Genomic DNA, 131675 nt, shown 5'->3' with positions numbered 1-131675 from the left:
ACTGCCCCGGAAACGCCCTCTGCCTACTGTGTACAAATACTAGCCCGAGCCGATCCTCACAGCCCAGCCCTGGGCACCCCACACGCCTTCATCTTCTCTGACTTGGTGCTGCCCGAGGGACCCTCCCTCAATGGGACACATCACAATGGCTCTGTGGCTTTTCGAGCATCTCGTGCATCCCTGATCACTTTGGTCAGAGGCCATCTGAGGTCAGGAGCCAGCCCTGTCCACCTCTCTCTGTTCTACGACACCCCAGAAAGTGCTTTGCCCGTACTGATGCTCAGTTCTCTGAAGATGGACAGACGGATGAACAGATGGACACACAACCGCCCAGCCCTGGCCCCCCAGCCCAGCGTCCCCAGTCTCACCAATGGGAGTTGACCACCTTGCACAGGGCCAACTCACAGCACATCCGCAGGTTGGCCTGGTGCTCTGCCAGACTGGACGCTGTGCACTTGATGGGGTCTACTTCACAGTTCTCCTCAGATTCATACAGAGCCCGGATGAACTCCCCTGGGAGAGGGTTACAACAGGGAGCGGTCACACTTTCCAAGGGCAGGGGCAGGGGCTCCCTGGGTTGGAGGAATGGCAGAATCAGATGGTTGGAGGCTGGGGTCCGGGACTCTGAGGAAGGTGGATGTGGGGACTGGGCGCCCAGGTTTAGGGGTAGTGGGGTGGGCAGGGAGGTTCAGGGGAAGGCCTGAAGTACCAATGGCATCCTTGAGGTATTTCTGGCCAATCAGTCTCATATACTCTTCTATGGCTTTAGTGGCGAGCGTGTTCTCGCGGAATATGAGGTGTTCCCGCTCCATGAACCGGTCTACCTCTGACATGGCCATGTCTGAAAGGAAGTCCTGGAGCCCAGGAAAGCCCCAGGGTCAGCCTCTGAAGAGTCCGACCCCGTCAGTTGAGTTCATTCCCTCTTCTCTGCCCTCCAGCCAGCCTTCCCTGGACGCGGCTCACCTTGGCCTTGCCTGTGCTTTGCAGGATGTGAACCAGTGCACTAGCGACCTCCTCCTTGCCCTTGACATTGAGGGCGGGCTCCAGCACGGCACACAGCATGCGGTAGTGGTTGGTCACATATTCTGCAAACTCCTTATATAGCTCCATGGGCAGGATACTCATTGTCTGGTAACGGGCCTTCAGCCGCACAGCAGGACAGCCTCCTTTCCCTTTGCCCCCTGAGCCGCCCCCTGACCCCCCTCCTCCCCCCGAGCCCATACCCCCAGAGCCCCCACTTCCTGTTGGCAGGGTCACGGGGTACCACTGCTCTGTGAAGTGGCGCCCAGCCAGGGTGGCCACTGGAACAGTCACCAGGCCAACGTAGCCTGCCTTGTCCTTCTTCCGCTTTTTGTCCGAGTCACGGTACAGATGCAGCCGCAGCGCCCGGACAGCAGGCAGGTTGTTAAACTCGAAGTGCTCGCCCCAAAAGACAGTGTCTCCTGAGGCTGAGCGGGGCTTGGAAGTGGTCCGTGCATAGAGCATGTCGTCCAGGCATAACTCGCAGTAATATCGCTTCTTGGGGGGCAGCTCTCGAGCTTCTATGATCCATAGTTTCAGCACGTTATCTACCCGGCGGCTGTTGTCCTGGCATGAGGACGTGGTTGGGGCAGATAAATGGGTAAAGACAGACACACCAGGACAGTGAGCACGTGGGCTCAAGATGGTGGCCATAGGGTTAGCAGTAAGTATACTGGGCTTTAATAGCGTCCACCACTCCCAAAATTCTACTGTACCTGGTTTTGGTTTCTGAGATAGCTCACTAAGTAGCCCAGGCTGGCCTCAAATGAGCATATGTACCCGAGAGTACCAGAAGTACATGCACCACTCTATCTAACCATGACCTCAAATTATCGCCTCTCTAGAATCTGAGTGTGATGTCATTCGGAAAGAGCGACCTGACAGATGTTAATATAATCTCTTGGGCTGGAGAGATGGCTCAGCGGTTAAGAGCACCCGACTGCTCTTCCAGAGGTCATGAGTTCAATTCCCAGCAACCACATGGTGGCTCACAACCATCTGTAAAGAGATCTGATGCCCTCTTCTGGTGTGTCTGAAGACAGCTACAGTGTACTTATATATAATAAATAAATAAATCTTAAAAAAAAATATATATAATCTCTTAATCCATCTATTGGTGACTTTATCACATGGAGAGGGTCATTTAGAGACATACAGACAGAAGGCAGCTGCATAAAGAGGGAAGGACTGAATGTAACGGCCTCAGAACTGACACGGCCTTGCTCACGCTGGACTTAGACCCCTGAGCAGTGAGGGAATGGCTTCAGCTGGTTCAGTTCATGGTGGCTTTTTACAGCAGCCATGGCAGCTAACAGAGAAGGGCAGCTCATACAGAATTCACGCTGGAAAATGCTTGAGTAACAGGTCAAAAGCAGGGAAGGGCCAACAAGATGACTTACTTGGGGAAGGTGCCAAGCATGGGTGTACGCTCCAGGACCCACAACAGAGTGGAAGGAAAGAACCAGGTCCAGAAAGCCATGCTCTGATCTGTGCACTGTGACCTCCCCTCCCCCACCCCATCCCCACTGAATAAATAAGGAAGTTTTTATGTTATTTCCTTTTGGTTTTCTTACTCCACAAAGCTCAATCCTGGAATGCACTCTGGCCTTGAACTCACAGAAATCCACCCACTTCTGTGTTGGGATTAAAGGCCTGTGCCACCACGCCCAGCAACATTTTTTTTAAAGTAAGGAACACCCTAAAGATTCAGATGAGAAAATCCCACAGAAACGTCAGATGTGCAAAAACAAAATACTGCTTGTGTTACATGTGGAGCCAGTGCAGTGCCTGAGGGCCAGCTTAAGCTGCTGGTAGGAGTCGCAGGCCAGTAGTACAGTGCTGAAAGAGTGCGGTGCAGACCCTGTGTGCCTTCGACTGTGTCTAGCACTTAAGTGGGACTTCCTAATAAAGGCCCTCGGGGGAAAGAGAAAGATGGCCAGGACTGTGAGCCTGCCACAAACTGGAGTCAGAGACCAGCTGACAGAGTGGCACCTTATCCTGGTGGAACATAGGTCTTGGTTGAAACACAGATGCACAGGGGCCCTGTCAAGGGGACCTGGAGGTCACAGAGTCCAACCATGCTTGTGAAGACTTTGTAAAAAGAGCCAGGGTTCACAGAGCACTGTGAGTGGGGCTGGATAACAACCTGTTAGGCAAGTGAGGCCTTCCGGCTGGCCCTTAGACTGAACTGGAGGGCCCAACAGGTCCTGCTGGCTGGCCCCCTAGCACTATGACTCTCATGTCAGCGAAGCAGGGTGTGATATAAGGTAGCAGATGGGGAGAAAGGGAAATAAACGGGGGTTCTGAATAATGGGAATCACCTGGGCCCTGGTACCTGCCCTCTCCTCCCAAACCCCCTCCCTTAGCCCACAGGCCCTGCCCCTTGTTTCCCGTTCTCCTCAATACCTTGTTGGGTTTCACAGCCCTCTGTAGATTCTCAATCCATTTGTCCCTTTCGGCTGCAGACCGACAGGCAAAACATTTTGTCCCAGACGATGTTGTTACCTGGAGAGGAGTGTGGATTTGAGATGGGGCCCCACGGGAGAAGCGTGCCTCCTAGAGGCCAAAGACCACACCACGCCTTCCTTCCTTATCCCAGCCCTGTTCCCCTGACATCCCCGAATATGCCACTTACTCAAGGCCCTCGGGGGCCCCTACCCTCCTGCATCCCTGCCTCTCAGTCCACAGCAGCCCTCAAAGCCACTACCTCAAAGCAGAACTCCTGGCCCAGGATGGAGCTGTGTACTGGCTTGATAATGGAGTCTTCATCCAGGTTGAGCTCCAGGGCCTCAGCAGCACTGCTGGGACTCAGCAGGGACTCATGGGAGTGAGACTCCTTGAAGCTCTGCATCAGCCGGGCCCTGGCAGCACAAGGTTCAGAGAAGAATCAGGGAAGGCCCTCTCCTCGCCAGAGGAGAGCCTCAGTCCATCACACACAGCCTCACAGGGGAAGCCCAGGTTAGGGGAAACCAATGCCTTTCAAGGGACTTATCTGAGTCAACTCATACTCAGAATTCCTGGGCAGAGTAACACAGACCTTTAATCCCAGCACTCAGGAGGCAGAGACAGGTAGATCCCTATTAAGTCTGAGGCCAGACTGGTCTACATAGCAGGTCCCAGGTTAGCCAGGGCCACATGATGAAACCTTGTCTTTAAAACCCAAAACAAACCATGTCAAAAACAAAAAAGCAGCAGCAAAAAAGAAAAGGAAAAAACAAAATGGCCTGGACATGTTTAGGTGACTCCAGAATCCAGAATCTCAATATAAAGGAAAAACTGGAAGCAAAGACTTGAGTCACAGAGGAAATACAGTAATGTCTGGTTTGGCCCTGGCACACAGTTAGTATCTAATAAACATTTTATGATTCAAACTATAAATGAAGTGAGTTTCTAATACAACCAGGGGTAAAGAGAGAAAGACAGGAGAGAGCAAGGGGGCAGAATAGAGGTCAGAGGCTGGGGAGCAGACATGGGGAGGAGGAGGCAGCACAGCAGGGGGAGGCAAAAGCAGGCGCAGGAAGGCTAAGGAAGAGCAAGCTCTTCCTTACGGAGCACGGACCAGGGTGGCCACGCGCACACAGTGCTGTGCCACCGGGAGCAGGGGATAAACTGGGATGAGGTACCAGAGCGAGGGGAGCAAGGACACCAAGTGGTGTGGAAATGGGTAGGGGACCAAGATGGAGAGCATGGGGAAGCAGGAGGGGAGCTCGGGTGTGGGAGCCTCCGTGAAGTTATTTATAGCAGCCCCGTCATCACAGGCTCTGGCTGCCGTCAGCACCACGCTCCCCCGGCCCCCCGCCCCCGCGGCCAGGAATACCATGCCCTCACCCCCCCCTCCAGCCCCAAATCCAGCACTGGTTACTTGGAAGGGGGCAGGGAAAGGTGTCCCAACCTCCCTACCCTGCTCAGTCCCTGGGAGAGCAGATGCAGAGAAAAGGACAGATTCTCTCCAGGAGCGACTGGACGAGGGGAAGCCCAGGGAAGGGCAGAAGGCAAGCAGGCTTCCTCAGGCCCGGATTAGCTCCAGCCTTTGCCCCATTCTGCTACCTGCATACCAGAGGCTCCTTTCCCATTGTCCTGTGGCTCCCCACTGGCCCTGCTGCTGGGGTCTCTGAGGCCTAGCTCGTCCACTCTGCGAGCCCTCCTGACCTCCTTGGCTTCACCTTCACCTCCTCCCCTGCCTGGGCAGGTCGTCTGTCCCTCTTTCCTGCCACCCACAGCTTAGGCCAGCTCCTCCCTGAAGTCTCTTGCACCCCAACCAGCATGAGCCCGTTGACCTTTATCCTCAGGGAACCCCCACTCCACCCACCTCATTTCAGGTCCTGTACCTACCGGTCATGGTCAGCACTTCGGAAGCGAGGCAGGATCTGTCGAAAGCTGCTGGTCCGGTCAAGTTTGGGTTGTGACTTTGTACGTTTGATGGAGCTTTTTAGCCTCCGGCTCAGGAAGCCTTGCTGGGGAGCAAATGGGAAATGGGGTGCTTGGGGCAGCTCAGTCTCTCCCTAGACACCCTGAGCTGGCAGGGAAGCCCTGGAAGAACGTGGAGCAGAGGAAAAGGGACAAGAGCCCTGACACCAGTTTGTCTTCCTTGCTCCCACGGGTACTGTCTGATGTGAGCAGATACACAAACACACACACTCGCTTGGAAAAGGTGGGAGGGCTGGTCCAAGAAGTAGGGGGCAGAGCCAAGAAGGGGTAAACCAAAGAGGTGGGGAATACATGCACACTCTTCCCTGGGCCCTCTTTTTCAGAATCCTGGAGCTCCCGCTGGGGCTGGAGGGGCCAGGCTGAGCCACATCTGGCAGCCACTTCATTCACTCACCGAGGGCCGGAAGGGCGCAGCGGGGGCGGCTTCCATGCTGTACTGTTTCCCCCCGGGGACACTCTTCCTCCTCGAGCGACCCAAGTGGTATTCTGGAGGGGAGGAAAGGGCCCGGAGGAAAGTTGGGGAAGGGGCTGGGGAACTGTTGGTCCCGATTTCCACCCCGGGCCAGTGTATTAGCCACCTCCCCAGGCCCCTCAGCTCCGGCCTCACCTACCCCCCGGAAAGCAGCAGGAAGAGCAGCGGCGGCGGAGAGGCTGGCGGTGGGAAGGAGGGGGCAAGGAACCTGAACCGGAGCCCCCTGACGGGGTCGGGGTGGGGGGCCTTAAGCCCATGGCTGGGACTGGCGGTCAGCAGGGGGCCATAGTCAAGAGGGTCAGTAAAACCTCCCCGATGATGAATACCTATGGCCCAGGGAGGATCAGTTGCCTGTCCCTCACCCAAGGGAAGGAAGGGGCTTGATCAGGGGCAGATGGGTTAAAGGTCATTGCCCACAGATGGGCTTTCCTCTTTTCCCGGCTAGACACATCCTCCCCCTTCCCCACACCTCCCAGTGGCCCTGTCTGTCTGGAGGTCCAGGGCTGCCTCCCATGACCCCCTCCCAGGACTGGAGGGGGAGGTCTCAGAAGAGACCTGTGCTGAGTGGAGGGGAACAGAAAATCCGAGGAAGGGACCGATGGGGAGCGGGGAGAAGGTGCCGGTTCCACGTGCACTGCAGTGCTAGTGAATGGTTGAAGAGCAGAAGAAAAGAATGCAGGGGAGTGGGGAGGAAGGGCAGTGGGATTCTGAGGACTCCCAAGTAAAGGCTGGCGGAGCGGAGGGGGAGGTGAATACGGATGAAGCTCAGCCTGCCAAGAATGGAAGGAACAGGAGCTCAGAGGAAGGGAGCTGAAGATCCGCTGCTAGGGAATTTGGAGGGGCTGAAAGGCTGAAGGAGAATCAAAGTGGGGGGATGCCAAGCTCCGGCTCCAGCTCCAGAATGGCTGCCCAGGCCTGGGCTCCCCCCTCAGCCCCACAGTCACCACTGCAGCCAATGGGGGGGCTGGTGCTGCATCGGGGGCGGGGCCGCCATCTCCATGGCAACAAGAAGCTACAGGCTGGGGGGGGCAACCGGAAGAACTGCTTGTTAACCCGCTAGGTTCCAGAACAGAACAGTGAAAGCCCCGCGACATTTTCATGTCTGCTTCCAGACTGCCCACTGCCTCAGAGCCAGTCCTCTGCTCCTTTTACAGGCAGATTCAGGTTTTCACACACAAGCAAGTCTGGAGCCTGAAACACGGGATCCCTCTCAGTCCCCCAGGAATCGTGTGTAGAGCACGAAAAATTCACCAAGCAGTGGGGAACCGTGTATATCACAGCCACATTAGGAGAAATAAGAGGAAACTATGTGCTTCGGAGACATACAGACAGCCTTGAGCACGGGGACCCCAGGCCACACATCCCACATGCCTAGACATATGTGAGTACTGAAACGGGGTGTACATACTTGAACTCAGACAGCCACGTGAGAACCGCTGTGTGGACTATGTGGCTATCATGTGGGCAGTACACTACATAAATGGACATGTAACCCTGTGACAACTCATGCCCCACAGACAGGATCATGTCGGTCTAAGCCTTGAGACACACACTTAAGCATGCTGTGGCCCCGTGTGTCCCCCTGTACACATACACCATGACCCCAGTCAGGTAAAGGGGTGCTCCTAAAGCAACGACACTCATAATTCACACTAACAGTACAACCACATCCACGTCTTGGGACAACTCCCTCCTCCCCACTTCTCGATTTCTTCCAGCCCTTCCGTGACTCTAGCCACCAGCACTGTGATGGCTGCCAGGAAAACAACAAATAAAGCAAAAGATGAAGAAAGAGCAAATGGGTTACGGAGCCTCTGTCACCTGGAGGCCCCGAACTGCTCCCTCCTTGTCCCTTCCTCTGTGTTTCTCAGGTATGGCTGCCTCTCTCTCATTCCAGGGGACCTAGCTCAGCCATTATTTCCATACGTGCGTCTCCAATACAGGCATAGAAGCCTTAAGTTTAAATCCACTAAAATTTTCTCTCAGAATTAAAAGCATTCGCAGAGGAAGATCTGCTAATTGCTTTGCTTAGTTCCTGGAGGGAAGTCATAAAATACCAAGAACTCCACAATAAGTCACAGGTACATGGAGGCCACACACACGGCTCCCAAGGACTCTGACACGAGGAGGAGGCAGAAGCACAGAAGAGGGCCGAGTGACAGGAACATGGGATATCCTGCTATTAGTGCAGCCTGTGGTAAAAAGCATGCAGCCTTGGACACACAGCAAACCTGAAAAGCATACACTACCATGCTGGATCTCCATGTCCCATCCCTGCATGGTGTATACACTCATGCACACACATAACAGCCACCTACACAGGCCCGTAACATAGGCATTGTGCATACACCCACACAGTACACACCCTGTATACACACACACACACACACACACAGGCATACAGAGCAAGGGTTTGGACTCCGCCTCTCCGATGTCTCTAATCTCAACATCACCCACAAACATTTCTCCTACCCTCCAATCCCCCAAACCCCTACCCTCCCTGTAGCCTTTCTTCTCCATACCCAGCTGGGAGCTCTCAAAGGGAGCCAGGGGAGAGGGAACCAGAGGAAGATGAGGAGCTGGGCTACAGAGGAAATAGAGAAATTGGGGGGAGGGCACCCACTGCAGTCTCCCTGGTGACAGGCCTCACTGGGAACTAGCTTCTGTGGCTGCATGGCCTCCAGCAATCCAGCCAAGCCTGACCCAACAGACCCAGCCACCTAGGCCCCCCTGCATCCACCTTTCTCCACCCTCTTAGACTGCCTCACAGAAAGATCTGGCTCTCCAGCTGCCTCCCAACTTCCCTGTCCTCTGCCCTCTTTTCTCTAAGTCCAGCTCAGCGCTCTTAGATTCTCTTCCACCCTTGCCTTTGCTCTCCTCTTGATGACTTTCTCATTCCTACTTCCCTCTTTACCCCTTCACTTCTTTCCTGTCAGTCTTTTCTGTCCCCAACTGGGGACCAGGCAGAGAGGCTCATACCTGCCTAGTCTAAAGGTGTTTCATGCGGTCGGACTACAAGGAACCACTCACACACTTCGTCCCCACCACCGGCACCCCGGCACACCACCACCCACATCCAGACACGCCCTGGACACCCATGCTGGGACTGACACAGATTCTCAGGCCAATGTTGGAACATACATGCAAAGACACACACCTGCCACCAGGGACACTGAAAATTCTCATTTGGCCAGCCACACATTCCTACACATCGGCCTCAACCAGGGACATGCACGCTCTGGGTCAGAGGTGACCTGAATTAGTTTGGCCACAAACTGCCCGATAAGCCGGTGACTAGCCCCACAGGCCCTCAGACTGTTAACTGGCAGAGGCGGGGCAAGACAGGACATACCTGCACAGTGTTGGCTACACGTGTGCAAGAGGAATTGGGCCCCATGTGCACATGCACCGACACACAGGGGCACAAGCACGGTCAAGATCACACACGCAAACACCAGGGCTGGCCCTCCGTAGGGCTCCAAACCCCCTCACACCAGCCGCCCCCACGCGCGGTCACAAGCAGGAAGCTGCCCAGACCCCCTCCCTTCCGACCTCTACTCCCCCCTCCGGTTACCATAACTCCCCCCACTCGGAAGATGCAGCGAGAACATGCGGAGGGAGCAGCTGCCGCCGCCGCCGCCGCCGCCACCGCCACCGCGGCCTCCCCAGCCCCCTCCTGTGCCCACGCACACGCGCGCCCCCGCCCCACGCGCGCGGCCCCCCACGCGCGCGCTTCGTCCGCCCGGCCCCGCCCTTACCTCGCACCGCCCCCCGGGGGGTCGAGGGTGTCCCCGGTGGGGGAGGGGCCCGCTCTGCGCGGGGGAGGGGCGGGTGCGGAGGGAGAGGGGGCGGCGGCCCGGCTCGCGCCGCCCGACGCGGTGGGGCGGCGGCGGGGCCCGGGACGGCCTGGACGGCCGCGCGGTGACAGCCGCGGGAACGGCTCCCTCCGCCGCCGCTCCCGCCGCTGCCGCCGTTGCCCGGGCCCCGCCGCCGTTGCTAGGCGACCGCTGCTGCCGTGGCCGCCTCTGTCACGAGCCCCGTCGCCCGGAGACAGAGCGAGAGAGACGGGGGAGGGGGACAGAGGGACCCCCAAAACCAACTAGGCCTCCCATCATCGCCTCGTGAACAGGACCCCCACCCCCAAAAAGAGAGAGAGGGAGAGAAAGAGAGCGAGAAACCCTTGAAGGGAGTGAGGGTTTGCAGCTCCACCCAGCAGAGGAGGAGCCCTGGATTCCAATGCCCTCAAAGGTCCGGCGACCTCTCCCGGGCTGGAGCGTCCACAGCCTCAGCAAACACCTTTGCAGAGTGGAGCCCTCAAAGTCCCCAAACCCTTGATGTCTCCTGCACACCCTCCATGCTCCCTATACATTCTATTTCTCTCCGAAGATTCCAAACCTTCACCACCTACTAACTTCTAATCCTGCCCCACAAATATATACATCTATATCCGAAATCATTCTCAGCGTTTCCTAAGCCCCAATGCAGTAACCTTCACAGGCCACCTTAACTTCACCCAAAACACAGGAGACCCGCACCAAAGGCCTCGGCACTCTGAGTACTCTAAGGAGACAAGAGAACTGTGTGGGCAGAGCGGCCAACAGCGGGACACATGGCGAACGCGCTCTGTGAGCATGTTACCATTCCAGAGCATACAGGTACACACACTGCACAAACGAAAAACATGCCCGACATGGACACGACAGACAGACATCATCCAATCTCTATATACGCTTCACCACCTGGCTTGCCTCAGAGTGCTACCTACACCCTCCTGTCAGTTTCCATGACAATGACACACATCCCTGACCACTGGCCTGGGGTGCCAAAGCTGGCCCCCAAGGGCAGCGAGGCCTAGACCTATCAGCAGGCAGCGGGCTGGAGAACACAGGCGACTGGTTCTCTAAGGAAGCCTGTAACCTGGGGAGGAAGAGATGGTGGGCGGGATAAAGGGGTCTCAAGGGGTTGGATGGGGGTCACAGAGGGGAAATGCTGAGGAACTGGGCAGTGGCAAGGGGGTTTCCGGAGACTGAGGGCGTCTCTCTGCACCTTGGCTGCAGATCCCTGTTCCCTGCCTTCATCTCCCCTCACTGTTCCCATGGAAACCTTTTAAGCGAACTTCTCAGAGGAAGACAAAAATCTTTTTTTAAATGACTAAAGAGGGGGGTGGGGGGGCAGAAGGGAGGAGGAAGGGGAAGAGACAGATGGAGAGAGGGAGAGAGTTGGAGAGACAGTGAGGAGATGGGGGGTCTGACGGAGTTCCACCCGGAGCAGAGGGGAGGACACTGGGATCAAGGGGGGAGAGATGGAGAATGAGAAAGTGGAGAACCGAGAAAGCAGGGAGTGAACGACTGCAGAAAACGGAACCAATTGAGGGGGAAGAAGAAAAGGCCACAGGCCTGAAGATCTGAAAAAAGATGGGAGCTGGCGAGTGGAGCACAGGTCTGAGGGAGGGCGGGGACTGGGTCGTTCTCTCCAAGTTCTCAGATGGAGGAGGCGAGGGCCCGGGCCAGGAGCACAGACAGGAGACTAGAGGTTTAAGCAGATTATTTTCACAAGCACCAGGGAAACGGTCAAACTTCACTGCTGGAGAGGAAGGAGCAAAGCTAAGCAGTGTATGGACACGCGGGGGCCGCTCACCAACAGCCCCGGTACCCCGCGCAGCCCGGATGAGGGCGCCCTGTCCTCGGGATCGGGATCACGGCTGCTCTCCGCCCCCGCCCGCTCCCCGCGACTGTCCGGGGCACGAGCCTGCTCGGCCTCCGTACCATGCTCGCCGTGGGGCCGCCCCTCCACTGGCACAGAGACGGTGCGTCTCAGCAGTTTGTTTCGGCTGGACTCGCTCCTCCGGTCGCGGATCAGAAGGGGGTGTATCTAGGGGATTGGGGAGTGTGTCAGACCCCACGGGCCTGCGCCGTTCCTCTCCTCTCCCCTTCCGTGGAAGGCCGGCCCCTTGCCAGCCCACCTGCCCCTTCCACCCCTGCCCACTTCCCTTGGCCCTGGCGAGGGGACTTCTCGTTCCCTGCTCTCCCCCATTTCTCTAGAAACAGTCTAGAGGATTCTCCCAAACCCCACTCAGCGCTTCCCGCATATCCACAGGAGTTAGCTACCTCCTGAGTCTGGTTTCCCTGTGACCTTCAGTTCGTCCATTCTCCCTGCTTCCCTCCCAACCTCCTACCTTCCTCGCCCCCTTCTCTCCCTCAAGCTTGTCACAGCTGCATTTATAATCAGTTCCACAGCTTGTCTTCCTCCCACAGCCCGGCTTGCGGCCAGACTGGGACCCAACCTCCCCTCCCCCAAGAGGGCCTGGTCACCTCCCCCCTTTTCATCTCCCTCCTTTACCCTCTTCCCCTCAGCCCAACCTTTCCCTAGGCCTCACCTCAGCTCCCCCTGGGAGTCGCATCCTAACTCCCACCCCTACCAGAAGCTAGACTCCCACGAGGCCCCAGCCCCACCATCCACCCTATTCCAGCTCCTTCGGGCCTTCATTCTTCCAGCTCCATCTTCGCCTTCCCACTCCCACCTTCCTACCAGACAGGCTATTCCTGTTGGCCTCGGATGGCTAGTGGGTCCCTTCGGTCTCCATGTCTCATTCCTTCCTTGTCACTGCTTGCGTTGGCTCCCACCCATGTTGGCTCTCTCTTTCCCAGACCACCTAATGGACTTCAAATCCTCAGTCAAGGCTGGTGACCAACAGCAAATCACTCAAACGCCTTCCAGTACCCCAAACTTAGGTCTACCAGGCCACCAAGCTTCCTCTCAGACACTTACTTCTATTTGACCATCTGGGCATTCCCTGCCCACATTGTCACCTGCTCTCCAGGCTCCTCTACACCCTAGTTACCCCCAAATCCAGTCCCAGCCACACACCTCTCATTACTTCTCCCCGGTACCCCACACCCTCTAAAGATGGCTCCCTAAGTCACACCTGGGGGCCTCGCACTCTGTTCCTACAATGGAACCAACACTCCTCGCACTCTGACCACTAACCACCTCCTTCGGAACTCCCTGTCCATTTCACCTCCTCCCTCTGGAGAGTCCAGTCCTGTCCCTGCACATAGCTTCTCACAGTCCATCGCCTGCCTGCTTGGGCCTCTCCTCCTCTCGATGCTCTTCCTCAGACCCAGCCTGCCTTGGAGAGGAGGCTCAAGTCAACCTACTCTGAAGCTCACACCATGTTTCGCTCCCATTCATGCCAAGGTCCAGCGACCCCGGTCCTGTCGTCTGTCAGTCCCTCCAGCCGCTCCCACTTCCCCTGCCTTTCCTCAGGGTCACCCAGTCTTGGCCTGCACTGTGCCCTGTGAGGAAGAGCTAGGGGAGGAAGGGAGGAGAAAGCTGAGGGTCGCTTCACTTTGGAGGAAGGCCCCCTTTCCTCACTTGCTTCAATCTCTTCATGTTCCCTCCCCCCACAATATGGATGGGGTGAAACAGGAGGCGCCCTCAAATCTTCAGAACCATGGCTCTTCTGCAGCACAGCCAATGGCCTCAAAGGCAAAGAAGGGCTGTCTCTCTTCTAACACCCTGGTTCTACATGGCAATCCCAATGGCCACCCTCCTCCCACCTCCTGCCTCTCTTCCTGGCTGTTCTTGGGGTTCTCTCCCTTTCACTGAAGAGGCCTCTCCCCAGCATCCTCTCCTCCGTGCTCTCCCCCTCTGCCCAACCTCCTCCTCAGCCCGCTCACCTCATCCTCATCCAGCATGAGCAGCTGGTTCCCAGAGATGATGCAGAACCGGGGGTTCCAACCGGGACGGTCATACGGGGAATGAACGTATTGGGTTCGGTGCATAGGGGGTCCCCGTACATCTGGGGGACAGAGACACACAAGCAGTGAGGGAGGGTCTATACTTTGGGTGTAGAAACCTAGAGCGGGGAGGAGAGTCTGCAAAGAGGGAGGAGGGATTGCCCAGAGAGGTCTTCGGTGTGAAATGCCTGGTGGTTTTAAAGGGTCGGAAGATGGTCTTTCACACTGAGTGGCATCATCATAGGAGGCTCCAGGGAGGGGATGGGCTTGGTTTCAAAGATGAGAATTAGTCTTATGACACAGAGGGACTTTACTGGTGGCAGGAGAATGGGAAAACTCTGCCCCAATGTTGGAGGGGTGTTGGAGAGGTTTATGAAACTGGCAAAAGACAGAGAGGTCAGAGGAGAGGAACTGACAAGCTGTTCACAATGGATGTGGCCTCACACGTTTAGGAGAATCTGAGGTGCCCAGCTGTAGAGAGGAAGACGGTATTCTGAAGAATATCTGAGACATGAGATCCTGAGAAATAAACATTTAGAAGAGAGGAAGGGGGGCTTACATGTTCAGAGAGGCACGAGGCCTCCCCTCTCTTCTTCCCTTCCTAATTACCCACTTCTATCCTGATGTTATCAGGGGGATCAGGGTGGGAGAAGGTTGTGAGTATACTGCTTGGATGACCAGAGATGGGATTGGCCTTTCTGTTCACAACATGCTCAGGAGTCAAGAGTCAATCCTCCTCTCCCCACCTAAGCTTCATAGGTAGAAATGAAGCCAACTCTACAGGTTGACAGCCGCACCTGGCTGTCATTGGGCACAGTGAGGAACTTAAGAAAGAGTGGAGGAGAGCGGAACAGCCAGGCCTGATGACAGAGGAACTTCCCAAGGATCTGAAGATAGATTTGGGGGTGGGGGGAGCGGGGAAGGACCAACAGTTGTCCGAGGATCTCCCTGAGACATCTTGGCTGTCTTGCTAGCATTGTTGCCATAGACCATTTTTGGGGACATAGTGAAGGAAAGGACTTAAGGGAGTCAGAAAAGTTAGATTGGTGACATTGGAGTGATAAGTCTAGGCTTAAGAGATCAGTTGGAGAATGTTCACAGGAAGAAAATCCCAGTGCTGTCACCTTTGTGGGGTAATTAACTTGGGCACCTTTCAGGAGAACTGGCCTTTGAGCTTCGTTCCAGTCCCTTGAGTAACTTTAGGGAACTCCATCCCCTTACCGATGATGGTCATATTTACCCAAATCGCAGGTCAGACAGAAAGATGAACACCTGGGGAATTGTGCCTAAACCTCACAGTGCTTTCAGAATTTCACTGTCTTGATGCTTTCTTGGAGACTCTCCTCGTATTCTCTAAATATCAAAGATCACTGGTGGGGCTGAGGATTATAGCTCAGTGGTAGGGAAAAAAAAACCCAACAAAACAAACAATAACAACAACAACCCCCAAAACCGACAACAGCAACAACAAAAATCCCACTAGGATTCAAAGCCCCAGCACAACAGCAGCAACACCCTCCACCCATAACTTAGAGCGCAGCCATTGGAGGCCTAGTTCATCTCAACACATGGTGGACCCAGAGGGAAAATCTGTGGATGCATGTAAGCAAGACACAACAGCTGCTCCAGGCTACAGCTGGGGCAAGCAGGTTAGACCTCAAGGGACACTATTCTACTGGGAACAGGAAAGGGACACAGGGGACCTTAGCTTAGGTTCAACTCTACACATGCGCACACACACACGCATACACACACACACACACACACACACACACACACATATGCATACATGCATACACATGCGCACACACATGCACGCGTACACAGGCACACATGCACACATACACACACATACATGCAAGCACACACACACACACAGGCACACACACAGTCTATAGTTAAGTACACTAGTGACCCTGGGAGATGATGGAACATGGCAGAGAAAGGGGAAATGGGAAATTTTTACTGGAATGACAAATTCCACAAGAGTCCAAGACGGGGATTCCCTAGAGCCCTGTTCCAACCATCAAAACCCATGTTTTGGTACCCCCCCAAATCTCCATCACCCAAGGAAGCAGAGGGGACAAGAAGAGAGGAATCACCAGGTTGGGGCATAAGAGGAAATAACCATGTGACAAGATGGGAAGTGGGATAGGAAACAGAGGGTGAGCTGAGGGACAAGTAACAGGGTGGATCTAAGAGAAAAGGAAGTAATGATGGTGGTGTATGCCTAAGGCAAGTGAATGGACCAGAAGGTTTCAGCCAACATGGGTGAGCAGGGCCCGACGGGGGCTGAGACACACACAGAGCCCGGGAGCAGCAGTGATGTACTAAGGTAGTTATTAGAAAAGGGGAGGGAGAGAGAAGAGATATGAGGTAGGGACCAATACAGGGGAAGGACAGAAGGGGGACTCATATAAGAAACGGACACCATATGGGGGGAAAGATATAACTGATGGACAGCAGAGGCAGGGAGGGGGACTGGAAAGAAGAGGTGGGGTGGGGGAAGGGGTCAAAGCGATTAAGTGAAGGAAGCAAATGAGACCCTGAGACTGCATCTCACTTCTAAGAGCCAGTCGCCCTCAGAATTGTTACCTGGCCCTTGCAACCATCCCTCAATCTTAAATGCATCTCCCCCCAACCCAACCAAAAAAAAAAACAAAACAAAAAAAAAACACTTGATCCTCCCCCTTCTCTGGCGTCCCCTCCCCCAACCCTCTCTCTCTCTCCTCTCTTCCCTCCATCTGGACCCCCCACCCCCCCACTGCCACCCTCTTTCTCCATCTGGCCCCCTTCCCTCCCTCCCTCCTCTACTCTTTTCCTAAGTCCTATCACCCCGAGCCCCTCACCAAATTCCCTTCCCATCTCCTTGGTCTCTCACGCCGCCCGTGTTTTCATTTTCCCCTCTACCCATCTCCTAAGCCCGTGCCTCTATTTCCTTGGTAATTTCTTCCTCACTCAGCTCCCAAATCCAAACCATTTCTGCAGCCTTTCCCCAAACTCAGTCCTCCCTTCTCATCCCTTTCTGACGCGCTTTCCCTCCATCACTTCCCCTCAGCCCCTTTCAGGGCCCATATCTCAGCCCCTCTATCCCTTACCTACCCCTATGCCTCTAATCCCTCCTTTCCCACTGTTCCCACCTCTGCCTTTCCAGCCCTCCCCTCTCCCTCCATTTCAGCCGCTCCTTCCCCTCGGTGGCCCTGGCCCTCCCCCGCCCCCTGCCCCTCCCCCTCTTGCCCCCCCATATGGCCCTCCCCTACCCTTACCACCACCGTACCTCTGAAGGGGGCATAGGACATCGCGGGGATGCTCCCCCGATGGATGGAGGCTCGAGACCTGCTCATCAGGCCTGAGGGGGAGGGGGCGGGGGGGACGGGGAAGAAAAAGAAGAGAGAAAGAGGGGGAGAGAAAGGGGGAGAAGGAGGAGGTGGAGGAGGAGGAGGAGGAGGAGAGAGGAGGAGAGAGGAGCGGAGAGGAGCAGAGAGGAGGAGAGAGGAGGAGGAGGAGGAGAATAAGAGCCAACGGCAGCAGCGGCAGCAGAGAGAGAGGGGGGGCGGGGGAAGCGAGCTAGAGAGGAGAGAGCAGGAGGAGGAGGGAGAGACTGCAGCCCCCACCCCTACTCAGGGAGACCTGGAAAGAGAGAGCGCGAGGGACCCCTGACTCATACACACCAGAGACCTGAAGAAGCTAACCCAAGACCCTGAGACAGACCCCAGACCCAGATCCAGAGAAAGATATTTCACCCCTCACTCCATACTCAACAAATTGGGTCTCACAGATCCAAATCTAGAAGGAAGAGACCTCTGAGCTCAGAACACTCCCCACTCTGAACCCAAATTAAAGAAAGGATTCATGGATCAGAATATGGGTTCCCCAAACCCATATTAATCTTATTCGAACCCTGGACTGGTAGTTTGGGGGATCTAAAACAGAGACCTAGACCCAAAGGAAAACATGAAGCCAATATTAGAAAAGAGTCCCAGGCCAGAATTAGATTTCAGAACCTAGCTTGAGATAAGAAACCCCACATTCATGTCTCAAAGAAACTGCAAACTTGGGGACGAGGGAGGAGACATTCGGCTGACCCAAAGATGAAGATGACCACACAGAGATCTAAATAAAATACATTCCATCTGAAAGGTCTGAGTTGGTGACGGCAGGACTCCATTCCCTGAAGCAACTCGACAGGTAACTCAGACCCTAGGAAGGGCCCAAATATTGGACCCCCGCCCCCATCACCTACACACACAAGGGTCTCAGAGACCGGCCCCCTCCCAACTCAAGAAGGAAATGCAGGAGCCTAACATCAGCCACCCACGCCAAGGACCCCAGACCTTGGAGGGAGGGCTAATATTTGGGCGGCAGAGCCCTTTTTCCTGCTGTCTCCTCCCTCTTTTCTGGCCTCTCACTGGTCCCCTCTCCATTTTTTGGGTCACTGGATGTGTTTAGGCTCCAGGGAGGTTATGTAGGGCAGGTCCTGGCTCCTTGGGGGAATGGATGAAGGTAAGGATACCCAAGACAGGACTGTAAGGGCCAGTCCTGGGGAGAAGAATCAGCAAGGGAGAAAGAACAGGGCCATCCCTCTGAACTCTTAACCTGCAACTCTCCTATGTCAGACACTTGGTCCTAAGCTTTGGGTTCTCGGCATCTCGCATCACCCACTAGCCCATTTACAGGTGTCACCCAGGGCTTTGCAAAGGTGTCTTTCCTCACCCAGCCCTGGCAGTGCCATGCCTGAGCCTGCCTGATCACTGCCCCCTACCCAGGGACAGCTGGCTTCTCAGTTCGGTGCTAACGCAAGGGCGGGCGGGGTGGGTGTGGGGGGGGCACTGTCCCCACCCAAGGCTGCTCCGACGCTCTCACTGCTCCCCGCCTGTCAGCGCGGGGAGGGAGGGGGACTGTTACTAGGCACACTCCGGGGCCTCAGGACGACTCCCCGGCCCCAGCTTGACGCAGCGAGAGCGCGGGTCGCCAGGTCCCGCATCACGTGGCCGGCGAGGCCGACCGGAGATTGGCCTCCGCTCGCTGCTCCTGAGGCGGCGCCTCCTGAAAGGACAGGCCTCATCACGTGACGGCGGGCCGCCGCAGCAGCGTTCCCCTGCCAGCAGCGGGCTCTGGCTTCACGGAAGTGGGCGGACTACTCCTGCGCACGTCCTCGGACCAAGCTGCCGATTGGCCAGGGGGCCGGACGCCACGCCCCCTTAGGGAGGCAGGGCTAGCGGGCCATTCGAGGGCCGGGATTGGCCAGGTCTGGAGATTCTGGGAAGGCAGGGCTGCTCCTGTCACGTGGTGTGCACTGTTTTCTCGTCACGTGGCTTCTGCAGGTAAGGGGAGACCGCTCCGCTCGGGGCTCCCGATCCTTCCTCGGTGAAATGAGCGGCCTTTGATCTCTCCTTTTCTCTACCAGCGCGGGCTGCATGAACTGGGGGCGGGCGCTCGGCGTCCTACTCGGCGGAGGGGTGAGTCTGGTCCCGCCCCTTCCGGTCTCGAAGTCTGGCCGAGCTTCATCCGCCGAACCGAGGAGCTGTCCCAAGTTTTAAGTTTCAGGGACATTTTTCTTCCTAGTGCAGAAAAGGCAGGGCAGAGGCCTGGTGTCTGCCCCAAAAGGCAGCCCGGGTGCGGTTTCCTGGTGCAGTTGTGGGGACACTGAATCCGCCCCCCTCCCCTGCTCCAGGCCACGCTGCTCCTGTCGTTTCTTTGCATGCCTGCCCTACTGCCGGTGGCTTCCCGCCTTCTATTGCTACCCCGAGCTCTGCTGTCCATGGCTTCTGGAAGCCCTCCGTCCCAGCCGTCGCCGGCCTCGGGCTCCGGCTACGTTCCAGGATCAGTCTCTGCAGCCTTTGTCACTTGTCCGAACGAAAAAGTCGCCAAGGAGATTGCCAGGTGGGGGAACTTCGGCCCGAGGACCTACGAAGGAAAGTTGGGGATAGGGAGAGGGTGCTGTCTCTGGGGTACTAGCACAACTCCAGGCCGTGCGCACTCTGATCTCGCTTCACCCTCAGGGCAGTGGTAGAGAAGCGCCTGGCAGCCTGCGTCAACCTCATCCCGCAGATCACATCCATGTGAGTTGTCAGTTAGAAACTTAATCTAACTTGAGGGGGCTAAGAGCTTTTTCTGGGAGAAATTTTCCTTTTCCAAGACTTGTTTCCTTCTTTCTCTGACCTCCTCAGCTATGAATGGAAAGGAAAGATCGAGGAAGATAGTGAGGTGCTGATGGTGAGAAAACTCCCCTCCTGCCCGGCTCCTTTGACAACTCTGGCTCTCTTTCACCTGACACCAGGTTGAACTGTGTCTGTCTTTGCCCTTTAGATGATTAAAACACAAAGCTCCCTGGTCCCTGCTCTGACAGAGTTTGTCCGGTAAGAACTGAGGTTTTCTTTTGGTGGTGGTGGTACTGGGGGATGAACCAGGTGGGGCCTTGAGCATTCCAGGCAAGCAAGCACTCTGCTGCTGAGTGAGACACACACATACCTTCCCAGGCTTGGTAAAAAGAGGTCCAAGATGGATACTGTGTGGTGGGGCTTACTGGGGAGTCCAGGACTGGTGGCTTAGTTGGTATGTCTTTGGGTGTCTGAATAACCCCGGCCCTGTCACTTTGCAGATCTGTGCACCCTTATGAAGTTGCCGAGGTGATCGCACTGCCCGTGGAGCAGGGGAATCCCCCGTATCTGCACTGGGTGCACCAGGTCACGGAATCAGTGTCAGGCTCTGGCAAGGCCCTACCATGACAAGCCCTGTTCCCGCCACAGCTTCCTCTGCTCAATGCTCTTGGGCTTCCACATGATGACTGAGCCCCTAATAAATCCTCTCCTGCTCTCCAGGCCCATTTCTCTTGTGACGTAGATGTGGTTGGGGAAGATGGAGAGTGCCTCTGTCCATCGTTCAAAATGACTCATGATGCCTGCTAGGTTTATTTCTCTTTATTAGTCATACAGTCTGGAATCCTGGACCCCCCCCCCAAGTCTCTATACCCCAGGGTTAAATACTCTTAAAAAATATTTCAAAAGCTGTAACAAAATAACATCAAAGGGAATGGGAGGGGGGTTAGGAGTCATCAAGGGGCAGAGAAGAGGACCTCTTCTCCAACCCCCTGGATTCCAGCCTGGGCAGGAGGGAGAACCACTCCGTCTCTCCAGGTACATCCCAGCTGTAGGTGAGGTCAGAGGTCAGGGCGTGAAAGTGCCAGTGTGTGCATGGGGAGGTGAGCACAAGTGAGCTGTCAGAAGATGCCCCCTCCTCCCCACTCGACTAGGTACTGCACAGAGCCATCAGGCCGCACTCTTCGAGCAAGGACCCTGACAGGGTCACCCCGGGACAGGTAGCTAACCCCACCTCGGACTCCTCCCCCAGTCCCCGGAGACAAACTACGGCACAAGGGAGAAGGGGGCAGTGAATGTCTAGAAAGGCCTGGGGTCAGGGCTGGGACCGAGGAAGACGAGGCAGTCACTGAGTGGGGAGAACTTTTAGGGATGTCTGTGGGGAAGCCAATGTGAAGTTCCAGAGGTGACCTGGAAGAGAGAAGACAACAGGAAGACTAGACGGGCCAGTTAGATGAGGGTGGTATGCTATTGAACACAACATTCAAGGCAGACGGGTGGCCATGCCTTTGAGAGACTAAAGCCTAAGGTCACATAAGGAAAGGAGGGGACTGGTGTTGACAGGATAGACTCACCTGTCTGGGGGTTCACTGTCCCCAGAGGTCCCTGCAGTGCTGGCAGAAGGGTGGAAGGAGGCGAACATCCGGATGGGGCTGCTGGGGTTGGGAACAGGCAGGTCAGCACCGGGAGCAGGGAAGCATGCCTTCCCTGAGAAGGTCTGAGCTCACACTACCGCTAGTGCGCCTGCGCACCCAGAAGGCTGGGCGGCAGTTAGCTCTACACCTCTTTGGTACAAGAATTGAGATGAGGGGTTGGGAATTTAGCTCAGTGGTAGAGTGCTTGCCTAGCAAGCTCAAGGCCCTGGGTTTGGTCCTCGGCTCAAAAAAAAAAAAAAAAAAAAAAAAAAAAAATTTGAGGCAAGAAGGCGGAAAGGGAAAACAGTTGCAGGTGACAGAGTCTGGAGAAGGGAATGACTGGGTACATCTGAACCGGGTACTGACCTGGGCAGACAGCGGGCGTCTGTGGGCCGGAAGTTGTAGCCGCTGCTGCCCTGGTAGCTCTGGTTAGGGCTGGGGGGTGGTGGAGACTCTGAGGCCTGTAGAAGAAGGCAGAGGGGCTGTGAGATGACCCTTGGCTCCTTCACACACCCCCACCGGTTTGCCCCACGGGATTCCCCTGCCCTTGTACCTGCAGGGCCCTCTGCTCCTGGGACCCATGCCGACTGTGAGCTGCTGTGGGTGGCCCCAGTTCCTCCACTTTCCCCTTCTGCCTCCTCCTCAAGGGTTCTGGCTCCGACTTCCGGCGTTTCCCCAGGGGACGTGAGACCCCTCCCCCAGGGCCCTGCCCTGAAGGGAAGCTGTAAGAGGCCTCCTTATCCCCCCAGCCCCCTCCCAGGCACCCCAAGACCCCCATTTTCTGTACATGTACCCTCCAAACAGATCCTTGAGAATTTCCCCCATCCCCCCTGGACCAGTGACCTGGTGGGGGATCCATCTCCAGTGAGAAGCTCCACAGGAGGAGGGGTCCGAGCATGGAGACCAAAAAGGCATTTCCTCTTTTTAATCTCCCTCCCTGAAATGAAACTGGGACAAGGGGGAAATCCGCAGATCAGGGCAGTTGCCAAGTCCCCTCATCCAGGCTGGCACATCACTCCCTCAGCCTCCCTCTTCCGACTCACCGGTCCTTGTGGCTGTTAAGGGCAGAAAGGAGCTTGGAAGAGCGTTCTCCTTTGGGAGTGTCTGAAAGCTGAAGGAAGAGGGTAAATGGGTCCCAGGGAGCACGCATTCCTTGTTCCAAAAACCCCAGTTCTCAAACTTTAGAACCCTTACCTCCCCCAGGAGCAGACTGTCCCAATTCTCAGAGGTGAAGGGGAGGATCTCTCGGTCAAAATCGAAATATTTCTTCTTACAGCAAACGCTGAGATGGTAGAGAACAAGATGGGCCACATCCACCCTGGAGGAGCATGAGATTGTCAACAGCAGCAGCATTATGGAGTCAGGAGTCATAGAGTAAAATGGCGGAGAGCACCATCCTTCTCACCAGCGAAGCTGTAACCTCCGTACTTTCTCAGGGCCGCCCCGGCACACACAGCATTCAAATTCATAGAATCTGTATATGGGTCAGGACAGAGGGACCTCACTCAACCCTCCAGTACGAGCTGCAGAGGGCTAACTAGTCAGTCGGGAGCGCGGGAGAGAGAGCACCCCAGGCTCCTGTGCAGTCTCCCTGGATCTCACCTGTCTCCGTAAAGGAGGGGCTTGCTCAGACACTGGGTGCAGGCCTCATGGAACCACTGGAGGCAGCTCCGGCATTGCAGCATTTTCAGGTTCCACCTCAAGGGGAAGACAGCGCCATGGCCCTCAGCCTTCTTCAAACCACAGGGCCCCCCCTCACCCTCTTCGCTCCCCTCTGTCCTGGGCTCTACCACCACAAAACACCCATGCCGTGGCTGGCCCTGCTCTTCCTTCACTTACTCCCCCGGGCCCCCGCAGTAACAGTAGCTCTGCTGCCTGTTGCTCAGATGTCCGGCGTCCCAGTCCAGCCCTTTCAGACCGTACGGCAGGGAGAGTTTCATGCCCAGCATGGCCCGGGCATAGGGACCCTTCTTCAGGGCACCTCCCCTCTGCAGAGGAACAGAGGGAAGCCTCAGAGGGCAGGGAAGGAGGAGAGGTCACGGGAGGCTCCCACACAAGCAGGCAGAGAGGTGCCTTTACCTTTGTGGCAATCGCAAAGACACACTGGCGGCAGACCCAGGAGCTGCCCTCTCCTTCTCCAGGGGCTGGGGCCCTGGGGACGTGACAGTCCTGGTGATAGGCTGAATGAGGAGAGAAGGCCACAGAGTGGCCTTTAAGTCCTGACCAGGGCATTTAAGACCGGTCCCGCTGGCAGGTCTCATCCTGACACTCAAGTTGAGTCAACGGGCTTCTAGCAGTTGAGGACCTTGCCCAAGGAAGCTTGGTTAAGAAATGTGAGCGAGCTACGGTAGGCCCTCAGCCTTGTCACCTGCATCCACGCTCCCTCTCCCTGTACTGAGATGAGGTGACAGGGTGAGGACTGGCCCAGGCAGGAGACGTGCGTGACTCACGCTATGAGGGAGGGTAACCCTTCTAGTGGTAACCCAGAAGACCCAGGGCAAACTGCACCCCCTAAACATCCCGCCCTCTCACCATGGCGACACTTCTCACAGCTGACCAGCCGGTTCCCAGGGACCACGGTCTCAGAGCGACACACACAACAGAGGAGCTCCTCACCAGGAAGGGCGGCTGTGAGAGAACAAAGTGTCAGGAGGCCCACTTCAACCCAGCGTCCCCATCGGCTCCAGCTGCTGCAGAGGGAAGCTGTGCTTTGAAGGGTCTCACCTGGGCTGATGTCCTTCCATAGAACTAGAAACTGGGAATCATCCTCAAACTGGACCAGACACACCTCCCGCGCACTGTCCACCTGGAGTGGATGACCAAGACCGTAAAGTGGGGGCAGGAATCAGACCGGCCTGGGAAGGCAGGGGATCAGAGGTGGGCCTCACCTTTTTGATGGTGCCCAAGTACAGGAGCCCATCAGTCCATCTTGCCAGCACATCTTGACCTTCCCAAAGCCGAGGTCTGGGGCCTGAGGTGGGAGCAGGGGAGGCTGGGTCCCAAAGAGAGGGAGCACCCAAACGGCTCAGCCGGGGGAGCTGCGCCATTGCATCCTGGGGTGGGCTATTCTGAAACAGGATGGTTAGAGTTTATGAGCGCTGAGAAAGTGTCCCTGTGTGGGTTGTTTTCTGTTACGGATGAAGAAACCCTGACCCTGACCAGGAATCTCCAACCCCAGTCTCGTAATCCTTTAGAACCCCGAGGAGGCAGGTCGTTCTGGTCAGCTTCTCTACTCCACTCCTTTCCATCTCCCCTGCCTAGCTCCGTAGTATCCCAGCTCCTCCGGACCTCCGGTGGAAAAGATGTTTGCAGAATCAAGGTTACCACTTAGTTTCACCTTTCCCAGCTGTGTAGAGGTAGCCTAACTGGGGCAATCTGTTGCCCGGAGATGTTTTGGGAGCTTTTCTAAAGACGTTAAAGGAGTAGAAACAGCTGCCTCCCCAGGCTTGTGTGTCTTATTTAGAGCCACCATCCTGGTGCCAGGTTATGTTAGGTCACCCTCAAATTTGGGGCTCCTTGACCTGGGATTAGATAACTTCCCTGAGTGCCCCAGGAGGGGGGCGTGTCCCTGTCCAAGTCTCTACTCCCCTACACTGCCAGTCCACGGAGGGACTTGAGTCGCCCCAGCACAGATCCCAAACTGGGACCAGGAGGCTCCCCCAGCCCTTCCTGCGCACCGACCCCCGGTTCCCTGCCCCCCCCCCTCCGGGCCTCCCGCCTTCTCCTTACCGGTGACAGCTGGGGCAGCTGGAAGCCAGGTAGGGGCAGACCCAAGAGATCTGGGTGAGTCCCCGGTGCGGGAAGACTGAGTGTGAGCGCCGAGGGGCGTGCAGGTGGAGGCCAGGGGGGTCCCCGGGCCCAGCCCCTCCGTCCTGGCCGCTCTGGGGCGTATGACGCAGCAGCCAAAGCAGCAGCAGCGGCAGGAGGAGTCGACAGAAGGAGGGAGGAGAGTGGAGGGTGGGGAGCACCAGTGGGAGGAGACGACGGAGGGGCGGGTAGGCAGCACCTCCCTCACCTCCAGTAGGCCCGGAGGGCGCTGCGCTATTGGAGGCGCGGCCGGTCGGGGAGGACGAGGAAATCCCTGTAGCCCCCTTTTCGGATAGGAGGCTTGCTCTGAGGGCAGCAGGAAATAACCTTCTTGGCAGCTAGCCTGCAGGTCAGGGCCGGGCCCCGCCCCATGCCACATCCGTTAGTTGCCCCGCCCCCGTGGCCACTCCAAGCTCCGCCTCCGCACGCGGAACCGCCCTCCTCATTCACGCTTTCTGTTGCCCCGCCCTTCTGCGCACGCGTAGCCCCGCCCGCGCGCCGCACCTGGGCACACAGCCACTCCTCCCGCGGCGAGCACTGGCATGGCCGTGCTCCTCTAGGAGGGAAAGGACCAGAGGCTACTTGGAACTAGTACTGGGGCGGTGACGCGCCCACACCAGCCAATGGGCACTAGGCGGCACGGACCGAACCATGGTTCGAACCGGTGGGCAGGGGAAGTGAGAGATTTAGTTGGTCACAGAGGGCCCGGTGTGGGCACTATGGGCACAACTCCCTGAGCTGAAGGACAGAGGAGAGGCACCAGGGCAGGCAGCAAAGTTAGTGTGTCCCTCCAAGTGAAAGCCCATAGCCTCCCTCACTCTGCAAAACAGGTCAAAATGGACATTTCTACATCTTACGGTATTTACTCACAATACTTCATCTGGCAGCTACCAATATTAATAAAACCATTAAGAGCTGTAACAGGGTCTGGAAAGATGGCTCAGTGGTTAAGAGCACTTACTGATCAGACCCCACATCGATGGTCAAAACTGTCCATAATTCCAGTTCCAGAGGCCCCGAAGCCTCTTCTGAACTTCAAGGAGCAGGAGACATGCACATGGTGCACATGTATATACTCAGGCTAAACAACTGTACACACACAATTTTTTAAATCTAAGATTAAGAAAAAAATTAACCTACACCAAATTTTCTTTATTTGATAGTTGGGTACATAATGTTGTCCACCCAATAAAATCATGTCTCAGCCCCGCCCCACCCCCGTGTTATACATATACACAAAACAGACACGCACACCCGCTTGCACAGGAGCCAGGCTCTGCATCCATCTTCATTTCTTATTAGCCTGAGCAGTGCCGATCACGCACTGGTTCACCTGTGGATGGACCAGTGAATAGGGTTACACGAGATCACTGCTTACAATCCGAAGTCTCCCATTCTGCCCCAATGCTGGGCCCACTGTCTGACTCCCTGAAATAAGGACTACGGCAGCAGGCTCGGCCTGACCCCCTGGAGGGACAGTGGTGCTGTGTCCACTAACCTGGAGGAGACCAGCAGTCTGAAAAGATGATAGAGATATGCCCGCTGGTCATATGTCAGCATGACACAGGCTACTCCTTGCTCGAGAAGAGGGACCAAGCCACAGGGCCTCTTCTTAATTAGTGATTGATGTTGGCGGACCCTACCCTCTCGAGGGCCAGTGCCACCCATGAACAGGTGGGTCCCTAATGAAGTGTGTTATTAGGTGGCTGAGGAAGCGATGAGGAGCAGCAACTCCATTATGGCCTACAGAAGTAACGACCTGACATCCTGACAATGGACTAACCCTTTCTACTCCACGTTGCTTTTGATCATGGTGTTTTAATCACAGGATTAGAAAGCTAACTGAAGACACCTACACGAGGATTACAGCAGCAGAGAGGTCTCCATTTTCAGCAACGCCCTGGACTAGACACCCCAAAGCCCTCCTACAAAACCTATCAGGACATTGAACTCCTTTGAGAACTAGGGCTCCTGAGAAAAAAATATCACAGAAGAGAATTGGAAACAGACTACTAGGTTCAGACCAAAGGACACACGAGCGCTGGGGTTATTATTTAGTGGGAGAGCGCTTGCCCAGCCTAAGCAGACCAGGCAGGAGCTAACTTGAAGGAGCTCATGCCGACCAAGACGGAGCGCTGCTGTGAGGATCAGGAAGGGGAGGTGGAGATGTCAGAGGTCAGGATGTAAGCATCTGTAGCGCCCACCTCCACATAGAAGCCTACGGGCACACATGGAGTCACTCAGGACAGGAACTCAAAAATGAAAACCTATAAAGGGTTCAGCATCTTGAGGCAGAGATGACTCAAGTGTTTAGAAGCACCGGCTCCTACAGAGGACCTGCGTTCAGTTGTTAGCACCTATATGGTGGCTCACAGCCATCCGCTACAGTTCCAGGGAACCCACTGCCCTTTCCTAACCTCCTCGATACCAAGAACAAGTGTGATAAACACCTCCACAGGCAAAACCTTCACATACAACTTTTTTTTGAAACAGGATTTCTCTGTATAGCCCTGGCTGTCCTGGAATACAATCAGGGTAGCCTCAAACTCAGAGATCTGTCTGTCTCTGCCTCCTGGGTGCTGGAATTAAGGGCATGTGCCATCACACCCAGCTAAATATTAATAAATAAATGAACCCATCCATCACCTTGGGGCTGGAGAAAAGGTTCAGAGATTAAGAGCACAGCTGAATTCCAAAGGACCTTGGCCAACTACACGCAGCTCAGAGCCGTCTGTAACTCCAGGGCCTGGCAATGCAGCTCCTTAGACACCAGACACACAGAGTGCACAAAAGAACTCTCAAGCACATTTTCCTACACAGGATGTTCACCTCACCACACAGGTCAGTTTCAGCGTCCTTTACAATGTGCCCTTGACCACCTGAGGTTGTGCGCTAACCTGACAGTGAGCAAGTCTAGTTGGTGCCATTTCTTCAATAGTTCAGGTAATTCATTACCACATTTTAGCAATTATAACTGACACCCACGCAACCTCATGCCTCTGCTGTGCAGTGCTCACAGACTGACCCACAGCAGTACCCCGGAGGTATGCTTTTACTCCGTAAGGGAGAAGCCATGAGTAATGATACTATTAAAAATCACCATTCTACAGCCCTTTAACAAAATAATGGACCCAGAATTACTGTCTCATAAAGTCACTCTTGAGAGTCCAGGAGCCCAGACACAGGTCTAGGTCCCAGCACTAGACACACAGCGGGAAGGTGAGCTCCAGGCTAGCCTGGGCTACCTGAGACCCCGTCTCAAAAAAAAGAGAGGTGAGATGGCGGTGGAGGAGGTGGCTCAAGGGTAGAGCACTTGCTGAGCACACACAGGGCGCTGGGACATCTTTAACCAAAGAAAAGAAAGAAAGAAAGAAAGAAAGAAAGAAAGAAAGAAAGAAAGAAAGAAAGAAAGAAAGAAGGAAAGAAAGAAAGAAGGAAAGAAAGAAAGTTAAGTGAATAATAAATGTGGAACTAGACATACAATGCACCAGGAGCACCAGCTGCCCCAGCTACTAAATAGGCCAAGGGTCTGAACCAAAACTGCCTGTCCAACCACACCAAATCTCCCAACTACAAACAGCAAACCCGAGGCAGGGGAGGGCGCAGCTGGAGTCTGAATGTGGAGTATCAACAGGACAGCCATTCCACTTCCAGTAAATCCCACCCGCCTACACGCGGACAGGAGAGGCCCTCCGCACACATGGGGAGAGAGACCCCACCACACCTTACAGCAGACAAGGATTCCTAGCAAACAGACCCGTCTTCCTCCAAGTGAGAGACGAATGCCCACACTAGACAAACCTCACAGATACGCCCTGAGGCAGCCGAGGGAGACTGCAGTGGACACCTCGAGAACTGACAGCAGAGTGGCGCTGTCTATGACCCAGCACAGGGAGGTGGGGGTGGAGGGTCAGTGTTGCGGGTACTTGATGACTCTGTGAACCCAGAGACTGTCATTTACTGGAGAGTCTGTTTCTAGTTGTGTCTCAGCCTTAGCTCACACCTTTAACCACCCTGGCTGGAATCCACACACCCTCACACACACCGTTAATCCCAAACAGTGAAGGTAGAGTGAGTTTGTACAGGGAAGCCGCCATGTTTGAAAGTGATGTCTAATTGAGTAGCAGACAAAGTGACGAATCAGAGAAAGATTTGACGGAATAGGATCTGCCCAACTCAGGAGAAGGAAGAGAGAGGAGGAAGGTACTTAGGAGGGGCAGTGCAGAGAGAACTGGGGACAGGCAGCTTTACCAGGGCAGTTGACAGAGACAGGTTGAAGAGAGAACAAACTAAACACAGGTAAGACAGACGAGCCGGAGAATGAGAAGCCAGAAGATTAGAACAGACTGCCCGAGTTAGTATGAGGCCACGCAGAGCCAATTCAGGAAGCTGAGAGAAGCCAGTTTGAATCAGTCACCTGGGAGAATTTGAGCTCAGAAAGAACTAGAAAGGGTGAACTTATTGAGCATTAAGTCTCAGAGGCTGAAAACACTCTAGGCCTAGATCAGACTGAATGGAGGCTGGAAGCTTCCAGGACCTGAACCAGGTTAGCAGACAGAGGAGGTGAGCCTGGGAGACAACAGGAGAATAAAAGTCACATTTAGGAGCTGGAGAGATGGCTCAGTGGTTAAGAGCACTGGCTGCTCTTCCAGAGGTCATGGGTTCAATTCCCAGCAACCACACTGCAGCTCACAAGTGTCTGTGGCTCTGATTCTAGGGGATCTGGCACCTTCAGACAGACATATAAGACACATAAAATAAAAGTAAATTCATCTTAAAAAAAGCAAAGTTACACTTACAGAACAAGTGACATGAGAAGCTGACTTAACACCCCTCCTGCCCCATAATGGGCCGACATTAACATATAAGATATTAGGGCTGGGGGCAGCAAAATAGCTCAGCTGGTAAGGGTGCTTGCCACCAAGTCTGATGACATGACAAGCTAAGTTTGATCTTGGTCTCTACGGTCGACAAGGGGAGAAATAAGTCCTACAATCCTACAAGTTATCCTCTAACCTACACGCAAAAATATTTTTTTTTTAAAATTTTAAGATTCACGTATTTATGTTTAGGAGGGTTTTGCCTGCGCCACAATGCCTGGTGCCCGCAGAGGATGTAGCAGTCCCTGGAACTAGAGTTAGGGATGGATGTTGGGTGCTGGGAACTACACTCAGGTCCTCTGCAAGAGCAGCAAGTGTTCTTAACCACTGAGCTATCTGTTGAACCTGTAAAACACTTTTTTTTTAAAAAATATTTATTATGTATACATCATACAGCTTTCTGCCTGCGTGTATGCCTGCAAACCAGAAGAGGGTATCAGATCTCAATACAGATGGTTGTGAGCCACCATGTGGTTGCTGGGATTTGAACTCAGGACCTCTGGAAGAGCAGACAGTGCTCTTAACCTCTGAGCCATCTCTCCAGCCCCCTGAACCTGTAAAGCACCTTAAAGCTGCCCCCCATTCCCTTTTTGAGACAGAATCTACATCGCTCTGGCTGTCCTGAACTCACTCTGTAGACCAGGCTGGCCTTAAACTCACAGACATCAGCTTGCCTCAGCCTACTAAGTACTGAGACAAAAAGTGTGTGTCACCATACATGGCTAACGTGGGCTCAGTAGCTCATGCTTACTATGACAAGGACCTGGCTAAAGCCCTGATAGGTGATAAAGAGGCCAAGTAACTTTCCAGGCAGCATGGTACATGTGTTGACATGCTGTGACCACTCTGCCTGGTAGAAGGCAGGTGCAGTCATGATCAGAACTCTAAGAGTTCTTCTACCCTCAGGAAAAGGGGAAAACAGGAGAACATTGCCCATCAAGGCAGACAGTAATGAAACGGAGGCCCGCTAACCCGCCGACAGCTGAGGTCATGGGTGCTGTCCTGCCCCTGGTGAGACTGGGGACTTCCGTGTCTATATAGGACATGCCCTTTGTTCTGGCAACCCCATCCCAAGGAGCGTCTCTCTGGACAGATGGAACTGGAAAATAAAGGTGTCACCGGAGATGTGGTTGCAATTATAACAAGGTGGGAATGCACCAGCCCAGTGGCGGGGACTGGAGAATACTGGAGTCCTGCATAGAGCTAAAAGCAACGTGCAGTCCCAGTGCACTGGCAGTAACCCGGGGGCCATTCTGAAGAGCAAAGCACCAAGGGACAGCAGTACAGATACAGGTAGGAGAGGCCTCAGAACGTGGACAGGGCTTGTTCTTGCAATAGTCCTGACTCTGGTTATTTCTTCTAAAAATATTAATTCAAATGCCAGCAGTTAAAAATGGAATCAGGTGGGCAGAACCCAGGATGCCTAGCAAGTTTAAATCCTTTCTGGATAGACGTGCCCTAGCTTAAAACACACGAGTGAGTCCTGGCGGAGATGCCTGTAAGCAGCCAGGAGTCACGACGGAGTGTGGCCCCACAGCTCAGTACTGGATGCTTAGGCCCCGCTGGGGAGAGGACTGGAGACTGTTTGGAGAGGACGAGGAGGTGTGGCCTTGTCAGAGCAGTGTATGTGTCTGCGGGAACTAGGGAGGGGCTCTGACGTCTCTCCCAGGCTCTCTGCCTGCCTCATGTTGGGTCTCCAGATGTGAGCTGCAGCGACCGCTCCAGCCTTGCCACTGCCTGCTGCCTCGTCCCACTGCCAAGAGAGGCATGGACTCCAACCCTCTGAAACTGTAAGCCCCCAATAAACTTTAAGTTCCTTGGTCAGTGTCTTGTCATGAGAGTAGAAAACTAAGGCAGCAGGATAGTCGCCGTACCTTGGAAGCAAAGCGGAGTGAATTCAGAGACTCGGAGACATTCTCTTCCAGAGGAGAAATGTTCACGAACATGAGCCTGTGGAAAGGGAAGGGTCCAAGCCCCCATCAGTGGCCTGCCGAGGCTGAAACCACACCCAGCTCTCCTCCTCCTCTTCAGACTGCAGTTCCAGTCCTTTCCATCCCTCCCTTCTACTCACATCTTGGCACTGCCACCCAGAGAGTTCTGCAGCAGGTAGGTAAGCTTGCTATTTCGGTAAGGCACGTGGGACTCCTGGAGGGTTAAGGTTAGGCACAGGCAGTTAGGACCTGAGAGGGTTCTCACAGCTCATGCCGTGGCCCCTCACCTTCTACCCACACATCCACTCGAACCTTATTGCTCAGGGCCATTATGACCAGTCCCAGTGTAGACAGACTGCTGTTAATGGCTTGTGTTTCCCGAAGACGATCCCGCTCTCCAGGGCCTAGGGTTAAGCCAGGGTCAAGCCGCTCACTCCCAGCCAGGTCCACCAGGTTGAGGGGAGCACCACACTGCAGGCCCCGGGCAGCATGCTCTCCAGAGATCTGTAGCTGGAACACACTGTGGCTGCGTGATGATCTCTCATTCTGGGCAGTGCGGGCCACAGCCCGATTCTGCTGGGCCAAATGGAGCAGAGCCTCCACCTAGGGATGAGGGTATAGGCGGGCGGTCAGAAGCTAGGACATGCTGGCGAAGTGTGCCTTTGCCCTCTTGGAACAAAACCACAGATCAGCAGATGAGTGTGTGCACTTGTGACCGGAGAACCCACACTCGGTCTTAACACACGGCATATAATGCAAGCTACTTGGGAGGCTGAAGGAGAAGAACTCAAAGTTCAAAAACAACTCGCGATAGAGAGAATATCTCAAGGGTTTTTTGAGGCCATGTCTCAAAATAAAATCAGGCCAGGTGTGGTGGCTGAGGCCGAGGCAGGACCGCCTCAAGTTCTAAGGCAGCCAGAGCCACAGTGCAATGCGCTCAGAAAGAATGAAAGGACAACCCACGTGGCCTCACATGAGGCCCCCAGAGAAGCAGCGATCATGCAGCCCTGAGATGGGGACTGTCAGGTAACCACCCTGGCTAGGGTGAACCTAGCAATGTAAGCGGCAGGAAGAGTGGGGAGACTCACCTGGAAGGATGTGGCAGCCCCCTCACTCCTGGGCCTTATCAAAGCAAACCTCCTTGCAGCCTACCCTCAGCCTGAAGAGATGGCCTCTTCCCCTCACAGCCCATCCTCCACCCCACTCTGCCCACCCCTTCTCTAGTCCCTACTTGCCTCTTTCTCACAGGAAACAGGGACATATCGTGCATTGGTGACAGTAAGTTCCTCACTCCCTGGGCCTGCCCGACGAATCTCACAGTCGCCCCCTTGTCCCTTGCGGGTCCCTGTAGCTAGCAGGTCTCGGACGGTCTCATTGTAGATCTCTACGTAACTGGCCACAAAACTGTAAGTCCAGCCCTGGCCACTCATCTCCTGGGCCACAGAGAACAGATGCCGCATGGCCCGGGGGATCAGCCCCTCCAACTGGGGGTCTCCCCGAGGCCCGCCCTCCATGGTGAAGGTCTTGCCGCTGCCTGTCTGTCCATAGGCAAAGATGCACACAGGGTAGCCATCCAGTGCTGACTGGACAAGCATGGAGATCTCCTCAAACACCTCCTCCTGCTTGCTTCCTGGTGGGAACACCCGATCAAAGGAGAAGTCATGGCGGGTAGCAGCTGCTGGTGCCCTTGTCAGGGTGGAGCGCCGGTCATCAGACCGAGAGAGGCAAAGGCGAGTTGGGGGGTCAGAGGGTCCAGCAGGGCCAGGAGGGAATACAAGGAAGCCAGGAGATGGAGTGGACTCCCCCTCAAGGACAGGGCGCACCCGGCAGAAGACCCGGATGTTGCCCTTCAGTTCCTGCAGCTGGTTGTGGAGTCGACGGCGCTCCATCTCTAGCCCATAGAGCCGGTCTCCCTGCTCGGCCAGTAAGGTCACCTGGGCTGCAGTCTTCTGCCGAAGACACAGTACCTCTGCTCGGCTGCTTGACAGAGCTGCTTCTGAGGCCTGAAACTCCCTCTGCCCAGAACAGAGAGACAGAGGTTGGGATGCAGACAGAGCAAGGCCTATGCCAGGATGGGGTGGGTCTCTACCCTATGGACTTCACGGTCTGGTAAAGAAAGAGGTAAGAAAATAGGAGTGGGGAGTCCCAGAGACGTTGGAGATCGCCCGCCCAGTGAAGAACACGATGTAAAAGCAGGAGGACCTGGGTTAAAATTCCTAGCACCAATGTCTAAAGAAGAAAAAGATGGGTAGAGCTGTGTGCACAGCAGACCCCAGAGCTGAGGGGCTGTGTGCACATGGGATCCCAGAGCTGAGGGGCTAGCGTAGCTGCTGGCTAGCGTAGCTACAACAGAGAGCTTCAGCAATCCCCAGGCCCTGCTGCCAAAGAGAGAAAAAGAAGAGAAAACCCCAGCCCTGGGAAGAGGAATGGGACGGGAACATCCGGGAAGAGCAACACCAGTCACAGGACTGAGCCAAGGTAAGGCTGCACGTGGGACGTCATCCCTGAGAGACAGCCGTGCCATCTACCTGGGCTCCCAGGCTCCCACGCATGGGAAGAGGGAGAAACATAGGGGGGAGAGCAGGCCGTGTGAGGAGCTGCTCAGAGGAACGAGAGCAGACGTCCTGTTGAGAGGCAAGGCCTCCTAAGGCTTCAAGGGAGGGAGCGGACAGCTGTGAGTCCGGCCTTACCTCCCGCTCCTCCAGCTGGGTGCTCAGTGTACTGCGTTCCTCCTGCAATTGCAGCCGCTCTGTCTGAAGCTCCTGAACCAGCCTTTCCTTGGTACCCAGACATTCCTCCAGCTCCAAGACGCGGGCACCCAGAGTCTCCAGCTTCTGCTGGCTCTGCTCAGCTCGCCTGCGTACACTGGCCAGCTCCTCCTCCAGGGTGTTCCGCTCTGTCCCCAGGGTCGTGGCCTGCTCCTGAACCTCTCTGAGTTGCTCTCGGAGCCCCTGGTTCTCACGGTCCAGTGTCTGAGTCTTCTCCCGATACTGTTTCAACTCTTCATGGAGGTCACACAACTGGCCCTTCAAGTCCCAGGCAGGACGCTTGCCAGGTTTCTTTCCTGCCACCGCAGGAGCAGTGGATGCTAACACGGGCGGGCACACAAGGGGCAAACAGAGGTCAGCACTCTGAGCCTTCTGCCCTTCAGGTCTCCACACCTCGGGCCACAGCTACCCTCTTACCTCTCCCGACAGGAAGATGGCGTTTTCGGGGCACTCCCCACCTCCTCTCCCTCCCAGCCTCTTACCCACTGTTTATATGTCACCTACTGCCTGGCTTCTGGGCAGGAGCAGCGGGAGCTGGCTTCTGGTTCCTCAGCACTAGAGAGTTAGAATGGACATGGCGTTACGGCTGGACACATAGGACATGGAAGGCACCTGCACTCCAGCACTAGGGAGGCCAATGAGCCACAGTGAAACACCATCAAACCCACAAAGATGCCTGAGCAGGTGAGAGCACTCGACCTCAGCTTGGGTTCTTCCCTCTCCTTGCCAGGAGACTCGCACGCACCCGCAACTCTAGCTCCAGGATTCAATGCCTCCCTCCGTGTATGTGCACACACATGCGCGCACACGTGCACACACGCACGCACACACATGCACACACACACACAGTAAAATGAAAAAATAATAAAACTGTAGAACAAACTCATAGGCTGTGTTTCCTAACGTGCACTAGTCCCGGGTGTGATCCCCACTGGGGAGGGTGTGCCCTCCCTAGAAGACATGTAGGACCAGAGCCCCTTGCCACCACTCCCCTTACATAGACCCAGACCCCTGAGTAGCCCTGGCTTGAGCACCATTACCTGGACCGACAGCAGAGCACCCTCGAGGTCCAGTCTTCCTAGGGCCTTTCTGAGCTGTCCAAGGGTGAAAAGGGGGAGACGGCACAGCACTTAGGTGGCAAGTACAGATGCATGTGTACGTTAAAAGCTTGGAAATATTTGACTCTCTCTGGGGCTGGAGAGATGGCTCAGCGGTTAGAGCACTGACTGCTCTTCCAGAGGTCCTGAGTTCAAATCCCAGCAACCACATGGTGGCTCACAACCATCTGTAATGGGATCTGATGCCCTCTTCTGGTGTGTCTGAAGACAGCTACAGGGCACTCATATACATAAATAAATCATTTTAAAAAAAGAAGCAGATAAAATAGCAAAGAAAGAGTAGGAGAGCAGTACATTTCCACACCCTTGGTCCCCTCACCCCCACAGCCCACCCCACAGCCCACCTGCAGTGGACACTGCGCTGAGGGGTGGCCCTCTCGGGCGGGATGTGTCAACTTTGGTCACTGTGCCCATGCCTCGTGTTCGTTTCTAGGGAGAGAAAGGATGAGGTTCCACAGTGACCTGTCTTTACCCCTCCTCGTTTTCTTCCTCTCTGCTCTCCTAACTTGTCTTACCTTTGCAGGCTCCAGGCCATCCTCCATCTGGTCAGGACCCCTCTTGAGCCTGCTTCCTGGTAGGGGCAGCCGGGAGGAGGACTTGACCAGGGTTGTGCTCAGCTCCAAGTTCCTCTTCACTTCCATCAAAGGGGCCCTCTGCGGGGGTAAAAGACTCTCTTTCTCTCTGTCTCTCTCTGTCTCTCTCTCTCTCCCCCCACCCCCCTCCCCACCCCTTCCTCCCTCCCCACCTCTCTCTCTCTCTCTCTCTCTCTCTCTCTCTCTCTCTCTCTCTCTCTCTCTCTTCTCTCTCTCCCTCCCTCCCTCCCTCCCTCCCTCCCTCCCGGTTTCTCTGTGCAGCCCTGGCTGTCCTGGAACTTGCTCTGTAGACCAGCCTGGCCTCACTTTCACATAGATCTGTCTGCCTCTGCCCCAAGCACCCGGATTAAAGTTGTGCACCACCACACCCTGCTGGCTGAGGAACAAACACAAAAGCCCACAAACACCCTTTTCTGAGCTCCCTTAGACTTTAATTCTCAAGGTTGACTCTCAGCAAACATTAACTGAGTATCTTGTGCCGAAGGATGGCACAGATGAACAGCACACACAGATGGAGCACACACACACACACACAGATGGAGCACACACACACACACACACAGATGGAGCACACACACACACACACACACACAGATGGAGCACACACACACACACACACACAGATGGAGCACACACACAGATGGAGCACACACACACAGATGGAGCACACACACAGATGAGCACACACACACACAGATGGAGCACACACACACAGATGAGCACACACACACAGATGAGCACACACACACACACAGATGGAGCACACACACACACAGATGGAGCACACACACACAGATGGAGCACACACAGATGGAGCACACACACAGCTGGAGCACACACACACACAGCTGGAGCACACACACACACAGATGAGCACACACACACAGATGGAGCACACACACAGATGGAGCACACACACACAGATGGAGCACACACACACACACAGATGGAGCACACACACAGATGGAGCACACACACACAGATGAGCACACACACACACACAGATGGAGCACACACACACAGATGGAGCACACACACACAGATGGAGCACACACACACAGATGGAGCACACACACACACACACACAGATGGAGCACACACACACACACACAGATGGAGCACACACACAGATGGAGCACACACACACAGCTGGAGCACACACACACACAGCTGGAGCACACACACACACAGATGAGCACACACACACAGATGGAGCACACACACAGATGGAGCACACACACACAGATGGAGCACACACACACAGATGGAGCACACACACACAGATGGAGCACACACACACAGATGGAGCACACACACACAGATGGAGCACACACACACAGATGGAGCACACACACACAGATGGAGCACACACACAGATGGAGCACACACACAGATGGAGCACACACACACAGATGGAGCACACACACAGATGGAGCACACACACACAGATGAGCACACACACACACAGATGGAGCACACACACACAGATGGAGCACACACACACAGATGGAGCACACACACACACAGATGGAGCACACACACACACACACACAGATGGAGCACACACACACACACACAGATGGAGCACACACACAGATGGAGCACACACACACAGCTGGAGCACACACACACACAGATGAGCACACACACACAGATGGAGCACACACACAGATGGAGCACACACACACAGATGGAGCACACACACACAGATGGAGCACACACACAGATGGAGCACACACACACAGATGGAGCACACACACACAGATGGAGCACACACACACACACAGATGAGCACACACACACAGATGGAGCACACACACAGATGGAGCACACACACACAGATGGAGCACACACACACAGATGGAGCACACACACAGATGGAGCACACACACACAGATGGAGCACACACACAGATGGAGCACACACACACAGATGGAGCACACACACACACAGATGGAGCACACACACACAGATGGAGCACACACACACACACAGATGGAGCACACACACAGATGGAGCACACACACAGATGAGCACACACACACACAGATGGAGCACACACACACAGATGGAGCACACACACACACAGATGGAGCACACACACACACAGATGGAGCACACACACACACACAGATGAGCACACACACACACAGATGGAGCACACACACACAGATGGAGCACACACACACACAGATGGAGCACACACACACAGATGAGCACACACACACACAGATGGAGCACACACACACACAGATGGAGCACACACACACAGATGAGCACACACACACACAGATGGAGCACACACACACACACAGATGGAGCACACACACAGATGGAGCACACACACACACAGATGGAGCACACATACACACAGATGGAGCACACACACACAGATGGAGCACACACACACACAGATGGAGCACACACACACAGATGGAGCACACACACACACAGATGGAGCACACACACAGATGGAGCACACACACACACAGATGGAGCACACACACACAGATGGAGCACACACACAGATGGAGCACACACACACACAGATGGAGCACACACACACAGATGGAGCACACACACAGATGGAGCACACACACACAGATGAGCACACACACACACAGATGGAGCACACACACACAGATGGAGCACACACACAGATGGAGCACACACACACAGATGAGCACACACACACACACAGATGGAGCACACACACACACACACACACACACAGATGGAGCACACACACACACGAGTCAGGACAGGAGAGGGAACTGCCTCCGGGAGAAGCTGGACGGAGGCTGTGCTGCAGCTGCCTTCAGGGCTAGAAACATTATTCCTGGAACACAGAAACCAGCCAACAGTACAGGTACAAAGCCAACAGGCCCTTCTAGTTAAAGCTAGGACCTTAAGTAGAAGAGAGGGACATTTGTTGGGAGAAGCAGGCTGATTACAGAGTGCCGTTCTAAATGCTTCATCTCCAGGCACCATTTTTAACTAATTCTCCACATGAGGGAAGGCACATCACAAGGTGAAATGTTCTAAGGTCAGATCTGTTCGTCATGCACATACATGCAGGACCAGTGGACGCCAAGAGGTTGTTAGCTGTCAGACCCCCCTTATTGGTCACCATGTTCCGGGGATCCAGGTCAGGTTCTCCAGCTTGGCAGCAAATGCCCAAGCGCTCGCCAGCCCTTTAAGGTACTTTCCGTAGCAATTTGGAGGATAACCGTTGGCTTCATAAGTGTGGCTCACAGACAAGCATTCTGGTATAGCAAAAAGGGACTCACGGGCAACAAACAGCAGTGTCTATTCAGATCAACACATGGGACCCAGCAGACCGGGAAGAGAGAGCAGACTAGAGGAAAGAGACTGTGCTGGCTGTGGGCTGTAATGAGGAGGGGAGCACTGAGGTCTGAGTTACAACATGGTTGATGTGAAGAACGGAACTGTGAGCCACAGGAAGCAGCACACTCCAGTCCCACACCCAGGAACTGAGACAGTAGGATCACACATTTGAGGCTGGCCTGGCTGGGTTATAGCACGACCTTGTGAGGGTTGGTGGCCAAGTGTGAGCATTTGAAAATGAGATAGGCAAAGAGAAAAGATGAGTGATGTCCTATGCAGAGGCTGCATCGTTTATCCAGCAAGGTCCTGTGTGGTGAGCATTTGAATGGTGAACAGTGATGAACACCAAGTCCTTGACTTCTCAGAGCTTAGGGTAACTACCAACCTGGAGATCTGCAAACGAACTAAACTATAGCAAACTATCTACTTCCTCAAGAATATAAACACCTTGATCATTTTCAGTACCTGGGACAGAATCTAACTCACTGGAATGAGTGACTGGATGCAAAGGCAGTGTTTGTGCCCCAGGACACCACACTGTGTGTCCCCTGCCCGAGGAAACTGAGCGCAGTGGAGCTGAGGAAAGGTCTCCTGAAGCCAGTGCTGGGATAAAGTAGGAACTGGCTGGTGTCAGGGGTCAGGAGGAGCCACAGAGGACGGTGGGAGGCAGGAGCTAAGAAGGCCTGAGCTGATGTGAGGATACCTCCTAGTTCACAGGAGGGGCTGGGTTAGTTTAAGCCATAGCTCTGGAGAGAGGCTGGTTGTTGAACCGAAATCTGAAGGCTATCCGGGGAGCTGAGACTATGTATTAACCACCCACTGCCAAAGTCTGTAGGCTCATCCCAAACCCAAACTGCCTGCACGCCGGCTGACTGGGGGAGCCAACCAGATGGGCAACAAGTATACCCAGAGGCCAAGCCCCTCAGCCTGGAGCAGGGCCATTCATCCGCGCCCTCTCACCAACTGCACTTTTGGTACAAAAGTGTCTCTGAGGACAAAACTGTTGATTTTAATGAATAAGGCAGGAATTTGGAGAAGCTGTAATGAAGACTGGAGACTGTCCATAGGATCAACTATCCCATGTGTCAGCGAGAGAGCGGGCACAACTGGTAAACTCACCTGGTAGTAAACCCAGGAGAAGTAGAACTACAGCATGTAATGAGACACAGGCTCAAGGCGCGGTCCTGCAAGGATGCACTCGGAGAAGCCTTAGCATTCAGTGTTCATGTACCCCTGCACGTATTACTGCGGTGGGGAGGTCGCATTGAGACAGCGTTTCTCTGTGCCCTGGCTGTCCTGGACTCACACTGTAGACTATCCTAGCCTCAAATGCATGGAGACCCACCTGCCTCTGCCTCCCCAGTGCTGGACTGAAGACATAGGCCACCACACCTGGTCCCCTGCACATATTGCAAAGCCTAAGGAACTAAGTGCCTTTGGTCCAGCTTCAGGGACGATCCTTGTGAGACAGGATGGCAGCTGGCTGTAATCCCAGCTACTGGAGGGTGCGGAGGAAGATTCCAAGCTCAAGGCTGGCCTAGGCAACCCAGCAAGGCTGTTTAACTAAAATTGGAGATAGGAAAAAGGGCTTGGAGATGGCCTAGGGAAGCCAGCAAGGTAGTTCAGGGGTTAGGGCTTAAGTGTAACACCCAGGACTCACGGCTCCAGAAAGTTTCCTCTGATTTTTAAGTATGCCACCACATATATGTGCGTGCGTGCACGCACGCACGCACGCACACACGCGCACACACACTCAGAGTAAATAAATAGCTTTGGTTGCAAATCCTGAGATTCACAAGCTGATAGCTTTACCTCTACTTGAACTGTGTGGCAAGGAACACGCACAAGCGCCTGCCCACTGTTTGGTCTCCCTCAGCCAGTGTGCACTTTAAATTTTATACTCAACTGACTTTCTGTGCAAAGCATTAAAAGATGCTGTCCTAGCCAGCCAGCCATAGCTACATAAAATTCCAGGTCGGTCTGAGCTACATGAACAGGACAAGGATGTGCAGCATCTCTAAAAGTAACCAATTCCTTAGCTACCACAGCCATCTGCATGCCAGGCTAAGAGAAGAATGAGGCAGGTTGTGTTTGTGGAGAACGTTACACCACAATGTCAAAAGAGTCATACCTTGACAGCCATGTTAAAAAAAAAAAAGTTCACTAAATTGGCTCTCATATGTTTTCCTAAAAAGAAGTCAACAACAACAGAGCCAGGAGTGGTGATCCCAACACTCGGGAGGCACCTGTTCCAGCCAGTTCTAGACTAGCCAGAGTGACTTGGTAAGAAGACCCTGTTTCAAAAACCAAAATGAAAACAGCCAACTTTATTGCTGAGTAATTGAAAAGTACTACCCTTTGTGTTTTTCGTGCTTGTTCTGGACAACTCTAACCAGTATAAATACTTCTCTCCCTGCCAGAAAGGTAGACACAATGGCCCCATCTCTCAGATGCACTTAACATTCAGTACAAGTGGATACACATTCAACCCTCCCTGCGCACCACGCCAGTCCCACCTCAGCCAGCTCACACATACTACAATTTCCTCTAACCTCAAAAACTCCTCCCTTGACAGTGCTCCCTGGCAGCTACTGCCTTCTGCAGCAAAACTTCTCAAAAACAGTATCTAGGGCAGCGGTTCTCAACCTCTGGGGTCAGGACTCCTATGGGAGGATCAAATGACCTTTTCACAGGGTCGACTATCAAATCTGCATATCAGATATTTAGACTCATAACAGTGGCAAAACTACAGTTATGAAGTAGCAACAAAAATACTTTTATGGTTTGGGGTCACCACAACATGAGGAACTTGTATTAAAGGTGCGCAAGGCCCTGGGTTCGGTCCCCAGCTCCGGAAAAAAAAAAAAAAAAAAGGTTCACAGGCATCAGGAAGGGTGAGAACCACTGGGTTCAATTTATCTCAACAAATTTCACTTCAACCATTCCATCAAAACTGCTATCTCCCAACACTTGGGAGATAGAGGCAGGTAGATCTGAGTTCTAGGACAGCCTGATCTACCGAGTGAGTTCTAGGACAGCCAGGGTTACACCACCCAGAGAAAACCACCACCATCACCCCTCCACACCCCCACCCACCAAAAAAAAAAAAAAAAAAAAAAACCCAAAAATTTTTTTCGGATCTGGGGACCCAACCCAGGGCCTTGCGTTTGCTAGGCAAGTGCTCTACCACTGAGCTAAATCCCCAACCCATCCTGCTATTCTTTTAAGCACACTACCAGCTTCAAGTTACTATATCAACTTTATATTGTTTCTTTGGGTTTATTTGTTTTCCTCATTTTTTTTGAAACAATTTATCACTGGCTTGAACCTCAAAACCCTTGTCTCAGCCCCTGCACAGCTGACCTCAGAAAGGTTTGTTGCTTTTGGTTCAGGGGATTATTGATCCAGGGGATTCTTGGATGCTTGCCTAACACTGTACCACCCACCTCTTCTCGTTTGGACTCTCCACACCTTAGTCAATGTTACTTCTCCTCCTAGCTTTCTTCCTCTTCCACCTGGATCAACCCTTACAGTCCTTCACTGCCTTCCAAAAGAGATACAAATTGTATTTATTTCTGCCTCCCCAGGGGTATCAGACTCCTGTCTCTTACTTAAATGCAACAGTACAGGGATAGAAGAGGCTCCGCAAATACTGCATGAACAAATCTGAGAAAACTTTAACTATTTTTTTCTGTCACCTGTCACAATGCAATGCTCTCCGTTTTGGCTGTTGAATACACCAGAAAGTCTCTTCAAGCTGAATACCGACTGTGAGCCAGTCTGGACTGAAGTACTAGTAAACAAAGAATGGAGGCCGGTCTTCCCTGACACTAGAGAGATCAGTCCATTAACTGCCGTACACATACACCTCAGATGGTTGTGGTGGAGCAGCGCATCCATAAGCTAGTCAACAAGTCCAAATGGACAAAAGAAAGAGATAGATGAGGGTAGACTGTCCCTATTCAGATCCAGCCGCAAGGAGAAGGCAACACAACAGGGCATCAGCAGGAATGTGCTTTGCGGACAAGCGACAAGGCCTCTCCGAACCCTCGCTTCCCCCACAAGGCAATCTGTAAGAACTGAGAAGCACAGACATGTCGAATCCGTTGGAAAATTCGAAATGGGAAGTGCTGGAGGGAGGTCAAGAGACGCGGGATTGTCGCGCCTGCACGACAGGGATGGTGGACCAGCGTCGCTGCGAACATCCAGGGGCCCTCGCTCTGTGTGTGTCGCCTGCACTGGCCCGGCCGCTGCCGTCCAGGGCACGAGGCGATGCGACTCTCCCCTTGCAGGCCGGGTTGTCCCGACCTGTCCCCAGGACGCGGGACCCGGGGCGGGCGGGCGGGCTGTGTCCTCCGCTCGCCGCGAGAGGCCGTCTCCGCCACACTCACCTGTGCCTGCATGTCCACGGTGGTCCGCACAGGACGGGATGCAAAGGCAGCAGACTGGGTGCCGGTGTCCCGAGACCCGCGTCCTCTCATGGGCTCGCGCCACGCAACACCCGAGCCAGACGGCCCAGGAGCCAGACCACCCGCCACACCCGCCACTTTTGAATTTCAACCGTCGCGCTGTAAACTCGCCGCTCAATCCGCAGAAGCCAATCCGCGCCGGCGCCGCGGCCGCGAGCCAATCACAGTGCCCTCCGCCTCCGGGACCACGCCCTCTGAGTCGGGACTCTTGTCGTCAGACCAAGCAAGAGAACCAGACTCCTTGGATCCTACTTCCGGATCCGCTCTTCCTCTCGTCTCCCTCTCCTCCTTCTCTGCGCGGAGCTCCCTGCACTTCCGCTCTGCTTCCTGAGGCCTCTGGTTGCGTCAGAAGAGCGCGTGCGTGCGGGAGGCAACGTGCAAAGGCGCCTGCGCAGGGTCAGGGCGGAACGGGCTCCACCTAGCGGCTGCTGCTGAACCTGCACTCCTCCTCGCCAACCCTGTGGCCTGGAAACTACTCCACCGAAGTGGGTTTCTCAGGACCGAAAAGTGGAAGCTGATGATGGCTCCGACCTGTCCTCAAAGAAGAAAAAAGTAAAGAAAAAGAAAAAGGTGGAGGTCATGGCTGGAGAGGTGGCTCAGCGGTTAAGAGCGCTGACTGCTCTTCCAGAGGTCCTGAGTTCAAATCCCAGCAACCACATGGTGGCTCACAACCATCTGTAATAGGATCTGACGCCCTCTTCTGGTGTGTCTGAAGACAGCTACAGTGTACTTAGATATAATAAATAAACCTTAGAACGAAAGCGGAGGTCATATCTGGAGATATGACGAGGTGTAACATTAACCTAGCACGCTGAGGTCCTGAGTGCAATCGCCCGCGCAAGAGAGAAGAATAAGAAAAACACGAGGGGGCGAAAAAACCAGGACACAAAACTCTTGCAGTGTCTCTTCAAAAATCGTGTAATAAGGTCATAAAAACTAGAGACAAGGCTGGGAGGATGGCAAACTGGTAATCCCCCGAACCCATATAATGTGGAAGGTGAAAACGGATTGTCCACAAACTTTTCTCTGACCTCCACAAGTGTGCCCTTCCTGCATTCAGCAATATATATATATATATACATGAATGTAAATGTACATATCTTTGCACATATAAATATATAATTAATAATATATAAGCATATATGATATATAATACATAAATTTTATGCATATTTGTCTTCTTCTTTTGAGACTGGGTTTCTTTGTGTAGCTCCGACTATCCTGGAATTCTATCTGTAAACCAGGCTGGCCTCGAGCTCAGAGATGCCAGGGCTAGCCTGTGACACCATACCCAGGTCAATAAACAATTTTTTAGATTAAAAACAAAAAACAGGACATCTTAGTGTGGCTGCAGTGGTCCACACTACTCTCTGAGCTTTGCCATGCCGCCCAAAGATGACAAGAAGAAGAAGGATGCCGGAAAGTTGGCCAAAAAAGACAAATACCCAGTAAATAAATCTGGTGGCAAGGTCAAAAAGAAGAAGTGGTCCAAAGGCAAAGTTCGGGACAAGCTGAACAATCTTGTCCTGTTTGACAAAGCTACTTTTTTTTAAAAGACTTATTTGTTTGTTTATTTATTATAAGTACACTGTAGCTGTTTTCAGACACACCAGAAGAGTGCATCAGATCTCATTACGGATGGTTATGAGCCACCATGTGGTTGCTGGGATTTGAACTCAGGACCTCTGGAAAAGCAGTCAGTGCTCCTAACCACTGAGCCATCTCTCCAGCCCCTTGACAAAGCTACTTATGACAAACTTTGTAAGGAAATTCCCAACTATAGCTTATTACTCCAGCCGTGGTCTCCTAGAGACTGAAGATTTGAGGTTCCTTGGCCAGGACAGCCCTTCAGGAGCTACTTAGTAAAGACTTAACAAGTTGGTTTCAAAGCACAGAGCCCAAGTAATTTATACCAGAAACACAAAGGGTGGAGATGCCCCAGCTGCTGGTGAAGATGCATAAACAGATTCAATCAGTCGTACATTTGGGAAAATAAAACTTTATTGAATCAAAACAAACAAACAAACAAACAAACAACTAGAAGCCAGGCCTGGTGGCACATTTTTTTTTTTTGGCTGTAATTGCGTTTATTAGCTTGACAAGGCAGATGTGAATTATTTTCTGTGACAAAATGGTGACAAAATGGCCATATATCAGCCAGCACACATTAGATGCCACAAGGAAATAAGAACTAATGAATTTAGAAACATTAGGCATGTTCTTCCCTGAAGCTACTGGTGCGGGAAAGGCAGGAGATAGAGATAGGAGGCGTGCTGTATCCTTGTGTTGCTCAGTCCCCACCATGCTTGTGGCCTGTCCTGACGGTGCAGCTCCTGACTACCTTTATCTTACACCCTGAAGAGCATACGGGGCACTGGCAGTCCATGTACTTCCAGGTCCTGAGGTGCACAGTGGCACATACCTTTAATCCCAGTACTCAGAATACAGAAGCAGACAGATATCTAGTTCAAGGCCAACCTGGTTACAAAGTAAATTCCAGGATAGCCAGGGCTCTATAGAGAGACTCTGTCTTAAATAAAGACAGACAGATATGCATATATATCCAGATAAATAAATAGTATGTTTCTTTTTTTTTAAAGATTCATTTATTTATTTTACGTATTTGTACACACAGACACTGTTTTCAGACACACCAGAAGAGGGCATCGGATCTCATTACAGATGGCTGTGAGCCACCATGTGGTTGCTGGGAATTGAACTCAGGACCTCTGGAAGAGCAGTCGGTGCTCTTAACCACTGAGCCATCTCTCAGCCCCAAATAGTATGTTTCTTGACACCAAGTTTATAAATCTACGGCCCCCAAAGATCTTACTTGAGACGTTTCTGAATGTTATTGGGGGGACACTGGAAAAGTTCTGGTTATAATTTTCCAAAGATGAATGGGTTTTAGCCTAGACAGTATTTCCCTAGCGACTTTCCAGAAAGAAAAGAAAAAAAAGGGGTTGGGGATTTAGCTCAGTGGTAGAGCGCTTGCCTAGCAAGCACAAGGCCCTGGGTTCGATCCCCAGCTCCAAAAAAAAAAAAAAAAAAAAAAAGCAAAAATCTTAGCGTGTGACAATATGTGAGTTTGTCTTCTACTAAAACCTGTTTTGGGAGTTTATCTTTCTTCACATGAAGCCTGACTGTCAGGTAAACCAGCCTGTGAGGTTTTACATATGAAATGGGTTGACCTGGCCTGTGCAGCCTTGGGGTAGGAGCTGGCTCAGGTCAGTCTGCTGCTGCTAAACGGCCTGACAAAGCTAGATCTCCATCAAGGCCACCACAGAGACCTGAGAAGGATACGTTTGAGCAGCAGGGGTAAACCAAATATCCTCTGTTTCAAGTAGAACGAGGGACGTTTACCCACAGCCAAACCTGCAATCCTCCACTGTGGGTGAACTCAACAGCTCCGTTGGGGGCTACATCGGTCCTCAGCCATCACACAGAGCAGCACCAGCATGCAGCAGCCACACCCACAGGGTCTGAGAGATTTTTCTGCAGAGAAGGGACTTGGGAGAACTGACTCACCTGGGTGAAGCACAGTAGGACAATCAACCCAACCTTGTCCTTAGCTTGGGCAGGCCCTGCCAGCAGGCTCTTCTTTGCCCAGTGGACAGTAGTACCACTTGAAGCGAGCTCCAGGCAAGTCAGTGGCTGCCTGTCTTCTTTGGAAATAGTCCCAACTGCTGCTCTCAGGAACTGGTATTTTGTGGTCCAGGGAAGTCTTTCTCATTAAACACCTTAAATGCGGGTTGGGGATTTAGCTCAGTGGTAGAGCGCTTGCCTAGCAAGCGTAAGGCCCTGGGTTCGGTCCTTAGCTCCGAAAATAAATAAATAAAAAAATAAATAAATAAATAAATAAAGGCTAAGCCTTGTGCAAAGTGCTCAGGCCTGGGTGCTCTGCCCCGGTGTCTCCTGGGCTTATTAAAAAAAAAAAAACGGGGCTGGGGATTTAGATCAGTGGTAGAGCGCTTGCCTAGGAAGCGCAAGGCCCTGGGTTCGGTCCCCAGCTCAAAAAAAAAAAAAAAAAAAAAAAAAAAAAACAACAACAATGGGGCTGGAAAGATGGTTCAGCGGTTAAGAGCACTGACTGCTCTTCCAGAGGTCATGAGTTCAATTCCCAGCAACCACCTGGTGGCTCACAACCATCTGTAATGGGTTCTGATACCCTCTTCCAGCCTGCAGTCACATATGCAGGCAGAATGCTGTACATAAAATAAATAAATCTTTAAAAAAAAAACAAAAAACCTTAAATGCCATAGTCAGCAGATCTCTCTGAGGGGTTCGAGAACCGTTGTGTAATCATTCTATTAGGTAGACCTGATTTTAAACAAATATTTGTTTTGGTTATCTGCTCTAGGCTTAACCTTGCCAATTGTGACGGTTTGTATATGCTTGGGCCAGGGAGTGGCACTATTAGGAGGTGTGACCTTGTTGGAGTAGGTGTGTCACTGTGGGAGTGGGTTTTAAGACCCTCCTCCTAGCTGCCTGCCAGTCAGTATTCTACTAGCAGCCTTCAGAGGAAGATGTAGAACTCTGAGGTCCTCCTCTACCATGCCTGCCTGGGTGCTGCCATGTTCCTGCTTTGATGATAATGGACTGAACCTCTGAACCTGTAAGCCAGCCCCAATTAAATGTTGTCCTTTATAAGACTTGCCTTGGTCATGGTGTCCGTTCACAGCAGTAAAAGCCTAACTAAGACAGAAGTTGGTACCAGGGACTGGTGTATTGCTGTGATAGGCCTGAAAATGCTTTTGTTTAGAAGAATGTGGGGACTTTGGATTTGGAAAACAGTGGAATGCTTTAAGTGGGGTTTAATGGGCTATCCTAGTAGGACTATGGAAGACTTTGCTACTGAGAGTGATTTGAATCGTGTGGACCTGGCCCAGGAGGTTTCGGTGAAGAATTTCAACATGCGGCCTAAAGACTGTTTTTTGTGGTATTTTGGTGAAGAATGTGGCTACTTTTTGACCTTGTCTGAAGTCTGCCTGAGGCTAAGGTGAAGAGACTCAGATTAATTGCATTGACAAGGGAAGTCTCAGAGATGCCCATTATAGACTTTGTTCTCTGGTTAAGTCTCATGAAGAAGATTTTTTTTTTTTTTGGGTTCTTTTTTTCGGAGCTGGGGACCGAACCCAGGGCCTTGTGCTTCCTAGGCAAGCGCTCTACCACTGAGCTAAATCCCCAACCCCATGAAGAAGATGTTTAAAGGAAAACTACTGACTATATACTTTGAGTATTAAATGGACACTCAAAAGTAAAATGGAGGGGGCTGGAGAGATGGCTCAGCAGTTAAGAGCACTGACTGCTCTTCCAGAGGTCATGAGTTCAATTCCCAGCAACCACATGGTGGCTCACAACCATCTGTAATGAGATCTGGTGCCCTCTTCTGGCCTGCAGTCGCATATGCAGGCAGAATGCTGTACATAAAATAAATAAATAAATCTTTAAAAAAAAAAAAAAAAGTAAAATGGAGCTGAATCCGGTTTTCAAGGATATTAAATTGAATTAAGGGAATAATTAAGTGACCTTGGGGCAAGTAAGTTTAGGTCCAGGCACGGTAGTACAAGCCTTTAATCCCAGGAGGCAAAGACATGCAGATCTCTAAGATAGAACAGAGCAAGTTCTAGGTGAAGAAAACCTTAAATCCAGGCTTAGTGGACCAGTGCTTAGGAGACAGGAATGCACATCTCTGAGTTCAAAGTCAGTCTATGAAGCAAGTTCCAGGACAACCAAGCTTAGGCAGGGAAGGAATTGGGAAACAGAAAGTTGGTGATGGTGTAATAGAACAAGGGGCCATGCTCCAGCCCATGGCTCTGGCTTCAGAGTCCAAAAATAGAAGAGATTACTGGGACAATTGATGTTGGTCAGCTGGAACTAAGAAATTAGTGGTGATTAAGAAGAGACCAGCATCACTTCGGTGAAATCTTCTGGGAAGTGTTTTCTGAGAGTACAGAGAAGCTGTGGTCCAGAGATCGCCAAGGTTGTACTTTCTGCAGCAGCCATATTTGGTAATGTGTAAGTCACCAGGTGGTACTGGTTCTGAAGGCATGAAGGGGTCATGAAGAGCAGCTGAGGCTTGGCACTGTGAGAGGCCATGGAGGCCATTGGTGAAAGTCCAGCCTCAGTTATAGTTGACAGCCCAGGACTGAAGGGGTCATGCCAAGGTTTGAGGCTTGGCACCATAAGAGAGCCTATGAAAGACTCTTGGTGAAACCTAGTTGCAGCAGAAGACCCCAGCGTATTGGAGATGCCATTACCATGGGATGATCACCAAGAACAGAAGCAGCAGTGGAGTGGACCAACCCGAGCTTAGAGCGCTACAGAGGGCAGAGCAGGAGAAGAGATGCCAGCCCTCTGGAGAAGCCCAGAAGATCATGCGTGGATCCCAGACACTGAGACAAGAAGCTGTAACATTGGAGACTCCAAGATGTTGGAGATGCCAGAGCTGTGGGCTATCTGCTGAGGAAAGCTGCTAACAGAGAGTGGGACCAGCCCAGGAGAAAGACGTTTGTTGCAGTCAGCAAAGATGAAAAAGAGTTGGAGATCTGAAGACTGCTTTGACATCAGACACAGAGATGCAGAGTTTGGAGTTTGCCCAGCTGGTTTCCTGTCTTGTTTTAGGGATTACGGTTAAGTGATTGGAGGAATCCTAGAAGAGACTTTGAACTTTGGACTTGTAACATTGTCGAGACTGCTATAGACTATGGAGGCTTTGGAAGTTGGACTAAATGTATTTTGCATTATGCCATGTTTAGGTGTGGTCCCCATTGACTCATGGGTTTGAACAAGCCTATGGGGGGCAGGGAGGGGAATGTGATGGTTTACATAAGCTTGGCACTATTTGGAGATGTGGCCCTGTGGGCTTGGGCTTTAAGTCCCTCACCTAGCTGCCTGGAAGCCAGTCTTCTCCTAGCAGTCTTTGGATGAAGATGTAGAACTCTCGGCCCTGTCTGTACCATGCCTGCCTGGATGCTGCCATGTTCCTGCCTTGATGATACTGAACTGAACCTCCGAACCTGTAAGCCTGTCGTCCTCTATAAGAGTTGCCTTGGTCACGTGTCTATTCGCAGCAAAACCCTGAGACACCAATATATAGAGAATGCTAAAACTTGTCCTCCTAGCAAACACAGTTCTGAGCACGTTAAAGTTGCTTTAAAAAAAAAAGAGAGATTTATTTATTTAAAGTACACTGTCTTCAGACACACCAGAAGAGGACATCTGACCCCATTACAGATGGTTGTGAGTCACCATGTGGGTGCTGGAAGTTGAACTCAGGACCTCAGTGCTCTTAACCACTGAGCTACCTTTCCAGCACCCCCACATTAAAGTTTTGAGACACTGTATGTCTCCTGGAATTTACTCTATCGATGAGGCTGGCCTGGAACTCACAGAGATCCTCCTGCCTCTGCCTCCCAAGTCCTGGTATTAAAGGTGTATGCTCCCACACACCTGCTTTACATCAGAGAATTTGATCCCCCATAAAGCCTCTGGCCATTAGCTTGTATGTCTTTTTTTTTTTTCTTTTTTTTCGGAGGTGGGGATCGAACCCAGGGCCTTGTGTTTGCTAGGCAAGCGCTCTACCACTGAGCTAAATCCCCAACCCTTTTTTTTTTCTTTTTTTTTTTCCCCCGGAGCTGAGGACTGAACCCAGGGCCTTGCGCTTGCTAGGCAAGCGCTCTACCACTGAGCTAAATCCCCAACCCCTAGCTTGGATGTCTTAATTATATTTAACTATCGACAAATAAGTAGCTCTTATGAAGTTAGGGTTTTAAAGTTCTAACCCTGTTGAGTCTTTAAATTTGGAAGGGAAGAATTCAATAAAAGATGCTGTAGCTTGAGCCAAGTCGGAAGTTTGTAAAGGACTCGATTCGGCTGGTTAAAAGATGCACCAAACCTGATAGAAAAGAATTCCAGAAGATCGCCATGGCCACAGAGATTGGATTCGCTATCATAGGGCTCATCGGCTTCTTTGTGAAACTGATCCACATCCCTATTAATAACATTATTGTGGGTGGCTGAGTCCTTGCTCATCGTGGGACTGGTGAACCAATGAGGGGGTGACAAGCTCATGAAGTAAAAGTTGCCTGGATGCTTTGTGGTTTTTGTTTCTTTCCTCCTAACTATGACTTTTCTATTTCTAAATTAAAATAATTTCAAAATAAAAAAAAAAGATGCTGTAGCATCAAAATAAAAAACTTTAAACCAGGGGCCGGAGAGATGGCTTGGTTAGAGCTCTGACTGCTCTTCCAGAGGTCCTGAGTTCAAATCCCAGCAACCACATGGTGGCTCACAACCATCTGTAATGGGATCTGATGCCCTCTTCTGGTGTGTCTGAAGTCAGCAACATTGTGCTCACATACATAAAATAACATAAATATTTAAAAAAAAAAAAGCTTTAAACCATAAATACAGAGAAACTGGGAACCTTACTTTCCCCAGCCTTTCCTAGTACATCATCACAGATTATCAGTTTCCAGTATGAGTCAGTTCATCCCAATAGCTGAAGCTTAAGTGAGTTAGCAAAGACAGAGGGCTTAGACATACAACCTCACGTTAGTTTCTGCAGTCCTGAGTGGACCTCAGAAATCAATAAACTTCAGTCATCAAACATGTTCCTTTTTTTAAAAAAAGATTTATTTTATGTATGAGTACACTGCTGCTGTCTTCAGAGACACAAGAAGAGGGCATCAGATCCCCATATTGATGGTATTTTTTTAAAAAAGATTTATCTATTCATTTATTATATTTAAGTACACTGTAGCTGTCTTCAGACACACCAGAAGAGGGCATCGGATCTCTTTACAGATGGTTGTGAGCCACCATGTGGTTGCTGGGAATTGAACTCAGGACCTCTGGAAGAGCAGTCAGTGCTCTTAATCACTGAGCCATCTCTCCAGCCCTTGATGGTATTTTTATAATTTTGTATGTATTTTTTTTTAAACGTAGGAGTGCTCTGTCTGCATGTACACCTGAAGACCACTAGAGGGCATCAGATCCCTTTATAGAGGGTCACAAGCCACTTTGGTTGCTGGGACCCTGAATTCAGGACCTCTGGAAGAGCAGTCAGTGCTCCTAACCGCTGAGTCATCTCTCCAGCCCCCTGATATTTTATTCTTTTTTTAAAAAAAATTATTTATTTAATGTATATGAGTACACTGTAGCTGTCTTCAGACACACCAGAAGAGGGCATCAGATCCCATTACAGATGGTTGTGAGCCACCATGTGGTTGCTGGGATTTGAACTCAGGACCTCTGGAAGAGCAGTCAGTGCTCTTAACCGCTGAGCCATCTCTCCAGCCCCCCCCCTTTTTTTTTTGATATTTTATTCTTATACCTGCATTTCATCTTGTAAACATGCCCTCAAACACCTTCCAAGTAGTTTATTAAAGAGCTGAGGGGAGTAAGAAGCCCCGTGGTGGAATGTAGATTACTATAACTAGGTTAATTTAAGTCATACCCAGTAGCTGGGAAAAAGCCTGAGCTAAGGCCAAGCTTTCATCACGGATAAGAAGTCCTGGTGTGGGGCTGGAGAGGTGTCTCAGGGGTTAAGAGCACTGACTGATCTTCTAAAGGTCTTATGACAAGGTGACTCACAACCATCTGTAATGGGATCTGACGCCCTCTTCTGGTGTGTCTGAAGACAGCGACAGTGTATGTGTATATATAATAAATTAAAAAAAAAAATCCCAGTGTCCTTACTTCAGAAGCTGGCTGGTTGTGAGAAGCTGGCTGGTTGAGAGAAGCTGGCTGGTTGAGAGAAGCTGGCTGGTTGAGACAACCCGGTGATAAACAAAAACAAAGTCTATTCTCCTAAAGAGTGGGATGGGGTTGGGGATTTAGCTCAGTGGTAGAGCGCTTGTCTAGCAAGCCCAAGGCCCTGGGTTCGGTCCTCAGCACAAAAAAAAAAAAAAAAAAAAAAAAAAAGTGGGATCCAGGCTGCGTACAAGTTAAAATCTACAGATTTTAATTCTCAGCCCTTCTGTTCCTTAAGCTATTTTTCTTTTGTTGTTGTTGTTCTAGATTCTAACCACACCCAACTAACTGGCCCTGAGAAACAGAAAGTTTACACAATGGTCTTACGAAAATTGACACAAAGTTACACTTTAGCAAAAGTCCTAGAGACCTAAGAGCAAGGAGTGATTTGGAGAGAGAATTAAAGCCAAGGAGTATGAGGTATGTAGCTGTAATCTGTTGGGAATACTTTACTTTTTAGCTGTTGTAGAGCATAGTGTCTTTTCCCTGCCCCCTCTGTTTCGCTTTCCTTCTCCCTGTCTCAGAGTCTGGTCGCCTGCCTCACTCACTTGGGACAGAGATTTTGGAGGAAAATTTCAAACAAGCATGCTTGGTTCTGGAGAAAGCGAGGCCATAACCAGACTCGAGAGAGAGCCAGCCTTTTTATAGAGTAGAACAGCATAAAACAATTTTTTTAAAAAAGTTATTCATATGAAAAGCTGTCTGAATCTTTAAAGACTGAAGTTAGTGAGGGCTAAAATGGTGGGAGCGGAGAGCAGGAAAGACTCAGGACAGAAGAATGTAAGGAGTGGCGAGAGTTTAGAGAGAAGAGATGGCCGTGGTCAAAGTTGTCACAATGTACAAGAATTTGGAAACTGAGTGTTCAGGGGTCAAGCAGTGAAACAGGGAGGCTTTAGATTGGCTGAGTCTGAGGAGGGAAAGAGGTTAAGAGCCCATGGAGCTCTGCTCGCTGCTCGCTTGCTCCCTCCCTCCCTGGCAGGCAAGTGAGAGGGATGGGGGAGGGGGCAGAGAAGGAGGAGATGGGAGAGACTTTAGGGAAGGTGCCAGCAAGGACCAGACAGAGAAGACTGAGTTTCAATCCAGTGTCCCCAGGTAGACTGAGAGACTTGTTAGAAATGTCCTAACTCGAACAGGTGTCCCTTTTCATGTGAAGGTAAGGCTGGAGAAGCCACCAGAGGCAGCACGGCCTGCCTTTTGACTTCTGTACCTGTCATCATAGGTAGGTTCAGGGAGTCAGCAGAGACAGAGCAGACAGCTCCAAGGTGATTCCCGAGCACCTGAGAGAGCCGGTGAGGACAGAAGCAGCGGAAGAGGCAGCTTCAAAACCTCGGATTCAAATATGGCTGGTGGCAGAAGCCAGCAGCAGAGACAAATGGTTCATGCTAACAGAGAGTCAAATCAGCAGCTTGGTTCAGTCCCGAGAAGCCAGGCCCCTGGGAAAGGGGTCCTTTTGTACCCTCCCCAGGTGTTGGGCACCAGATGTATAAACTGATATAACCCACAGTATGGGAAGGAATAATTGTGCACAGGGGAGGGGAAAATCCAGAGGCATCTGGACGAGTCCAGAGCACAGAGTGAAAGAGAAAAGAAGACTGATCATGTCCCTGGGACTACGGGAGAGACAGGAGAATAGCAGGGAGTAGAGAAAACAAGTCAGGTAGTGGTGGCCATGCTTTTAATCCCAGTGCTTGGGAGGCAGAGGCAGGTGGATCTCTGAGTTTGGGGCCGGCCTGGTCTACAGAGTGAGTTCCAGGACAATCAGGGCTGCACAGAGAGACCCTGTCTCAGAGAGAGGGAGAGAGAGAGAGAGAGAGAGAGAGAGAGAGAGAGAGAGAGAGAGAGAGAGAGAGAGAGGCTGGAGTAGCCTTTGAGCCGAAGGGAGCTTAGGTGGGAGCCGAGGTGAGAAGGGGTAGGATTCTAGCTAGCATGGACTCTGATACTGGGGGAGCCCCATAGTTCTGGGAATCTCTCTGCCGGTACCAACCTTATAGTTTCCGTGTGTGTGTGTGTGTGTGTGTGTGTGTGTGTGTGTGTGTGTGTGTGTGTGTGTGCGCGCGTGCACTCGTGCTCAAAAGCTCACCCCTGGAACCGAAACACACAGAGTAGTCTCTGGCTGGCGCGTAAAGACATTCAAAGACATTCTATTAGCTTAAACCTGTGTCCACGCAGTCTTCTCTGATGGACACCCAGGTTGGAGAGACTGCCATGCATTTTGATATGCCAACAGACGCCACGGGTAGTCACATGTCCCTTCTGCCAGAAGCAAGGGAAATGACTCCTTTCAGAAGATGGGAACCAGGTTCCCAGGTTCCTGAGGAATGCTGGCTTGGGGCTTTACCTGTGAGAACTCCTCCTATAGTCCAGGTAGGGCTCATTTCTGGATATTTCTGGACTGCTCTTTTGGAGTTTGGGGAACTGGGAGTCTCCTTTGGACCTGACACCCTGGTGACAAGAACTTCAGTTGGCACTATCCCCAACCAGACTGAAGACTTGTCAGGAAATGTCCCGACCACAAAGGAGAGAGGTTCCTTTTCATGAGATGGGTAGCCATCAACTTCCTGACTCACTGACAGGAACTCTCTCTCTCTCTCTCTCTCAAGATTTATTTATTTTATTTTATGTATGTGAGTACACTGGTTGTGAGCCACCATGTGGTTGCTGGGAATTGAACTCAGGACCTCTGGAGGAGCAGTCAGTGTTCTTCTCTTTCTTTCTTTCTTTCTTTCTTTCTTCCTTTCTTTCTTTCTTTTTTCTTCAGAGCTGGGGACCAAACCCAGGGCCTAGCGCTTGCCTAAATCCCCAACCCCCAGAGGGAACTCAGTTAAGAAAAGGCTAACATGACTGCTACTTTATTAGGGAAGGTTTTTAATGTAGATATGAGAGAGAGAGAGAGAGAGAGAGAGAGAGAGAGAGAGAGAGAGAGGGGGAGGGAGGGAGGAGACAGGGGGAGTGGGAGAACAAAAGATAGGGAGGGGGAGGGGAAAGGGAGGAGAGAAAGATGTGGAGAGACAGGGAGTTAAGGAGGGAGAGGGAAAAGGGGGAGGGGGGGAGAGAGAGAGAGAGAGAGAGAGAGAGAGAGAGAGAGAGAGAGATGAGAAGAAAGGTGAGGGGCCCAGGTGCCAGGGTAGGGGCTTTGGAGAACAGTACTGGTGTGAACAGGGGGGACAGATGGCGTCTAGAGGCTGGCATAGGCTTTGATAAGCAACCACAGATGTTGTTGTTGGAGAGCCATTTGTCCCTCTGCCAAAGACAGAGACATGCCTTCTTTTGGCAGAGGGGAGCAGGTTACACAAGTTCCCAAGGAGTGCTGGCTTTTGTCTAACTGCCAGAAACCCTTCTACAGGCCAGGTTGAGTGGACCTGCCCTCTTCTGGAGGAGCATATGAAGTAGACCTGACAGGGACATTGTTTCAGGAGGCCGAGGCAGGCACATCTCAGGCAGGCCAGCCTGGACTACATAATGAGTACTGAGACCGGGGCTACGTGTACTGAGATCCTTTCTCAGACCCTGTAAAAATAAGAAGCCATGAAGTGAAGCAGCAAGCCGCTTTTGTGTTGCCTACTGGTTTCTCTTTTCTTTCTTTTGAGACTGGGTTTCTCTTGGGTAACCCTGGCAGGCCTGGAACTCAGAGATCTGCCTGCCTCTGCCAAAGGCGAAAGGCGCCTGATCCTACGACCTGCTTCTTTGTTTATTTGAGACAAAGTATCTGGGTCAGAAGGCTGGGCCTGAGTTTGCTATGTAGTGGAGGATGATCTTGAACTTCTGATTCTCCTGCCTCCAGTTCCCCAGTGTTGGGGGATTGCAGGCATTCACCACAGCTGGTTTTTTTCCGAAATGGGAAAGATTAAACCCAGGGCTCCCTGAAAAACCACCCCAAAATCCACTGCATGCCTAAGGGATGAAGTATTGGATTACCTCTTCTGAAAAGTATTTGTTTTTAAAGGTCTTCGTAGATCTTGTCCCCAGAGTTAAAGCCTAGGGAGAATGGCATGCTCGGGAGGCAGAGGTCAGAACTGCTTTGCATTAAAGGCACAGAAGTCTGTGTGCTCACAGATAAGCACAGGGGTGGGATTGGGGGACCTGGTGTGTTAGCACACAGGGTAGTTCCTCCAAGGGAAAGAATGCAATATCTGTTATCTGCCCAGCAGGTTGGAGTGGACCTGTTTTTTAGCTTGGTGACCTTTGCACTGTGTGACTAGACTTTTCTGGCACTTAGATCCTCCCCCAGACCCTTACTGTTGGTATTCTGTCTAAGCTCCACCCCCACAGTTACCTGGCAATAGGCAGGTATGCTCCGCCCCACAGTCACCTGGCAACAGCCAGGTATTCCTGACCCACCATAAAAGGGGCTATTTGCTCTCTCCTCAACTCTTTGCTCTTGCTCCTGCCCTCTTTCCCTCTGTCCCTTCTCTCCCCATTCCCCTCCCCCTTCCCTCCACGTGCTCATGGCCGGCCTCTACCCCTCTCTTCTACTCTTCTTCTCTCATTAAACCTTTCCACGTGGAACCATGTTGGCCCGTTGTGGTTTGTCCAGACGCGAGCCGACATTTCTATCCCAACACTTATAAGTTTGTTTTTCTCAGTAAATCCACAGAACCTAACTTAATGGACTTTTTCCAAAGAGTTTCAGTACTGTCTTTGTTCCGGAGGGAGATTTAGGGATGCTTTGTTGTCAAGCTGGGATTGAGTTAATTATCACCAGAGCAGTTTTCAGCAAATTATGTTGTCCTTAAATTTGTCCAAAATAAATCACTCCAGAAGTCTGAACCAACATCAGCTACAGGAGTTGTGTTGAACCAAACTCCCTTCTTGCCTCCCAAGGGCTATTTCTCTGCAGCCTGTGAAAGTCAGAGAGATATCCCAAAAGCCTGGGCTACGAGGTAAGTTCAAGGCCACCCTGGGATAGAAAAAAATTTTTACCTCTAAAAAATTAAAATAGAGGAGAGAAAACGAGGAACGAGATAAGAAAGACTCAGAAGTCAGACCTTAAAATTAGGCTTGGGGCTGGAGAGATGGCTCAGAGGTTAAGAGCGCTGACTGCTCTTCTAGAGGTCCTGAGTTCAATTCCCAGCAACCACATGGTGGCTCACAACCATCTGTAATGGGACCTGATTCCTCTTCTGGTGTGTCTGAAGGCAGCGACAGTGTACTCACATAAAATATTTAAGGGGTTGGGGATTTAGCTCAGCAGTAGAGCGCTTGCCTAGCAAGCGCAAGGCCCTGGGTTCAGTCCCCAGTTCCAGAAAAAAAAAAAATAAGGCTTAATTTTCATTTCTACTGTGGACTTAGGTTTTCATTTCTCACCCAATGCTCTGACAAACAGACCCTCCTCCCTCTCATCCTGTTCCTGTTTATCACTGAGCAACACTGTTGCACTGTGACTCATGTTAACTCCTCTTGGTTTCTCCACTCTTGGCCTGGAACTCTGTATGTAGTCCAGGCTGACCTTCAATTCACAGAATCGCCTGCCTCTGTTTCTGCCCGCTTCTGACTCTGCCTGTCTCTGTCTCTGTAGTGTTCTGAGCGTCATGGTGGGCACTACTGTAGTGAGAATGTTGGTGTTTTGGTTTCTGAAAAAACAAAAATGGGCTGGAGAGAAGGCTCAGCGGTTAAGAACACTGGCTGCTCTTCCAGAGGCCCTGATTTCAAATCCCAGAAACCACATGGTGGCTCACAGCCATCTGTAATGGGATCTGATGCCCTCTTCTGGTGTGTCTGAAGACAGCTACAGTGTACTTATATAATAAAAATAAATAAATCTTTAAAAAGCAAGAACAAAACAACAACAATACAAAACAAAGCAAAACCCAAGAAATATTATAAGTGTGATTTTGGCACTGGAGAGATGGCTCAGCAGATAAGACCACTGGCTTCTCTTCCAGAGGACATGGGTTCAATGCCCAGCTACCCCCATAAGATAACTTATAACTAACTGCCTGTAACTCCAGTTCCAGGGGTTCAGATGGTCTCATACAGACAGACATGTAGGCAAAACACCCATATACATAAAAGAAAAATAAACTTAAGGGGTTGGGGATTTAGCTCAGTGGTAGAGCTCTTGCCTAGGAAGCGCAAGGCCCTGGGTTCGGTCCCCAGCTCCGAAAAAAAGAACCAAAAAAAAAAAAAAATAAACTTAAAAAACGAGAAAGGAATGTGTTTCTGTTTTAATCCCAGGTATGCAATGTGGGGGTTGCTTCAGACCATCCCCCAGCAGTTGACTGTGATTTGCCTAGTGCTCTAGCAGAGGCGTGGTTTTGCCAGCTGCAGACAGTTTCTGCTACTGTGTGACATTTGGGATTCTGGAGTCTTTCATAGGGTATATCGATCAATGCTAGATCCGGTGGGGGTCGGGTGGGGTGGGGGTGGGGGTGGTAGTTGGTCATTTGTCATTTGGGAAGGTTGTTTTTGTTCTGTTAGCAGCTGTGGGTGAAAGAAGAAAGGAAAGGGAAGATATTAGACTCAAGGATTTTCCTAATTCTTTTCTCATCTCTATCCTTGTTTCTCTCCCATCTAGTGAAAGGGTGGAAGAGAGAACCCACAAAATACCAAAGACCAGCTACGCCCTACCATGCTGGGACACCTTGCCTTCAATTTAACAGGTGAGTTTACAGGGTGCCTTTGGGCACCTTGGATTGGGTTATAATATAGTAAACTAAGGCAGAGCCACTAGTAGCCTACAGAAGTTTCAGGAGCTATCCCGGAAACTAAGGGAGAAAGAAAGGCCTTGCCAGTTGTTAATGGTGCTGGAAATCTTGCTTAGCTGAGAGGCTCTGACTAGCAACCTGGGCACAGGACATATTTCCTTTCCCATGTCCCCATGACTCTCCCTTCTATCTTGCCTTCCTCAGAATTGGGCACAAGACTAAAACAATGAGCCCTTTAATGCTTGAAGCCTTGGGTGTCTCTGGTGGCCACCCTCCTGATGCCAGAGACCAGTGTCTGTTTAGAATTCCCCTCATCCTTTGGTGGCCCAAAAGATAACACTCACCATCTGACCAATCGCAGCTCTTCTTGTGAACATTGTCAACATATGCACTCCACTTAAAATTGCCCCCGTCCCCTGACACCACAGAACCAGAAGTTAGGGAGTTTGTTTGTTTTGAGACAAAGTCTCCCCTCTGTAGGTAGTCTCAGACTCTCAGTGTTGGCATTTCGTCTAGGTCTTGCCCCACAGTTACCTGGCAACAGCCAGTTGTGCTTGACTCACTATACAAGGGGCTGCTGGCTTCCTCCTCTCTCTCCCTCTCTTGCTCTGTCCTCTTGCTCCTTACTCTCTTTCTCTCTCTCCATTCCTCTCCCCCCCAACCCCTGCTCATGGCCGGCCTCTACTCCTCTACTCTCTCTCTATGCCTTTTTCTGTCTCTACTCCCTCAACTCCCCTCCCCATGTCCTGTTGTTGTAAAAATATAAAAAATAAAAGTCCTTTATCTCCCACTAGATCCATCACTGCAGTGCCCCCATGATATCTGATAGATATCTTTTTTTTTTCTTTTTTTTCAGGGCTGGGGATTGAACCCAGGACCTTGCGCTTCCTAGGCAAGCGCTCTACCTCTGAGCCAAATCCCCAACCCCTGATAGATATCTTGTCTCAGTCAGCAAAGCCTCTCACCCGGTCTGCTCCATCCACTATCACACTGCCGAAGGCCTCTCTCTGAGCCATCAGCAGTCTTTCTACCTATCTAGTTCCATGTCAGGAACACACATCTCAACTCCGTGGTGGCCCAGACCAGCCGCCCCACACTCCACTCCACTTGAACACACAACACAATAACCTTTGACCCAAATCGATAAGATATAATTGCCCACCTAAACATACAAAGCCCAGTACACAGCCGTCCCTTAAGAACATTAATAACCAGCACCAGCACCGGCCTCACTATGCCATTTTCAATTTTCAGAGTCTATTGACTGTAAACTTGCTGCTTATATGTACGTGTGCTTATGTCCGATCCCTGGCACCCAGCGTCCTGGACAGAAATAAAACTGGACTATTTGGAATATTTTGGAAGTGTGCCCGAATTGGCGAACGTAAGAGTCCTTATGTCGCCATATGCTGTATAGTGATGGCCTTCAGCATCCTCTTCATACAGTAGCTTTGGAAACTACCAGCACGTGATTGCCATCAGACTGCACACAGGACTTGCCTCCAGAAAATAACGGGGAGAATGGTTACGCCTCTTGTCTCTGAACATGGAATGAGATGAATTTCGAGATGCTGTTCTCTCTTTTTATGCTATTGGACCAACGGACTGTATGAATAATCACGATGTAACAGGAAATACATAGGAACGTGATTGCAGCCATCGACCTCGGTTCTCTCACTCCAGTATTACGCTCTACAAACGTCATCCTGTTACGCCAGGACTGCTTTTCCTAAGGTTCTCCAGGCACGAAGTAGAAACCCAGTGGCCAGTTCCACAGGCTTGCTTCTTTGACTAGGGCTTCAAAATAATGTCTTCACATTGTGATACCTTCTAGCGACTGGCCTATTTTTACTTAGAAAAGAAAATGGATCTATTTTTGTTGTTGCCATTCTTAGGAATTGCATTCATATTTAAACCCTTTTGATTGCTAACCAGAGTACCTCTATTCTTGGCAAATTCTGTACTTTATTACAGGTGTTTAAAGTAGTTTAAACAAAACTCCATTTCTTTAATTAGCGTAAGAGTTGGACTTCTGGTCACAAATGTAGAGCTGCCGTCCTACGAAGGAGAGTATCTTATAATGACAAAAGCGGCAAGCAGAATGATGACTGAATATGCATTATACATTTTTCGTTCTCTGTGGTGTTAAGTCTTCCAAATAGAACATCCATTGTAGTTACCAAAAAAAAAAAAAAAAAAAAAAAAAACAAAACATTAATAACAACCTGTAAATACACAGAGCAGAATCTTAATGTCACCCACCATATTGTCCTGCCAGGCTTCTCTACCTGTCCGTCCAGTCTCTTCCTTCAAACTTCTCTCCCGCCCATCCTTCCTTCTCATCCAATGACAGGCCTCCTATCCTGTACCTGCCCCTCACCTGTATTTTACAAACTCTATGGGGAGAAGGTTCTGGTGAAGTCACCTGAGTCCTGAGTACTGACTAGGCAGCGTCCCGGGGCAGTGGAATTAGCATCAAAATACAGACAACTCCCGGGCAAACCACAATGCCCGGCCTGCAGAGGCATCTCCTAACCCCCACACCATTCGGTGCCCCCACCAAGCTTATTCCTTCCCTCCCTTATCTTTTTATACAAGGAACATAACACTCATTGATCCTGATCCTCCTGCCTCAGCATCCTGAAGGTTGGGGATTTCGGGCTTGTGCCTGGTCAGGTTTTATGTAGTCACCCACAGAAACCTGACAGGAGGGAAGTAGCCTGCTTGGGCTAAGTGATCCTAACCCCCTTCTTGATCTGGGGTTAGAGGACACAACCCCACCCTGACCTGTTGTTATAGCTGCTCACTTCTCCCTCAGAGAAGCCCCAAACAGACTCTTGAGGTCAGAAATGCCTGTCCATTACCTGTCCATCCCAATTAAGGTCTCTATAAATATATATATACATACACACACACACACACACACACACACACACACACACACACACTCTCACACTGTAGCTGTCTTCAGACACACCAGACGAGGGTATCAGATCTCATTACAGGTGGGTTGTGAGCCACCGTGTGGTTACTGGGAATTGAACTCAGGACCTCTGGAAGAGCAGCCAGTGCTCTTAACCGCTGAGCCATCTCTCCAGCCCCCTACTCTTGGGTTCTTGAATTAGGGTCAAACCCAGCAGCTGCAGGATCATCACAACCACGCCCTTTAATCCCCCGAAGTGCTGAGCCAGGCCTTCCGTCCCCTCAAGGAGCCAGCCAGCTGTCTGGCTGTGAAAATGGCGGAGGAAGAGGGCGGTGTGGAGGAGGGGGACATATTCCTAGCATTCGCCCATGGTCCCACTCCTCCTCGGGGTCCCCTGCGTCGTGCCTTGGACAAGATCTTCCTCACTTTCTTGGTCCTCTTCCTGACCCTGCTGATGCTGGAGGCTGCTTACAAACTGCTGTGGCCCCTGCCTTGGACCAAGTTTCGGGACTGGCTCCTCAGGACCCCTGAGGAGGAGTCAGCTCTGGAACTGTGAACACCATCTTACAGACAACCTGTCCTGCCTACTGAGGTGAGAAAGGAGATGTTAGAGAGTTTGGGGTGGAGGAGATAGTTAAGGCCGTCACTCTAAGATTATCTTTATCTGCCCGTTTGTGGGTACGTGCACGTGAGTTCAGGGGCCCACAGAAGCTAGAGGGGTGTTAGAGTCCTAGGGGGTAGAATTACAGGAGGCTGTAAGTGACCTGAAGTGAGCGGGTGCGTGGAACCACCCTCAGGTCTGCAACACACACACACACACACACACCCCTACCTTTATAGACAAAAGGCATATAAATATAACTCCAGAACCCACATATGAGAGAATAGCAAGGAATAATTAAATAAGCTATTCGAAGGGAAAAATTAATTTTATTTTATTTCGCTTCAGAGTGAGTTTCATTTCCTCTTGTGTTCTTGCAAATATTGTGGTGGTTTTGGTTTTCTTCCTAGCTGTAAGACTCCATAGTGTGTCCGTCCGTACCACATTCTGTTTTACGGGCCCGTTGGCTGCTTCCGTTCCTTTGGACTACTTCGAGCACTACAGCAATAAACGTGGCTGTGCGAGTGTCTCTGTGGTGTTCTGGCTTAGGTTTCTTCCAGTTTCTATCCAGGAGCGATGCAGCTGGGACACGTTAGGTCTCAGGACGTGCGTATGTCCAGAAATGAGCCTTGGGCCACCCCAAACTCTAGAAGGGTCCCTGACAGTTAGATAAGGGCCAGACTTCCTCCAGGAACTTGTCCAACAGGTTCCTGCCTGCAGAAAGGATTTGTTTCCCTTGCCTCTGGAAAAAGGGACACATGGCTCTGTCTGTACTGACATGGGCCTGGGGTGCCTCTCAGCCTATCAGACAGAGCTTTCAGTCCCCATCCACCAGCATCTGTTCTAAGTTTCAAAGCCCCCACAACTAGCATGCCCCTTCCTGACACTCCCAGCCCTGCTCCAGGTCAGGGCCTCCCTATCCCCAGGTCGGGATACTCCTCATAACCGTTAGCTACAGTCTCGCACAACAGCTCACACCAACTCCAGACCCCGGGGTCAGTCACCCTCTTTTTATCTTCCTGGGCATCAGACATACAAGTGGTGCATACACACACGCAGGCAAACATCTGGATACATAAAGGTACGTTGAGCGATTATTGCAAGAACAGAATGGATGGAAGAGTGTGAAACACACGTCTATTTTTCTTCATTATATATTGAGTTCTGGTCATTTTCACTTTCATTTCTCTTTCATATCCCCCTTTCACTTCCAGGGAAACTCCCTCCTCCTTGCCCCCCAAATTGATTCTACTTCCCTGTCTTTTTGTTTTGTAACTCACTTTAATTAGGGTTATTCACAGGAGTGGAGCTCCCTGGATTTACCAGTGGCAGAAAATGACTCCCCCCAACAACAACGATTTGCCAATAGCTTTTTAGAGATGGGTGGGGATCCTCATGAGCCCCCTACCTCGTTTCTGAAGGCATCTTGATAGCTCTTATCTGTGTCACAGATAACCTTGGCTTCTGGGAGTTGGCCAGTGCCACAGGCCAGCCTTGTCCAGAGGACAGCATTTCACAGAACTTCTATCTTCCAACTCCTAGCTTCCTTCCACCCCCACCCCCCAGCTCTGACATGTTCCCTCAGCTTGCTGTCAGTTTTTATAGCGATTAACATTTCCTTTTACATTTTTTAATTGGATATTTTACTCACATTTCAAATTTGTCTCCTTTCCCCACGATTACCTTTTAAAACACACTTCTTTTACTTTATGTGTACAGATGATTTGTCTGCACGCGTGTAGGTTCAACCACGCACAAGACTTGAATTTCCTACAACTAGGGTTACAGATGGCTGGTTGTGAGTCACACTAGGGATGTGCTGGGAAGTGAACCCGCAGGATAAATAAGTCCTCTTTAAAGCCTCAGCAGGCACCTGCACTCATGTCATGCAGAGACTTACACCGGCACACACATAAAACCGAAATAATTGTGAAAAGGTGGGGAACCTTCATTTCAGGCATTCACTCTGGGAAACCCACTTTGAGAAACCCAAGGATATGAAAATTAAAACCTTCATTATCTTTAGAGTCCCGTTAGCCACTGGAAACCCCCCCCCGCCCCCATTGAAAGCCGTAAGACCGGACGGGAAGCGAGGAAGAAGTGGGTTTAAATTTGTAGTTCGGGTTCTCTTGAGAGCAGCTGGGCTTTCTTTTTTTGGGGGGGGGGGGGCTGAGGACCGAACCCAGGGCCTTGTGCTTGCTAGGCAAGTGCTCTACCACTGAGCTAAATCCCCAGCCCCGAGAGCAGCTGGGCTTTTCTTGGTCCTGCACATTGGTAAGATGCCCGCCACCTGAGGCAGGAAGACCGCGTTGATGCAGTCTCCGCGCGAAGGGTGTTGACTTATCAGGCTTCCTCGTCAGCACACCTGAGGGCCTCGCCTCTCCACCCCGGGCCCGGCCGGCATCACACAGTTGTTTTCCCCTCTTCCTTTTCTCCGCAGCTCTCCAGGAGAAGGAAGACACCCCGCGTGATTTTATGAGCCTCGATTCGTTTCCCAGCGCTCCCAGCGGCAGCTTGCAGGGCTTCTCACCAAGCCCGCACCAGGTTATCCCGCGCTCCGCCTCAACGCCCTGCAGACCCCTGCCCGGAAGCACTGCCTTCCATACAGTCAAGACGACCCTCGGTGGAACAGGGGCCACGGTTCCCAGTAGGGAGCTCGGTCTGTGGTGCAGATTGAGCATCCAGTCTCGCGGACCGCAATAATAACAATACCTCACTCGGGCAGCATGCTGTGCTCATTTGTATGCATGCATATGTGCGTGTGCGTGTGTGTGCACCTGACCCAGGAGGCCCGGGCTGGACAGCCTCCAAGTGCACGCCGGCTCTTAAAGGGAAGGGCAAGCATAGGCAACCAGGCGGTGGAACTCTTGGTCGGAGGGAAAGCAAAGTAGGGAGTGCCAGGCTTACACCAACAGGAAAAGAAAATCCTTTATTTCCTTCCCTGGAGCCCTACACAGCCATAGACACACCAGCTCCTTAGGTACCTGCTCGGATGGAAGGATGGGAAGGTCTTCCCCGCCCTCCAGCCGATGGCGTGGGGTGGGAGGGCAGGTCTGGGGCAGGAAGTTTCTGATTGGCCGAGTGGCTTTGGCAAGCTCCTGGTGCAAAGAGCTCCACGCCTCGCGGAGCTGGCTGGTGCCGTACGGCAACGTGGCGCGCCCCATCTACCTGGTCCCAGGCCCCGCCCCCCTGAGTGTCAGTGCACCCGGAGCGGCGGCCTAGGTGGGCGGGCCACGCGTCACTTCCGGTCCCAAGAAGCCTAGGTCCCGTACAGCAATATGGCCGCCCTCAGGTGCTGCAGGCGGAAACTCCGCGCCTTCCGGTCTGTTGTAGGGCCTGAGGTGGGGGTGGGGGAAAGGAAGGCGGAGGGAACTTTGCGAGGATTTGTGATCCGCGCTGAGGGGAGCCTCGAGAGACCGTTTCTGAGGTGGGGGCCAGGTCGTTCGTGGAGCCGGGGTGGCGGCGCAGGAGTTGGCGAAGGCGAAGGATCCGCACGGCCTGGCTGCGGAGTCTGAGGGGCGAGCTTGTATGGTACCTTGCTAGCCCTGAAGGGGAATGTGGCGGCCTAGGGCTGAACGCGGAGAGGGTTACTTGGCGGGAAGCTGAGGCTGGAGACTGTCCTCGCCTGGGGCTGGAAGCCCAGACATTGGGAATGCTGAGTGGTGGGCTTGCTGTCGGTTACGAGTCACAGAGAATGGGGAAAACCTGGGTGCGGTGAGAGGGAGGGGACTGGAGGTGAAAAATCTCCAGCCTGAAGTCCGGGTTTGTGGAAGGTGGAACATGGAGATGGTTGTAGGAGCGGGAAGGACACCAGGCTCTTCAGAGGGAAACCCTTTAACCTCGGAGTGGAAGAGTTGGAGTTAGGAAGAAGTCGGAGGGGACTGTGATGATGGAGGGCGAGAGGTGGGCAAACCCATGTGGTGGTATCGACTGGGTGTTGGTTTCTGTAGACGGAGAGAGCAGTGTGGGATCTTATACCCCATCGGATTGGGAGTAGGAAGAAAAAACTCACCAGCTGACAAGAGAGTGGGGAAAACGCAACCGAAAGACAGGAAATTGACTGGGGGCTGAAATTTGGGACTTGAGACGATCGATGGGGAGGTTCCCCTTCAGAACTGCCTGAGACTGATAGTTGCAAAAGACAGGCTTTGAAGACATCTCAGAAAGGACGAGGCTATTGTGAACCCTGAGGTATCTGACTGAGTGGGACTAAGGAGGAGGGGCTTTTCCTGAGTCACCCTTTCCCTTCCAGAATTCTGACCTTTCAAATACTTTTTCCCTCAGGGGGATTTGATCCCCCATGGCCACCGATGACAGCATCATTGTGCTTGACGATGATGATGAAGATGAAGCAGCTGCTCAGCCAGGACCCTCCAACCCAGCCTCTAATCCTGTCTCACCAGGACCAGAAGCCTCTGGTCCCTCTGAGTCCCATGGGGATGGAGGGAGCAGTAACTCAGGTAGCAGGAAGTGCTACAAGTTGGAGAATGAGAAGCTGTTTGAAGAGGTAAGCTTCAGGGAAGGCTCCCTTTCCTTTAAGAGAAGGGTCTCGCTTTGTGGCCCTGGTTGCCTGGAACTGTCTAGATGAGGCTGGCCTTGAACTCACAGAGTTCTACTTGCCTTTGCCTCCTGACAGCTGGGATTCAAGATGTGAATCACTGGGCTGGAGAGACAGCTCAGTGGTTAAGAGCACTGACTACCCTTCTAGAGGTATCGAGTTCAAATCCCAGAAACCACATAGTAGCTCACAACCATCTGTAATGGGATCTGATGCCCTCTTCTGGCGTCTGAAGACAGCTACAGTGTACTCATATATAGAATACATCTTTTTAAGAAAAGGATGTGGGGGTTGGGGATTTAGCTCAGTGGTAGAGTGCTTGCCTAGGAAGCGCAAGGCCCTGGGTTCGGTCCCCAGCTCCGAAAAAAAGAACCAAAAAAAAAAAAAAAGAAAAAAAGAAAAGGATGTGAACCATTATGATGTGATTGGGCAGATCCCAAGGAAAGGGGTGTTTGATTGGCTGATTGTTCTGGCTTCCTCACTGATTCCCTCTTTTTTTTTTTTTTTTGGTTTTTTGGTTTTCCCGTCCCTTCCCCCGAACCGTTTAGTTCCTTGAACTGTGTAAGATGCAGACATCGGACCACCCTGAGGTGGTTCCGTTCCTCCACAAACTGCAGCAGCGTGCTCAGTCCGCTTTTCTGGCCTCTGCAGAGTTCCGCAACATCCTCTCCAGGGTTCTGTCTCGGTCTCGGAACCGGCCAGCGAAGCTCTACGTCTACATTAACGAGCTCTGCACTGTCCTTAAAGCTCATTCCATCAAGAAGAAGTTGAACTTAGCTCCCGCAGCCTCAGCGGAATCATCGGGTGATAACCCTCCCACAGATCCCCCGTCTGACCTTACAAACACCGAAACCACTGCCTCTGAGGCCTCAAGGACTCGAGGCTCCCGGAGGCAGATCCAGCGCTTGGAGCAGCTGCTGGCACTGTATGTCGCAGAGATACAGCGGCTGCAGGAAAAGGAGTTGGATCTGTCAGAACTGGATGATCCCGACTCCTCCTATTTGCAGGAGGCCCGCTTGAAGCGGAAACTGATCCGCCTCTTTGGGCGGCTGTGCGAGTTGAAGGACTGCTCTTCTCTGACTGGGAGGGTCATAGAGCAGCGAATTCCTTACCGAGGCACTCGATACCCAGAGGTCAACAGGCGCATCGAGCGGCTCATCAACAAGCCGGGGCCTGACACGTTTCCGGACTATGGAGATGTGCTGAGAGCGGTGGAGAAGGCGGCGACCCGGCACAGTCTGGGCCTTCCCAGACAGCAGCTTCAGCTCCTGGCTCAGGATGCCTTCCGGGATGTGGGTGTCAGGTTACAGGAGCGCCGCCACCTGGATCTCATCTATAACTTTGGCTGCCACCTCACAGATGACTATAGGCCAGGTAGGAAGCTCCTGGGATGATTTCAGGTGGAACAGAGGCAGCTCTAATCCCTTCTAGGATTGGGACTGACTGCTCTGACCCTGTTTCCCCACACAGGCGTTGACCCCGCACTCACCGATCCCACATTGGCTCGCCGCCTTCGGGAGAATCGAACCTTGGCCATGAGCCGGCTGGATGAGGTCATCTCCAAGTATGCCATGATGCAAGACAAGAGTGAGGAGGGGGAGAGACAGAAGAGACGGGCCCGGCTCTTAGCCACTTCCCAATCTTCAGACCTCCCCAAAGCCTCCTCGGATTCCGGTGAGGTATGGAAGGGTTGTCATCTGTCAGAGAAATCTTGTCTGCACCCTGCACTGCCACCAGGGACCCCCTGGTGACTCCTGGAGCAGCGTATGGAAGCAGGGAAAGAAGATTAGTGACGTGCTTGGGTAGCACTAGTAAGGTCCCAGAGTCAAGTCCTCATACTACCAAAAACCTGTGTGGCAAGGGATTCCTTAAGAGGGACTCCTCTTTCCCCCAGGGTCCTAGTGGAGTGGCATCCCAGGAGGACCCTACTACCCCCAAGGCTGAGACCGAGGATGAGGAAGACGATGAGGAAAGTGATGATGAAGAGGAGGAAGAGGAAGAGGAGGAGGAGGAGGCCACCGAAGATGAAGATGAGGATTTAGAACAGTTGCAGGAGGATCAGGATGATGAAGAGGAGGAGGAAGGAGGTATATGCATAACCGGAGCGCCCCTGTGGTAGAGGTTCTGCTCTGTCCGACATGACCTCCTTGTTGATCCTGTCCTTCCTCCTCCTCCCTGCACAGCCCCCCGACCCCTGTTCCTCTCTCCACCCCTGTTCCTCATTCCACCCCCCCTTTTCTTTTCCAGATAATGAAGACGATAAAAGTCCCACATCCCCTTCGCCCATTTTCCGCAGAAGGAACTCAGCACCCACAGAAGGGCTCAGGTCCCCGGAGGAGCAGCAGGAGAGAGGACTGACGGGGACGCCAGCATCCCCGCTGGAAGCATCCCCGGGCCTTCCCAGCACCGATGCTGAAAGCAGCGGCGAGCAGCTCCAGGAGCGGCTCCTGGCAGGAGAGAGTCCCGTGTCCCAGCTTTCTGAGCTAGACATGGAAGCTCTGCCTGAGGAGACCATCCCTTCCCCTGAGGAAAGGGGCATTTCCTCTTCCAGGAGAAAGTCAGACAGTTCCCTCCCCACCATCTTGGAAAATGGGGCAGCTATGGTTACCTCTACGTCCTTCAATGGGCGTGTCTCTTCTCACCCTTGTCGAGATGCCAGTCCCCCAAGCAAGAGATTTCGGAAGGAAAAGAAGCAACTGGGACCTGGGCCGTTAGAAAACAGGTAACGTCGGGTGAGGAAGAAGGCAGGCAAGGAGGCAGGATTCCCTGAAGGGAACCTGGTGTCCTAGGTCTCCCTGCGGCCTCAGGCCCCTTCTGTCATTTCTCTTCTGTCCTTAGCTATGTAAAAAAGCAGACGATGGCACAGCAGGACAGTGGGTGGAAGATAAGTGTCCTGTCTACTCCGTCCTCCCCCTTGGCCTCTGTGGGTCCTGTTGCTGATTCCTCCACGAGGGTGGACTCTCCCAGCCATGAGCTGGTAACCAGCTCCCTGTGCAACCCTTCTCCATCCCTGATACTCCAGACTCCCCAGTCTCAGTCTCCCCGGCCTTGTATTTATAAGGTAAGCTGGGGGGGGTTCCCCTGTCAGTTCATTTTCACCTTCTCACTCTCTGTGGGGGCTGCACCTCCTCTTTTTTCCCCCATTCGCCAGTGGGTAGTGCGTGCATGTGTGTACAGTGACAGTTTTGGAATTTTGGTTTCTTAAAACTCAGAGCTGGATAGTGGTGACACATGCCTTTGATCCTGGGAGGCAGAGGCAGGAGGATCTCTTGAGTTTGAGGCCAGCCCGGTTTACAAAGTGAGTTCTAGGACAGCCAGGGCTACACAGATAAACTGTGTCTAAACCCCAAAACCAACCAAAAACAGTGAAAGAGCTGGCTTTCATTTTAATCCCCAGTGTGGGGATGTGGGGCTGCTCCCAACTGATCACTGTGGCTGAATGTGACTCACTTTGAGCTCAGCAGAGCTGTGGCTTTGCCAGCTACAGGCAGTTGCTTTGGTTGTGTGAACATGATGGTTAGGAATTGTGGAACTTTTCAAGAGAGCGTAGAAATGGTAGACACCACCCCACCACCACCCCACCTCCTCCAAGAGGCATGGTGTGAGCTCAGGGGTTGGTTGTGGTATGTTAGTCTTGCTCAAAGAAGAGAGAAATTAGATTCAGAGATCCCTATCTCTCCCCTCTATCCTTCTTTCCTATCTAGTGATGGGGTAGATAAAGGGGAGGAAAAAACCCACAAAGTCTCAAAGACTGACTGTCTATGTGTGTTTAGATGTATTTTGCCCGGCATAGTGGTTTATTCCTGTAGCCCCAGCATCCAGGTGGCAGAGGCATACAGATGTCTATAACTTGAGTGCCACAGTCTAGTCTACTGAATGAGCTCCAGGACAGTCAGGGTTACATAGGCCGTGTAAAACAAAAAGTGATTTATTGTATGTAACTAGGTGTTCTGTTGGTATGTATGTGTGTTACATTTGTGTCTGGTGCTCATGGAGGCCAGAAGAGGGCGCCTGATCCTCTAGATCTGGAGTTACAGAGACAGCACTAAGTAGCCATGTGAGTCTTGGATACAGAACACAGGTCTCCTGCAGAGCAGCAGTGTGTCTAGTGGCCAAGCCATCTTCAGCCTTCCATCCTGCTTTGTTTTGTTTTTGAGACAGGGTCTCTATGTATCCGACTGTTCCAGAACTCTGTATATAACAAGGCTGGCCCCAGTCTCAGAGATGCCTGCCTCTGCCTCCTGAGTGCTGGAACTAAAGGCGTGGGCCATCATGCCTGGTTCACCCTTCCTTCTCTCCTGACTTGTCTGCAGACGAGTGTGGCCACCCAGTGCGATCCCGAGGAGATCATCGTGCTCTCAGACTCTGATTAGCAGTCCCTGCATCCAGAAGGGTTTCTAATGGCTGTTAGAAGATGACGGAGCAAATGATGGACAGAGCTCCTCCCGTTTTGGTGGTGTTTCTTTTGACAAAAAATCAGATGTTTTAAGTTTTACACAGACACATTAATAAACAATGAATTTCTTTTCTTATTGTATTCTTTTCTTAAATTGTCTTTCTCCTATGACAGCTGTCACCTGGATCTGCCCTTTCTAGCCTGGACCTCTTTTTAGGGTGCCCTCATCCTTACCCTTCTTTGAGCCTCCCTCTAGGCACTTGGAAAGATAAGTGCTTCAGAAGCCTTCTTAAGCCGCTTTACTTTCTTATTTTGAGCGGTATGAGTGAAAAGGCCAATCAGGGGCTGACTCAAGGTTATTTGACCAATCCTGGCCCGGAGGAAGAGGGCGGGGCTTCAGGGGTTCTGTCATACGCTGGGAAAAGGGCTGTTAGATCCCGCGAGCGAGCTAATGTCCAGGGCTCGGGGTGGAGCCTGAGGAGCGGAAGCCAGTACTGGTCAATGGGAAAAGGTAGGCTTGCAGGATTAAAGGGGAGCGAAGGCTTCGGCCAAATCAATTCCTGAGTCCTTAGCCGCAGATGGGACCCGGTACCTTTAAGGAGGAATGAAGAGCCGGTCCTTTAAAGGGAAAGTGTTGGTGTCGGTCGAATTTTCCCCAGCGGCACAGGAGGGGTGCTGTCCTGCGCCTTTAAGGTCGCTGGTCGGGGAGGAGGAGTGGAGGCGGAGGGCGGAGGGAGTCGGCACAAGATGGCGGCGGGAGGGGCTGGGGCTGCGGCTCTGGTCGCCGAGTGAGGGGGGGCCCGGGGGCGCGCGGCCAGGTAAGCGGGGGCGCGCGGGGCTGGGGGCCCCCTCAGGCCGGGGGACAGTCCAAGGACGCGATTGGGGAGGAGTGGGGGGCGGGGTTCGGGGGGCGGGGGCAAACACGAGGCGGGGTCGGGGATCTAGGGGGCGGAGCCCTGGAGGGTCCTGAAGGGGCGGAGTCGGGGAATTAACTGGGGGCTGTCGGGGGAGGAGCTTGAAAACTGTGGAGGACACCCCTTCGCCCCAAGAAAATTGGTACGTAACACCAAGGAGAGGCGGTTTTTTTTTTTTTTTTTTTTTTAAGTGAGGCTCGGGGGCAGCTGTAGACAAGGATAGACACCCATTCCCTGAGAGCCCCCTATTTTCTGACCTAGGAAAGAGTACTAAACTTGGAGTTGGAATACTTTCTCTGCTAGCGCTGAGGTTTGATTTGATGTCGTTTGGTAGGTGTACTTGGATGTTTTTCTTGATTAATTCTGGGCCTCAGTTGCCCCATCTGTCCCATGGGGTTGAGAGGTGTACCTATTTATCTCAGTGATTTTTCTTTTTTTTTATACTGTGATGGTCTATGTCTTTTCAAAATGCTGTATTATTCTCTTTTTTTTCCCCCTAGAGACCCCCCCGGCCGCCCTCTTCTTTCCTTTGTTCCTGTGGCTGGGGGGGTATCTCCTTCCACAACATGGAGCCATCTCCTATGTCACCCAGTGGGGCCACACTCCCACTGCCTCTGTCACTGGCTCCACCACCACTGCCTCTGCCGGCAGCTGCAGTGGTACACGTGTCCTTCCCTGAGGTGACCAGTGCCCTCCTGGAGTCCCTCAACCAGCAGCGGCTCCAGGGTCAGCTCTGCGATGTGTCTATCCGCGTGCAGGGACGGGAGTTCCGTGCTCACAGGGCCGTCTTGGCTGCCTCCTCTCCTTACTTCCACGACCAGGTCCTACTCAAAGGCATGACTTCCATCTCACTGCCCAGCGTCATGGACCCAGGCGCTTTTGAGACTGTCCTGGCCTCAGCGTACACGGGCCGCCTCAGCATGGCTGCTGCGGACATTGTCAACTTCCTCACAGTGGGGTCGGTCCTCCAGATGTGGCACATTGTGGATAAGTGCACTGAACTCCTTCGGGAGGGTCGATCTTCAGCCGCTACTACCACTGTCACTGCTGTTGCAGCCCCCTCTGTCTCTGTCCCTTGTGCCAGTGTCCCATCAGGGAGCGGGGGCACCGTTGCCCCTGCCACTGTAGGCTCTGTACGTTCCCATACCTCCAGCCGGGCCAGTGAGAATCAGTCTCCCAGCAGTAGCAACTACTTCAGCCCCCGGGAGTCGACTGATTTCTCCTCTTCCTCCCAAGATGCATTTGTGGCCTCAGCAGTGGGTAGTGGGAACCGTCGAGATGGTGGCCCCGTGTTCCCAGTCCCTGTGGTTGGCAGTGCGGGTACCACCTCTGGGAAGTTGCTGCTAGAGGCCGATGAGCTATGTGATGACGGTGGGGATGGGAGAGGGGCGGCGGCCCCTGGGGCTGGGCTCCGGAGGCCCAACTGCCTGCCTGCCAGTGCAGTGCCACAGAAACACTGGGTGTATGTGAAGCGAGCTAGAAATTGCCCTGCACCAGCATCGCTGGTCCACCAAGACCCCGATCTAGAGGATGAGGAAGAGGAGGAAGATCTGGTGTTGACTTGTGAGGATGACGAGGATGAAGACCTGGGGAATGGCTCTGGGGTTCCTGCAGGGGGAGAGCCCGAGGCTACCCTCAGTATCAGTGACGTTCGGACCTTGACGGAGCCTGCAGAAAAGGGGGAGGAACAGGTGAACTTCTGTGAATCCTCCAATGACTTTGGCCCCTATGAGGGTGGTGGCGCTGGGGCAGGACTTGATGACCCTGGAGGCCCCACCCCTTCCTCCTATGGCCTCACCCACCCTCCACGACCCCTTCTTCCATTGGATGTGCCAGGCAACCAGATCTTGGTTTTCCCATCCTCCTCCTCGCAGGCTCCAGGCCAGCCACCAGGGAACACAGCAGAACACGGGGCAGTGACCCTAGGGGGTGCCTCTGCGGTGGGTCTGGGCATACCAAGTGGCTCTGGGGGGACCCCCGGAGGGGCAGGCAACAGCGACGGGAATAAGATCTTTCTTTGCCACTGTGGGAAGGCTTTCTCACATAAGAGTATGCGGGACCGGCACGTGAATATGCATCTCAACCTGCGACCCTTTGACTGCCCCGTGTGCAACAAGAAGTTCAAGATGAAACACCACCTGACCGAGCACATGAAGACGCACACAGGCCTCAAGCCCTACGAATGCAGTGTCTGCGCCAAGAAGTTCATGTGGCGGGACAGTTTCATGCGTCACCGGGGTCACTGTGAGCGCCGGCACCGGATGGGCGCGGGCGGGGCCGCATCGGTACCTGGACCTGGACCGGGGGCACCCACAGGGCCAGCACTGCAACCCAAGAGGGAGTCCTCCGCAGTGGGTGGGGGCAGTGGCGATGAGGCGAATTCGGCCACACCCCCGTCTAATAGGCGTGTCTGGTCACCACCCAGCGTGCACAAAGTCGAGATGGATTTCAGTGGGGGTGGAGGAGCAGCACACTGAAGGACAGGCTATCGGGGAGCTTAGTCTAAGGGCAACGTGGCTCCCGGGGTTTTCCCCACCAAACCGTCTTCCCTTATCTCTGTGGACTTGTATATATTCTAGAGAAGGGCATAGGCTGCACCATCGATAGCCCGTTCCATTCCTTAGCCCCTTCCTCGATATCTCCGGAACTAAGCAGTTTTTCTTCTCCCTTGAGCACACCAGAGCCCCACCTTCACGGAGTAGTGCCAAGACGGTGGGGGGATGGAAAAGGGACATTTTGAGCATCCTGGAGTCGCAGGGCCAACAGTCAGGTTGTGCTAATTTGTGCCTGAAGTCTGTGTTTGTGTTGTGGGACGAGGCCTTTGAGACTCCTCTTGAAGGATGCGCCCCTTATTCCTGTACTATCCCACCCTTGCCATGAGGATCCCAAATTGGGTTGTCATGAAAGTGGGCGGAGACAAGGGGTGAGCCGCGTAGTATAGGTCTTAATTTTTAACGGTGATTAAAATATTTATTGGTCACTTCACTTGGTTTCCCAACACCCCTCTGTTTGCTGGGAGCTGACACAGGTCGGGGGACGCAGGAGTATGGTTCTAAGGGAGGTGGCGCTAAGAGGGCGCAGCCCGAGGGCGGAGCCTAAGCTGCTAAAGGCTCAAAGTTGGCGCGCTGTCGGGTGATCCACGCGTGTGGGTGCAGGGCGAGGAGGGGCCGGAGAGCCCGAGACAGGGTTTCGGGATCTCTGTTTGGCCCTTGCGGGCTGCGTTCCTCCAGCGCGCAGTCACGCCCTCACCTGACCAGCGCAGGGAATTTCCAGTTCCTCACCCCCCGCCTTTGAGGGAAAATGAAAGTGAAAGGAAACAGACTTGGTAGGGGAGATCGCAGCACCATGAAGCTTCTTCCCCTGCTCGTCGTTGTGGCACTGGGTGAGCGGACCCCATTCCTTCTCGTTTAGGAAAGGACACATTGGGAAGGAGAGGGAGGTGATCCCATCGCGGGTCTGAAGGGCGGGCCGGTCCCGGACACCTTGTGGCAGCCTGGTCACCGGAGCCCCTCTTCCCCAGGCCTGGCGACCGTGGTGGTCTCGGCTGGACCACAGACGATTGAGTGCTGGTTCGTGGAGGATGCAGGTGGGGGTGGCCTGTCCAAGAAACCTGCCACATTGCTACTGCGCCATGGACCCAGGGGACCGCCGCCCCGGCCAGATCTTGACCCTAAGCTATACTTCAAGGTGGATGGTGAGTCTTCGGGACTCAGCTGCGTCTGTCGCCTCCTCTTAGCTCACGTAGGGTCCCCGGGCCTCAGTTTTCCCCTTTGTAAATAAGTTTGGATACTCTCTAAGTCGCTCACTACTTTGCTAGTTTGTGCCTTCCGGCCTGTGTACAGTCAGCACGTTTCCAGCCGGGCCTACCGCTACATCCTTCTCGGTTCCGCAGACCCGGCGGGAATGCTCCTGGCTGCCTTCAGGCGGTACCCCGCAGGCGCCCACGCCCCACACTGCGAGATGAGCAGCTACATCCCGTTCCCCGCCTCGGCGAAGTGGGCTAGGGGTCTGAGTCCGCAGCAGAACTGCTCGCGGGCCCTGGACGGGGATTGGCTGATGGTCAGCGTATCCGGCACGGTCTTCAGCCTCTCCAGCCTGCTGCGACCACTGCCGGAGCCTCAGCGGGAGCCTGTCTTCATCACCATGGCAACAGGTAGCCCTGAAGAGAAGCGGGAGATGGATGGGTAGCTTTTAAGGGTCTAGATTGGCCAGTTCGGCGACTCGCCAAGAGTTGGAGGATCAGTATATTTTTTCTGTTAAGGGTTAGACAATCTTCACCTTTCATTGTAGGGGGAGAGTAAAATTGAAACCTGCTGTGGTTTGGGGGCGGGGCTTTGCAGAGGGACTGGGGAGGCGGTCAGGGTGTCGGTTTCCAGAAACCAGAGTTTGAGAAACTCATAAGGTTAGGAGTCCCGACACCCGAGTTCTTTTCTGCACTCGTCCCAGGTTTCAAAAATCACACTTTGAGTCTCTTCAAAGCTCACTCTAGCCTAAGGACAGCCTGTCCAGCAAGGAACCTCTTCCTGAGTCTCTCGGCCATGGTCTTGAGTGCCTCAACGGTGGCCTCTAGTGGGCAGAAGGGACACGGCCGAAGCGGTGGATTCTCCTGCAAAGGCCACTGTCTCACTCACTAAATAGAGTGCGGTGCAGCAGAGTTCCCAGAGGTCCACCACTTTGCTGTGCTGGACAGGGGAAGAGGGCACTCCATGGGCAGATGTGCAGAAATGGGGTAGATCTGTCTTGAACGCCTCTGAGCGTCTGCTCTTCTCCTCGGGCACCACCTAACAGGAAGACAGAACCATCTGCCTTTTCCATTTCTGGTGTTTTTATGCAAATACTCTCACCGAACTCCCTGAGTCCTTTGTCTTCATCATTTGAAACTCCTAAGGGGGGCAGTCTGAAACCCTCAGCTCTGCCAGCACCTCCTCTCTCAGCTCCACCCTATTCAGGCCCGTTGTGGGGACAGTAGTTCTCTCAAGAGAACCGGCCCTCACATCGTTGGTCTTAATGGGGGATGGCGGTGGCGACCACAGCCTTTGTCCTATGGGTCTGTTTCTTCCCAACTGTAGAAAGTAGGTTCTTCCCAGTTACTTTTCTTTGTAGCAGTGAAGCAAGGCGCTGTGCTGCTCACTGATCCAATAAATGTTATTAGCACCAAGAGACAGTTAGGACCCCGAGGTTCCCAGATCAAGCTCCAGATAATTAGCAAAGAACATACTGAAAGCTTGGGTGTGTGAATCGCAGCGTGCAGGGTGGCCCTGTGTGCTCAGTGACGGGTGATCGGTGAGAGGCTCAGCGTGTTTCTCACATCTGTTGTAGACAGTCCAGTCCCATGTGACTTCTGCAGGGCAGGAGTGTGTGGCTCAGTGACTGTCAGTTATTTCCAAGTTGGTTTTACTTGTGTGTGTGTCTAGGTATGGGTCTGTGCATGTGAGTGCAGCTGCCTAGGGAATCTAGGAGCAGCCGTTGGACCCTCCAGAGCTGGGCTACAGGTGGCTGTGAGCCATGTGGCCTGGGTGCTGGGAACCCAACTTGGATCCCCGGAAGTGCAGGATTGGTTTAAAGTCACCCTCTAGGCCCTTGTCTGGGCTCCTAGAGTGCTCTGGGCCAGGACTGACCGATCATTTCTCATGGACTCTGGGGTGAAATCAAGTCACTGTATCCCCTCTTCCTCATCACATCAGGTCATACCTGCTTGACTAGAAACCCATGAAAACGGGGTTGGGTAGATGGGTCATCAGTTAAGAGGACTGGCTGACCTTTCGCAGGGCAGGTCACGGCTGTAACTCTGTGTGCTATAGAGCAGTTGGCACGCTCACACAGACATACATACAGGCGGACACCAGTGCACGTACAAATCTTATATAAAAAGAACCGTGACATGGCTTTATTCGTTGCTATCAGGCCCCTCCCCTCATCCCCAGGGGACTGAACCAGCATCAGGGAAGCTCTCTGTCACCTTCCAGAAGCTGCTGCAGCAGGCCTAGGCCGCCTCTCCTGAATGATTGTTTTCACAGAACACTAGGGTAGGAAATCACCCTGGTTTGGGTTCAGGGCCAGGCCTTGCTCGTGCTGGACACACAACTGGCCGTGGAGCTGCCCAGCCAGGGTCGAGTCTCTCTTTCTCAGTATTGAGTGCACACAGCACTTCGTTCCAACCACTCTTCTAGAAATGTTACAGGCAGGCTGTACTAGGAATCTACATGCATATACAAATGACAGTAAAAAAGAGGTCAGGAATTGAAGAGGGGAAAGAGGGAGGAAAGGGAGAGATGTTGTCCTCTGAGGTGACTGAGTAAAGGCCCTCACCAACAGGGTGAGGAAATGAGCTTCATGCAGGGTCCACACAGAGAGAACTGACTCCCGGAAGTCCTCTGACCGCCACATGCACACCATGCAGGAACACACACACACATAAGTGAAAATGTAAAAGACAGTATGGAAAACTTTAACTGTGGCTGGAGAGGGCTCTCATTTGTAAACTTCTTTTTTTTTTTTTTTTTCTTTTTCTTTTTTTCGGAGCTGGAGGTTTGTAAACTTCTTGTGCTCCGTGTACTGACTGGCCTCCTATAGGGGGTTTTATTATCGAAAGTCAGGAATGAGACAGATTTGGTTAGCCAGAGGTATTAAATGGCAAATGGCATGACCATCACCACCTCAGTAGCTCAGCAGATTGGTGTAGCTGGTCTTTGTTACTGTGTGGGTTGTTCTTTTCCCGCCCTTTCTCTGCTGGGGTTACTCCCTATGACTACATAGGAGAGAAGGAGAGATAGAAGAGAGAGATCCCTGAGTCTAATTTCTTTTTGTTGCTTCTTTGAGCACGACTAACAAACTGCAGGCAACCCCCCCCCCGAATGGCCAATCTGCCCCTCCTCTTGTGGGGGGTGTCCTAGCATTTATGTACCCTCTGAAAAGCTCCCAGAATTCCAAGTATCACACAATCAGACGCCTTTGCTAGAGCACGAGGCAAATCAGTCAGCTGCCATGGACAGTCTGAAGCAGCCCTATCCCAGACCTGGGATTAAAATGAAAGCTTATCATGCCTCATGCTGTGGGATCTTGGTGGTGGTGGTGTTGTTTAAGAGACTGAAATCCCAGAATTCCCACCAGGTAGGTCCTATTCTTACTTTGACTGGCCGTTACTCATTTTTGTTTGTTTTTGAGACTGGGTCTTAGGCAAGCTTGTCTGGAACTCATGGTAGTCCTCCCACCACGGTCTCCCATGTGCCGGGGTTACCAGTGTGCAGTCCTCCTGCCAGTTTCCCATGTGCTGGGGTTATCAGTATGTGCAGTCCTCCCTCCATGGTCTCCCATGTGCCGGGGTTATCTGTGTGAGCCACTAAGTGCGGCTTCCGTTTCTCCTTTGGAGATTGGGGGAGGGAGCTGAGGCGTAGCTCAGTGGTAGGCCCATTGCCTGCTGTGTGTGACAGTCAGCACTGGATGCTCAGGCCTGTAATCCTGGCACTGGAGACACGGACAGGAGAGTCAAGAGATCTGTGACAGCTGTGCTACAGACTGCTCCCATGCATGAGGCCTTAGGGTCAGTCCTTAGCGCTGCAGCAGTAGTCACACACGCACGCACGCACGCCAGCCTCCCAACACACACATAGGAAAGAAAGGAGGAAGGCCAAAGTAAGGTAATCACTTATCTACTGAGTTCCGGACTAGCTCATCGTGCAGAGTGAGTTTTAAGATACCCTGAGCAGAGTGTGTGTGTGTGTGTGTGTGTGTGTGTGTGTGTGTGTGTGTGTGTGTGTGTGTGTTAGAGAGATGGCCCAACACTTAAGAGCTTTGATGAGACTGTGGTCCTAATGCCTATATGATGGCTCACAGCCATCTTTAACTCTAATTCCACAGGATCCAGTGCCCTCTGCTGGCCTCCTTTGGCACTGCACACACGTTGCACTTGCAGGCAGGGGAAACGCTCACCCTTAGACCCAGCCACCTATAGATTTTGAGAACTGTGTTTGGCAGTGTGTTCAGCACAGAATTTCCAGGGCTGTAATGCCCCGCCCCCATCACCTTGATTTACCCCTGTAGTATTACATGAAGTGTGGGTCTTCTGGAGCACGAGCGGGCCCTCAGCTCTGCTCCTCCCTTCTCCTTTCGTTCTCCCAACGCCCAGTGGTACTGACTGTCCTCACACGTCACCCCGCCCCTCGGATCCATCTGGGAAAGGATGCAGTGCTGGACCTGCGTTTTGCCTACGCGCCCCCTGCTCTGGAAGATGCTCCCTCTGTGGCCTCAGGGCCTCCTCCCTTTGGGCTGGAGTGGCGGCGCCAGCACAGGGGAAAGGGTCACCTGCTGCTGGCTGCAATTCCTGGGCTGCTTGAGAAAATGCCACCAGCCCGAGAAAAGGCTGTGGCATTTGCTGCTTGGGATGACGACAATGATCCCTGGGGCCCGTGGACTGGGAATGGGACCTTGTGGCTGCCAGCAGTGAGCCCTTCTCAGGAGGGTGTCTACCTGGCCACCGTACATCTGCCCTATCTGCAAGGACAGGTGTCCCTGGAGCTGACTGTGCACAGTGAGTCAGGGGATCATGGCAGGGGGGAGGGATGGTACTGAAGACAGCCGGGAGCCCTGGGTCTCTGAAAGCTTTAATGTGGATTGTTGTGAAGTACTAATGGGGAGACAGCACCCTGCTAGTATCAGGGAAGCCACAAGATAAACTGAGGGAGGGAGTGGATTCCCTCAGTTTCCTTTCCTCTTCTTTCTTCAGAGCCCCCGAGAGTGTCTCTAACACCAGCACCCATTGTGTGGGCTGCCCCAGGAGAGGCACCCCCAGAATTGCTCTGTCTTGTGTCCCACTTCTACCCTGAGGAGGGCTTGGAGGTGGAATGGGAGCTCAGAGGTGGCCCAGAAGGAAGTTCTAGAAAGGCTGAGGGGAAGACTTGGGTCTCCACTGTCCGTCACCATTCTGATGGCTCTGTCAGCCAGTCTGGGCACCTGCAGCTACCCCCAGTCACTGACAAGCAACATGGAGTTCGCTATGCCTGTCGGGTCCGCCACCCTAGCCTGCCCTCATCGGGGCGCAGTGCTGAAGTCACTCTGGAGGTGGCAGGTAATGGCCTGGGAACACCTCAACCAGGGTGAGCCTCAGAAAACACCAAGCTCATTTGCACTGCTTCTGTTTGCTAGGCTTCTCAGGGCCCTCCATTGAGGACGGCATAGGCCTCTTCCTGTCTGCTTTTCTCCTTTTGGGCCTCTTCAAGGCACTAGGCTGGATGGGTAAGTGTGAGGCCTGCCCCCCACAAGACATACCCTGCCCACACTGAAGTCTCACCCACCCCTTCCTTCCTCAGGCATGCCCACCTCTCACCCCTCTCTCTTTCCCCATAGCTGCCTACCTGACCATTCCTAAAATCTTAAAGGAGAAGGCCTCAGCTACCAGCCTGACCGTTCCCAAAGACGAAAAGGTAAGAGTGCCTTGTTTCTGGGGCTTTACCTCCTCCTGCCAGTTATCCGGGGAGGGACGCTGGCTGCAGCGGCAGGTGGCGACTTCACAGGTACCTGGTCTGAATCCTTCCTCATCCTCAGTGTAGTTCACCTCAGACTTTCTGGCCTGGATCTGTTTCCTTGTGAGTAGTGATTTTTAAAAATTATGCAGGCAGTTATGTCCGTTAGAGATTAAGTCACACATTAGTAGCTACATTAAAAAAAAGGGGGGGGGGGGCTGGGGATTTAGCTCAGTGGTTAGAGCGCTTACCTAGGAAGTGCAAGGCCCTGGGTTCGGTCCCCAGCTCCGAAAAAAAGAACCAAAAAAAAAAAAAAAAAAAAAAGCCAGGTGCTTTGGCCAGTGTTTCCAGGCATAGCACCTCAGAGGCCCATGTAGAATCCTGAGTTCTAAGCTGCCACACACAAACCTTGGCTCACGGGGGAAGGGAGTAAAATGAAACAGGCAAAATTTAATCATATATTTTATTAAGTTTTTGTCGATACAGGTCTCATGTAGCTCAGGCTGCCCTCAACTTGTATATATAACTATAACTATATATATATACACATATATTATATACACACACACATATATATACATATATATATACATACACACACACACACACACACACACACACACACACACACTTGAAGATGACACCCCACACACACACACCCACTCCTGCCTTGGTTTTTTGAGACAGGGTTTCTCTGTGTAGCCCTGGCTGTCCTGGAACTCACTCTATAGAGCAGGCTGGCCTGGAACTGATAGATCTGCCTGCCTTTCTTAGGATTAAAGGCGTGGCCACCACTGCCAGCTTTCTGAGGGCAATCTTAAAACTCCTCCCTCTCCTGCCTCCACTCCCTAAATGCTAGGATTGACCGAGTGTTACCACACTCCATTACTGGACCTTTGTAATTTTCAGAAGTTACATTTTTTTACTTGTGTGGGACTGTGCATAACACATCACACATGTGGAAGTCAAAAAACTGTGGGAGTTTTCTCCTTCTACCCTGGAGGTCTTGGGGATCAAACTCAGAAAGGCAAGTACCTTTACCCCTGAGCCACCCACTAGCCACATCTTTCTTCCTCTTAAAGATTTTCTCCTATGTTTGCATATGAATGTGTGCAGTGTGTTACCCCCCTGTGGTTGGATGTCAGAGGACAACTCTTGGGAACCAGTTTTCTCCTACAACCTGTAGGATCCTGGATCAAACTCAAACCAGCAATTGATTCTGTCTGCTGAGTGTCTCCCAGCATAAGTTTTTATTTTAAAGTGCAGAGGACAATCAGGATTTATTACAGAGTCAAGTGGGGTACCACCAAAGCAGGAGAGTAGGCAGCGGACAAAGAGACTGTTAAGGAGGGAAACTCTCGTGACCAGGGAGACCACCATGCTGCCTCCAAGTCCGAATCTCACCCATCCAGACAGTTTAAACCTGTAAACAACATACGGGACTCCAAAGCTCAGGGCACAGCCCAGGGGTGGGGCTCAACTGACCCACCGGCTCCTCTAGAAGACTCAGGAGCTAGGACACAGGACTGTGTCTGGCAGGTGGGAAACGCCAGCCCCATCCCGCTCCCATGTCTCTTAACTATGAGGATGTTTTTTAGGTTAACCAGGAGGAACTCACTCCTAATACTTCAAATTCCCCACTTCTTCCTTCTCTTGCAGAAGTCAGAGTGAAGACACTGGTCTGTGGAAGCCACCCTCATCTCTGGTCCAAACGACTCCAGTAGCCCCTGCCCCAGAACAAGAGGGGGGTGCCTCATACCCTCTTCTCCCTCCATTAAATGACTCAGGGTTGTTTTTTTTTTCTTTTTCTTTTTAATCTTCTTGATTGTGTTCTTGTTTTTAGACAAGGTCTGAAGGTCTGGCCTGGACCCTCACCAAGCCAACCACGCTGTCCTCGAAGTCCAAGAGCTCCACCTGTCTCTCTTCCTCCAGAGTGACAAGTGGCTTTGGACATCTTGCCTAAGGGTGTTTTGTTTGTTTGCTTGTTTTTTTTTTTTTGTCTTTTTGTCTTTTTTTTTTTTTTTTTTTTAAGACAAATCTAGCATTCTTAACGTTTGGAGGTAGTGGTTCTCAAAATTTTTGGTTCTAATACATGTTTAAAATGACCAAGAAGCCCAACGAATTTTTTGTTATGTGGGCTACAGCTATTGGAATAGAACTAAAATTTTAAAATGTGGGGGAGAAAAAGCGAGGCTTAGTTAGTGGCACACTCATTTGACCCTGGCAAGGCACGTGGCAGAGGTACGTGGATTTCTGATTTCCATGCCAGCCTGGTCTACAATAAGGAGTTTCAGGTCAGTCAGGGTGTCGTAGCAGGGCTTTGTTGAGAGAACCAAATACAAGAACATATATTCACAGGTCAAGAAGAACCACTGGGGGTTGAGTGGTAGAGCGCTTGCTTAGCAAGCGCAAGGCCCTGGGTTCCGTCCTCACCTGGGGGGGGGGGGGGACGGGACACTACTGTATGCCCTAGAGAGGCGGTTCTTAGCCTGTAGGTCATGACCCCTTTAAGTCCATCGGGAATACCAGACATTTATTTACATTAGGATTCACAACAGTAGCAAAATCAGTTTCGAAGTAACAAAAGAATTTTACAACTAGAGGAACGGTGTTATAGGACTGTAACATTAGGAAGGTTGAGAACCACTGCCCAGGGAATTGACGATAGGGCCACATAGCATCTTAGCGTTCTAGGGACCTTTGGGACAACCCACAACAGTAGTCTAGAGACGAAGGGGTACATGTGTCGCCTATGGAGTACTAATGCCTACCTCTCCAGCCGTCCATTCGTACCACAGAGTTTCCTTTGCCTCGTCCTTTCACGAGCGTCCCCCGTGCAGTCCACCGGCTGTACTTAAAGGATGGCTGTCCACTCCTGTCTGCCGGGCCTCGTGAGCCAATAAAGTCTTTTAGAGTTTTCATGAGGGTCTCTCGTTCTCTGGTTTCCAAGCACAGCCAACATCTTGGTCCCCCTCCAGTCTTCCCACACGCGGGGCGATGACACAGCCATCTTAGGAACTGAGTGCGCTCTGGCGCACCGCGAGAGCCGGAGGCCGGGAGCGACGGACCAGAGTAAAACCGGAAGTGGCGCACTAGCCGACTTCCGTCCCCCTCCCCGCGCGAGTGGGCGGGCTTAAGGGCGGCTCAGAAAACTCGGCGCGGATTTGCTCCGCTGCACTCGTGCTGGCGCGGGTGGTGTCATTCTGGGGCCCCAGTAACGGGGTCGCGCCCTCACTAGGGCGCTTCCCTCGGGAGTTGCTGCACTCACTGCTCTCGTTAGAGAAAGTGATTTAAAATCCCGTACTTGCCCTCCCGTGGAGGCTTGAGACAGGACCCTGACCTCCCGCCTGCCTGTGCTGGGAGGCATGGGCTTCGGAATCCCCGAGTAGGGTAGTAGGGGACAGTGGAGTGGGGCACCTGGAGACTGCGTCCCAGCCCCTGGCATCCAGCACTCCCCTAGTCGGTAGCCCTGGCTCCTGTCCTCACTTCCTTCCCTTTTTGGCTCCTGCTGTCGGGCGGACGCGGGGAGGGGGGAAGCGGAAAGGGCGGGAGGGCCCGGGAGCCCGGCGGGGTGCAGGAGGGGGCATCGCGGAAAAGCCAGGGAGGGGACTCGGTAGAGGGCCAGAGACCGACAAGAACAGAGGCCCGGGACCCGCGCGCAGCCCCTCACCCTTCCCGAGCAGGTCAGAGCCGGAGCACCGGGTGACCCTGCCCATTCCGCAGTAGTTATGCCCCTAACCCCTAGCACGCCCCGAGGGCTCGGGTTTCCCTACTCCTGTATCTCCCCTCCCCCCCAGCCTTCCTGAGGGACTCCCACCCAGGTCCCTTCGTGCCCAAGTCCCCACGCCCGTCTGACTCCACCCCAATCCCACCCGTCTCTCCCCAGGCACCCCCAATGGCCCGACCCCGCTGATTCCTTCTCTCGGCCATGCTCCCGCGGCCCCTGCGGCTGCTTTTGGACACGAACCCCCCCGGGGGAGTCGTGTTGAGCAGCTTCCGGAGCCGGGACCCCGAAGAGGGTGGGGACCCAGGTGGCCGGGCCGTGGGCGGGGGGCAGGAGGAAGAGGAGGAGGAAGAAGAAGAGGTGAGACGCGGGTGGCGGGAGGAAAGGCATTAAGTATTTCTGAGACTCTTCTCTTGGTGTTTCTGGGTCCCTCGGTCTCTTCCTCCCTGCCTCCCTTTCACCCCGCCACGCTCTTTCTCTGGATATCTGTCCCCTGGCTGCGGGTCCTGGTGTCTCTGAAGTTCGCCCTGTCCGTCTGACTCGGAACCCGCCCGCAGGAACCTGCCGAGTTCCTGCCTGGAATGTCTGGCTGGCAGGCAGGATGGCTGTGCCTGCGGGGCTCAGGCCCCCTCTGCCCACACCTGCCTCTGACGGCTGCCACTGGGCAGTTAGTTGTGTCTTGGTCCCTGTCTCCCTCCTCGTTTTTGTTTGGCTGGGAGGGGTTTGTTTCCACAGTAACCGGCTCCTCAGACTCTAGGATTGGGGAGGGAAGCCTCTGGCTTCACCGCCTCTTCCCCCACCCCCTGGTGCTCAATAAAGGGCAGCGAGCCAAGAGGTTCTGGCACCTGGAGAGATGATCCCAGGATAGGTAGAGCGTGGTCATCTTCGTCCTTAGGGATTAGTAGTTGTGACTGTAGCTGCAGGATTTAGGGTTTCAGGAGGGTTCAGAAGTTAGAATCGGAGCCTGAGGACTCAGACTTCTGGGCCCCGACATTGGTAAAGTTAGGGTGACTGGCAAGGCTGGTTTTTCGGGATCGGTCGGGGGAGGGGCTAGGGCCACATGACTCTTAGTCTACCGCCCCCACCCCCCCATCATCCCTACTTCCCCTTCTTGTAACTGGGATTGGAGCCGCCACCTTCAGGGGGTCCCCAGTGCTGAGATTGAGTGGAAGCTGTATTGGGGATCCGGGGAAGGGAGTCTGCGGAATTTGGGCTCCTCTGGTTCAGTCAGGGAGGGCGGGTCTTGTGAAGTTTCAGCTTCAGGTCTCTCCGCCTTTGGCTTTGCGCTTCTTCGGGCGCTCTGCTTGTGACTTTGCACCCCGCTTTTCTGCTGTGTTGGGCTCAGCTGTGGGGGCAAGGGGATTTGGGGGCGACCAGAAGTGGGGTTCCTGCATTCAATTGAAACCCCGACTCCAACCTCTTCAACGGAGCTCTGAGGTGGCTAGTGGGGCTGTCTGAGCCCCAGGGTGGGGTAGACCTGGGGTCACCAGTACCCTCTACCCCTCGAACTCGCTGGTATTGTCCCCTGCCATCGCAGGTGAGGGGTGCAGAGGGAGGAGCAGGGCCTGGGGACGATGGCTGGGGACTGGAGGTGCTGTGGAACTCACTTCCTCTTCTTGCTCCTCCAGGCTTCTGTGTCAATCTGGGATGAGGAGGAGGATGGTGCGACCTTTACTGTCACAAGCCGCCAGTATAGGCCTCTTGATCCCTCGGTGAGATCATAAGCTTTGCGGTCCTGACATTCAGTTTTTAATTTGATTTTTTTTTTTTTTTTTTTGGCCAGAGCACTAGATTGGAGGTCTGGTAGCACTCTTGTGTGATTTAAGCCATGTCTGAACTCTGAACTGTGGAGAAAAAAAAAAAAAAAAAACTAGATCTGGACTATCCTAGATGATGTTTAGCAGTAAGATTGAGGAGACCATCAGTGAGACACCCTCCATGTTCTCCAGGCCCCCTTGCCTCCGCCTCGCTCCTCCCGAAGGCTCCGTGCTGGTACTCTGGAGGCCCTGGTCAGACACCTCTTGGATGCCAGGACATCAGGGGCTGACATGACGTTCACTCCAGCCTTGCTGGCCACCCACCGGGCCTTCACCTCCACTCCTGCCCTGTTTGGGCTTGTGGCTGACAGGTCAGGAGCCAAGGGTGAGGAGGCTCCTGGATTCCCTCTGAGTAACTCTCAGCACCCGGGTGGGGGCTGAAAAAGCTGCAAGGTAGACTCTCTCCTCCTTCCCAGGCTGGAAGCCCTCGAATCGCATCCTCCGGGCGAGCTAGAGAGGACCACAGGGTGAGTGGCCCTGTCTGAACCGCAGTCTGCTCAGAGGGAGCTGAGGCTGGACCTCTGACCCCTGGCTGGTTCCCCTTCTCTCAGGGTAGCCATCTCTGTACTTTCAACCTGGCTGGCCTCTCACCCTGAGGATTTTGGCTCTGAGGTCAAGGGTCAACTTGACCGGCTTGAGAGCTTCTTGCTTCGGACAGGGTATGCAGCACGGGAGGGTGTTGTGGGGGGCAGTGCTGACCTCATCCGAAACCTCCGGGCCCGGGTGGACCCCCGGGCCCCCGACCTTCCTAAGCCCCTGGCCCTTCCTGACGATTCCCCTGCTGACCCCACGGATGTCCTGGTGTTCCTCGCTGACCACTTGGCCGAACAGCTGACCCTGCTTGATGCGGTGAGACCTTGACCTTTGACCCCACGTACTCTGACCCCCTCACTAACCTCTCCTTGGCTCCAGATCCTTTTCTTGCTTCCAATTCTGGTGCAGTCCCCTTTTCTGCTTCTCTGACCCTTCTCTTCCCTTTGCTCCTTGGCTGTTGTCCCCTTTGAACTCTGGCCCCACTGGTCCCCGGCCACTTAAGAGCCTCAGATCCCTGATACTGGAAACTTGCCTGGCTTGACTCTAAATTTTAACCTATGACCTCTGCCCTGCAGGAGCTGTTTCTCAGTCTGATCCCCTCTCAGTGTTTGGGAGGCCTATGGGGTCACAGAGACCGGCCAGGACATTCTCATCTCTGCCCGTCTGTCCGAGCTACCGTCACGCAGTTCAACAAGGTGGCGGGGGCAGTAGTTAGCTCTGTCCTGGGGGCCACCCCAACTGGAGAGGGGCCAAGAGAGGTGACTGTGAGGCCACTCCGACCCCCACAGAGGGCCCGGCTCCTGGAGAAGTGGATCCGTGTGGCTGAGGTGAGAGGGAACAGCCCTGCTGCCTGGGGACTCTTCTGTGGAGGAGAGAGGGACCCTCGAGCCTTGACTCTGCGTGCTCGGGTCCTCACAGGAATGCCGCCTGCTTAGGAACTTCTCCTCAGTGTATGCTGTTGTGTCCGCTCTGCAGTCCAGCCCTATCCATAGGCTTCGGGCGGCCTGGGGGGAGACAACCAGGTAGGACTGAGGTGCCTGAGGCCTGGGGCACAGAAGCTTCCGAACCCAGGCCTGTGCTCAGGGCCTGTTCTTCCTCTCTAGGGACAGCCTCAGAATCTTTTCCAGCCTGTGTCAGATTTTCTCAGAGGAGGATAATTATTCCCAGAGCAGAGAGCTCCTCATGCAGGTGAGGGCAGTCTTGCTTTCCCCATCCTCCACACCTCCTCCTCCCTTCCCAGCTCCCTCCTCCCCAGCTCCCTCCCCTCCTCCTCAACTCCCTCCTCCCAAGCTCCCTCCTCCCCTGCTCCCTCCACCCCCCATATCATCGTTGTTTTGTCACCCCCAGGAAGTAAAGCTGCAGCCCCCTGTGGAGCCACACTCCAAGAAGGCCCCAAGGTCTGGCTCCAGGGGTGGGGTGAGTGCTCAGTTGGGCTGGGATGTTGTGGCTTACCTGGTGAGGTGAGTAGACAGTTGTGCCTGAAGGGAATGAGAGAAGGGCTCACATCCCGATCTCTGCCTGCAGGGTGTGGTTCCGTACCTGGGAACCTTCCTGAAGGATCTCGTGATGCTGGATGCAGCCTCCAAGGATGAGCTGGAGGTCAGTGTGTGTGTGTGTGTGTGTGTGTGTGTGTGTGTGTGCGCGCGCTCGCGCCCCTGCCCCTGCCCCTGCCCCTGCCCCTGCCCCTGGGTGATCCAACAAGTGCCCCTTAGGGTCAGTCAGACGACCTTCCAAAGAGAGGCTACAGGCAGGAGAAACAGTGCAGTCTCTCGAGTCAGGTTCTGTTACCATGGGAAGTAGTTCAACCTCTGTATGTCCTCAGTGGTCTGTCGGTATCTGCCCGACTGTCTGGACGCCGGCCTGTTAGTGGGAAGGATACATTTGTCAATGCAGTCATATTTGTCAAGGGTTTACAGCATATTGGCAACGCCAGCACACACAGTTTATTAAATGCACGAAGACTGAGTAGCTGGTGTGAGTGACCCCCTGGCATGTTCCATCCCCAGCGTTGTAAACAGAATGAAATGCCGAGGAGGTTACCAGAAAGTTCCTTGTCCCACTGTGAGCTCCGTTTTTTCATCTAGAAGCTAGATTAGATGCTCTGTCAGTGTCCAGTGGAGCTGGGTACCGCCTGTAATCTCAGTACTGGGGCTCAGAGGCTGCCGGTTTCTCTGACTGAGAGGCTAGCCTGCCTACACTGTCTGTTTGTTTTTATCTTTTTTTTTCTTTTTTCTTTCTTTTTTTTTTTTTTTTTCTTTTTTTTCCGGGGCTGGGGACTGAACCCAGGACCTTGCGCTTCCTAGGCAAGCACTCTACCACTGAGCCAAATCCCCAACCCCTCTGTTTGTTTTTAAAGATTTAGTTTGCCCAGCATGCTGGCACACACCTTTAATCTCTGTACTCAGGATGCAGGTTGTGGGAGGGATATCTATGACTTCAGGCTAGACTGGTCTACATAGTGAGTTCAGGACCAGCCAAGGCTACACAGTGAGAGCATCTCAAAAACAAACAAAAAAGGATCAAGTTAAGATGGGTTTAGGTCTGAGATGTGAATGGGAGGGGGAGGAGGGATGCGATGCCAAGGTTTGAGTGGCTGGTGCACTGGCTGTGTTTGGGGAAGGGGGGTGTTCTCTCTGATACTGGAGCGAGCAGGATTAGGCCTTTATCCCTCTCCCACTGCCCTTGCAGAATGGCTACATCAATTTTGACAAGCGGAGGAAGGTGAGAAGAATGTGGGGGCTCAGGGCTGGGTGGTGGATCTGTGTGTGTGTGTGTGTGTGTGTGTGTGTGTGTGTGTGTGTGTGTGTGTCCCGGGGATGGGGTGTGGGTAAGGGTGGTGAAGTCAGGGGCCCTGAGTTTTGGCTCCTGCAGTCTGAGGCCTCCTTCCCAGGAGTTTGCTGTCCTTTCTGAGCTGCTGCGCCTCCAGAACGAATGTCGTGGCTATGACCTCCGACCTAACCCTGATATCCAGCAATGGCTCCAGGGCCTCCAGCCATTAACTGAAGCTCAGAGGTGACTGGCTGGGTCTGGTGGTTGGGTTCTAGGACTCTGGCTCGGGGGTGGGGGCGGGTGTGTGTATTGGTGGCACGCCCTGACCTCTCTGCCTATGGCTGCCCTGTCCAGTCACCGTGTATCCTGTGAAGTGGAGCCATCTGGTACCATTGATTCCCCCGCGGCAAGGACGCTTCGGCCAGCACTAGTCATCACACAGTGGACGGAGTGAGGACACAACTGGCTAGCTGGGAGCCGGTTTCACGGGCAGGGACTTGCCACTTCCCCTGTCACTGTCTGATTTCTTGCCTCTGCAGAGTTCTGGGCTCCGTTGGAGGCCCCACTCCGCTTGTGTCCTGGGATCGGCCCACTGTGGGGGGAGATGAGGTGCCAGGAACCCCGGCCCCTCTGCTGACTCGCCTCGCCCAGGTGAGCCTGCTCTTGTGTCTGACCCCATCAGGACTTTTCTCTTCTGCCTCTCAACGTTCATGACCTCACCTGTTTGCCCCTAGCACATGAAGTGGCCGTCTGTCTCATCTCTGGACTCTGCCCTGGAAAGCAGCCCCTCCCTGCACAGCCCTGCTGACCCTGGCCACCTCTCTCCTCCAGCCTCCTCCCCTAGGCCTTCTCGGGGTCACCGACGCTCAGCCTCCTGCGGGTCTCCGTTGAGTGGGGGCACAGGAGAGGGGGCCTCTAGGAGTGCTGGATGTGGGGGCGGGGTATCTGGGCCAGGGTCCTCTGATTGCCGAATCATCCGAGTCCAGATGGAGCTTGGGGAGGATGGCAGCGTCTACAAGAGCATCCTGGTGAGGGAGCCTGGGGCTGGGCAGGGTGGGAAGGACCTTACCTTGTTAGGCATTAGTCTTGGGTTTGGGTAGCCAGAAGGGCTCAACTGTAGTTTCATGGGACTCAGGCCGTTGTTTGATGCAACTGTGCATTAGCAGGCCCCACCCTGAGTTTCCAGGAGCTGTTGCTCTGGGAACCATGTGGGCCGGCTGATGGGGCACTGGCAGCCACTATATTGGGTTTCTTGTTTATTTATTTTTTTCCAAGACTGGATTTCTCTGTGCCGTCCTGGCTGTCCTGGAGCTCATTCTGTAGACCAGGCTGGCCTTGAACTCAGAGATCTGCCTGCCTCTGCCTCCCAATTGCTGGGATTTAAAGCACAGGCCACCACCGCCTGTGTCTTATTTATTTTAAACGATTAGACACAGGTGACCTTTTTTGGTTGGGCTAAAAGGATAGGAAACAGGTCATCATGGTATATTTATTGTTCCCCTCCCCCCCACTGACCCCCAAGACAGGGTCTCACTGTGTAGCTCTGGCTATCTTGGAACTCACTCTGTAGACCAGGCTGGCCTCAAACTCAGAGATTCTCCCTCCCTGCCTCTGCCTCCCAAGCGCTGAGATTTAAAGGCATGCGCCATGACTGCCCGGCTTTTTTATTGTTCATTTGGTCTCTTCGGCAAGGTGACAAGCCAGGACAAGGCCCCAAGTGTTATTAGCCGCGTCCTTAAGAAAAACAATCGTGATTCTGCTGTGGCTTCAGAGTTTGAGCTGGTGCAGCTGCTACCCGGGGATCGAGGTGAACAGGCTGGAGGGAAGGCACACTGAAGGGAGGCCCTCGTAGCTGACACTCGTGAATGCTTCACTCCCTCTTCTGAACCCACAGAGCTGACCATCCCACACTCGGCTAACGTCTTCTATGCCATGGACGGCGCATCTCACGACTTCCTCCTGCGGCAGCGGAGAAGACCATCTGCTGCCACCTCGGGTTCTCACAGCGGCCCCTCGGCCTCAGGAACTCCTCCGAGCGAGGGAGGAGGGGGCTCCTTTCCCAGGATCAAGGCCACAGGGAGGAAGATTGCACGGGCACTGTTCTGAGGATGAAGTCCTGTTGGTTTACATAGCAACTCATACCAGGAGTGAGCAGCCACACAGGGTGGCCCTTCTACCCGAGCAGAAATCCCAAAAGGCGGCCAGCCACCCTGGTACAGTAAAGTCACCTGTTTACGAAACCACTGCGAAAAAGCCGGCCCCGTGGGACTGGTGATCATGTAACCAAGTTGGATAACTGCATATAGCTTCCTCCTCTGGGGAACGTGGCACGCCATCTGTGCTGGAAAGAGTATTAGCCACTGCCACGTGACAGCCTGTGACGGGCCAAGGGAAGGCCTAGAGGCTGAGCCCAGAGCAGAGGGCAGTGACAAGAGGTTCTGTTGGGGGTTTCTTGTCCCGCTTTGGGGGTTCTTGCCACTGTGATAACACTAAGAGAATAAACCAAAACACTACCTGAATCCTGTTCCTGTCCTTCAGTGTGCGGAGCTGGGGAGTGGGTGGGGAGTAGTGATTCTGCTCCCAGGAGGTACCTGGTATAGCTCAGTGGCAAAGGGCATGGTGGGATGCGTGAGGCCCTGGGCCCCATCCTCGGACCCGAGAAGGAGATACTGGTGAAAGGAGACCCAGGGATTCCTTCACTCCTGGCTCCTTTATACATTCCCGTTTCTCTTGTCAAAGACCCTCAGAAGCAGGAGCTCCTGAATGACAGTTATCTCTCGGGTAGATCTATAGGAAATAATTTAGGGCAAAGAAACCCAATAACAGCTATGTGGAAGTGACGTAAGAATTTGGAAGGAGGACTGGAGAGATGGCTCAACGGTTAAGAGCACTGACTGCTCTTCCAGAGGTCCTGAGTTCAATTCCCAACAACCACAGGGTGGCTCACAACCATGGGATCTGACGCTCTTTTCTGGTGTGTCTGAGGACAGCGACCGTGTATTTATATATAATAAATAAATTTTAAAAAAAAAGAATTTTGAAGGAATTTCAGATTAGTTAAAAGTTACATGCTAACCAATCCTAAGAAGACAGAGGAAATCAGGTAACCTAGGGCTGCTCCGGGACAAGTGTTCACAGCGAATGACCGGGTCATATCCTGGGCTCTCAGGCCAGAGAACTGAGTTCTGTGGCAATGACATGCTGTGCTGTAGACAGTGTCTACTCCGGTGTCCCCGGGTTGCGCCCACCAACATAAGGGAAGCCAAAGGGTTGTATATATGAGCAAGAAATAGTAGGGGTTGGGGATTTAGCTCAGTGGTAGAGCACTTGCCTAGCAAGCGCAAGGCCCTGGGTTCGGTCCCCAGCTCCGAAAAAAAAGAAAAAAAAAAAAAAAAGAAATAGCTTGAGACATTTCAGACTCAAGTTTTGAAACTGAGGGCACACAGGCAACACCCTAGGTTCAGTTCTCAGCCACGGGAGAATCCAGCTAGAGATTTCAGTCACAGGAATGTGAGTCCCGGAGGTGTAAAGCGTACAGAGAAGTTAAGGACTGTGAATAAAGACTGGCTAGAAAGAAAGTAGGTTTGGTTCTGTTTACATTTTATTGACTCAGGGTTAGCCTCATCCCTCCCTCCCCAGCCCCCTCCCCCTCCCACGGGGTCAGGCTTTCCCGGGAGCCTTTGCGTTCTGGGCCCGCTGGAACTCCTGCTGCAACTGAGCAAGGGTTTCCCTCTGTTGCTCTGACTGCCTTTCGAGGTCCCGAAGCTGCGATTCGTAGCGCTTACTGAGAAGGAAAAGAGAGGCAGGCAGAAAGGAGAAATCAGTGAGGGCTCAACGTTCTGGAATAAAGGGAAACTGGTGGAACATTTGAGGTTTGTGGGACAGAAAGCGGGGAGGGCGCTAAGGGGAAGAACTGGCTGGTGAGATGGATCAGTTAGGTAGGGCTGTTGTCCTTCAAGGCTGGCACCTGAATTCAAGCTACAGAAGAACCCTACAGTAGGGAGAACATTCCCACAGGTTATCCTTTGACTAATATGGGCCAGGCCCAAATGTAACACGAAAAGAAAGGCCAGGAATGGTGGCACATGCTTCCATCCCTTGGGAGGCAGCAGCTGGTGCATCTACCACAGGCTAGCACGGTCTACACAGCGAGTTCCAGGGCAGCCACTTTATGGAAGTGGCTAGGCGGGCGTTGCTATAGATATAGAACTATCCAGCACGGGCTCAACATTTCTGCACTGAAAAGGCCAGCTGCTGCACTTACATTTCCGCTGTGATGTAGTCTAGCCTCTTCCCCACTGTGGCCCGAGCCTCCCCCAGCTCCTGTTTGACAAGCACGGGTCCCAGAAGCTTAAAGACCACGTTGGATCCATCCAGCAAGGCCAGTTCCTGAAGAGGGGATGGGGCGGTGTATGACATAACAGTGCCCAGGGAAGTCCCTCCTCGCCCTTCCCCCCCTCCCCCAGCGTCCCACCCTCACCTCCTTCACAATGTTATTTTCCGTTAGCTGGGCTTCAAGCTTCTGCCTCCCTGACATGGATTTACTCAAGTCTGGGATGGTGAGAGGAAATACACGATTAGAAACATCAAATGGGCCCGGAACCGCACAATTCTGGGGAGAATGGTTGCGAGGAAGAAAGAGAGGATACCGAGTTCGCTGCACACAATATCCCCCCTTCCTACCCTCTGATGGGGCACGACGCCTCATCAGAGTTGAGAGTGGACAGGGACAAGACCACACCAGCTCCGCTCTCTTACCCTTCTGCAGCTGTTGATATTTCTCTACCTCTCCCTGCAGCTTCTTTTGGATCAGTTCGGCCATGGTGAAGGAGAAAGCCTCCTGGGCGGGGGTCGCTGGGTCTCAAGCTCTGAAAAGCACCTGAGCTCCCCTTCCTGGCCCTGCAGAAGGACAGCACGAGCTACCGTGGACTCTCTACGTCCAGAATAGTCACTCCCTAGGCATTAGAGAGCGAAAAGAAGAGACACCCCCCTAAATCCAAACCCTAACCTTTTCACGCTCTGCCCTCTGTATTCATAAACCCGGAAATAAACAAGGCATGCCGGGGGAAAAAAGACGGCGCCGGAAGTTACATTCTGACACATGCCGGGACGTGTAGTTCTGACTTGTGTGAGGCTTGTTCTACTTAAAAGACTGGACTCGAGAGATTTTGGGCAAGACAGAGCATTTAATATGGAAAGTAAAAGCTTATCACCACCAGGATTTTGGACCTAGACTTTTTTTAAATCTTTATTTGGTTAGAATTTGCTTTGTTAGCGAGCCTATCCGGCTCTCAGGGGCGTGCCCTCTCTCAACATGGCGCCAGAGGCTTCAGACGCCCTTACGGCGATGATTGGATGAAGTCTCGGGGACTTCCGGAAGTTTCCTCGCAGGCCTTGGGAAGACTGAAAGGAGTTTTGCACGTGGATCGTCGTTCCGTCGTCGGGATGGAGACAGCCCCCAAGCCGGGTAGGGGTGACCCACCCAAGAAAGACAAGCCTCAGGCCAAGAGGAAGGTAGTTTTGGTGGGAGGCGTCCGCGCCCCGGGGCCCGGCTCGGGCTGCGCGTGCGAGGGCTTCTCCTCTGCCCCTTAGAAACCGCGGCGCTACTGGGAGGAGGAGCCCACCCCGTCCGCCGCCGGCGCCTCTCCGGGGCCGCCACGGAAGAAGGCGAGGACTGGGGAGCCGCGACCCCCGAGGTCCCAGAGCGCGCGCATCGCCCAGAAGCCTCGGTTCTCCAAGAAGCCCCCGATCCCAAAGAACGCCTCAGACTGGAAGAAGCCGCAGAGGACCCTGTCTGGGGTGAGCCCGGGATTGACAGGGTGGCGGTGCAGGTCGCCCCCTGAGAACGAGAGGAACCGGGTCCATCAGAACCTGCCTCTTACCTCCCTGCCCCTCGATAGGCTCAGGACCCGTTCCCAGGACCTGTCCCCGCCCCCCTGGAGGTGGCCAGGAAGTTCTGCCGTATTGACAAGTCCAAAAAGGTAAGGAACCGCGGGCGGTGGCGGCTTTTCCAGTGTCTTTCCCAGGACCTCCCCCTCCCCCGCAACATGCTCTTCGGTTCTTCCAACCCTGTCATCAATACCGCAGCTCCCGCATTCGAAGCCTAAAACCCAAAGCCAACTGGAGAAGGCTGAAGCACAGGAGGAAGAGGCGAGCGTCAGAGCTGCCCGCGCTGAGCTGCTGCTTGCAGAGGAACCTGGGTGAGTGGACCCCGACTTGGGTTTTCCCTCGTCCTGTCTTTCTGGAACTTTGTGTTGGTGTTTTTATGTTTGTATGCCCGCTTCCATGGTGGGGAGTGTCACCATCGCCACCCTAACCGCCTTTCAGGTTTCTGGTAGGAGAAGATGGGGAAGACACAGCAAAAATACTGCAGACAGACATCGTGGAGGCTGTGGACATCTCTAGTGCTGCCAAGGTGAGCCCGAGCGGGAAGAGGAGGGGCCCAGGAGACCGGGTGGGGCGAGTTCAGTTTTTCATGGTTAATTTTGACCCTTGCCAGCACTTTGACCTGAATCTGAGGCAGTTTGGACCCTACAGACTGAACTACTCTCGAACTGGGAGGTAAGGTTGAGCTCCGGAGGCTCTATTCTCTAAGAAAGGACTTAATTATCTGCCTGTGTGCACGTGTGCATACCTAGAGGCCAGAAGAGGCCCAGAACGGCTTGTGATCTATGAACCTGGAAGCCAGCAAGTCCCCCTCCAAGTCCCCTGGGGTCACCCTCCTTTCCTTTCCCTTTGGGCTGGGGTTATAGGCATGTGCTGGACACAGATGTGTACATGCCTAGCTGGGCTATCTCTCTGTGTTGCCCCTCTCCCGTGCTACCCCGCCGCCCCTTCCTAAGGGAAGAAGTTAGGTTAACTTTGGCTTCTGAGGTGATGTAACCTCAGAAGGTGATGTAGGGAATCGTCACAGCAAGAGCTGGAAGAGGCTGAGTCTTTTTGGTGGTTCTGGCTATGAAATTCATGATCTTGTGTGAGCCTGTAGAGCGCGCACACGCACACTCACACACACACACACGTACACATGCACACACACTTGACTATTGAGCTACACCCACCCTCAGCCCCTCAGCTGCCAGTGACTTTATTGTGTATGTGCGAGCGTGAGTGTTCATGTGTTGGCTGGTGTGCCTGCAGATGAGCGCGTGTGCTTGTGATCACCAGAGGCCAACGTGGCATCGTCACGTGCCACTTTTCATTTTTTCCCTGCTTTTTGTCGTTGGTGTGTGTACCATTGTGGTTGTGCGAGCCCACGAGGCAGTGTGTGTGGTCAGCTCAAAGATAGTCATTTTCTCCATCTGCCTTCATGTGGGTTAGGGAGTTCGAACTCAGGTCACTGGACTGGTACAGAAATACCTTCAGCCGCTGCGTCTTCTGGATGTGCCTCTTTATTTTTCAAGCCAGAAGAGGGCGCCAGATCTCCGGGATCTGGAGTGACTGACGCTCGCGAGCCACTATTTGGGTGCTGGGAACAGAACCCAGCCTTCTCACGGGAGCAGCAAGTGTCCCCCGTACTTTTGAGCCGGTTCCTCATGAACAGATGTCCAGCAAGATCTGCCCGCCTTGCTCTCCCTGTCACTGGGATTACATGTGTGTCAGGGATTCAGGCTCAGGCCGTTATAGTTTTGTGGCAAGCACTCTACTGACTGAGCCATTTCCCTGGCCTCTTCTGTGACTCTTGAACTAAGATCTGGCTGTGTCTCCTCAGGTACACGACCTGTGCCTTCTTCAGTTACACAGTTGGGTCTGGTCGCGCTGTCTGCAGCAGTGCGCTGGCTTCCTCCCGTCTGCCGAGGGGCTGTGTCAGGTCTGGCTGAATTATTCCAGTCTGGGTCATGTGCCCCCTGCACTAACACTGCTTCTGCTTCACCTCCAACAGACACCTGGCTTTAGGAGGGCGTCGGGGTCACGTGGCTGCCCTGGATTGGGTGACAAAGAAGCTCATGTGTGAGATCAACGTCACGGAAGCGGTGCGGGACATCCAGTCAGTGCTTCCTCTGTTGGCGGTTGATGGGAGTGAGCCAGCCCGTTCCCTAAAGGATGGTGCCCTGTGGTCCTGCCTCCCATGAAACCAGCCCTCCTTTCTACCCAGCTTTCTCCATTCCGAGGCTCTGCTCGCAGTTGCCCAGAACCGCTGGCTTTACATCTACGACAACCAAGGCATCGAGCTCCACTGCATCCGCCGCTGTGACCGAGTGACCCGGCTTGAATTCCTCCCCTTCCATTTCCTCCTGGCCACCGCTGTGAGTGGTCGTGGAGCTGAGGGCCCAGCCCGGTGGTGGCCCGTGGGAGGACCGTTCTCCCTTAGGACCCGTAGAAGGAAGAGAGGACAGCCTGACATCTCGTTTTCTCTCTCAGTCAGAGACAGGGTTTCTGACCTACCTGGATGTGTCAGTGGGGAAGATCGTGACAGCTCTGAATGCGCGGGCTGGACGGCTCAATGTCATGGCTCAGAACCCCTACAATGCTGTTATCCACCTCGGACACAGTAATGGTCAGTTCCCGGATTTTCCTGGCCAGCCTGTTTCTCTCGTCCCCTCCTGACCCTCTACTAACGCGTTAATGCGTTTCGTGGGGCTGGGAACTGAACCCAGGGCTTTGTCCATGGGAGACTGCTCCCCTGAGCTGCACCCCAGCTGCCCAGGTCCGTGGAAGCCTTCATGCTGTGTCCTGAGTCCAAAGCCTCAAGAGCCCCGGGCTGGCTCTGCAGCAGTGACCTGGAGTGTCCTCGGTCTTTCAGGCACAGTGTCTTTATGGAGTCCAGCTATGAAGGAGCCACTGGCGAAGATTCTGTGTCACCGTGGCGGGGTGCGGGCTGTGGGAGTGGATTCTACAGGCACGTAAGTCACGTGCTTGGGGAGGTGGTATTGGGCACAGCTGGGCAGAAAGGTGGATGACCCTCGCCTGTAGGAGCACAGAGGGCATCCAGTCACGTGTGTGGCCTTATGTTGCAGCCAACCAGCTGCCTATAGTGTGGGTGTGTTACAGAACCCGTGTGATCCTGAGAGAGGTGTGGGTCTAGTTTGGTGCACGCCATGTGCAGGGGTATAGAGTGCTTCCCAGAAGCACCTTCCAAGGTGGTGCCTCTGTCCCGTGACTCGATGTCTCGTCCCTTTTGCTGGGCCCGTCATTTGCCGTGTCACTTCTTCCCCGAAGCACCTTCTCTCCTGTTCTCTTACACAAAAAATTCTCTAACCTAAACTCAACTCTGTAGCCACATGAGGGAAGAAGATTCAGGGATTCATGCTCACGGCCCCAGCTCAGCCCAGAACCTAGCCTGCCAAGGGTGTCCCGTGAGGTGGAGGGGAGCAGCTAGGTCACAGGGAACATCGGTCCTCCCTCAGGGTCCTCCCTCAGGGTCCTCCCTCAGGGTCCTCCCTCAGGGTCCTCCCTCAGGGTCCTCCCTCAGGGACAACAGACTCCCACCCCAACCTACCACCCAGCTGTATCAAAGCTGACATCTTAGACGAGGGGGACCTGTGTCCCAGTTCTGCACGCGAACTGTGCATTAAATCGCTGTTCAAACAGTTTGAGTGTGCCGTGTTTAAGCCGGCCCGGAACATGTAGCGAGCCTCCTGCACCAGCCTCCTGAACACTGGGACTCTGGGGTAAGGAATCCGGCCACAGTGCCTTCTTTCTGATGGGTTGAGCAGCAGCTGCAGTATACACTTTAACCCCAGCACCCAGGAGGCTGAGGCAGGGGAAGGGAAGCTCAAGGCCAGTCTGCACTACATACTGAAACTGAGTCTAAGAACCAGCATCTCTCAGTGCTCTCTGCGTCTGGGCTGGTGGGATCACTCTTTTGGTTTTTTGTTTTTTGAGACAGGGTTTCTCTATGTGGCCCTGGTTGTCCTGGAACGCACTCTATAGACCAGGCTGGCCCTTCAACTCAGAGATCCGCCTGCCTCTGCTTTGAGTGCTGGGATTAAAGGTGTGGGCTACCAACTCCTGGCCCTGGTGGCTTTTCACTCTTGATCTTGTTTCTGACTACCTCTGAAGTCCTGCCTTGCCTTGTACCTCTGGGAACTTGTGCTGTCAGTGCCCTGTCCTGACAGGCATGGCGCTGTCTGTGTGCTCTCCTGACAGGCATGGTGCTGCAGCTCTGCATGGCATGACTGTGCTGTTTCCAGAGGAATTTCCCACAAACTACTTCCCCTTCACTGATGATCAGGGATTTTCTAGGTTACATTTTTGCATCATTGCAACTTTTTCTTTTTAAACGGAAACAAACCAGTAAAGAAGGTGGGTAGGGAAAGCCCAAGTTACCCACTTTGAAAAAAGCGAAAGATTTTGAGATGCTGAGATGGCTTTGGCTGCCATCGCCGTCTTTGTGAACAAGTCATTTGATTCTGCCCGTTCTCCCTGCATGCCAGCTTGGCTCTGGAGAGTAGGGAAGCATGCCTGTGCCTCAGTGGCCAGTAGACCCGATCTGTGGCTCACCCTGTTTGGGTCCACAACTCTCCTGCCTGGGGCTTCATTGCCTGGATAGCACCACAGTCCTGAAAGTTCTGGATGCCTCGATCAGTGGCCTTTTTGTCCTGCTGGGACTCTACCAAGCTCTGTCACCTTGGATCCAAGGTCAAGGCAGGAGACTCCTTGGCCCCTTGGCAAAGCTCATCAACTGTAGCTCCCCTCTTAGCCTCTGACAGGAAGTAGCTTGTGCTCAGGGATTTGGCCAGGCGGTGCACACTCTGCGTGCTGACTCTGCTACTTTCTAGGAGGGTTTTCCCCCCTCTTTTTATTTGAAACAGGGTTGCTGGGCACCTTTGTGTAACCCTGGAACTCCCTCTGTAGAGCAGGTCTCTGCCTCTGCCGCTGCCTGGCTGGGTTTAAGGTGTGTGCTACCGTGTACACATGTACACCGGGGGAGATTTTCTTGAGATACATGGTCTTCACTGTTACATCACTGCTGGAGAGATGCTTGGCGCTGACTCCAGGAAACCCTCACAGCCCTTTGCCTCTTCTGTATCCCTCCAGCCCTGAAGACAGACTTCTGCTTTCATAGCTGTCCACAGCTGGTCTGCTGCACAGCTTGGCTTCTTGCTAGGGAAGGCCTCTCTCTAAATACTTGGCACCTTTATTGGGCCACCATGCTGCCTTCTGAAGTAGGATGTCGCTTAGGTGCAGACTGGCGTGTGTTCTGCAGAGCTGAGACTTGGGAGCAGTGCAGTGCCCTTAGATTTGGAAGCAGTTACCAGATAGGCTTGGGTGGAAGTAAAGGGTAGAACTGACTGGCAGGCATGAGGTCCTGAGTTCAATCTTCCCTCCCCCCAACCACATCAAAACCTCAAAACAAACAGGCCTGATGTGATGCCTGTCTCAGTCATTTCCTCACCAGGTTTCTTTTCTGGCCTTGGATACAGTGGGGCACACACCCTTAATCTCAGCCTTCGGGAGGTACAGGTGGCCTGATCTCTGAGTTCAGGGCTCTCTAGTGAGATGGTCTCAAAACAGGCAAGTAACAAGCAACGGAGACCACGGGGTAGGCTGTGTGGGGCGCAGCAGTGTGGAGAGCAGTGCTAGTCTCCCTTCTTGGCCAGAGTAGGTACCTTGGACTTTGCAGGCTCCAGTCAGTTCCTGCTGGGGATTAATTGGCCCATCTCCCACAGGTACATGGCCACCTCTGGTCTGGACCATCAGCTGAAGATCTTTGACTTGCGAGGGACATTCCAGCCCCTGAGTTCCCGGACCTTACCGCAGGGAGCAGGGCACCTGGCCTTTTCCCAGCGGGGACTATTAGTTGCGGGAATGGGTGACGTGGTCAACATATGGGCAGGGCAGGGCAAAGGCAGCCCACCCTCCCTGGAGCAGCCCTACCTCACCCACAGGCTCTCGGGCAATGTGCATGGACTCCAGTTCTGCCCCTTTGAAGATGTGTTGGGGGTGGGGCACAGTGGAGGCATCACCAGCATGCTGGTCCCTGGTGAGTGGCCCGACAGGACTAGAAGCATGCACGGGTTGGAGATAGCTAGGGAGGGGCAACAGGCCAGTCAGTCCAGGATAACAGGACTGGGTTCAGTTCCATGTTCCTCTTCCGTCCATCCCTCCCTCACTCCCTCCCTCAGGGGCTGCTGAGCCCAACTTTGACGGTTTGGAGAGTAACCCATACCGGAGCCGGAAGCAGCGCCAGGAGTGGGAGGTGAAGGCCCTGCTGGAGAAGGTGAGCTGTGCTGGAGCTGCCCTCCTTGGCTCCCACTCCTTTCTGTGTCACCTCCCTGTGGCTCCTTACACATTGCTGTCCTGTGATGCTCCAGGTACCCGCAGAGCTCATCTGTTTGGACCCCCGAGCCCTGGCAGAGGTAGATGTGACCACTCTGGAGCAGCAGAAGAAGGAGCGGATAGAGAGGCTGGTATGGAGCTGCCTGCTGCGCGGCCTTCCTCCCCACCCAGTGTCCAGCCCTTGCCTCTGTCCCACCCCAGTGTGAATGCAGCACAGGATGTAGGTGCTGCCGGGTCACTGGGACTGCTGTTGACTTCCCTCATGTCCCATGTCAGGGCTACGATCCTGACGCTAAGGCTGCCTTCCAACCCAAGGCAAAGCAGAAGGGCCGAAGCTCTACAGCGAGCCTGGTGAAGAGGAAGAAGAAGGTCATGGACCAGGAGCACAGGGTATGTAAACTCGGGGCCAGGCGTCAGCCTCGAGCCTGAATCAGCCAGCTCTTGCTGTGCCTTACGCTGCCTCCCCACTCTGTCCCCAGGACAAAGTCCGGCAGAGCCTTGAGCAACAGCAGAAGAAGAAGCAAGATAAGGCCAAGCCTGGAGCCCATCCATCTGCACTGGACAGATTTGTACGATGAGCCAGAGACAGCAGTTTCCACCCTGACCCTTAGGGGCCAGAATGCTCAGTGGGCAAGGCTAAACCTGATGCCAAACCTGAGTTCAGTTCCCAGAAGACACATGGCAGGAGAAACACACAAGTTGTCTTTTAACCTTTCCGTGCCCACATGGACCAGCACACTTGAGCTTGTGTGCACGCGTGCGTGCGTGCGTGCGTGCGCGCGCGCGCGCGCGCGCACACACACACACACACACACACACACACACACACACACACACACACTGTGAATAACACAGAGATCCATAGGGAAATTGTCCTGTTTGCCTTGTGTCACAGCTGTGTGAGCCGCTAGCTCCTGGAGGGGAGTGGGCATTAAACAAGGTTTCTGAAGTGTCTGGACCATCCTGTAGATCTAGTCTTCCTGTGTGGGACTGATGTAGGCTCAGCTCACTGCCCTGCCTGTGTCCCCACCACTGACTACGCCTTAAGGGGGAGAGGGCCTTTGTCACGCCGCAGTACTGGGACCTCTGGGCCCTCCACGTGTGCTGGGCCCTGGTGAAGACGCTGCCCTTGAGGTAGAGAGACGTGTTTATTGGGCTCTTGAGTCTTCCCCACACCCTGTGCTTCGTCCCTCCCTGGTCTTTGGAGATGGCAGGCCAGGCCCCAAGCCCCCTATCTATCCTTGGTCAGTAGCAGCTTCAGAGTCTGCTGTGGGGAAATAGATCACCACGGGGAGCTGCAGCCTGGGCACTGATTTTGGGGCAAAAGTTCCTGAGGTGCTGTCTTGTTTTCTGTGGCCCCAGGCTCTCAACTATTGAGCCAGGCTATGAACCGGCACCTCAAGGTACCCAGAAATCCCTGGAGCCAGGAACAAAAGGGCTCAGTCCTTCTCCCATTCAGTCCTCTCACCAGCTTCCAGGCTTCCTGCATTTTCCAAGGATCCACCTTGTGGGACGTCAGCAGGAACTTCCCGTAACAGCACCTATCCAGTGGGTAGTGGGTAGCACCAGCCAACTTGACACAGTGTGTGGGGGCAAGGCCCCCTCGCCTTGCGCTTACTCCCACAAAGACATCCTCCAGAGGTAGATATGGGGCCCGGCTGGCCACCTTCAGAATGAGCTGCACAGCAGAGATAGACAATACATACCCCGTGCCAGAGGCGTAGGGTGGGAAAGGACCCCAGTTTTCTGGCCACAGTTCTTCTGACACGTGATGCCGGGACTCTGGTGTTCGAGTGGGCCTCACCCTCCAGTGCACCCGGCCTAAATACAGAAGGGGCACTGCCTGGCCTTTGTGCTCTTTGTGGACAGCTGTTGTCTCTTCCTGTGGCTCTTTGCCCTTCTGCCATTGCTCTGAAGGCCCCCCTCTCTGTATCAGTTCTGACACCAGCTCTGGGACATTGACATACACGTCATCATCTGTCTTGAGGATGTACCGGGCCATAGGACAGTATTTGTTCACCCAGTTCAGTCCGGTGAGGGTCTTGAGGGTGAGGTTGCGGTAGGAATCCTGGAAGGAGGCCTGCAAGACATCCCCCTGTGCTGCTGACTCTGAGGCCAGGTCAGCAAACTGCTGTCCCATAGGTTCTCCCAGGAGGAAGAGCGTCTGCACCCTGAAACCGCGGGCCTCGCGAATGGCGCCCCAAGATCCCCGAATGGCGTTTCTCTGGTTCAGGTGCTCCGGGGCCGTACACACCAGGATGAGCAAGAAAGGAGGGGGTCCGGAGCCACCACAGGCCTGGGGGTTAGGAATCAAGAGGCGGGGCAGGGCCAGGGGTGGTCCTGGCGAGGCTGGGGCTGGCAGAAGGGACGCCAGGGACAGGCTCAGCAGCTCCTCCCCCAAACCCGATGGTCCAAACAGTGTCCAGATGATCACCAGTAGTAGGACCGCCAGAAGGAGGCGCCGGAAGAGGCTGAGGGGCATGGTGAGCCGCAGAGACCTGTGGGCAGAGCTGTTAAGAGCGCTGGGAGCTGCGAGAGCGGCCCTAACCAGCTGCTGCAGCAGAGACAGGGTGAGCCATGCACGGGCCCGGTAGCATCATGAGATGCAGTCAGTCTCATGCACTCCGGTCCCGACCCACCGCAGCCGGCCCCGGGGACAGCTTGGTTCCCCTCGCCTGCACGCGGAACTCGGCTCCATCCCGCCCCTCCCCCCACCTTCCCATCATGCCACTTTAGGCCGGAAGCCGACAAGCAGCGTGCATCTCACACTTGGCCCAACCCTCCCGTCTGTTCCTACTTTAAAGCACGTGGGGCACCACGCCGCTGTTCTTCCCACCACTTAGGACCTCTAGAGCAGCCAGTATCTGCCGATAACTCACCTGAGCAGCAGCATCTGGCCGTGCTGTACCCACTTCACAACAGCTCTGGCACGCCAACCCCAGGAGACCCAATTGAAACTTGCCCAAGCTCCCCCTGGAGGTTGCCTACACCGGCTGCCCCACCTTTGGCAGTGGTGGCTGTTTCCGCCCAGCCACGGTTACACCCAAGGTACTCTTTGTGAACACCCTACAGAAAGGGAGGAGCGTAGACCAGCAGTTAAGGTCCAATTAAATTACAGGGACATGTAAGTTCAAACACACTAAAAGCATTGTTCCCGGAGGTGGTGTTGGTGGGGGCGCCTGCAGCCAGTTTAAACTACCAGGGTTCATTGTGGCTTTATCTCACTTCATCAGATAGAAGACACAGAGATCGCGGTCATTGGTATATAAACTATTTATTAACAGCAAAGGCCCAAAGACTCATTTCTTCTTGGACACACCCACAGTACGGCCCCTGCGGCCAGTGGTCTTGGTGTGCTGACCCCGGACACGAAGGCTGCAGAAGGGAAACAAGATTCAGGTCACACAGCAGCAAGAGCTGAGAAAGGCAGGTGGATTGTGCAGCCCATTCAGGAGCAGGCGGCTGAAGCCTCACCCACTTACCCCCAAAAGTGGCGCAGCCCTCTATGGGCTCGGATTTTCTTCAGCCGCTCCAGGTCCTCACGCAGCTTGTTGTCTAGACCGTTGGCCAGAACCTGGATTTGGAGACAGGGACGCCAGCTTTACCTCCTCACTCCGTGTCATTTTAACGGCTATCCGGGCCCACCCGGCCCCCAACACACCTGGCTATACTTCCCATCCTTCACGTCCTTCTGTCTGTTCAAGAACCAGTCAGGGATCTTGTATTGTCGTGGGTTCTGCATGATGGTGATCACACGCTCCACCTCGTCCTCCGTGAGCTCCCCAGCCCTCTTGGTGAGGTCAATGTCTGCTTTCCTCAACACCACATGAGCGTATCTCCGCCCCACACCCTGATGTTAGAGTTGGGAATTAAGCAGAAACTTGGGTTTAATCATTTATTTAGGAGTGCACTGTCGCTGCCCTCAGACACACCAGAAGAGAGAGTGGATCTCATATGTCAGAGTGGGGTTAGGCAGAAACTTGGGTTTAATCATTTACTTAGGAGTGCACTGTCGCTGTCTTCAGACACACCAGAAGAGAGTGGACCTCATTCCAGATGGTTGTGAGCCACCAAGTGGTCACTGGGAATTTAACCTCTGAAAGCAGTCAGTGCTTTTGACAGCTGGGCTCTCTCCAGCCCCTATGTATTGTGGTTTGTTTATGAGCGTTTGCTTGCAAGGTATGTCTGTGCCACGCGTGCAAGCAGTGACCAGAGGTACGGATGCTGAGTGTTGGTCATTGACTGGAGCCTCTGGAAGAGCAGCCAGCGCTCTAACTGCCCAGCCCCCAGCCCCGTGCACGTGTTGGCTCATCTGGTCTCCCAGCACCCTGGAGGCTGGGATGGCTAGAGCCTGCCTCCGTTAGAGATCCTGATAATCCCACCCACACCAGGTCCCACATCACTCTCCCAGAGACCAAGCCTGCCCACTAACCAGAAGGAACACTGTTTAGGATACACTGGACATGTGTCAGACTCAACTCCACAAAAGCAGGATGTTTCCCTCCACACCCAGCCTCTGGTTCCAGGCATTCCCCATCAAATGAACAAAGCCAAGCCTTTAGGAATGTAGGGTTTTTTGTTTTTTTTTTTTTGAGAGTGGGTGTTACTCTGCCCCCTAACCCTGAGAAGTGGACGCCATTGTAGCAGCTGGAGAAATGGCTCCATGCACTGGCTGCTCTTCCAGGACCTGGGTTCAACACCAAGCACTCTTAACTCCTGATTAGAGAGGATCTTAGTCACGCGTTTGGCTTCCACAGGCATGGAGGCAAGGGGCTGGGGATTTAGCTCAGTGGTAAAGCGCTTGCCTAGCAAGCGCAAGGCCCTGGGTTCGGTTCCCAGCTCCGAAAGGGGAAAAAAAAAAAAAAAAGACATGGAGGCAAAAACCTTCACCACCCCCACCTCAGCCTCCACACGGTAAAAGGTGAGTACAACAGGTCATGATGCCAGGTTGGTTATCGTGACAAGGCAAGGGACGACAGAGCTTTATGGCTCGAGGCCAGCTTGCTTTCTGACTCCCGAAGCACTTATTCAAATTATAAAAGAACTGACTTTTAATATTTAAAGCAGTTTGGAAGAACAGTACTAGAATGCCTTCCGGGTAAGGGCAGTCGGTCCTTCTGTCTGTCCAACCCCTTCCTATATGCTCCTAAACATTGAATTCCTCACCTTCAGTGAGAAACAGAGAACAAGTCTTAAGGAATACAGAAAACTTCCAGTCCTTCACCCTAATCACTTCTGGAGGAGCCCACCCCACAATCACCCCCCACAACTCCCAACAAGCTTCATCTGTTTTGGAAGGGTGCTTTTCCCCGTGTAACCCTGGCTGCCCTGGAACTTTATAGACCAGGCTGGCCCCCAGCTCATACATCTGCCTGCCTCTGCCTCCAGAGGGCTGGGATTGAAGGATCCTTTGCCCCAAGCTTCACCTCTCACTACAGATGCTCCTGAGATCAAGTGAACCCTCAATACCCAGGCTCCATTGGCGCCTCGATTCACCTTGTCTGCACTATATATGAACTGTAGTCATCCCCCAAGATGCTCAGTGTACAAAGATAGGCCAAGCACAGCAGAAGCACCACAACAGCCTTTCAACCTCCTAGACATCATGTTCTTGTCACCATACCCGGCACCCTCCCCCCACTATAACTGTCCCCCAAAGTGCAGAATTTAAATTAGTAAATATGGCAAGGACCTTAAAGATTTACTCTGACTTAATGTCCATTTGACACCCCCTCAGCTACCTAGGCCTCCTTCATCCATCACATAAAAACTGAAGCAGTTTCCTTGAAGCTTCTCTGAACCCTGCAGTCACCCCAGTTCCATTCACATCCTAACATCCCACAGGAACCCACCGGACAGGTCTAGTTCTTGCCCTCAAGGAGAACACAGACTTCTGACCAGCATCGTGCCAGTCCTCGAATTACGAACCTCGACAAAAGTTACGTCCCTCTCTGGAAGACTTTTAGCTCTGCAAAGAGAAACATTCTGGCCTCCACCTACCATTTGGTTTTCTGCCAGAAACCAGCTTCTATCTCAACCGTGTCACCTTCCTTCCACTGTGGCACCTGCATCTTCCCTAGACCACCCCGACACATCACCACCTTCCATGATGTACGTTGGTTGGCAGGAACCCTACCCCAAGGCTTGCTGGCCGCGGAGAACGCTCTAGCACGATCTCATAAGCTGAAGACGTAGGGGAACCTTAGCAAGGTGGGGCCGGACCACAGGCGCGCCTCACTTCCCCTGGAGCAGTGTTTTGGTTTAACCTTGTACGGGTCAGGCGAGTTTAGTTGCTACTCTCTGCCCCCTGACACTTTTACCTTAATGGCAGTGATAGCGAAGGCTATTTTCCGCCGCCCATCGATGTTGGTGTTGAGTACTCGCAGGATGTGCTGAAACTTCTCGGGGATCACTAGGGACTAAAGAACACGGGCAATTATCAAAGACAGGCAACCCCCAAACCGAGAAGGTCGCCGTGGCGGGGGGATGGAATCCAGGGAGCGCCTCCTCCTCCTAAGTTCTTACACAACTCCTCAGTCACCTGTGACCATCACACGCGCCAAACGCGCTCGGGCGCGGGAAAACGCAACCTTTGACATTGAGGGTGAACGTTGGCCGCCGCCCCAAGAACCCTGAGGAGGGGGGTCCGGAGGACCCTACACAGCAGCCAAGCTCCTGGCAACTTTGGTGTGTCCGGGGAGTGACCCTTCATAGGGTCCCTGCTCCCTGGAATTTCACGTCTTAGGTCGTCCCCTCCCCGGTCGCGCTCCATCGCTTCAGGGGAGGCTGCAGACCCGCAGCACAGGGCATTCTCTGAGCCCTGACGGAAAACTCTCCCTGCCCCGGCTCCGATGTCGCCGGATCTCGGCGCTGATTCCGCTCTTACCATGGCGGCGGCACAAGCGGCGGCGTGTAGGCCTCCTGTGGAAGAGAGAGCGGAAGTGACGTGTAGTTCTTATATAGCTTCCTGGAGGAAGAGGCGGGGCTATCCCGGAGGACCGCTTCCGGAAACTGCTTCTCTCCCGGCCTCTCCCTAAGGGAGGAGTTGGTTTGCATAGGACAGGAGCTATAACTTCCGGTTCGGTCTTCTTTGGCGTCGTAGGGTTCTTGTGCGGCCGAGGAGCGAAAGGTTCCGGAGCAGGGTTGTGTTCAAGACGTTCACCTTCCCGTTTGCACCGGACCGAAGTGATCAAAGCCTAACGGGACTCTGGAGCCAATCACGTTAGCTCAACTATCTGGGAACCTTTTGTTGCTCCGTAGAAGACGTTCCAGGACTTGTGGCTTTGCTTCGGGAAACGGACTCTCAGAGACTGACAGCTGCCGGAAGTGAGGCTGCGGGGGAATGGCAGCCGCGGCGACCATGGCGGCTGCTGCCCGGGAGCTGGTGTTGCGGGCCGGCGCTTCAGATATGGAGGAGGAGGAGGGCCCGCTGGTGAGAGCACGGGGCTGTTTGTCCTCCGGAGTGTCGTCAGGTCGTCCTTTTCCTCAGGAAGTCGTAGGCTGGGTTCAGACACAAGGCTCGTCCTGCTAAGGGTGATGGTGACCAAGCCTTCGTAGGGACCCAAGTGGCTGAAACTCAAGTCCCAGGGACACAATGTCACTTTCTTGTTCACGCTTTTTTAGTAGAAATGAGAACATAGTGTATAAGATTAAGAACGTGGCCTCTGGAACCGGATTGCCTGGGTCCCATTTCCAGCCGCATCACTTGAAGGCGATGCTGTTTTCGGTGACAACGTTAATAGGACCTGCCTTGTAGGTGGTCGTTAGGATTAGCCAAATGAGTATGTTTAAGGGTGCACCTGACACATGGGTAAACACTGTAAGCTGACAATGTTAGCCTCTGGGCAACCCCTCCCCCACAAAGCACCCCTCACCTCACTTGCGGGATTAGGGATATCCGGTTTTATTTTGTTTCCAACGTCTCTTTTTGTATCCCACATTCATTAACCCGTCCCTCTTCAGGGGGCTGGTTCTGGACTCCAAGAGCCCCTACAACTCGGGGAGTTGGATATCACCTCTGATGAATTCATCTTGGATGAAGTGGATGGTAAGTGGTGACATGGGGTGGGGGCAAAGTAGACCCTTTTGTTCTTTAGGAATAGATTACATGACCCCCCAGTAGATGGCCCTCTATGGTCTTCTTCTTAATGGACGTACAAAGTTTAATCTATGAGTTGAGAAGGTTTAACCTCTAATTTCAGCTCAGTAAGAATTGATAGCAATACACTGTAATGAATTTGCTGCATCCCTTTTTGCTATTTGGGATGATTATTAAGTAAAAAATAAAGCCCGTTTGAACATAAGTGTGCAGCCAGCTAAGACCGAGCGATCGAGAGGTAGGCACAGCACTTGTCATAGATCAACAGAGCAAAGGTGTTTCACATCCAAGGCCAAGTGAGAGGTAACCTCCTTTGGAAATTCCCACGTAATCCTTTTGATCTGTGGTTGAGTAGATGAAGAGGAGCTGAAACAGAAGAAAGTCCCACCAGGCAAAGCAACTGTGCCTATAACTGTCCTGGAGGAAAGGGGAGATTGGCGTTGTGTGCAGGAGCCCAGTGTGGGCAGAGGGAGGTGTGGCAAGGGGACCCCTTAATGATAAACTTGTCTCCAGTTCACATCCAGGCAAATCTGGAAGACGAGTTAGTGAAGGAAGCTCTCAAAACGGTGAGGATCCCCACTCCGCTGATCCCCACCTTCCCTGACTCTTGCTGTCGCCTCACCTTGGTGGCTCCCCTCCAGCCAGTCACCGAGTCTGTTCTGGGGTCCTCCCACTGTGACTTCTTCCTGACTTTGTCATTTCCCCCAGGGTGTGGATCTTCGACACTATTCAAAGCAGGTGGAGCTAGAGCTGCAGCAGATTGAGCAGAAGTCAATCCGGGACTGTATCCTCCAGCAGAGGAAACAGATGGGTGTTACCGGCATGGGGATGTGTGATGCAGGTAGCCTCCACAGGGGAGGGCGTCTCTCTCAGGTTTCGGTCACCTTGGGGAGAACCTGGGGGCAGGTACTGCAGACCCACAGAGCTATGCGTTCAGTGTGAAGCCCTTGACTTTTGTGGGTCAGACATCCAAGAGAGTGAAAACATAGCCTCTCTGCACAATCAGATCACAGCCTGTGATGCCGTCCTAGAGGTTGGTGGCCCTAACCTGTTGTCCAAGACCGGACCTAATTGCCTTCTGCTCTGTCTTTCTTTCTCTCTCTCTCTCTCTCTCTCTCTCTCTCTCTTTCTTTCTTTCTTTCTTTTTTTTTGTCCCCCTTGGACAAGTGAAGATCTCCCACCTCCTGGGTTGCCGGATACCGGCTCATTCGTTCAGAGACTTGGGTCGTACACTTGCCCCATTTCCCACCAACCGGGAGTCACACCCACAGTGTTTTCTGCCCTCCCTGCAGCGCATGGAGCAGATGCTGGGAGCTTTTCAGAGCGACCTCAGCTCCATCAGCTGTGAGATCCGCACCCTGCAGGAGCAGTCGGGGGCCATGAACATCCGACTTCGTAACCGGCAGGCAGTTCGGGGGAAACTTGGGGAACTCGTCGATGGGCTAGTGGTGCCCTCTGCTCTGGTCACGTGAGTCACTGGTTTGAAGGGTCTTCAAGTCCAGAGCAGGTGGCTGGGCTGGGTTACCTACCCAGTTTACCACATAGGTCTCCCGGCTGGGGTTGTCAGTACCACGTAGAAACCAGGTGTGCCTGCTCATGCCCATAATCACATGCTTGGGAGGCTGAGGCAGGAGGATTGCTGCAAGTAGACCAGACTGGGCTATAGAGTGAGATCTTGTTTAAAAAAAAAAAATGTTGGGGTTGGGGATTTAGCTCAGTGGTAGAGCGCTGCAAGGCCCTGGGTTCGGTCCCCAGCTCCGGAAAAAAAAAATTACAGGAATTCATGGATGGGTTAAAACTCCTAAGCCTGCTTTGGCCACCACAGGATGGGACACGGATGGGACACGGATGGGGCACAGGTTAGGAGTGATCCAGGGCCACGTGAGGAGGTGTGGCTCAGGAGTTGAAGACTTTGTACATACGTCATGGAGGCATGAGACCACAGAGAAAGGCCAGAATGACACGTGAGGTGTGCGGGAGCTGTTGAGTCCTTCCATCTAACCACTCCCATCCTCCCTTGCTCCCCAGAGCAATTCTCGAAGCTCCAGTGACAGAGCCCAGGTTCCTGGAGCAGCTCCAGGAGCTGGACGCCAAGGCGGCTGCGGTCAGAGAGCAGGAGGCGAGAGGCACGGCCGCCTGTGCAGACGTCAGAGGCGTGCTCGACCGGCTCCGGGTCAAGGTGGGGAGCGGCTGCTTACAGTCAGCTTCCCAAGAGCTCCACATTGCTTCCCGCTATGTAGTGTCAGTGTCAGTCCTCCCCTGAAAATCAAAGGAGGCTTGCAGTGTGGCTCCATTGGTAAAGCACACAACCCTAGGTTCCATCCCCAGTGCCTCCTGCGTTGGCAGGATGGCACGAGTCTGTCGTCCTAGCACTCAGGAGGTGAAGAAGAAACGGAGTCTGGGGCCAGGCCCCAGATACATGAGTGAGACGCCATCTCAGAACAAGCAGTGCTTGCACTGGCAGTGCGGGTACTAAAATTAGAACAACACAGAGAAGATTAGCATGGCCCCTGTGGGATAACATGAAATTTATAAAGCCTTCCATATTTAAACAAAACAAAAAGCCCTGAAAAAATAAGGCCAGCATGGCGATGCACTCACCCCCAGCATTCAGGAGGCAGAGGCAGGCAGACCTCTGTGAGTCCCCGGCCAGCAAGGGCTGCTCAGAGAGACCCTGTTTCCATAACCAGAGCACTAATGAAGTATTCTTCCCTTACCTTTATTTTCTCCTGTGTCCCCTCTCTCACTTCCCACCTCACGGCCTGTCTGTACCCCACATCCAGGCGGTGACAAAGATCCGTGAGTTCATTCTCCAGAAGATTTACTCGTTCCGAAAGCCGATGACCAACTATCAGATCCCCCAGACGGCCCTGCTGAAGTACAGGTGGCCCCCCCGGGATGGGCACAGGGTGACCATGAGCGAGCCTCTCAGCCTCCAGCGTGGGCATCCAGGGTGTCTGACTCACCCCGGTCCTTCCAGGTTTTTCTATCAGTTTCTGCTGGGCAACGAGCGTGCTACAGCCAAGGAGGTCAGGGATGAGTACGTAGAGACGCTGAGCAAGATCTACCTGTCATACTACCGCTCGTACGTGGGGCGGCTCATGAAAGTGCAGGTGGGCCAGGCCAGAGACGGGGGGAGGGGGGAGGCTGGGGGGGCTGGGGGGGATGTGGAGAGTGATGGCTCAGCTCTCTGTTGTTTTCTCTAGTACGAGGAAGTTGCTGAGAAAGACGATCTAATGGGTGTAGAAGACACAGCAAAGAAAGATATCCTTTAGAGGGGAGCCTCACACCGGGCTCACGGCGGGGACGTCCAGCTCCAGCATGCAGAGCTATCTTCTTTTCCTTCCTTCCATTTCTTTTTCTTTTTCTTTTTCTTTCTTTCTTTTTTTTTTTTTTTTTATAAGTACACTGTAGCTGTCTTCAGACGCACCAGAAGAGGGCATTGGATCCCATTACAGATGGTTGTGAGCCACCATGTGGTTGCTGGGAATTGAACTCAGGACCTCTGGAAGAGCAGTCAGTGCTCTTAACAGTCCAGGGCTGTGTTTTTTTTACCTGTTCTGTGTTCACACCTTTGAGGATGTGAAAGCCAGAGCTTCCTCTCTAAGAAGCACATGCCATTCTGACAGTTTTTCACATTTATTTCAGAGGGTTTGGGAAGCCTCGACAGCCATTATCAGTGTCAGGAGAAGCAAGGCTCTGGTTCTGGAAAAGGCCTTCCAGGCCTTATTTAGCTTCTTGGGATCCTCAGGCCTTGGCTTGTTGGGCCTAGTGCTGTCCATCTCGTTTTTTTCCCTGACGCGGATGTGGCTCACGATTCTTCTCGAAGCCGTCCCTGCGAAGCAGGAACACCATCTTTACCCTGGGCACCCGTGGTGCTGTCATCTCACCGGCCGAGCTCGAGGCCCCCATCCTGGTGCCCCATACTGCCCAGCGTGGAGAGCAGAGGGTATGGCGAGGCGATCCCTACATGGCCTGGGATCAGTTCCCTACCTACGTGTTAGTTTGGGGGTCCCTGACCCGCTGTGATGCGGGAGGGTTAGGAGCCATGGAGAGCCTTGCAGAGGGAGACTGGCTGTGGGTGTGACTGTTAGGGGGCAACAGTTGCAGTGGGTGTAGGGGCAGCAGCAGCCCCTGGGGAGGGCTTTTCTTGTGACCTGTGTCCCCTCTTCAGTGCCTGTATGGGGTGCTCCTCCCTGCCTGGAAGTTGGGTATGTGGTCTTGTGAGCTCGCATTCCTAAGCTGTGCTGAGTCTCCATACCCACGGGGTCGGTGTGAGACCCATCCATGTGTCTCTCTGACCTGTAGTATCCGTTTGAAGCCCGTCCGTGTGTCTCTCTGTCTCGGTAGTATCCATTTGAAGCCCGTCCATGTGTGTCTCTGTCTTGGTAGTACCCGTTTGAAGCCCATCCGTGTGTCTCTCTGTCTCGGTAGTACCCGTTTGAAGCACTCTTCCGCAGCCAGCACTATGCCCTCCTTGACAATTCTTGCCGTGAATATCTCTTCATCTGTGAATTTTTCGTCGTCTCTGGCCCGGCTGCCCATGACCTGTTCCACGCCGTCATGGGCCGCACGCTGTCCATGACGCTGGTGAGCTTCTGACTTCTGTGCCTTTGCCCTCTGTCCTCAGAGCTCAGCAGCAGCCAGTGGGGTCACAAGTGCCTTGTCCCCAAAGAATTGTACGTGTTTGCCTACAGCCACTCGAACAACAGCTAACGTTCAGTTGTCTGCCTGTTGCTGTGCCACAGAAACACCTGGAGTCCTACCTGGCCGACTGCTACGACGCCATTGCTGTTTTTCTCTGTATCCACATCGTTCTCCGGTTCCGCAACATAGCAGCAAAGAGGGACGTCCCTGCCCTGGACAGGTCACTGAGCTCCCGTCCTTGGTGCATGGAGGCGGTCAGCTTTTTTTTTTTTTTTTGGTTCTTTTTTTCGGAGCTGGGGACCGAACCCAGGGCCTTGTGCTTCCTAGGCAAGCGCTCTACCACTGAGCTAAATCCCCAACCCCAGCGGTCAGCTTTTTATCTAACACAACTCCACCCTGACTCTTCCTCACCCTTATTCCCTCCCATCCGTGTGTCCCAGGGGCAGCATTGGTGTCGGGCACACCCACTCGCTCACCCATGGGCAGCCAGCACCCCTAGCCAGCTGACCTTTGACTCTGATTAAGCCTGCAGATACTGGGAGCAGGTGCTGGCCCTGCTGTGGCCTCGATTTGAGCTCATCCTGGAGATGAATGTGCAGAGCGTCCGCAGCACTGACCCCCAGCGCCTCGGGGGGCTGGACACCCGGCCCCACTATGTAAGGGCAGGCGAGGGAACGAGGGGCGGGCAGTCATACTAACTGGTAGGCTGGGTCAGCTTGGGCAGACAACTCCTGTCCTGACTGGGGCAGGAGCTGCAGAGGCAGCTGGGGTTATATGTGACAGGCAGGCAGGTGTGAGCCTCCCTTTCTTGCTCCGAGATCACACGCCGCTACGCCGAGTTCTCCTCCGCGCTTGTCAGCATCAACCAGACCATCCCCAATGAGCGCACGCTGCAGCTGCTGGGACAGCTACAGGTGGGACAGCTGCAGATGGGACAGCTGGAGGTGGGGACAGCTGCAGATGGGACAGTTGCAGGTGGGGACAGTTGCAGGTGGGGACAGTTGCAGGTGGGGACGGCTGCAGGTGGGACAGCTGCAGGTGGGACAGCTGCAGGTGGGGACAGCTGCAGGTGGGACAGCTGCAGGTGGGGACAGCTGCAGGTGGGGACAGCTGCAGGTGGGGACAGCTGCAGGTGGGGCTGGGCCGGACAGATTTGCTAGCGGGGAGGGCCCTGGGACTCAGCTTTTGAACCTGCTGCTTTCCTTCCGCTTCTGCAGGTGGAGGTGGAGAACTTTGTCCTCCGCGTGGCTGCGGAGTTCTCCTCCAGGAAGGAGCAGCTCGTGTTTCTGATCAACAACTATGACATGATGCTGGGTGTGCTGATGGTAACGCTGCTCCCATGGGGGTCCCCACAGCTTGTGAGCTCCGCAGGGGCTCAGCAGTGTCTGCAGTGTGCAATGAAGGGGAAGTGCTGGCCACAGTAAGGGGCTCCCAAGCTCCTGACCGGTCTTGTCTTCCTCAGGAGCGGGCTGCTGACGACAGCAAAGAGGTGGAGAGTTTCCAGCAGCTGCTCAATGCTCGGACACAGGTAGGGCTGGGTGTGGCAGGAAGACCACTGTGCTGTAGGACGGACCCCCGTGTACAGTCATGATTACAACCCACTGCCTCGTTGCTAGTCTGTTTCATTTAACTATTTTTTTAAAAGATTTATTTATTTATCTGTAATGGGCATCAGATTCCATTACAGATGGTTGTGAGCCACCACGTGGTTGCCCGGATTTGAACTCAGGACCTCTGGAAGAGCAGTCGGTGCTCTTAACCCCTGAGCCATCTCTCCAGCCCTCATTTAACTTTTTAATGTTCCTAACAGCTTAGAAGCAAAATCAAACTGTAGCTATTTATGTTTGCATGTGCATGCACTATAGCCCTGTGTGTGTGTGTGTGTGTGTGTGTGTGTGTGTGTGTGTGTGTGTGTGTGTGCCAGCTCACACAGGCACATCTGAAGCACTTGGAGGTCTGAGGTGACAACTCCTGGAAGTGGGCTCCTTTCTTCCTTCTTGCACCTTGTGTTCTGGGGACAGTGGTAAGCACTGTTCCCCCATGAGCCAGCTTATTGGTTCTTGGTTCTGGAAGGAAATCCTTGGCGATGCCCTCTGTACCTTGTGATGTCTCCACCCAAAGTGTAACGCTTCCCAAGGCTGCTGTATGTCGCATCATTAGACGTGACTGCAGAATAGAGTAAGGGTCCTTTGTTCCCAGGAGTCTGACTCTGTGTGGGCTGGCACTTCTCCCTAGGAGTTCATTGAAGAGTTGCTGTCACCCCCCTTTGGAGGTCTGGTGGCATTTGTGAAGGAGGCTGAAGCCTTGATTGAGCGTGGGCAGGCTGAGCGGCTCCGAGGGGAGGAAGGTGTGTGGGTATTGCTCTGGCACTGTGGGCAGCAGAGTTAGGGACAGCAGGAGTGCGTGGGTCACAGGGGTTGGGGGGAGGTGGGGGTGAGGGAGGTAGGAGGGGTGGGGAGTGGGGAGGTGGGGAGTGGAGGTGTGGGCAGTGGGGGTGACGGGGTAAGGAGTGGCCGCACAGCAGGGAAGACTTGGCTGGAAGAATCCCAGGAAACCAGGCTTGATGGTGAGCATAACTATGCCCTGGGCAGGCCTTGCTGGGTGGATGGACGGTCACCGGGCCTGGCTGCTCTCTGACACACCCTTTCCTCTGGCGGTCAGCCCGAGTCACCCAGCTGATCCGCGGCTTTGGTAGTTCCTGGAAGGCGTCAGTGGAGTCCCTGAGTCAGGATGTAATGCGGAGTTTTACCAACTTTCGAAATGGAACCAGCATCATCCAGGTGACCGGCCACTCCCAGCCCTCCCTTCACCTGTGTCCCGTGGTTGTGTCTCCGTGCTCTTTCCCTGGGCTCTGCAGCACATGCACGACCGCCCGCAGGCCAACGAGCAGCTGTGCCTGAGACTCTGGCGAGCTCTGACGGCCCAGTCACCTTGAGTCTGACCCCACTCTGCTCTGTACAGGGGGCGCTCACACAGCCGACCCACTCTGCTCTGTACAGGGGGCGCTCACACAGCTGACCCCACTCTGCTCTGTACAGGGGGCGCTCACACAGCTGATCCAGCTCTACCATCGCTTCCACCGTGTGCTGTCCCAGCCTCAGCTCCGTGCCCTCCCTGCCAGGGCCGAACTCATCAACATCCATCACCTCATGGTGGAGCTGAAGAAACACAAGCCGAACTTCTGATTCAGACCCCGGGGCCCGAAGCTCCCATGGGCTCTGCAGTCACACAGTGTCTGTCACCTGGGACCCCTTTCCTGTTCCTGATGTCTCTAAGGCTTTCACACACCTCACTCAGCCTCCATTGCCAGGACTCTGCCTCAACAGAGTGTGCCCTCGGCCACTCCCTGGGCTTCTGAGGTGACCTTCATAGCCCAGCCCAGCCCCCTCCTCTGCTGTTCACTCACAGCCTGTGAGCTCTCACCGCCCCAGTCCCTGACTGACACTCGGCTCTCATGGCAGAGCGGTGCAGGCCACACTGCCCACGCTGCAGCTGATCTTCAGGCTCCACTGGGACAGTGGCATCAGCTCCCGGCGGGTGCACTCTGCCTGTGGCAATACAGTACTTACTGTGCTGGGACGTGTCCTCCCCTGTGTCCCTGGGTCCAGCATTTCTTTATTGTAGACCTAGTCAGTTCCTGGTGGGCTGCAGCAAGGGTGGGGTAGTAGCCCGAGGACTGTTGGTGCTTCTGGCCCAGGGGTGGCATAGTGGCTCAGGTGAGGACTGTTTTTACCTCTCCAGGAGGGTGGCACACGCCACAGGCCTGGGAAGGTGAGAGCTCTGTGCACTGTCTTGAGGGCTGCCATGGGAGAATCCACACAGACTCTGAGATTGTCTGTGTTGTCCTCTAAGTGGCTGTCACAGCTCCTTTGAGAGTGGAGGGCCTGTAATACCTGCACCCATGTGTCGAGGCAGGGGTGGACCTAGTCCCAAAACAGACCTTGTCATGTCCATGTGACCCAGACCCTTCCCACTGCCCTCTGCCCCACCTCTGTATGGAGTTTCCAGAGCAGTGGTTCTCAACCTTCCTGAGACTCTTTAATACAGTTCTTCATGGTAATCCCGACCATAAAGTTATTTTCATTGTTACTTCATAACTATAGTTTTGCTACTGTTAAGAATAGTAATAGAAACATCTGTGTTTTCTGATGGTCTTAAGCAACCCCTGTGAAAGGGTGCTTTGGCCCCCAAAGGGGTCATGACCCACAGGTTCTAGAGTGAAGGAGCATCCTTGACCAAGTTCTTTGATTTTGAGGACAGGGTTTCTCTGTGTAGCCCCAGGTGTCCTGGAACTCACTCTGTAGTCCAGGCTGGCCTCAAACTCAGAGATCCTCCTGCCTCTGCCTCCCAAGGGCTGGGACTAAAGGTGTGAACCACCATCACCTGGAACCTTGACCAAGTCTTAAACAAAAGCCAGGCTGGTTTGTAGACCTGCAGTCCTGGTAAATTCGGAGCCCGAGGCACTGGTGGGAAAGGCTGCTTCAGTTACAGAACAAGCCCAAGGCCAGCCTGGACCCCATCCTGAAAGTAAAGATCTGGGACATAGGTGAGTGGCAGGAAGCAGTCCCCACGTCCCATCTACAGCACGGGGGGAAATTTCAGGTGAAAGAAGCTGTCAGGGAAAGAGGGTAATTTGAGGTTCTTTCCTTTACCCTATACGCCCCAGGGCCTTGGCTATACTGGGCTGGGGGACCCTAAGCTCAGAGTGAAAGACCACCGGGGTGGGGAAGACCCCCACTCAAATCTCGGGACAACACAACCCCCAAGAACTCACGAGAAACCAGTCTTGATGTAATAAACAAGAGGTGTATTTGAGGAACCAGAGCTCTGGGGACGACATGTATCTCACACAAGAGACAGAGGAGTTGACCCCGAGCCCAATTAGGGGAAGGGATTTATAGGGAAAATTACATAGGTAGTTGGCAACAGTCACACAAAGCAATTTCATTGGTTTGTAACTTGGGCTCAGTTCAACTCTAGGCCACCCTCCTTCTGGGGCAAGCTGACCCTAATTCTCGTTTTTCTCAGGACTGTTGAGTCAGGCCTTATCGAGGCCAGATGGTTTGTGGTGGCTATAGCCAGGCTACATCCCCAAAATATGTTATGTTATTCTTTGCTGTGAGGTGCACTTGTCCTCACAGCAGGGTCAGTGGGGGATACTTTAAAATCTTTATTCTTTAATTCCCCACTTCTGCTTGTGACTAGTTCTAATCTTAGAACTCAGGGCCTTCTTTTTCAATTTGTCCTAAGGTCTTTTGAGGCATGATATTGTTGGTAAAGCATTAAAATCTATACTGTATTAACTCTCTAATAAAGGCTGTTAACTTATTAAAAATACAGGGTCCAAATGTCAAAAGTAAGAAGAGAATAACTAAGGATCCTAGGAGCGTGGAAATTAGTCTCACATCCCCAAGCAGAACAGTGTAAACTTTCTAAGCCCCCACAACGCTGGATGGTAGCCTGGTCTCAGACATCTCGGGGGCAAATGTAAAACCTCAGTCTCCACAATTGGCTCCTTGCTTCTGAACTTCTGCATCCAAACTTGCCCCCAGGTGAAAATCTCGTTGGGACTTCTAGGGGCATACTCTGAAGATCTGTCAGGAATGTCCTAGGTGTCTAGCCCAGCTACCAACTTATAAAAGTCAGGGGTGAGAGTGGGCCACCATGTGTATGGTGGGGTCACCTTGGAGATGGACCATATTACCTCCCCAGCCTGGGAGGAAACTTACCAAATCAGTTTCTGGGGGATATGGGGATTATAAGTGCTTACAACAGAGATGAAGCTTAAGAGGATTCGCAGTCTTTTCTAACTTCCATTCATTTTTGAGAACATCTGGTGCTGTCTTCAAATGGGAGGCGTGGACCCATGCAGCAATCCCATCTACCTTAACAGCAGTGGGAGTGGTTAACAGTACTAGATAGGGTCCTTTCCAGTGGGGTTCTAAATTCTCAGTCTTGTGTCACCGGACCAGGACTGCATCTTCTGCTGGGAACTGGTAAGGCACCCTGGACTTCCCATCTTGTAGGTGTCCTTCACTTGGCTTCAAATTCCACTTTGGACTGTTTCTAAAGCCTTTAAATGAGCAAACAGGGTTTTAGGAAAAACCTCAGGGTAGGGGGCCCCACCCGATTCAAGGTGGGGGCTCCCATACATAATCTTATAAGGTGTTAGGCCAAAAGGGTCAGGAGTGTTCCGTACACAGAACAGAGCAAAAGGAAGGAGGACAGTCCAGTCTTCCCCCACTAGTCTCTAAGGCCAATTTTGTCAAGGTCTCCTTTAGAGTTTTATTTATCTTTTTCACCTGCCCTGAACTCTGTAGTCTCTTCGGGGACGTGGGTAAGGCTGAATCTGGAAGGGGCATTTTCGAGGGAAGGAGTGTCACCCAGTCTGTGCCAGTCTCCACAGTCAATTTAGTCAGGGTCTCTTTTAAAATTTTATTTATTCTCTCTACCTGTCCTGAACTTTGAGGTCTGTAGATGTAATATAATTTTTAATTGACCTCTAAATACCTGGCCACACTCTGGCTTACCTTGACAACGAAGGCAGGGCCAGTGTCTGACCCAATTAACTTGGGCACTCCAAACAGGGAGAAGATTTCTTCTAGTATCTTCTTGATGACTATTGAGGCCGTCTCTTGCTTGGTGGGGAAAACTTTTACCTATTCCTGAAAAGATATCTATAAACACTAGGAGACATTTGAAATCATATTTTCCTGGTTTTATCTCTGTGAAGTCCACTTCTCAGTAGGATCCAGGCTGTTCCCCACGGAGCCTCCTACCACAGTCAACTTTCCTGAAAACAGTTACCTTTTGGCATAGTATACATCAGTGTACTATCTGTTCCACGAGATATTTGAGACCTGTAACATAATATTTAGTTTTTGAAAACATCTGGATGAGTTTGCTTACCCCTAAGTGAGTCCATTTGTTTTATCATGGCCTCTGCCTGTTTTTGTAGCAGGATCTTCTTTCCCGTTGAGGTGTACCAGAGTCTCTTCCTCGGCCTGGCTGGGTCATGGAGGGCCCTTCACATAGCCAGAATCTCTCTTTTCTTGCCCTCAGATGTCAGCAGGCCCCTCTGCTGATGGGCTGTAGCAAAGGCATACCTGCTGTCCACAGAGATGTTAAGTCTCTTTCTCAGCTCAAGGGCTTTGGTGAGGGGAGCGAGCTTTACCCTCTGAGTAGTGGTGCCTTCTGGTAGGGCCTGAGCCCAAATGACTCTGTTTCCATCTACCACTGCTGCCCCAGCCCATCTTTTTCCTTCTCTAAGAAGCTGTTCCCATCTCTGAACCAGATGGCATCTACCCCCTCTGATGACTGGTCAGTCAGATCTTTATGCCACCCCTGTGCTTTAGTGAGCACCTGCTGACAGTCATGAAGGGAGATCTAGGTAGGGGTCCGGGAGCAGGGTTGCAGGGTTCAGACTCGTAGGAGCAGTCTGGGATCACAAAGAACAAGTGGGATACCCGGCCCATGCCAAGGTCCACCATTCTTCGGGTAGTCCATGAGTATCATTTGTTGCCGGTAGTCCCCTGTACTCAAGGTCTTTTGCTGGACACTAGCCCATTTGGGCGTAGGAGCACAGAGTGTTGGGCCCCCGTATTTACAAAACAACTGGGCAGGTTTCCCTTCTATCTTTGTGCATAGCCAGCACTCTAGGACCAAGAGGCTTGCCTTCCGGGCTGCTGGAGAGGCCCCTCTTGTTCTTCCTGGGGCAGTCCCTGACCCAATGTCCTTTTTCCTTGCGATAGGCACATTGATCTTTAGCTAGGAATTCTCTTCTGTTGCCAGGTACTGTCTTCCTAGTTTCCCTAACTACTGTGGCCAGTATATATTCCTCTCCTGTCTTTTATCCCTCTTTAGCTCTCTAGCTTCTTCTTCTTTATGTCTCTTTTCTTCCTTAGCTTCTTGCTCTTTTTACTTCTTTCCTCTTTCTCTTCCTCAGTTGCTCTCATCTGCATCTTTCTCTACAGCTATTAGATGCTGTCCACTTATGTAACTACACTTCAACCTTACTTTCTCTGTAACTTACACTAACTCTCAACAACTTAGCTTAACCCTTCAAATTTCTGTAACTTTCTCTTTATATCTTTTCCTTATCTTAGCCAGATTGGTGGGGTGTTTTCCAGCCCTTCGGAGACCTATCCTTGGAGCCTGGCGGCAGACCCGGAGCACTCCCTACCTTCAGGGGTATTCAAGTCAACAGTCAGGAGTGAGGGTCTTCCAATCATGTCTGGAACATTCTTTCTGGCCTCTAGTAGGATTCTGTCTTTCCTCGGTGGTAAAGAAGACCTGTAACAGTTACTAACAAGCATCTCAAATGGGATGGTGAGAAAACAAGAGAATCTTGAGAATAGAGGTCCACTGAAGAGGGCAAATAGCATTTAGTCACACAGCTAAACCAGGAGGACTTTTTGGGACAAAAAAGCTGTTGTAAAAATAAGCACAAGCTTTGTTCCTGTGAAACAGAAAGGCGAGCGGAGAGGGAGCTGATCTGTTATCGACTAGCTCTCTGGACTTAAGAACTAATAACAAAAGGATGGAGAGATGGTTAGGACCTGGGTGCTAGATGCCAAGTGGCTGACATAGAATTGTAACCAGTTCACCTGGGACTTTCAGGACCTCAGTCGCAAGGGGTTGGGGATTTAGCTCAGTGGTAGAGCGCTTGCCTAGGAAGCGCAAGGCCCTGGGTTCGGTCCCCAGCTCCGAAAAAAAAAAAAAAAAAAGGACCTCAGTAGCAGCCCTTTACCAAACTGACTCACTGGGTTAAATGCCCATGGAAAAGAAAACATTAATACTGACCTTGGCCACAGCCAAAGCCTGAATTCTAAATTGTGACTGGAAAAACAAAGTTCTTCACAGTTTGTTGCAGATCTTTTTTAAACTATTTTAGGGGCTTCTCTGCCCCCCAACCTGGGGCATTTTGACCACAGGGGTAGGAACTGGCTGCTGTGGGGATAGGATCAAAGGCACTCTCCATGTCAATGATGACTAACAGGGAAGGTTACTTAATGTTGGAGATCAACTCCTCTCTTGGAATAGGGCCAGCAGATAAGGCAGGCTCCCTTAAAGAACTTCTCTTAATGAACGCTCTCCTTCTGTGAGCAAGTGTTGAAGATCTGGCCACTGAAGGCAGCAACTGGAATTATTATTTTTTCAGGGCCAAGAGTCTCTTAAAACAACCACTAACTCTATATTATCTTTTTGTTGTCAAAGCGTCAACCCCGGCCGGCCTCATCACCTTGAAACTCCTCTTACGCTGACTTGGCCTGAGCTGCGCCACTGCCCACGCGCAGCCTGCAGCTTGCTAGCAGGCCTGTATGCTTGCCACCCTTAGCCCCTATATTTTCCTACTCTGTGCTGTCCCTTCCTTAGAAGCTGTGAATGTTTAAGCAACAGGGAGAATTTTTCTTCAGGATCTAAGGTAAAGCTTTCAGGCTCTTGTTAATGCCTGCTTCAGACAGGGTTACTCGCTAACCTGGAGTTCTTCATACACAACTGTTAACAGCAGCTAGACTGGACAAGGGGAGCAAAGGGAGGGGCATCTCTCCTTGGGGAGGAGGCTCAAGAGAGAAAGATAAAACTCCCCAGCAGAAAACAATTTTTCTCAAGCAAATTATTTTTAACTTTTAAGTTAAGCACCAAGAGGACCAAGTAAAACTCTTTGACAAACAAAGCAAACAGTTTCATGATTTCAAACACAGTTGTCAGTCCAAATTCAAAAACGAAACAAAAGCCAAAAAGACACTCGACAATACCACAGAAAACAAACCAGACAAACAAGACCAAGACAAAGCATCCTATAACCAATTTCCACAGATGCCTGGTACCTTCAGTACCTTGCCCAAACTGCAGCTTAACCTTAGCTGCTTCTGGGATGAGATGGACCATCTGATTCCACCTCCCAACAGGATTCCAGAGTGTCCTCTTGCCCTAACGTCCATCCAATGGTCCACCATCAAGGACAAAGGGGTTGTCACAGCCTGCCCCATGGCAAAGAAAAAGAACACCAAACGCAGAAACAGAACACAGACAACAGACACTAACACGTCCAAGCACACTTGTCTGTGCCTATACTTAAATAGGCAGCCGAACGTGACCTCTGACGGAGTGGGATTCCTTGTCCACTCCCGCCTAGGTAAAAGGAGCACTCCGTCTCCTTTGTTCCAGAAAACCACAGTCAGGTCCTCCTGACTGCCCACAGTCGGGCTCTCCCGACTGCTCTCCACCCATGGAACGTCTTCCAGGGCTGCAGCTTGCGGGCTCGGGGCGTCCCCCCTTCCGCAGCCAGAGGATCCTTACGGACCACAGAGGCGGCTGCACAGAGTGGGATTCCACATCCACTCTCCTAGCACAGACCGGTACCAAGACACACATATACACACAGTGGAACCAAAACAGAGACAGACGCAGACAGCGGCCGCACACTCAGACACAATTGGGGATTCCCCTTACCTCCAAGGTCTTCGGAGTTGTGGGTGGTTGCGAGATCCCGGATGAGCCCCCAAAATGAAAGACCGCCGGGGTGGGGAAGACCCCCACTCAAACCTCGAGACAACGCAACCCCCAAGAACTCACGAGAAACCAGTCTTGATGTAACAAACAAGAGGTGTATTTGAGGAACCAGAGCTCTGGGGACGACACGTATCTCACACAAGAGACAGAGGAGTCGACCCCGAGCCCAATTAGGGGAAGGGATTTATAGGGAAAATTACATAGGTAGTTGGCAACAGTCACACAAAGCAATTTCATTGGTTTGTAACTTGGGCTCAGTTCAACTCTAGGCCACCCTCCTTCTGGGGCAAGCTGACCCTAATTCTCGTTTTTCTCAGGACTGTTGAGTCAGGCCTTATCGAGGCCAGATGGTTTGTGGTGGCTATAGCCAGGCTACATTCCCAAAATATGTTATGTTATTCTTTGCTGTGAGGTGCACTTGTCCTCACAGCAGGGTCAGTGGGGGATAGTTTAAATCTTTATTCTTTCAAGAGACCTGGCCCTGGGAATCCATGCTGCTTTCTCACTTGTCACAACTTTCCCACCTACCCCACCACCCCCTCCAGGTGCCAGTCCTGGGGCTCCCAGGCTCCTGGGTTCACCTCATAGCCCTGGGTGTTCTGAAACTTGCTATGCGGTGGAACAATGCAGAGATCCACCCTCCTGAGGGCTGGGATTAAAGGCATTTAATCCTAAAGAAACCCGGAACCCTTTCTTGGGGTGGATCCCATCAAACTCAGCGGGTGTGAAGCTCAGTGAGGACCGGGTCACGAGGTGGGGAGCTCATATCCCAGGCAACAGTGACAACAAAAGAAAGAGAAATTTATGCTCCGATGCAGGGGGTGGGGTGGGGGGGGGAGGCTGTGCATTGGATGCCCGGTTCCTTAGTGTGGCCCTTGTTCAGTGTGACCCGAACAGCTTCTGGGGCACGTGAAGCTGCTGGCCAGCAAGCAGTTCCTGCAGTCTGGAGGGACTTTTCACACAGCCCAGTCCATCCCCAGGACCCTTGGGAGCTGCGATGCCGCTCGAAGCCACCAGGGGGCAGCAGGACACACGAGTAGGAGCCTGTCCAGGTTCTGATCACCTAAGAGGCTGTGAGCTTTGAAAGCTGGAGAAGGCTCTTCATAGTGAAGCAGCCAGGAATTTCCCCTTTGCCCCAAATCCTCTGTTTTGCGGCTTTCACGGATCCTTATGGTCTTCCGGCTGAAACACAGATTGCACCTCTGGCTCCTCCCCTGATTGTTACTCACACCACACTCTCCAGTCACAGTGACATCACACACACACACACACACACACACACACACACACACACACACACCCCTTGGCATGCTGAGGTGAGGGCAGGAGAATTGAGAATTCAAGGTCAGGACAGGAGAGATGACTCAGAGGGTGAGAGCACTAACTGCTCTTCTCAGGTCCAGAGCTGAATTCTCAGAAATCACGTGATAGCTCACAATCCTCTAGAATGAGATCTGGCGCCCTCTGCTGGCGGGCAGGCATGTGTGCAGACAAAACGTGTACATAATAAATAAATCTTAAAGAGAGAATTCAAGGTCACCCTGATCTACAAGACATAACAACACAAACAGCATAACTGGGCGAACACACAGGCTACATAGACGAGTAGCATCAGGAGCCACTCTGTAGGGGGAGTTGTGTCGATTTTTCTCTTCCGTTGCTCAATCCTAAGACCAGTGGATAAATCTAGTGCAGGGGACTCTAGAGCCCTGCAGTAGCGTTTGTAGGTGTTCCTCCATGCTGGAGTGTCCCCCAATATTGTTCAAGGATCTCTTTCTTTAACGAAATCTTATTTTCCTCCATTTCTTGTTTTTTTTTTTTTTTTTTTTTGTTCTTTTTTTCGGAGCTGGGGACCGAACCCAGGGCCTTGTGCTTCCTAGGCAAGTGCTCTACCACTGAGCTAAATCCCCAACCCCCCATTTCTTGTTCTTTTAAAAAATATATTTCTGTATAAGGGTATTTTGCCTCCATGTATGTCTGTGCACAACGTGCATGGAGCACCCCAGGCGGCCAGCAGAGGGCGCTCTATCCCTTCTGAGGCTGGAGTTACAAGTGGGTGAGAGCTGGGAACTGAACCCAGGTCCTGTGGAACAGCAATAAGCATTCTTTACCTCTGAACAACCTCTCCAGCTCCACGAATTTACTCGGCATATCTTTATGCCTTGGCTCTCTGTGATTCTGGCGATAGCGACAACAAAAGAAAGAGAAAGTAACCCTTGGATGTGGGGGGCTGTGCAGGGGATACCCGGTTCCTTAGTGTGGCCCTTGTTCAGTGTGACACAGACAGCTTCAGAGGCACGTGAAGCCACAGGCCAGCAAGCAGTTCTTGCAGTCAGGAGGGACTTTCAGCACAGTCCAGTCAGCCCCAGGACCCTTTGGAGCTGCGATGCCGCTCATAGCCGCCAGGGGCAGCAGGGAACAGGATTAGGAGCCTGTCCGGTTCTAGATCACCTAAGCTGGTGTGAGCTTTGAATGCTGGGGAAGACTCTTCAGAGTGAAGCAGCCAGGAATTTCCCCTTCAGACCCAATCCTCTGTTTGGGGTTTTCACGGGTCCTTATCTTCCGGCTGAAACACAGGTTGCCTCTGCTCCTTCCCTGATTGTGACTCAACATCACACTCTCCAGTGACATAAGACACACACACACACACACACACACACATAGACACACCACACTCTCACACATACACACCACACTCACACACACACACCACACACATACACAAACACACCACACACACACACACAGACACACCACACACACACACACACACACACACACACACACACACACACACACACACACACACACACACACCGGACTCTTGGCATACGGAGGTGAGGCAGGAGGATGGAGAATTCAAGGTCAGGACAGGAGAGATGACTCAGAGGTTGAGAGCACTAACTGCTCTTCTCAGATCCAGAGCTGAATTCTCAGAAATCACCTGGTAGCTCACAATCCTCTAGAATGAGATCTGGCGCCCTCTGCTGGCGGGCAGGCATGTGTGCAGACAAAACATGTACATAATAAATAAATCTTAAAATGAGAATTCAAGGTCACCCTGAGCTACAAGACATAACAACACAAACAGCATAATTGGGCGAACACACAGGCTGCATAGACCAGTAACATCACGGGCCACTCTGTAGGGGGAGTTGTGTCGATTTTTCCCTTCCATTGCTGAAATTCCAGGACCAGTGTATAAATCTAGTGCAGGGGAACCCTAGAGCCCTGCAGTAGGGTTGGTAGGTGTTCCTCCATGCGGTAGTGTCCCCAATATTGTTCAAGGATCTCTTTCTTTTTATTTTTTTTCTTTTCTTTTTTTCGGAGCTGGGGACCGAACCCAGGACCTTGCGCTTGCTAGGCAAGCGAAGGATCTCTTTCTTTCTTTTTTTTTTTTTTAAAGATTTATTTATTTATTATATGTAAGTACACTGTAGCTATCTTCAGACACACCAGAAGAGGGCATCAGATCTCATTACAGATGGTTGTGAGCCACCATGTGGTTGCTGGGATTTGAACTCACGACCTCCGGAAGAGCAGTCAGTGCTCTTAACCACTGAGCCATCTCTCCAGCCCCCAGGATCTCTTTCTTTAACGAAATCTTATTTCTATCCATTTCTTTTTCGTTCTTTTAAAAATATCTTTTTTTTCGGAGCTGGGGACCGAACCCAGGGCCTTGCTCTACCGCTGAGCTAAATCCCCAACCCCTTAAAAATATTTTTATGTAAAAGGGTATTTTGCTCCATGTATCTCTGTGTGCCACCTGCATGGAGCACCCCAGGCGGCCAGAAGAG

General features: G+C 52.9%; 14 protein-coding genes, 1 long non-coding RNA gene, 1 other non-coding gene and 3 pseudogenes across 62 annotated transcripts in view; 13 read left to right on the top strand and 6 right to left on the bottom strand.

Moving 5' to 3' along the window:
- The window catches only part of Syngap1 (synaptic Ras GTPase activating protein 1), a 30294-nt gene extending 13223 nt beyond the window's left edge, over positions 1-17071 (bottom strand). For 2 of the 3 annotated variants that reach the window (NR_144519.1, NM_181092.5), the window contains exons 1-10: positions 16937-17071; positions 13600-13721; positions 11686-11791; positions 5843-5934; positions 5353-5474; positions 3728-3881; positions 3427-3525; positions 964-1587; positions 710-854; positions 369-513 (exon numbers count right to left, since the gene is read on the bottom strand). Coding sequence is in view for 2 of the 3 variants with exons in the window: in NM_181092.5 (NP_851606.3) it covers positions 369-513; positions 710-854; positions 964-1587; positions 3427-3525; positions 3728-3881; positions 5353-5474; positions 5843-5934; positions 11686-11791; positions 13600-13721; positions 16937-17003 (1676 nt within the window). In the remaining variant the exon portion in view is untranslated. Of the gene's footprint in view, positions 1-368; positions 514-709; positions 855-963; positions 1588-3426; positions 3526-3727; positions 3882-5352; positions 5475-5842; positions 5935-6059; positions 6360-11685; positions 11792-13599; positions 13722-16936 lie in introns of those variants that run through there. The other variant, NM_001113409.3, reaches the window with a different exon arrangement.
- Positions 17072-18850: 1779 nt separating this feature from the next.
- On the top strand, positions 18851-20481 carry Cuta (cutA divalent cation tolerance homolog). Of its 5 annotated transcripts, XM_006256120.5 has the most exons (7): positions 18851-18983; positions 19067-19118; positions 19334-19542; positions 19662-19721; positions 19830-19875; positions 19969-20018; positions 20261-20477. In XM_006256120.5, exons 2-7 carry the CDS (start codon positions 19077-19079, stop codon positions 20385-20387), a joined length of 534 nt encoding a protein of 177 aa, XP_006256182.1. In that variant the 5' UTR covers positions 18851-18983; positions 19067-19076; the 3' UTR covers positions 20388-20477. The 5 variants fall into 5 exon arrangements, 4 of the variants coding, with proteins under 4 accessions (XP_006256182.1, NP_001158178.1, NP_997659.2 ...); NM_001164706.1 differs by lacking the exon at positions 19067-19118 and having other exon boundaries at positions 18905-18983; positions 20261-20481; NM_212494.2 differs by lacking the exon at positions 18851-18983 and having other exon boundaries at positions 18987-19118; positions 20261-20481.
- Positions 20482-20564: 83 nt separating this feature from the next.
- Positions 20565-25647, bottom strand: Phf1 (PHD finger protein 1). 12 transcript variants are annotated; one of them, XM_039098511.2, is made up of 15 exons: positions 25407-25647; positions 24280-24459; positions 24116-24197; positions 23924-24019; positions 23471-23571; positions 23231-23379; positions 22994-23089; positions 22797-22865; positions 22586-22709; positions 22435-22502; positions 22235-22339; positions 21945-22113; positions 21758-21852; positions 21332-21409; positions 20565-21193 (listed from the first exon to the last, which is right to left on the bottom strand). In XM_039098511.2, exons 1-15 carry the CDS (start codon positions 25575-25577, stop codon positions 21103-21105), a joined length of 1674 nt encoding a protein of 557 aa, XP_038954439.1. In that variant the 5' UTR covers positions 25578-25647; the 3' UTR covers positions 20565-21102. The 12 variants fall into 12 exon arrangements, 9 of the variants coding, with proteins under 9 accessions (XP_038954439.1, XP_017457078.1, XP_038954438.1 ...); XM_017601589.3 differs by having other exon boundaries at positions 21332-21412; positions 25407-25639; XM_039098510.2 differs by having other exon boundaries at positions 20565-21167; positions 25407-25636.
- Positions 25648-26329: 682 nt separating this feature from the next.
- On the bottom strand, positions 26330-44368 carry Kifc1 (kinesin family member C1). The gene is made up of 11 exons (NM_001005878.1): positions 44228-44368; positions 36411-36548; positions 36240-36324; positions 35818-35871; positions 35282-35332; positions 34700-35097; positions 33245-34024; positions 32322-32612; positions 32150-32223; positions 31953-32028; positions 26330-26531 (listed from the first exon to the last, which is right to left on the bottom strand). Exons 1-11 carry the CDS (start codon positions 44315-44317, stop codon positions 26487-26489), a joined length of 2082 nt encoding a protein of 693 aa, NP_001005878.1. The 5' UTR covers positions 44318-44368; the 3' UTR covers positions 26330-26486.
- Positions 45649-46316, top strand: Rps25-ps1 (ribosomal protein S25, pseudogene 1; annotated as a pseudogene).
- Trnaa-agc96 (transfer RNA alanine (anticodon AGC) 96) lies at positions 47269-47341 on the top strand. Its single transcript has one exon. It is a non-coding gene; the product is annotated as a tRNA-Ala (tRNA).
- Positions 52134-52472, top strand: Sec61-ps (Sec61 pseudogene; annotated as a pseudogene).
- On the top strand, positions 54374-64758 carry Smim40 (small integral membrane protein 40). Its single transcript, NM_001399684.1, is given in 3 exon segments — positions 54374-54481; positions 60576-60660; positions 61960-64758. A coding segment is annotated over 1 exon segment (243 nt). The 5' UTR covers positions 54374-54481; positions 60576-60660; positions 61960-63941; the 3' UTR covers positions 64185-64758.
- AA926063 (AA926063gene) lies at positions 54440-66953 on the top strand. Its single transcript, NR_002156.1, has 3 exons — positions 54440-54481; positions 60576-60660; positions 66670-66953. It is a non-coding gene; the product is annotated as an AA926063gene (long non-coding RNA).
- Positions 66954-67234: 281 nt separating this feature from the next.
- Positions 67235-73324, top strand: Daxx (death-domain associated protein). Of its 10 annotated transcripts, none has more exons than XM_063278939.1 (9): positions 67501-67656; positions 68180-68420; positions 68514-68736; positions 69336-70161; positions 70258-70466; positions 70682-70874; positions 71035-71509; positions 71626-71848; positions 72949-73324. In XM_063278939.1, the coding sequence occupies exons 3-9, from the start codon at positions 68530-68532 to the stop codon at positions 73030-73032; spliced, it is 2217 nt and encodes a 738-aa protein (XP_063135009.1). In that variant the 5' UTR covers positions 67501-67656; positions 68180-68420; positions 68514-68529; the 3' UTR covers positions 73033-73324. The 10 variants fall into 10 exon arrangements, with proteins under 10 accessions (XP_006256170.1, XP_006256172.1, XP_063135009.1 ...); XM_039098392.2 differs by having other exon boundaries at positions 67504-67656; positions 73101-73324; XM_063278941.1 differs by having other exon boundaries at positions 67544-67760; positions 73101-73324.
- Positions 73325-73562: 238 nt separating this feature from the next.
- On the top strand, positions 73563-77082 carry Zbtb22 (zinc finger and BTB domain containing 22). 4 transcript variants are annotated; one of them, XM_006256123.5, is made up of 2 exons: positions 73563-73694; positions 74598-77082. In XM_006256123.5, the coding sequence occupies exon 2, from the start codon at positions 74664-74666 to the stop codon at positions 76572-76574; it is 1911 nt and encodes a 636-aa protein (XP_006256185.1). In that variant the 5' UTR covers positions 73563-73694; positions 74598-74663; the 3' UTR covers positions 76575-77082. The 4 variants fall into 4 exon arrangements, with proteins under 4 accessions (XP_006256185.1, NP_001009172.1, XP_017457130.1 ...); NM_001009172.3 differs by lacking the exon at positions 73563-73694 and adding an exon at positions 73916-74001 and having other exon boundaries at positions 74598-77081; XM_017601641.3 differs by lacking the exon at positions 73563-73694 and adding an exon at positions 74048-74239.
- A 256-nt stretch (positions 77083-77338) lies between these two features.
- Positions 77339-86476, top strand: Tapbp (TAP binding protein). Of its 2 annotated transcripts, XM_039098437.2 has the most exons (9): positions 77339-77479; positions 77618-77791; positions 77990-78250; positions 82223-82624; positions 82820-83161; positions 83239-83328; positions 83440-83516; positions 83607-83678; positions 85215-86476. In XM_039098437.2, the coding sequence occupies exons 1-8, from the start codon at positions 77398-77400 to the stop codon at positions 83640-83642; spliced, it is 1464 nt and encodes a 487-aa protein (XP_038954365.1). In that variant the 5' UTR covers positions 77339-77397; the 3' UTR covers positions 83643-83678; positions 85215-86476. The 2 variants fall into 2 exon arrangements, with proteins under 2 accessions (XP_038954365.1, NP_149089.1); NM_033098.2 differs by lacking the exon at positions 83607-83678 and having other exon boundaries at positions 77420-77479; positions 85215-85371.
- Positions 86477-86981: 505 nt separating this feature from the next.
- Positions 86982-94918, top strand: Ralgdsl2 (ral guanine nucleotide dissociation stimulator like 2). Of its 7 annotated transcripts, NM_212547.3 has the most exons (18): positions 87162-87238; positions 87442-87639; positions 88908-88991; positions 89229-89407; positions 89513-89563; positions 89648-89945; positions 90206-90457; positions 90549-90652; positions 90734-90818; positions 90978-91046; positions 91155-91229; positions 92319-92351; positions 92521-92642; positions 92754-92849; positions 92939-93050; positions 93134-93427; positions 94092-94206; positions 94294-94918. In NM_212547.3, exons 2-18 carry the CDS (start codon positions 87484-87486, stop codon positions 94503-94505), a joined length of 2337 nt encoding a protein of 778 aa, NP_997712.1. In that variant the 5' UTR covers positions 87162-87238; positions 87442-87483; the 3' UTR covers positions 94506-94918. The 7 variants fall into 7 exon arrangements, 4 of the variants coding, with proteins under 4 accessions (XP_063135093.1, XP_063135095.1, NP_997712.1 ...); XM_063279023.1 differs by lacking the exon at positions 92319-92351 and having other exon boundaries at positions 86982-87238; XM_063279024.1 differs by lacking the exons at positions 87162-87238; positions 87442-87639 and adding an exon at positions 88683-88816.
- Positions 94919-95978: 1060 nt separating this feature from the next.
- On the bottom strand, positions 95979-97453 carry Pfdn6 (prefoldin subunit 6). 2 transcript variants are annotated; one of them, NM_001164718.1, is made up of 5 exons: positions 97408-97453; positions 97158-97298; positions 96880-96950; positions 96664-96788; positions 95979-96183 (listed from the first exon to the last, which is right to left on the bottom strand). In NM_001164718.1, the coding sequence occupies exons 2-5, from the start codon at positions 97219-97221 to the stop codon at positions 96060-96062; spliced, it is 384 nt and encodes a 127-aa protein (NP_001158190.1). In that variant the 5' UTR covers positions 97222-97298; positions 97408-97453; the 3' UTR covers positions 95979-96059. The 2 variants fall into 2 exon arrangements, with proteins under 2 accessions (NP_001158190.1, NP_997671.1); NM_212506.2 differs by having other exon boundaries at positions 97158-97453.
- Positions 97454-97677: 224 nt separating this feature from the next.
- Positions 97678-105576, top strand: Wdr46 (WD repeat domain 46). 2 transcript variants are annotated; one of them, XM_063279119.1, is made up of 15 exons: positions 97678-97866; positions 97992-98198; positions 98300-98380; positions 98487-98599; positions 98727-98814; positions 98899-98960; positions 100279-100383; positions 100492-100642; positions 100758-100893; positions 101140-101239; positions 104009-104322; positions 104465-104559; positions 104654-104749; positions 104895-105008; positions 105098-105576. In XM_063279119.1, exons 7-15 carry the CDS (start codon positions 100343-100345, stop codon positions 105194-105196), a joined length of 1146 nt encoding a protein of 381 aa, XP_063135189.1. In that variant the 5' UTR covers positions 97678-97866; positions 97992-98198; positions 98300-98380; positions 98487-98599; positions 98727-98814; positions 98899-98960; positions 100279-100342; the 3' UTR covers positions 105197-105576. The 2 variants fall into 2 exon arrangements, with proteins under 2 accessions (XP_063135189.1, NP_997656.1); NM_212491.2 differs by having other exon boundaries at positions 97795-97913; positions 105098-105567.
- Positions 105577-105747: 171 nt separating this feature from the next.
- B3galt4 (Beta-1,3-galactosyltransferase 4) lies at positions 105748-107323 on the bottom strand. The gene has a single exon (NM_133553.2). It carries the CDS (start codon positions 107098-107100, stop codon positions 105985-105987), a length of 1116 nt encoding a protein of 371 aa, NP_598237.2. The 5' UTR covers positions 107101-107323; the 3' UTR covers positions 105748-105984.
- A 550-nt stretch (positions 107324-107873) lies between these two features.
- On the bottom strand, positions 107874-111556 carry Rps18 (ribosomal protein S18). Of its 2 annotated transcripts, NM_213557.1 has the most exons (5): positions 111505-111552; positions 110939-111037; positions 108280-108468; positions 108101-108192; positions 107874-107993 (listed from the first exon to the last, which is right to left on the bottom strand). In NM_213557.1, exons 1-5 carry the CDS (start codon positions 111505-111507, stop codon positions 107918-107920), a joined length of 459 nt encoding a protein of 152 aa, NP_998722.1. In that variant the 5' UTR covers positions 111508-111552; the 3' UTR covers positions 107874-107917. The 2 variants fall into 2 exon arrangements, with proteins under 2 accessions (NP_998722.1, XP_063135092.1); XM_063279022.1 differs by lacking the exon at positions 110939-111037 and having other exon boundaries at positions 111505-111556.
- A 282-nt stretch (positions 111557-111838) lies between these two features.
- On the top strand, positions 111839-122698 carry Vps52 (VPS52 subunit of GARP complex). 8 transcript variants are annotated; one of them, NM_033097.2, is made up of 20 exons: positions 111839-112050; positions 112581-112665; positions 113230-113282; positions 113425-113500; positions 113682-113749; positions 114009-114184; positions 114745-114895; positions 115500-115600; positions 115697-115829; positions 115923-115980; positions 116532-116665; positions 117151-117306; positions 117465-117583; positions 117896-118019; positions 118182-118277; positions 118581-118688; positions 118826-118891; positions 119599-119710; positions 120025-120143; positions 120402-121423. In NM_033097.2, the coding sequence occupies exons 1-20, from the start codon at positions 111961-111963 to the stop codon at positions 120546-120548; spliced, it is 2172 nt and encodes a 723-aa protein (NP_149088.1). In that variant the 5' UTR covers positions 111839-111960; the 3' UTR covers positions 120549-121423. The 8 variants fall into 8 exon arrangements, 5 of the variants coding, with proteins under 5 accessions (NP_149088.1, XP_008770929.1, XP_038954366.1 ...); XM_008772707.3 differs by having other exon boundaries at positions 111911-112050; positions 117414-117583; positions 120402-122698; XM_039098438.2 differs by lacking the exon at positions 120402-121423 and adding an exon at positions 120325-120396 and having other exon boundaries at positions 111911-112050; positions 117414-117583.
- Positions 115171-115267, top strand: LOC120099050 (U6 spliceosomal RNA; annotated as a pseudogene).
- Positions 122699-131675: the final 8977 nt, after the last annotated feature.

The sequence above is a fragment of the Rattus norvegicus genome, chromosome 20 (assembly GCF_036323735.1).
Source record: "Rattus norvegicus strain BN/NHsdMcwi chromosome 20, GRCr8, whole genome shotgun sequence".
Taxonomy (NCBI): Eukaryota; Metazoa; Chordata; class Mammalia; order Rodentia; family Muridae; genus Rattus; species Rattus norvegicus.
Note: the sequence above shows the minus strand (reverse complement) of the source record. Positions and strands in the feature narration are given on the sequence as shown.

Excerpts from the sequence above, each read along its gene's own strand:
- Cuta (NM_212494.2), top strand. The coding sequence starts at position 19,077 with ATGAACTGGGGGCGGGCGCTCGGCGTCCTACTCGGCGGAGGG. Across the intron at positions 19,119-19,333 it reads GCGTCCTACTCGGCGGAGGG|GCCACGCTGCTCCTGTCGTT; the intron begins GTGAGTCTGGTC and ends CCCCTGCTCCAG. Across the intron at positions 20,019-20,260 it reads GCTCTGACAGAGTTTGTCCG|ATCTGTGCACCCTTATGAAG; the intron begins GTAAGAACTGAG and ends GTCACTTTGCAG.
- Phf1 (XM_017601587.3), bottom strand. The coding sequence starts at position 25,577 with ATGTGGCATGGGGCGGGGCCCGGCCCTGACCTGCAGGCTAGCTGCCAA. Across the intron at positions 24,198-24,279 it reads ACTTGGGCACCATCAAAAAG|GTGGACAGTGCGCGGGAGGT; the intron begins GTGAGGCCCACC and ends CATCCACTCCAG. Across the intron at positions 23,090-23,230 it reads TACTGCGGGGGCCCGGGGGA|GTGGAACCTGAAAATGCTGC; the intron begins GTAAGTGAAGGA and ends CTTCCCCTTGAG.
- Kifc1 (NM_001005878.1), bottom strand. The coding sequence starts at position 44,317 with ATGAGAGGACGCGGGTCTCGGGACACCGGCACCCAGTCTGCTGCCTTT. Across the intron at positions 34,025-34,699 it reads CCCAGCTGGAGGAGCGGGAG|AGGGAGTTTCAGGCCTCAGA; the intron begins GTAAGGCCGGAC and ends TGTTCTGGGCAG. Across the intron at positions 32,029-32,149 it reads CTGGGTGGCAGTGCCAAGAT|GCTCATGTTCGTGAACATTT; the intron begins GTGAGTAGAAGG and ends CCCTTTCCACAG.
- Daxx (XM_006256108.5), top strand. The coding sequence starts at position 68,530 with ATGGCCACCGATGACAGCATCATTGTGCTTGACGATGATGATGAAGAT. Across the intron at positions 68,737-69,335 it reads ATGAGAAGCTGTTTGAAGAG|TTCCTTGAACTGTGTAAGAT; the intron begins GTAAGCTTCAGG and ends CGAACCGTTTAG. Across the intron at positions 71,510-71,625 it reads CCTGGGCCGTTAGAAAACAG|CTATGTAAAAAAGCAGACGA; the intron begins GTAACGTCGGGT and ends TTCTGTCCTTAG.
- Zbtb22 (XM_006256123.5), top strand. The coding sequence starts at position 74,664 with ATGGAGCCATCTCCTATGTCACCCAGTGGGGCCACACTCCCACTGCCT.
- Tapbp (XM_039098437.2), top strand. The coding sequence starts at position 77,398 with ATGAAAGTGAAAGGAAACAGACTTGGTAGGGGAGATCGCAGCACCATG. Across the intron at positions 83,162-83,238 it reads AGTCACTCTGGAGGTGGCAG|GCTTCTCAGGGCCCTCCATT; the intron begins GTAATGGCCTGG and ends TCTGTTTGCTAG. Across the intron at positions 83,329-83,439 it reads CAAGGCACTAGGCTGGATGG|CTGCCTACCTGACCATTCCT; the intron begins GTAAGTGTGAGG and ends CTTTCCCCATAG.
- Ralgdsl2 (NM_212547.3), top strand. The coding sequence starts at position 87,484 with ATGCTCCCGCGGCCCCTGCGGCTGCTTTTGGACACGAACCCCCCCGGG. Across the intron at positions 89,564-89,647 it reads GAGCTAGAGAGGACCACAGG|GGTAGCCATCTCTGTACTTT; the intron begins GTGAGTGGCCCT and ends CCCTTCTCTCAG. Across the intron at positions 90,653-90,733 it reads GCCTGGGGGGAGACAACCAG|GGACAGCCTCAGAATCTTTT; the intron begins GTAGGACTGAGG and ends CTTCCTCTCTAG.
- Pfdn6 (NM_212506.2), bottom strand. The coding sequence starts at position 97,221 with ATGGCCGAACTGATCCAAAAGAAGCTGCAGGGAGAGGTAGAGAAATAT. Across the intron at positions 96,951-97,157 it reads ATATCAACAGCTGCAGAAGG|ACTTGAGTAAATCCATGTCA; the intron begins GTAAGAGAGCGG and ends TCACCATCCCAG. Across the intron at positions 96,789-96,879 it reads AAAATAACATTGTGAAGGAG|GAACTGGCCTTGCTGGATGG; the intron begins GTGAGGGTGGGA and ends TCCCCTCTTCAG.
- Wdr46 (NM_212491.2), top strand. The coding sequence starts at position 97,845 with ATGGAGACAGCCCCCAAGCCGGGTAGGGGTGACCCACCCAAGAAAGAC. Across the intron at positions 97,914-97,991 it reads AGCCTCAGGCCAAGAGGAAG|AAACCGCGGCGCTACTGGGA; the intron begins GTAGTTTTGGTG and ends TCTGCCCCTTAG. Across the intron at positions 98,600-98,726 it reads CTGCTTGCAGAGGAACCTGG|GTTTCTGGTAGGAGAAGATG; the intron begins GTGAGTGGACCC and ends ACCGCCTTTCAG.
- B3galt4 (NM_133553.2), bottom strand. The coding sequence starts at position 107,100 with ATGCCCCTCAGCCTCTTCCGGCGCCTCCTTCTGGCGGTCCTACTACTG.
- Rps18 (NM_213557.1), bottom strand. Across the intron at positions 108,469-110,938 it reads TCGCTATCACTGCCATTAAG|GGTGTGGGGCGGAGATACGC; the intron begins GTAAAAGTGTCA and ends CTCTAACATCAG. Across the intron at positions 107,994-108,100 it reads GGGCTGCGCCACTTTTGGGG|CCTTCGTGTCCGGGGTCAGC; the intron begins GTAAGTGGGTGA and ends TCCCTTCTGCAG.
- Vps52 (XM_008772707.3), top strand. The coding sequence starts at position 111,961 with ATGGCAGCCGCGGCGACCATGGCGGCTGCTGCCCGGGAGCTGGTGTTG. Across the intron at positions 115,830-115,922 it reads GGCGGCTCATGAAAGTGCAG|TACGAGGAAGTTGCTGAGAA; the intron begins GTGGGCCAGGCC and ends TGTTTTCTCTAG. Across the intron at positions 120,144-120,401 it reads ATGGAACCAGCATCATCCAG|GGGGCGCTCACACAGCTGAT; the intron begins GTGACCGGCCAC and ends TGCTCTGTACAG.